Source organism: Petromyzon marinus, chromosome 71 (assembly GCF_048934315.1).
Source record: "Petromyzon marinus isolate PM22_M1 ecotype Great Lakes invasive population chromosome 71, UKy_Petmar_22M1.pri1.0, whole genome shotgun sequence".
Taxonomy (NCBI): Eukaryota; Metazoa; Chordata; class Hyperoartia; order Petromyzontiformes; family Petromyzontidae; genus Petromyzon; species Petromyzon marinus.
Genome location: NC_133737.1, coordinates 819,873 through 963,724, shown reverse-complemented (window position 1 = coordinate 963,724; position 143,852 = coordinate 819,873). Strand labels below are relative to the sequence as shown.

At 47.9% G+C, this 143,852-nt stretch overlaps 4 protein-coding genes and 2 pseudogenes across 6 annotated transcripts in view; 5 read left to right on the top strand and 1 right to left on the bottom strand.

Annotated features, from left to right (window-relative positions):
* The window catches only part of LOC142906800 (uncharacterized), a 20,285-nt gene extending 8,790 nt beyond the window's left edge, over positions 1-11,495 (bottom strand). The window contains exons 1-3 of the mRNA XM_076055348.1: positions 10,337-11,495; positions 7,891-7,997; positions 6,855-6,975 (exon numbers count right to left, since the gene is read on the bottom strand). Coding sequence (XP_075911463.1) covers positions 6,855-6,975; positions 7,891-7,997; positions 10,337-11,362 — 1,254 coding nt within the window. The 5' untranslated portion in view covers positions 11,363-11,495. The remainder of the gene's footprint in view (positions 1-6,854; positions 6,976-7,890; positions 7,998-10,336) is intronic.
* A 17,344-nt stretch (positions 11,496-28,839) lies between these two features.
* On the top strand, positions 28,840-57,678 carry LOC142906897 (uncharacterized; annotated as a pseudogene).
* A 5,851-nt stretch (positions 57,679-63,529) lies between these two features.
* LOC142906884 (uncharacterized) lies at positions 63,530-91,150 on the top strand. The gene is made up of 4 exons (XM_076055603.1): positions 63,530-63,621; positions 67,012-67,064; positions 68,513-69,656; positions 88,073-91,150. The coding sequence occupies exons 3-4, from the start codon at positions 68,541-68,543 to the stop codon at positions 89,459-89,461; spliced, it is 2,505 nt and encodes an 834-aa protein (XP_075911718.1). The 5' UTR covers positions 63,530-63,621; positions 67,012-67,064; positions 68,513-68,540; the 3' UTR covers positions 89,462-91,150.
* LOC142906878 (uncharacterized) lies at positions 74,838-132,366 on the top strand. Of its 3 annotated transcripts, none has more exons than XM_076055596.1 (3): positions 74,838-75,159; positions 98,471-98,533; positions 99,975-101,410. In XM_076055596.1, exon 3 carries the CDS (start codon positions 100,003-100,005, stop codon positions 100,828-100,830), a length of 828 nt encoding a protein of 275 aa, XP_075911711.1. In that variant the 5' UTR covers positions 74,838-75,159; positions 98,471-98,533; positions 99,975-100,002; the 3' UTR covers positions 100,831-101,410. The 3 variants fall into 3 exon arrangements, with proteins under 3 accessions (XP_075911711.1, XP_075911712.1, XP_075911713.1); XM_076055597.1 differs by lacking the exon at positions 74,838-75,159 and adding an exon at positions 96,884-97,008; XM_076055598.1 differs by lacking the exons at positions 74,838-75,159; positions 98,471-98,533; positions 99,975-101,410 and adding exons at positions 96,915-97,008; positions 126,762-126,824; positions 129,607-132,366.
* On the top strand, positions 108,843-119,306 carry LOC142906831 (uncharacterized; annotated as a pseudogene).
* A 5,456-nt stretch (positions 132,367-137,822) lies between the features above and the next one.
* On the top strand, positions 137,823-143,340 carry LOC142906869 (uncharacterized). Its single transcript, XM_076055578.1, has 3 exons — positions 137,823-137,916; positions 139,792-139,854; positions 141,063-143,340. The coding sequence occupies exon 3, from the start codon at positions 141,073-141,075 to the stop codon at positions 142,099-142,101; it is 1,029 nt and encodes a 342-aa protein (XP_075911693.1). The 5' UTR covers positions 137,823-137,916; positions 139,792-139,854; positions 141,063-141,072; the 3' UTR covers positions 142,102-143,340.
* Positions 143,341-143,852: the final 512 nt, after the last annotated feature.

The window sequence follows — 143,852 nt, the reverse complement described above, 5'->3', positions numbered from 1 at the left end:
CGATACCAAGGTTCTTTGCAAACCCACGGGCTTTTATCAGAGATTTGTTCATGAAGCAATTCAGATCTACAAACACAGACACAATTTCAACCGAGAGGATGGTTTCAAATTAAGCAACCATTGGAAAGATGTTCTAAATCGAACTAAACATTAAACTAATTTCAATGGTACAGTATATTTTTCGAGTAGTGGTACCCCAAACTTTCGCAGCTCTTATAAATTCCCATTTTCACACCATCAATAGGTAAAATCCCCCTCCCCCCTTTCCCCCCCCCCTCGCCAAACTGCAAGTCCACCGGCACGTACACCACCTCTTTGCTCGCACACAGGTCCGATGTCTGAGCGTGGTTGTGTTTCGCTAAATTCTCCTGTTTGATGAGTACTAGGTGCCTCGGTGAATGTATATACTCTGACTTTAACATAGCTATTTCTTGATTTAAAGCTTTCGTGACTGCAGTAATTCATATTCTTAGTTTTTTTGGTAAAGTCACGTTGAAGAGAAACAACAAAATAACAAAATATATATAAAACAATAAAAAATTCTCACGACGTTTCGACCATAACGGAATATTTATTAAATAAATAAATATGCCGTTTTCAAAATAAATTTATGCAAACCGACACACCTGATGATGACCGTTTGAGTTATGGTCGAAACGTCGTGAGAATTTTTTTTTATTGTTTTATATATATTTTGTTATTTTGTTGTTTCTCTTCAACGTGACTTTACCGAAAAAACTAAGAATATAGCTATTTCTGTTACCAGTTACTAGCTAATCACTCAGCTATTTAAATGCTAAATTCTATGCTAATTCCTTTGTCAAGGGGCACCTCTGCGGATGTGTATACTTTAACTTAGCTATTTCAATGAGCCATTTCAATGCTAAATTATATGCTAATTCCTTTGTCAAAGCCCGTGGTCTTCTTCTTCTTCTCACACAGCTTAAATGTCGTGATCTAAGCGTGGCTTCTTCCACTCCAGCGCTGTCCTCCAGACAGGCTCGTCCCTTCACCTGATGAAGGCCGCTTGTGTTGTGGCCGAAACGTCGTGATTATTGTTGTTTTATTATTTACCTACGTGACTTTACCGAATAGAACAAAAGAGTATAACCACCACCACAACCACCACCGCCACAACAACCACCGCCACAACAACCACCACCACAACAACCACCACCACAACCACCACCACAACAACAAATACCACAACAACCACCACAACCACAAACACCACCACAACCACCACTACAACAACCACCACAGCCACCACCACCACAACAACCACCACAACCACCACAACAACCACCACAACCACCACCACAACCACCACCACAACAACCACCACAACCACCACCACAACAACCACCACAACAACCACAACCACCAACACAACAACCACCACAACAACCACCACCACAACCACCACCACAACCACCACCACAACCACCACCCCCACAACCACCACAACAACCACTACCACAACAACCACTACCACAACAACCACCACCACAACCACAATCACCAGAACTACCACCACAACAACCACTACCACAACAATTACCACCACAACTATCACCACAACAACCACCACCACCACAGTCACCACCACAACCACAACCCCCACAACCACCACAACAACCACCACAGCCACCACCACAATCACCAGAACTACCACCAAAACAACCACCACAACCACCAACACAACAACAAACACCACAACAACCACAACAACCATCACCACAACCACCACAACCACCACCACTACAGCAAACACCACCACAACCACCACCACAACCACCACCACAACAACCACCACCACAACAACAAACACCACAACAACCACAACAACCACCACAACCACAAACACCACCAAAACCACCACTACAACAACCACCACAGCCACCACCACCACCACAACAACCACCACAACCACCACCACAACAACCACCACAACCACCACCACAACCACCACCACAACCACCACAACCACCACAAAAACAACTACCACAATAACCACAACAACCACCACAACAAGTAAAACAAAGTGCCAAAGTGGCGAGCCGAGTGAAGACAAATTAAACTTAAGCGAGAGAATTGAAGCAAACGCGATCAGGCGAGGGCAGGAGGCAAGGCCCCGCGTGGCTAGGCCCCGTGCTGTAAAGTTCCAACCTGGACATCGCTTCCATGCTCGCTGCTACTCAATTGACATCCCTACGAGAGAGAGGCTCTACCTCGGTAAACAACAACAACCACCACAACAACAACCACCACAACAACCACCACAACCACAACCGCGATGAGAATTTCTCACCTCAGATTTCAGTGCACGGCGGAGCAGCACCTTCTTGTTATCTCGTGACGTCACGCGGCAGCAGAAGGTGACATGACGTCGCTTGAACAAAAAACAGCAGCGACCCAGGCAGAGATGACGTTACGCTCAAAGGAGCCTTGGACAGGGTAGGGTGAATACCTTGGTGACATGACGTCACTAGCGAAGTACACCTCCCCCTGGCGTTTCACGCCGATGAGGCAATGCTGAGTAGTGACGTCACAGCGGGGTTGGAGTTTAAGTTTAGATTCATTTTCCATTGCTCCCTCACTTGATCAGAGGCCCCTTGGGTGTGTGAGCTCAGCAACAATGTGGACATTATTGTGTACACACTGTGTGTGTTTGTACACTGTGTGTGTACACTGTGTGTGTGTGTACACTGTGTGTGTACACTGTGTGTGTACACTGTGTGTGTGCACACTGTGTGTTTGAAAACTGTGTGTGTACACTGTGTGTGTACACTGTGTGTGTGTGTACAGTGTGTGTACACACTGTGTGTGTACGTACACTGTGTGTGTACACTGTGTACACTGTGTGTGTGTACACTGTGTACACTGTGTGTGTGTACACTGTGTGTGTACACTGTGTGTGTACACACACACTGTGTGTGTACACACACTGTGTTTGTACACTGTGTGTGTGTACACTGTGTGTGTGTGTGTGTACACTGTGTGTGTACATTGTGTCTGTGTGTACACTGTGTGTGTGTACACTGTGTGTGTACACTGTGTGTGTGTACACTGCGTGTGTATACACTGTGTGTGTGTACACTGCGTGTGTGTACACTGCGTGTGTGTGCACACTGTGTGTGTGTGCACACTGTGTGTGTGTGTATACTATGTGTGTGTGTATACTATGTGTGTGTATACTATGTGTGTGTATACGTGAACACTGTGTGTGTACACTGTGTGTACACTGTGTGTACACTGTGTGTGCGTGTGTACACGCAAACACAGTGTGTGTCTGTACACTGTGTGTGTACACATTGTGTGTGTGTACACTGTGTGTGTGTACACTGTGTGTACACTGTGTGTCCACTGTGTGTACACTGTGTACACTGTGTGTGTACACTGTGTGTGTACACTGTGTGTGTACACTATGTGTACATTGTATGTGTGTACACTGTATGTGTGTGTACACTGTGTGTGTACACACTGTGTGTGTGTACACTGTATGTGTGTGTACACACTGTGTGTGTGTACTCTGTGTGTGTACACACTGTGTGTGTACACGGTGTGTGTGTGTACACTGTGTGTACACTGTGTGTGTGTGTAGACAGTGTGTGTGTACACTGTGTGTACACTGTGTGTGCACACTGTGTGTTTGAAAACTGTGTGTGTACACTGTGTGTACACTGTGTGTGTGTACAGTGTGTGTACACACTGTGTGTGTGCACTGTGTGTGTGTACACTGTGTGTGTACACTGTGTGTGTGTACACTGTGTACACTGTGTGTGTGTACACTGTGTGTGTGTACACTGTGTGTTTGAAAACTGTGTGTGTACACTGTGTGTGTACACTTTGTGTGTGTGAGGGGGGGCCAAGCCTCCACGCAGATTGAGGCGAGCCGAGTGGTGGCGCATTCTATTTTGACTTAAAACTTTCGTGACTGCAGGATTTAATATTCTTGCTTCTTTCGGTAAAGTCTGGTAAATTAAAAAACATGTTACTCAAAAGAAAATAATGAAATGAAATGGCAATTTAAATAATAAAATTAACCAATTTTTTTCTTTATTTTTGGTTTCTATTTACATGACTTTAATCAGAAAGGGTTTTAATCAGAAAATATTTCATTTGCCATGAAAGTTCGCACAAAGAATTTACATTCAACATATAGGAATCTTAAATCTTAAACAAGTGGCATACAAGTCTAACTATACTAAAGGTAAAAAGTCAAACTAACACTAAGGGGCTAAAAGTATGTAAAATATTGAATAAATATTTAATATAAAGTAGCTGTAAGATACAATCTAAAAATAAAAAAATACAAATATGGTAACATAGTGTAAGTATGGCAAGGTGTCATTTTTTAGATAAAATGTTAAAGTCAGTGTAAGCCCTTGGCATTGTTGAAGAGGCCAGCAGCGGATGGGAAGAAACTGTTTTTGTGGCGTGAGGTTTTGGTCCTGATGGACCGCAGCCTTCTGCCGGGGGGGAGTAGCTGGAACAGAGAAGTGTCCAGGGTGGGAGGATTTGGCCACAAATCTTCCTCGCTCGCCTCATGCTCCTCGAGGTGTGCAGGTCCTCGAGGGTTGGTAGATTGTGTGGTGCCACCGCAGCGGAGCAGCTCGGTCGCCGTTACCCCCTCCATGTGCCCCCCCCCCCCCCCCCCACGAACGCACGCCCCACTAAACACTTACATGCACCCCCGTAGGGTCTCGAGGAGGGACCACCTGGTACGATGGGTTTTCACCCGAGAACTCCACTAGCAGGGACGTTCCACGGTCTCCCCGGACCAGGAAATTGGCTGAGCCCCCAGACCGGATTACCTGATGACCCCCCCAAAAAGGGGGGCGTAGAGCTTTACAGGCCGGCCGCGATGAAGCATTCACAACACGGGGGGATGGGAACTTCAGCCAGCACCCAGCAGCAGGGTAACCAGTGGGGTGGGAGGGAAAAGCCCCTAGGCAGACAAGAGTTGACTTAAGTGGGAGGGAGCGAGGGGATTATCGATGAGTCAACGGCGAAGAACGCAGGCACAGAGACAATGGGAAGGAGGGGGGGGATGACGCGACCCCCCCCCCCCCCCACAACGGCCAGAGCGCTCAAAATGGCCTCAAGAGGATTCGATTGAATGCTCAGGATGACGTCATATGACCCGGGGGTTAACGGGCGTTGGGGACATAAGGGGGGCAGGAGGGAGAATTGGGTCAGAGTCCTTCTGGAGCGACGGGAGTGTGGATGATACGCTGCAGTCTGCTCTTGTCCTTGGCAGCAGCGTACCAGACGGTTATGGAGGAGGTGAGGATGGATTCAATTTCTGTATAGAAGTGCACCATTATTGTCTTAGGCAGGTTGAATTTCTTCAGCTGCCGTAGGAAGTACATCCCCTGTTGAGCTCTCTTGGTGAGGGAGCTTATGTTCAGTTCCCACTTGAGGTCCCGGGAGAGAATAGTGCCCAGGAAGCGGAAGGACTCCACACCTTTGACTGGGGAGTCGCACAGGGTGATGGGGGTGAGTGGGGCTGTATTCTTCCTGAAGTCCAAGACCATCTCATCTGTATTCTTGGTTCTTTCGGTAAAGTCACCACGTAGATAGGGAAACAATAAAATAATAAAAATATAAAACAATAAAATTTTCACGTTTCGACTGCAACACAAGTACTCATCATCAAGTGTGAAAACCACAGTAAGAAAATTTGAAAAAAGTCGCGTTTTTATTGTTTCCCTTCTACGTGGTGACTTTACCGAAAGATCCAAGAATATGAATTCTTGGGGCGACTGCCCCCCGTTTCCCCGTTCTCCTGTGACCCCCCACTCGTCTCTTCTCCCCCCTCGCAGCATGAATTAAATGGCTGTACTAACCACCTTGTGAATACGCCGCTGTGCCCCTCTCGTCCACGCTAACCCCAAGCTGCGCAGTGACGAGAGCACCCATGCGGGCAGAATACACGCTCGTGCGAAAACACGACTCCACAACACACTGGCTCACCACACCATGCACCCCCCCCCCCCTCCGTACTCGCAGAGACAGCACGACACGGTTTAATGTGTACTGGCGATGTATTGTTTAATTCGAGTTAATCTACCCGTGTCAGTGTGGACCAGCAGTGCTGATCTAACCTATCTCCCGGCGGCCTAGGACTCAATTTGCCTGGTCTCTCCCTACTCGCTCCCCCCTACGGGATTTTCTCCTTGGACTTACCTCCCCTCTCCGTTCTTACGCTCCGATCTCGAGGTGTAGGAAGTCGCGGGGAGGCAAGGCTGCACGTGGCTTTGGCTGGGAACTGGACCTGGCTGCTCTGAGACCTGTCTCATGGACGTTCGAGTAGCAGGGGACGATGACTCCTTGATCCCTCACTCCAGCAAACCCTGAACACAAAAGAGAGCTTGCTTCTCATTTTCGTCCATTTTTATCCCCCTACTTCAAAGCTAACGCGCCGCGAACCCGCTGGCCTCTCGTCCAATCCGGAGCCTCGGATTTCCCGCCCTTGGCCAATCGGATTTATCCCCCTCTCCGACGCCCGCTATACCGCACGGTGTGCAAGGGCGAGGGCCCCTCCCCTCCATTGTTTAACCGAGTGCCTGGCATCCTCTTGTACCGCCCCGCCCCCCTCCTGCCTGCCGATCCGCGTGTGCCCTGGGTGTTCCCTCAACGTGGTTCTCAGTAGTTCGCCGTGGCCGTGCAATTTTAAGTCGATCCACGGCTCCGCAGTGCAATTCGGCCTGGGGGGGGGGGGGGGGGTTCTGCCAATTCCCTGGCCCTGAGAAACCGTGGAGCACCCCCACGAGGGGGGCCCTCGGATGAAAATTCAGGGGCAGGTGACCCCCCCACGAGACCCTACGTGAGTGCGTGTGTGCGTTCACTTGGAGGGTGGTGGGGGAAGCGCTGCGACGGCAGCCTGGTGGCTTCTCTGCCGCAGCACCCCCGTTGCAGGCACGGCTCCCACGGAGCGGCTTCGCTGTCGTGGCACCACAGTTCCAACGACTGCGAGAAGCCCATTCAAGCTCAAGCCGCGTAAGTGTCATATTGCGCAGTGCGAGGTTGGGTACCTAAGACACCGCGTCAGCGAGGCAGGGGTGCGCACCGACCAGGAGAAGGTACGCGCCGTAGTGGAATGGCCAAGACTGAGGAACCTGACGGAGATCAGGTCGTTTTTGGGGCTAGCCACCTATTGTCGTCGATTTGTGAAGGGATTCGGCGAGATTGCACGCCCCCTCACCAAACTCAGTTCCCCTAAGAACCCCTATCAGTGGACGGAGGACCACCTCGCCCATACCCCCCACCCTGGCTTTCCCTGACTTTCCACCGATTTTATTTTGGACACCGACGCCTGCAGCAGTGGGCTGGGCGCGGTGTTGTCACAGGTGCAGGGTGGGACGGAGCGGGTCATCGCATACGCCAGCCGGACCCTGAGCGGGGCCGAGCTGAATTATTGCGTGACCCGTCAGGAACTGTATGCCGTGATTTTCACGTGTAAGCAGTTCCGGCCGTATCTGTACGGCAGGAAATGTCGCGTGCAAACTGACCATTATGCTCTGCAGTTTCTCCTAACGTTCAAGGAACCGTGGGGGCAGATGGCCCGGTGGCTGACGCAGCTGCAGGAGTATAACCTGCAGATTGAGTACAGGGCAGGGCGGACGCACGCAAACGCGGACGCCTTGTCAAGGTGACCCACGGTGTGCGCCGTGACGAGGGCGGAGGAGGCCTGCCCGTGCTTCACGGGGGGACGCTGCCGACAGGCAACGGCCCCCCTGGAGCGCCCTGAGACTAACCCCCCTCCGCTGAGAGAAAGTGCCGTGTGTGCCACGGAGGTCCCTGCAGAAGGAGCCAGGGACCCAGTGGACCGCCCGGCGGGCACGGGGCCCACATCCCGGGGCCCGACGGGCCGCTCCGCCTCACCCGGTGAGATCCAAGAGGACGTCGGCTGTGCGTTCCCGGGCCTGGATCACGAGCAGCTGAGACAGGCCCAGCGGCGGGACCCGGACCTGGCGGCGGCGGAGGCGGCCCTGCGGGAGGAAAAGGTCGCCCTGCAGGGACCCTGGAGTGGTTTGTATGCCCGGTTGCGTGTAGAGAACGGAGTGGTGCGGGAACTAACCGAAGCCGGGCAGCCAGGGTGCATCTGTGTTCCCGCCCAGGTGCGGCCCCAGCTGCTACGGTTGGTGCATGATCACCCGCTAGGGGGCCATGATGGGGAACGGCGCACTCGCGAGACCCTGCGTCGCCAGTATCTCTAGCCCAAACTGGCACAAGATGTGGCCACCTGGGTACAGGGCTGCCGCGCTTGTCAGCAGTGTGGGCAGAAACCGGTGCAGTATCAGGTGTCCCTGAGTCCGATCCGTGTCAGACGGGTGAACCAGCTAGTTGGGATCGACCTACAGGGGCCATTCCCACGATTACACCGAGGCAACCGGTATATCCTCGTGGCGGTGGAGTATTTCACGCGCTACCCAGTGGCGGTGGTCATCCCAGATAAAACGGCCCTTGTGGTCACCAGAGCATTTGTGGAACAATACGTACTTTAACATGGGATCCCTGAACGAGTCATTACTGACCAGGGTAGTGAGTTCGAGGCAGAGCTATTTCAGGCGCTGTGCCAGGAGTTCGGAATCCAGAAGGACCAAACTACGGCATACCACCCCCAGGCGAATGGGATGGTGGAGCGTACAAACCAGACCTTAGCCGGGAAGCTCAAATTTTCATAACCCACATATACAACAGGGGCCAGGGGTTTACTTTGGTCGACCCCTACGCACCTCGCTCTCTCTCTCGGATGCCTCCTGTTGACCCATAAACGTGGTGGCAGGTCAGCTCACACCGCTTTGTTGTGGCGCTTGCGCACAACTTCGTGACTAACGCTGCACGTTCCGTCGTTTTCATGCAGGGGGCACTGCAAACCTACGCGCCCCCTGCATGAACGATGGAGGCGCAGGAACAGACGTTCGATCGCGTTGTAATCGATCTGCGGACGGCGGTCTTCACGCACGGCCAGCTCTGTGTCGCCTCATCTCAATCCCGCGATCCCAACCAGGTGAAAGTCCCCATCGAACTGAACCTCTGGCAAGGCCATCTACTTAAAGACGAGAGAAAATTCACACGAAATATCGTTTTCAATGAATAAGCTTTTAATGAAGAAATACAATTATCTAATTCAAAACATAATACAATTCAAAGTTGTTTCATTTTCAAACTTCAAATCGGAGCATCAGGTGCTTGCGTGAATGCGTCGTTCGTGTGCAATTTTTTTCGTTAATTTCCTGGCCCAAGGCCGTAAATGGTTGTGAGGGGCGCCGCAGGCAGTCAGGCTTGCTTCAAGCATTGGTTGTGAACATCCAGACGTTAATCAGCAAGGACCATTTCTCGTCCTAATTCGACAAAATCTACGCCAACACGTAAAACTAAATTATAATTCGTGTTGTAGAGAATGTATCTCCTCTACATGTAACTTTTGTGTGGTATGCCTTCTAACTTATGAATGATCCGAGTGTGCTCCCTACTTGAAAAGACAATGAGTTGCTCCAGAGGGAGATGCTTCCTGAAAATACAAAAATACCCTTTAACCTGTATCACAAGAACAATGAGTCTCACCTGAGTTATCTGTACAGGTTACTTCCAAAACACACTTTGTCCTAACATCACTTATTCAATGTTTGACCCTTATAGACAAAATGTTACATGTACGCACACAATCAGACAAGTATTCATTCTAAATTATTGACAGGAATATTCACAAAATTGAATTACTGCAGTGAAATATACTGCATCAGGTTCACATCGCATTAACAAGAAGCTATTTTTAAAAAAATACGTTTAACAGTGTATGTACATCATACTATTGCACCATTTAAAATGAGGCCATTGGATGCTGGCGTCTGGGTCAAAATTGAGCAAATTCTAAACATTACCTACTAACTACACAACCAAGATGCCACATCAACCATCACCCCTTACTGACAGGCTCTTGTCCACATGCAGGCCGGAGCAGGGCCACCACCTTGTGCCACACAGGGGCAGCTGCTACTTGGGGATGCTCTTCGAGTGTTTGAGACGAGATACGATACAAAACTCTGAATTGCCAGAGGCGATTAAGCAAGCACCATATAAATGCAATTATTAGAACATAGTGAATGTTTGGGAGCTTATTGGCTGTCGCTCCTGGTTAGAGATCTACCCAACCCACAGATCCACAAAGACTGGCCGCTCTTCCCCTGCAATTTGCACCTAGGAATTTAGTGTTCAACTTCACATTCTTGTCATTAAAGGCCTGTGACAAAGGTGCATCTATTGGAGCGACATCGTCTCTGGCTTACACATTTACCGGGTCTCCATTTGACTTTGTATTGTCTCAGAGGAAGTCCACCCACACCTCCACTTCCACAAACTGCTGGGAGTTGCCTCGCTCTGCCTCACAGTCAGAATTCTCCTCCTGCTTCACGTTGCCTCCATCGATGTGAAGGTCCGATTTTGGAGTTGAATCGTCACATTTTACCTTCACTTCTTCGCTCTTCACCATCACTTCTTCACATTTCACCACTTCATATTTCACCTCGATACCTTTAAAAGTGTCCAAGCTGGGATTTTCCTCCGGTTCTTGTTTCATGAGGGATGGGCTCATTGCGGCACTTTGACTTTCACAAGCTGATTTCCGACTCCACTCCTTGTGGATCTTCTGATGCTTGTGTGTTGTCTGGTGTACATGAAGATTTGATGAAAGTGCAAACACTATCCCGCACGGAGTGCACCTGAAGGGTTTCTCTACCGTGTGTGTTCTCTGGTGTCTTACAATCGAAGATGAATATGCAAACGCCTTCCCACACACACTGCACTTGAAGGGTTTCTCTCCCGTGTGTGTTCTCTGGTGTACATGAAGACTTTGTGAACGTGTAAATGCCTTCCCACACACACTGCACTTGAAGGGTTTCTCTCCTGTGTGTGTTCTCTGGTGTACATGACGATGTGATGAACGTGCAAACGCCTTCCCACACACACTGCACTTGAAGGGTTTATCTCCCGTGTGTGATCTCTGGTGTGTTACGAGAGCAGATGACTGTGCAAACGCCTTCCCACACACACTGCACTTGAAGGGTTTCTCTCCTGTGTGAGTTCTCTGGTGTCTTTGAAGATTTGCTGAAAGTGTAAACGTCTTCCCACACGCACTGCACTTGAAGGGTTTATATCCCGTGTGTGTTCTCTGGTGTACATGAAGATTTGGTGACTGTGAAAACGCCTTCTCACACACACTGCACTTGAAGGGTTTCTCTCCTGTGTGAGTTCTCTGGTGCCGTCTCAAACGGTCAGGACGATCCGTGCTGAATGCACACCGGTCGCATTGTCGCCTTGTTGCACCGAGCTGCGCCCAGTGCCTTTTCTCCATCAGACAAATTCCGTAGAGTAAGCGACAGAGGAAGCGTCAGCTGCAGACAGAAAAAAATTATATCCACACCATCTACACGTCAGTATCGATGTACAGAGGAATGCATACACACAGTCACACGTGACTTACATGTCTATACTTATTCATATGTTCATTTTATGGTGAAAAAGTGTCCCAAATTCATCAAACGGGCTGTTATGGCACACAATGAGAGGGCAAATGGTCATAAACGTGCCTGGAAGCCCTCGTATCTTCAAAATGAATGTTAACCCAAAACTCCGAGCACACAATTTCGGATGTCTGGCTTCAAAAGGAACATTTATGAAAGCTAAATTCAGCTGACATAGCAAAGGGTGTGGAAAATAATACTGTTTGTGTTATGCAGAAATGCATAAATTAATGTTAAATCGCAACTTAGAGGTGTAAAGCCAGGCACAGATGTCCTTGAATGCTGGGATGAGCAGTTCCGACTTCAGCTGCACGTGTGCTATGATAACTTCCCGACTCCATTCTTACAAACAGTCCCAGAGGAAAACAAAAATAAACTATTGTTTTGATATAACCTCCATGCTAAATAGAGTTAATAGACTTTACTGCAAATACAAACTTGACCCTGTCACACACTGGCATGGTAAACAGTTGGTGGTGTGTCCAGACGCATGCCTGGCCACCTTCATCCTCTCAGTATTAATGCTTCCTTACTCCACCAAGTAATTAATTGAAGATCAATCAACATTGCCGAGGCTGCATGTCTCTCTCTACATGTGGTGAGATGTTAACTACCTCTCCTGGCATACAGGAAGTCGTGGGTTGGATCCCGACCCTGGCGCCTGCTGTATATTTGGAGTTTACGTGTCTCTCTCTCCCTGTGGCCGCGTGGATTTCCCTCCAGATCCCCCGGTTGTCCCCACTCCACATGCAGAGAGTGAACACCGCCACACGTCTAGAGTTAACACCGCCACGCGTCTAGAGTGAACACCGCCATGCGTCTAGAGTGAACACCGCCACACGTCTAGAGTGAACAGCGCCAAGCGTCTAGAGTGAACACCGCCACGCGTCTAGAGTGAACACCGCCACGCGCCCAGAGTGAACACCGCCACGCACCCAGAGTGAACACCGCCACGCGTCCAGAGTGAACACCGCCACGCGTCCAGAGTGAACACTGCCACGCGTCCAGAGTGAAAACCGCCACGCGTCCAGAGTGAACACTGCCACGCGCCCAGAGTGAACACCGCCACGCGTCTAGAGTGAACACTGCCACGCGTCTAGAGTGAACACCGCCACGCGTCCAGAGTGAAAACCGCCACGCGTCCAGAGTGAACACTGCCACGCGCCCAGAGTGAACACCGCCACGCGTCTAGAGTGAACACTGCCACGCGCCCAGAGTGAACACCGCCACGCGTCTAGAGTGAACACCGCCACCCGTCTAGAGTGAACACCGCCACGCGTCCAGAGTGAACACCGCCACGCGTCCAGAGTGAACACTGCCACGCGCCCAGAGTGAACACCGCCACGCGTCTAGAGTGAACACCGCCACGCTGTTGACGAGCCTCACCTTGTGTTGTGGGCAGGTCGCTTCCGAAAACAAAAGCGGTACAGCAGCTCAAGCGGGCTTGGCCTGGTAAAAAAGAACGAAATAAAAACTGCGTGAATATTTAAAAGTAAAACAAAGTGACAAAGTGGCGAACCGTGTGAAGACAAATTAAACTTAAGCGAGAGAATTGAAGCAAACGCGATCAGGCGAGGGCAGGAGGCAAGGCCCCGCGTGACTAGAACCCGCGCTGTAAAGTTCCAACCTGGACATCGCTTCCATGCTTGCTGCTACTCAATTGACATCCCTACGAGAGAGAGCGAGGCTCTACCTCGGTAAACAACAACCACCACCACCACAACAACCACCACCACCACAACAACAACCACAACCGCGATGAGAATTTCTCACCTCGAATTTCAGTGCACGGCGGAGCAGCAGCTTCCTGTTACTTCGTGACGTCACGCGGCTGCAGGAGTTTACATGACGTCACTTGCGGGGTACAAAACACTCCCCTCCCACAATGAGCGGCTCTGTAAATTAAATAAATTATGTTAATGAGCCTGGCCCATACGTGGAGGGATGGGCGAGGGTGCCGAACACGTCGCAATAAACTCGCGACGGCTTTCATGAATATATTATGTTCATGAGCCGCCAGTCACCAGGAGTAGCTTTGCCCAAATTAGGATTCTAGTTGAACAGATAACGGAAGTGACCCAGGCAGAGGTAACGTCACACTCAAGAGCGCGTTGGACGGGGTGGGGTGACAGACGTCACTAGCGAGGAACACCCTCCCCCTGGCGTTTCACGCCGATGAGGTAATGCTTAGTGGTGACGTCACAGAGCGGGGATGGAGTTTAAGTTGATTTAGATTAATTTTCCATTGCTCCCTCCCTTGATCAGAGACCCCTTGGGTGTGTGAGCTCAGCAACAACTGTGTGTGTGTGTACACTGTGTGCGTGTGCACTGCGCGCGCGCGCGCACTGTTTGTGTGCGCATACTGTGTGTGTGTACACTGTGTGTGTGGGGGCCAAGCCTCCATTCTATTTTGACTTAAAACTTTCGTGATTGCAGGAATTCATATTCTTGGTTCTTTCGGTAAGGTCAGGTAAATTAAAAAACATGTTACATTAAAAAAAAATGAAATGACAATTTAAATAATAAAAATAACCACATTTTTATTTTATTTTATTTACATGACTTTAATCATAAAGGGTTTTAATCAGAAAGGGTTTTATTCAACATGAAATTTCGCACAGACAAGGAATTTACATTCAACATATAGGAATCTTAAATCTTAAATAAGTGGTATATATCTAACTATACTAAAGGTACAAAGTCTAACTAACACTAAGGGGCTAAAGTATGTAAAATTTTGAATAAATTTTGAATATAAAGTAGTGATAAGATACAATCTAAAAATACAAAAAATTCAAATAGGGTAACAGTGTAAATGTGGCAAGGTGTCATTTTGTAGATAAAATGTTAAAGTCAGTGTAAGCCCTTGGCCTTGTTGAAGAGGCCAGCAGCGGATGGGAAGAAACTGTTTTTGTGGCGTGTGGTTTTGGTCCTGATGGGCCGCAGCCTTCTGTCGGAGTTGAGTAGCTGGAACAGAGAAGTGTCCAGGGTGGGAGGAATCGGCCACAAATCTTCCTCGCTCGCCTCATGCTCCTCGAGGTGTGCAGGTCCTCGAGGGTTGGTAGATTGTGTGGTGCCACCGCAGCGGAGCAGCTCGATCGGCGCTACCCCCTCCACGTGCCCCCCCCACACCCACCCCATGAATGCACGCCCCACTAAACACTCGCATGCACCCCCGTAGGGTCTCGAGGAGGGATCACCTGGTACGATGGGTTTTCACCCGAGAACTCCACTAGCAGGGACGTTCCACGGTTTCCCCGGACCAGGAAATTGGCTGAGCCCCCCAGACCGGATTACCTGATGACCCCCCCAAAAAGGGGGGCGTAGAGCTTTACAGGCCGGCCGCATTGAAGCATTCACAACACGGGGGGGGGGGGGGGGGGTGGGACCTTCAGCCAGTACCCAGCGTAAGGGTAAACAGTGGGGTGGGAGGGAAAAGCCTCGAGGCAGATAAGAAGTTGACTTAAGTGGGAGGGGCCAAGGGGATTATCGGTGAGTCACCGGCGAGGAACGCAGGCACAGAGACAATGGGAAGGAGGGGGGGGATGACGCGACCCCCCCCCCCCCCACCAACGGCCAGAGCGCTCAAAACGGCCGGAAAAGAGGATTTGATTGGATGGTCAGGATGACGTCATGTGACCCGGGGGTTAACGGGCTTTGGGGACATAATGGGGGAGGAGGGAGAATTGGGTCAGAGTCCTTCTGGAGCGACGGGAGTGTGGATGATACACTGCAGTCTGCTCTTGTCCTTGGCAATGGCAGCAGCGTACCAGACGGTTATGGAGGAGGTGAGGATGGATTCAATGATTTCTGTATAGAAGTGCACCATCATTTTCTTTGGCAGGTTGAATTTCTTCAGCTGCCGTAGGAAGTACATCCTCTGTTGAGCTCTCTTGGTGAAAGGGCTGATGTTCACTTCCCACTTGAGGTCCCGGGAGAGAATAGTACCCAGGAAACGGAAGGACTCTACAGTTTTGACTGGGAAGTCGAACATGGTGATGGGGTTAAGTGGGGCTGTATTTTTCCGGAAGTTCACAACCATCTCAACTGTCTTTAGAACATTTAGCTCTAAGTTGTTCTGGCTACACCAGGTCACCAGGTTGTCAGCTTCCCACCTATAGTCAGACTCATCCCCACGAGAGATCAGCCCAATGAGGGTGGTGTCGTCCGCAAACTTCAAGAGTTTGACGGACAGATGATTGGAGGTGCAGCTTTTGGTGTGCAGGGAGAAGAGCAGTGGGGAAAGGATGCAACCCTGAGGCGTTCCGGTACTGATGTACCTGGAGTCAGAGACTATTGTTCCCAGCTTAACGCACTGCTTCCTGTAAGACAGGAAGTCTGTGATCCACCTGCAGGTGGAGTCGGGCACGTTCAGCTGGAAGAGCTCGTCCTGAAGCAGGGCAGGGACGATGGTGTTGAAGGCAGAGCTGAAGTCCACAAACAGGATCCTGGCGTAGGATGCTCGGGAGTCCAGATGCTGTATGGTGAAGTGGAGGGCCATGTTAACTGCGTCGTCCACAGACCTGTGTAGGCAAACTGGAGGGGGTCCAGGAGAGGGTCTGTGATGGCTTTGAGGTGTGCCAGGACCAGGCGCTCAAAATACTTCATTACCACAGAGGTAAGGGCGACTGGTCTATAATCATTTAGTCCTGCTGGCCTTAGCTTTTTGGGCACAGGGATGATGGTGGAGGACTTGAGACAGGCTGGTACATGGCATGTCTCCAGGGAGGTGTTAAAGATGTTGGTGAACACCGGAGACAGCTGGTCAGCGCAGTGCCTGAGGGTGGCTGGAGAGACAGCGTCCGGCCCAGCTGCTGTGCGTAGGTTCTGCCTCTTGAAAAGTCTATTAACTTCTCACTCCGGAAAGAAGAGAGTCGTCTCTGTAGTAGGGGTGGGGGATGGGGCCTCTTGGGTGGGAAGGGGTAGTTCAGGACAGTCCAATTGTCTTTCAAATCTGCAGCAGAACTCGTTCAGGTCGTGGGTCAGGCGGGAGTCGTTAGTGGTGTTGGGGGCTCTGGGCTTGTAGTTGGTGATCTGCCTGAGCCCTCTCCAGACAGAACCAGAGTCGTTAGCAGAGAACTGGTGTTTTAGTCTCTCTGAGTACAGTCGTTTAGCCTCTCTCACCGCCTTGCTAAACCTGTTCTTCGACTCCTTGAATCTGTCTCTATCACCACTCCTAAACGCTTCCACCTTCTCCAACCTCAACCTTCTGAGCTTTGCTGAGAACCAGGGCTTGTTGTTGTTGAAGTTCACCCTGGTACGTGTTGGAATACAGCAGTCCTCACAGAAGCTGATGTACGACGTCACAGCCTCTGTGAGTTCATCCAGACTATTGGTAGCAGTCGTGAACATATCCCAGTCAGTACAGTCCAAGCACGCCCGCAAATCCTCCACAGCCTCACTGGTCCACTGTTTAGATGTCCTCACAGCAGGTTTAAAGACTTTGGTTTCTGCCTATATGCAGGAATCAGTTGGACCATGGCATGGTCAGAGTGTCCCAGTGCTGCTCGGGGGACGGCGTGGTAGGCTCTACTGACTGTAGCGTGGCAGTGATCCAGAGTGTTCCCTTCTCTGGTAGGGCATTTAATGAATTGTATGTATTTGTGGAGTTCGTGGCTGAGATTACCTTTGTTAAAGTCGCCAAGTACGATAACCAGCGAATCAGGATTTGCTCGCTCCACACTCAGAATCTGGTCGGCGAGCATGCGTTGGGCCTCTTTAACCTGAGGACCCGGCGGCAAGTAAACTCCGACCAAAATGAGCGACGCGAACTCGCGAGGCAAGTAGAAAGGTTTACAGTTTATAAAAAAATGATTCAAGGAGCGGAGAACAATGTTGCAGAATCACTTTGACATCTACACACCAGCCACTGTTAATGTAAAAACAAATACCACCGCCTTTCGTCTTGCTGGAGAGTGCTATGTCACGATCCGATCTTACAAGATGGAATCCTGCCAGTTGTAGCGCAGTGTCCAGAATGAAATCACACAGCCATGTCTCCGTGAAGCACAAAACAGAAGATGAAAGAAAGTCTCTGTTTTTCACCATCAGTAGCTGAAGTTCGTCCATTTTGTTGTACAGTGAACGTACGTTGGAGAGGAAAAAGTTCGGAAGCACTGTTCGGATCCCGCGTCTGCGTAGCCGTACTAGAGCCCCCGACCGTTTACCCCTTCGGTGGCGTTTTGCTGCTTGAGCAAAGCCTAGCACGGCTATGACTAGCATGCCCACAAATTCTGCCGCTGGAAACGGAAAAGTGGGAAATAAATCCACAGGAGTCGTTTCCCTGATGTTTAAAAGTTCGTCTCTTCATCATTAGACCTCCTTTGCCAGTACCAAAATGTAACAATAGGGTTTTTCCCCTTTTTTCTGGCAACAAAACTGAAACCTTTTTACGAGGATTCATGTCTGCATTAACCACAATACCTGCAGTCAAAATGCAAACAAAAAACATACTATGATAATATATGCATTGTCCTTGAAACTAATTGGTCCACCCCGAGCCCTCATTACTTTGATAGTGCATTGTGTTTGAGCTGTACGCCTTCTGGCGTCACCTGGTCGAGCACCAATTGGGTCGAGGCTCAAAAGAAAGCCGTCCCTTTCGCGCTTTCCACAGCGCCTCCTTCGTCGCTCCTATTACAGCCCACACCTGGTCCCTGTCCTCCCTCCCCACCCCCCGCAGCTCTCCCCACATGACGTCCCATGCCGTCACCCTCGACAGCGCGAAACGGGCCAGCAACGGCTTACTCCTCCTCCAGACCTCCTGGGCAAAAGGGCACGCCACCATCACGTGCGATGCAGTTTCGTCCGCGTTGCAGCCCCTCGGACACTTGGGGGTATGCGCCATTTGGCGGCTGTACAAGAAACCCCGCGTCTCCAACTTGTCCTGGACAGCCAGCCATGACAGGTCCCTCTGCTCCTTCGTGAGCGCTGCCGACAACACATTCCTCCAAATCTTCCCGTGCATCTCCCTCCTCGCACCGGCCACCGCGTCACAGGCCTCCTCCTTCTCCGCCGCAGCTCGCACCTCCCTGGGAGCCCACCGGCCCCCCCACCGGTTCAGGCCGTGCTGTCTAACGTAGCTCCCCACCACGTCGCTGACCCAGCCCCCCGGCCAGTCCAAAGGAGAGCTCCTTCCTATCTCAGTCATCCCGAGCCCCTGCAACCGCCACGTCAGCCGACACCTCATATAGCACGCTGCCTTGCCCCGCGGCTCCGCAGAGAAAAACAGCCGCAGCGCGTTGCAGACAAAAGTCGATTGAAGGGTAGACCCCACATTTGGGGCACCCCTCCCCCCATTCCCGACCTGCAGACACACCGCAGCCCTCCTCACCCTCTCCATCCCTCCCCCCCAGATAAACCTGAAAATCGCCGAGGTCAAGGCCTTAGCCTCCCTCCCACCTGGCGGGAAAACCTGCGCCAAGTAGTTTAGGGATGGTAATATTTCTGTCTTTACCACCATAATCCTACCGGCCATCGTGAGCCGCCTCCCAGCACACTTACCCAGACAGCCCTTTGCCTTCCTCACCCCTTCTCCCAGTTATTTTCCCCCATCCTATCCCCACAGAAGAACACCCCCAGTACCTTTATCCCCTCTGTTTGTAGACTCAATTCCGGCGGCCGACCCTCGAAAAGCCTCGAGTCTCCATAAACCATCAGCTCACTTTTCCCCACACTAACCTTCAATCCGGAGGTCGCGCAGAACCTCCCCATCCCCTCCATTGCGCTCCATACCGATGCTACGTCCCTACATAGCATGGCCACATCGTCCATGTACAGGGTCACCTTTCCTTGCTCCTTGCTCCCCGGTATTACCACCCCCCTAATCCTCTGGTCATTCCGTATCATCTGCGCCAGAGGCTCCATGCATATGACAAATAGTACTGGGGACATCGGGCATCCCTGCCGCACCCCGGAACCCACTGGAATGATCCCGGAGCGTTCCCCATTTATCAGGAGCCTGGCTCTGAGCCCCCCATAAAGTCGCTAGACCCACTCCACCAGGGGCCCACACACCCCCATCCTCTCCATCACCGCCAGCATGAATTCATGAGAGAGGCGGTCGAAGGCCTTGTCCAGGTCCAGACTTAGGATCCCCAACGGGCACCCCCTCTCTCTCTCGCCTTCAATCGCCTCCCTCAAAACCCTTGCCAAGATCTTGTAGTCCACATTCAGGAGGGTTATTGGCCTCCAACTTCCCAGGTCCCTACGGTCTCCCTTCCCTTTATAAATCAATGTGACCAGGCCCTCCCGCATGTCATCCGGCACCCGCCCCTCGTCCAGAGTTTCCCTACAAATTTGCATAATATCCTCTTTCAGGAGTTCCCAGAATTTTATATAGAAGTCCGCTGGGATCCCGTCCGGGCCTGGGGTCCTTTTCTTGTTCAGCCCCTTCACCGCCCCTTCCACTTCTTCCCATCGTATTCTCTCCTCTAGCGCCTCCGGGTTCTCAACCCTCTTCCCCAATGCCCCCAGCAGCTCCTCCCGCCGCCCCCCATCTATCCCTTTCCTCTTATACAAATCCCCATAAAAGTCTTCCGCTACACTAATCATCCCTTCCGTCGTCACCTGTCTACCCCTAGTAGGACTAACCAGCTCCCTCATTTCATTGTCTCCCTCTCTACCTGCCTTAAAGAAGAATCTTGTACACTGTTCCCTATCCTCTGTTGCCCTGACCCTCGCCCTATACACTAATTGCCTAGTCCTCTTTTCCAGGACTGAGGCTACCCTCCCTTTCAACTCCTCTATCCTTTCTCCCACCGGGAACCCTAGCTCTAGCAGTCTATACAGCCTTTCTAACCTAGCGTTCCACTGTCTCAATTCCCTACCCACCCACTTCCTCCTACTATAACGCTGAAAGAACGTTCTTATCCTACCCTTTATCTGCCCCCACCACTCCACCCTCGTGGGGAAGCACACCTGCAGCGTCCTCCAGCTGGTATATGCTCGCGTGAAATCCTCCGCCACCTCCTGATCCACCAGCAAGCCCACATTCATCTTCCACACACCCTTCCCCCTCTTCACCCCACCTGGGATCACAAGCCCCGCCACCACTATTCTGTGATCCGAGAGGGGAAAAGGTTCCACCCCCGCACTTCCCACATTCACCTTGTCGGAGACGAAAATAAAGTCGATACGTGACTGTGTGTCCCCACTCTTATCCGCCCACGTGAAATCTGGCCACGTGCCATGCACCTTCCTGAACGTATCCACCATCCCAAAGTGCTCCATCAACTCCCTCAGTTTCCTGGAAGAGGAATCTAACTTCCTCCTCCCCTTTACCGACACCAGATCCGCCAGACACAACGGGCAGTTAAAATCGCCCTCCACAATGACCTGCCTCCTGGTGGCCAGTAGGCCCGCCAGGCTCTCCCACACCTCCGTCCTGTTCATACATCGTACCGGGGCATACACATTTATCAGCCGTAGCTCCACACCCTGGTAAGATGCATCTACACAGAGGAGCCGATCCGGTATTATTTCCTGGGTCTCTTCCACTCTCATTCCTCATCTTCCTAGGAGGGTAACCACGCCTGTACATCTGTTCCCGTTGCTGCCAGACCAAATGTAGTGCCCCTTCCATTCGTCCAGCAGAGCCTCCGACCCTAGGGTATAGGGTAGGTGACATTCTTGGAGGAAAATTAAGTCACGTCTGGTGATCTGCAGCCACTGCATGATTGCCCCTCTCCTTCCCTTCCCCTTCATTCCTCTCACATTAACAGATGCTACAGATATGTCCATGCCGAGGCGTGCATTATTCCGTGTCGGACTCCGGTGCGCGCTCCCCCCGTCTGCCTTTGTCAGCCTTCTCCTTCACCTTTTTTCTCCCCTTCAACCTCCGGGGCTTCCCCCGGTTCAAACGTCCCCCCCCTTCCGCCCACCTCCACCCAGATTCCCCCGAATCCGGCGAGGATCCTGAAAGGCTCGCATCTTGCTGGGGACTAGCTTCTTTCAGAACTCTATCCAGCTTCCGTTTTCTCCCCCCCGATTCCTCCCATGCGTCATCCGCTTATTCCTCCACCCGCTGCCCCTCCTCGCCCTCCTCCTCGCCCATGACCTCCGCCCAGTCCCCCACTGGGGTTTCCGAGTCCTCTTCTCCATCTCCCCTCCCCTCCTCCCCCCCCTCCCCCTCCAGTGGTGGTGGTGCTCCCTCCCCCACAGATCCCCCCCCCCTCACCCTCCCCAGGGGGTCGTGGTTCCTCCACCTCCCCTTTCCCTTCAACTCCATGCATCCGGCCCGCTTCCCGTCCGGCCACCTCCTCCGCCGCCTCCTCTACCTGTCCACTTCGACATGCCCGCACCCTGTTAGCATAGGACTCTGGGCAGGTCCTATACAGATGCCCTCTGCTGCCGCACAGGTTGCAAAGGGCCGGCTCCCCACATTCCTCCACCGTGTGGTCCAGCGCCCTGCGCCTGTAACAAACGCGTGCCACGCACGCTGCCGCCAGGTGCCCCCCTCCCTCACACCTCCTACACAGTTTGGGCTGTCTCGCATAGACAACATAGCCCCTGTTCCCCCCAATCTTCAATGTGCTCGGGACGTGCCTCAGTGCCCCCCCCACCTCCGTCTTCAGACGCACCCTCCATTGTCTGGCCCCCATCCATATCCCTGCCGCATCCAGCACCCTCTTGCAACCCGAAAGCACCACACAATGCTGCCTCAGCCACACCTCCACGTCCTGATCATACAATGCTTCATTATAAAGGAACACGGTCACAACCTTTGTCTCCAGGTCCGACAGTAACCGCGACCTCATGGAGGTTAGCGGCTTCTCCCCTGCCTTCTCCTCGAAACGGGCAAGGAAATTTTGCAGCAGAATGTTGGAGTTGAAGCTCACATCAAACGCCCTCCCCCCCGGCAGAGCAATCAAGCAATAGAGGTCCTCCACCTCCACCCGCAGCATCCCAAGCACCACCGACCTCACGAAGGTCGTCCTGTCCAGGGTCACTCCCTCTTCCACATATTCCTTGAATTCGACTCGCATGCAGTTGTGCCTCCTGGCCTGCATCGGGGTCAGGCCCGCCCCAGCTCCGCTGCGCCACCTCCCCGCTCCTCCGCCGGGCCTCCCCGCACCCACCGGGCCAGCGCCCATGGTCTTCTCCCTCCACTGCCCCTCCCCCGGCCCCTGGGCTGCAGGCGCCTCTCCTGCCCCTTCCTCCCCATTCTGGTCCGGGGCACTCCCACCCCATCCTCCCGGCGCTCCCCCTCGTTCTCCTCCCCGCTCCTCCCTCCCCGCACTCTCCAGCCCATTCACCCCCTCCACTCTCTTCCCTCGTTGCGCCTCACCCAACATCACCCCCGCACCAGACGGGCTCACGCCGCTCCTCCGGTCGCTCGCAGCACCCCGGGCATCTTCCTTGGTCTGCGACGTGCGCCGCGACTCCGTTTCCATCCCCGCCATCTCCACGTGGCCGCTGCAGCGGGGTCACTCCTCCCACGGCGCCTGTGGCTCCCCCACCCTCCGGCAGCAAGGCCACCCCAGACCACCCGGCCTGGGGCCCTCACACACCCCGGGGTGGCTGGAGAACCCACGAGACACCGACGAGCGCTGCAGTAGTGCGTCAGGAAGAACAGGAACAGGAACGCGTTTCGCTGGTAATTACATCCAGCATCATCGGGCAATTCGCCAGAATGGTAAAGCCCTCACTTGCTCCTGGTCTTAAATAGAGCAGCAGGGTGACATCATCATTTAACTCATTCAGGTGCAGTGATTTGAGGCAGAGGGGGGTATTGTAATTATATAATCGATTGGTAATCAGTCAATGGTTATGATTAGTAACGAGTTGTAGATTAGTGATTAGTTGTAATGTGTGTTATTGTGATTTTATGCTACGTTAGTTAGCCTCTAATTAGTATGTGTTTTCCTTATAAGGAATTGTAATATGTATTATTTAATAATACGCTTCCAAGCCACACTAAGCCTATAGCTATCAGAGTGATTAAAGATATTTCTGTTTCTCTCAATTTCAATGGATTCTCTAATTAGTATTTGCCAGTAAAAATTAGTTTTACACAACACTTCAACGTTATCAAAATAAATTGAGTGTCCTTGTTGACAAGCATGTTCTGCCACTGCCGACAGTTGTGTTTGAGATAATTTAATATTTATTTGGTGTTCTTTTAGTCTTATGCTGATGTTATGTCCCGTCTGTCCAATATAGCATCTGCCACATAAACAATTAATCTGATATACACCTTCTGTTGATAATTTAGGTAATTCGTCTTTAGTGCAAGATACTAGTTTTTGAATTTGGTGTACTGTACCAAATCTTACTGTATTGTTTTGCTTTTGCAAAACACTGGCTAATTTGTCAGTTACTCCTGAGATATATGGAATTTTAATTGTTTTAACAATCTGATCGCTTTCAGCAGTGTTGCTTTTCGAACGTGATTTGGCATTCAGTGCTCTGTTAATTTGAGTATTATTGTAGCCATTCTGTCGTAATGCTTCTTTAACGTGTTTGATCTCTCTCACTAGACTTTCACCATCTGACACTGTTTTAGCCCAATATATGAGCGTCTTGATAATAGAGGATTTCTGAGCTGGATGGTGATGCGAATCTGCATTCAGGTAGGCATCAGTGTGCGTTTGCTTTCTGTAAATGCTGTGTGTTATTTTACCGTTTAGGCCATGTCCAAGCAAAAGATCTAGGAACGGGAGTGTGTTATTCACCTCCATTTCCATGGTGAACTGGATGGCCGGGTTTTGTGCATTGAGATGATTTAGAAAATCATTAAGAGTATCTTTAACATGTGGCCAGACAACCAAAGTGTCATGCACATATCTAAACCAAAAAGATGGTTTTAATGTGCTCAACTTTAGCACCACGGATAGCTACGGGCCCCGTTCAGACGGACGAGTTCATCCATGGTCGGAACAGAGGAGGGGGAGAGAGACAGCTGCGAGGCGCTATTATACTCCATGTTGTAAACCATACCATTAACCGTGGTGTGAGAGGTATTAAGAGTCAATGCTGGCGAAAGAGCTGCGGTCTGAAGGTCATCGTAAAATACAATTAATTAAGAACAGAAATGGTTTAAAACATCTTTCCAATGGTTACTAAGCCAGAATCCATCTTCTCGGTTGAAATTGTCTCTGTGCTTGTATATGTGAATGGCCTCATGAACGAATCTCTCATGGTAGCCGGTTGGTTTGCAAAGAACCTCCAAAAAAATGGGTGGATTCTTACCCTCAACTTTAGCACCACGGATAGCTACGGGCCCCGTTCAGACGGACGAGTTCATCCATGGTCGGAACAGAGGAGGGGGAGAGAGACAGCTGCGAGGCACTATTATACTCCATGTTGTAAACCATACCATTAACCGTGGTGTGAGAGATATTAAGAGTCAATGCTGGCGAAAGAGCTGCGGTCTGAAGGTCATCGTAAAATACAATTAATTAAGAACAGAAATGGTTTAAAACATCTTTCCAATGGTTACTAAGCCAGAATCCATCTTCTCGGTTGAAATTGTCTCTGTGCTTGTATATGTGAATGGCCTCATGAACGAATCTCTCATGGTAGCCGGTTGGTTTGCAAAGAACCTCCGTCTTGGAGAAGTCAATGTCATGTGAGCCCACTGAATTATAACAGTGATCTGCCACGGCAGAGGAGTTCGTCCTACCGTGTTTCAAGTCTGCTTTATGTTCGCGGATGCGGTCCGAGATATGTCGTTTGGTTTCTCCAATGTAGCTACTACCACAGAGGCACTTTAGTTTGTAAACGCCCGGGTACTGTATGTCTGGAACAGCATCTTTTACAGATGGAACTAAATCACGGATTTTATGTACTGTGTTGAATCGGACCTGGATCTTGTGTTTATTCAGGATTTTGGAGATCTTTTTAGTGACCCCTGCAATGTAGGGTAAGGTGATGGTTTTGAGTGGCTCCACAAGAGGATCCTTCTTCATGACTGGAGTGATGGCTTTGCGGATTGTGTAGTCGGAGTAACCATTAGCCCTGAGAGCCTGGTGTACGTGCTTGAGTTCAATGGTAATGTGTTCCTGGTCGGAAATGCATTGGGCTCTATGGTATAGAGTCTTCATGAGGGAGTTCTTCTGGGATGGATGGTGGTGGGAATCCGGTTTCAAGTAAGCATCTGTATGGGTAGCTTTCCTGTAGACAGAGTGGCTCATTGAACCATCATGTCTCCTTTTAATTAAGACATCCAAAAAGGGTAGTTTGCCATCTTTTTCGACCTCCATGGTAAATCTGATGGCTGGGTGTATGGAATTGATGTGGTCGCGGAATTGGTCTAGAGCAGGCTGGCCATGTGGCCAGATGACAAAGGTGTCATCAACGTACCTCTTCCATAAGGTCGGGCGTAGAGTGGCAGTCTGGATGGCGTCAGTTTCAAATTTTTCCATGAATACGTTGGCTACAACCGGAGATAGGGGGGAGCCCATTGGGGTGCCCTCAGTTTGTTTGTAGAAAGTTCCATTCCAGGTGAAGTATGTGTTGGTTAAGCAATGTCTCACCAGGGGGGGTACATCAGTATGCAGTCCTTGATGAACCAGGTCTTCAATGATAGCGATGGTGTCAGGTACCGGGACTTTGGTGAACAAGAACACCACATCAAAACTGACAAGCAGGTCGTCTGGGCACAGGGAAATGCCTTTGATTGTCGATACCAGGTGAGTAGAATTTAGTACCGCAGAGGTGGTTTTTCCAGTGAAAGGTCGCAGTATATCAGCAAGAAAACGTGCCAGTTTGTAGGTGGGGGAGTTGATAGTAGAGACGATGGGAGGAAGGGGTGTATCTTCTTTGTGTATCTTTGGAAGGCCATATAATCTTGGTGGTCTGGCAGCAGAGGGTTTCAACGAGAACTGTTTGATCTCATCAATTAATGCTGTTGAATCAGAGATGATTTTGTTCGTTTTGGTGACCAGGCTGTTGGTGGGATCTCTTTTTATTTTTGTATAGCTGCCATCGTTGAGTAGTTCTTGAATTTTGTTGTTATATTCTGTTTTGTCCATGATGACAGTGGCATTGCCCTTGTCGGCTGAGAGGACGACAATATCATCCCTCTTTTTTAATTGAGATAATTCAAAACGTTCGTCTTTGCTGATGTTGCTGGGTGGCAACTTAGCGTTTTTGAGGGTTGCAGCGATTTCAGATCTTGCTACGTCTGCAGAGATGTGACTCAAGCCCTTGAGTGCAACGTCGACATGGGCAATGATATCATTAACCGGTAAGTGTCTCGGTGTGACAGCAAAGTTTAGACCTTTAGCTAAAACGGATTTCAGACCATCAGAAATGGAACTGTTACTGCGATTAATTACGACTTTGTTGACGTCTATCTTTTCGGTGTGTGGATCCGATTTTTTGCTGGAGAGGTGATTGAATTTGGAAATCAAATTGTCCCTACATTTGGTCGACAGTGGCAGCCGAAGAGGTAGTCATATTGTCTACATGTTCCCAATCCGATGTAGACATTGTTGCTGTCAATTTTAAGTGTGATTTGTAGAGTGTCTTGTCTAACTGATCGAGTTCGGTGCGTGTAAGTTTGATTTTTTCCGAGATAAGAGCGAAGCTAGTTCTAGCTAGAATTCGTTTTGCATTGAGAGAAGTTGCAACAGCAGAGGTTAGTGTAAATGCGGTTGGTATTACCTTAGAGTTGCGGCATCTCTTCAGAAAGGTGAGAGACTCGATTAGTTGAGCCTTCTTATCCCGGAGTCTGTTGAATGATCTTAAGGATGTGTGGAATCCCTCCCCGTAGAGGCGGTTAAATTTCGATTTAAAACTTTCATCTGTATGGGTAGCTTTCCTGTAGACAGAGTGGCTCATTGAACCATCGTGTCTCCTTTTAATTAAGACATCCAAAAAGGGTAGTTTGCCATCTTTTTCGACCTCCATGGTAAATCTGATGGCTGGGTGTATGGAATGGCCTTGTTCATGAGGCCATTCACATATACAAGCACAGAGACAATTTCAACCGAGAAGATGGATTCTGGCTTAGTAACCATTGGAAAGATGTTTTAAACCATTTCTGTTCTTAATTAATTGTATTTTACGATGACCTTCAGACCGCAGCTCTTTCGCCAGCATTGACTCTTAATACCTCTCACACCACGGTTAATGGTATGGTTTACAACATGGAGTATAATAGCGCCTCGCAGCTGTCTCTCTCCCCCTCCTCTGTTCCGACCATGGATGAACTCGTCCGTCTGAACGGGGCCCGTAGCTATCCGTGGTGCTAAAGTTGAGGGTAAGAATCCACCCATTTTTTCGCCATATAGCATTGTGATATATAACGACTTAATGTTGGTAGCTTAGCTGATTGGAGAATATAGAGTTTATTGATAACATTAAGGTAATTTATATTTTAGTTTTTTATTGGTTCACTATATAGTACTGTGAATAGCTCAGATGTGTAGGCCTTGACTTCAACATAGTCATTTCTGTGACCAGTCACTAGCTAATCACTCAGTTATTTCAATGCTAAATTCGCCTAGTTATTTCAATGCTAAATTCTCCTTTTTGATGTGTACTAAGTGCCTCGGTGAATGTGTATGCTCTGACTTTAACGTAGCTATTTCTGTGACCAGTTACAAGCTAATCACTCAGCTATTTCAATGCTAAATTCTATGCTAATTCCTTTGTCAAGGGGTGCCTCTGCGGATGTGTATGCTTTAACTTAGCTATTTCAATGCTAAATTATATGCTAATTCCTTTATCAAGGGGTGCCTCTGCGGATGTGTATGCTTTAACTTTTAACATAGCTATTTCTGTGACCAGTCACAAGCTAATCACTCAGCCATTTCAATGCTAAATTATATGCTAATTCCTTTGTCAAGGCGCTTTGTTTCCTCTCACACAGCTTAAAGGTCGTGATCTGAACGTGGCTCTTTCACTTCAGTGCTGTCCTACCAGACAGTCTCGTCCCTTCACCTGATGAAGGCCGCTTGTGTTGTGGCCAAAACGTCGTGAGAATATTATTGTGTTATTTTATTTTATCAATTTATTATTTTATTCTCATTCTACGTTGTGACTTTACCGAAAGAACCAAAGAAGATTATTTTGTATTATTTGATTTTATTTTTTCTACCTACGTGACTTTACCGAAAGAACCAAAGAGTATGAAAGACGTCTTGTCTGCTGATCTTGTTCATATCTCTGTACATCGGTATCCCACATTGCCTACAAATACACACCACACACAATGAACTAAATAGAAACTTGAATGACTTCCGGGGATGGGCAAAGATTGAGGAATCTCTTTCAATGGAGCGAGTTCAGTTTAACATCTCTGTCCGTCTGTGTCTCTGTGCTCCTCTATGTCTCTCTCTGCCTGTGTCTCTCTGTCTCTGTCTATCTTTCTCTGTCTCTGTGTTCCTCTTGTTTGTGTCTGTCCACCTGTCTTGTCTGTCTGTGTCTGTCTATCAGCGTCTGTCCAACCGTAGTCAACGACTGTCAGTAGCAGCAGGCGCCCGTTCAGCTCCCACGGCTACACGCCACTCAAACTTGCTCCCAACACACAAAGACAAAGATCCCCCGTATAGCTTGGACAGAATGTTGGGGCAAGTGCTGTTAGTGAGCACCTAACACAAAGACAAAGATCCCCGTATAGCTTGGACAGAATGTTGGGGCAAGTGCTGTTAGTGAGCACCTAACACAAAGACAAAGATCCCCCATATAGCTTGGACAGAATGTCGGGGCAAGTGCTGTTAGTGAGCACATAAGACAAAGATCCCCCGTATAGCCTGGACAGACTGTAGGGGCAACTGCTGTTAGTGAGCACCTAACACAAAGACAAAGATCCCCCGTATAGCTTGGACAGAATGTAGGGGCAAGTGCTGTTAGCGAGCACCTATTAAGGGTGGGACGGCACATGAGGGGGTGGGTGACCAGCACCACGCCGGGCCGCCTTTGTCTCCCTAGTGGCGATGTTTACTACACACCGCACCGGGTACTCGTTTGAGGCTGAGTCGACGTAGGGGAGGCTCAGGACCGGTTCAGAAAATCGTCACTGGCGGTGTTGGCCACGAGCGGGAATGGAACTCGGCTGGTCGGGAGCGCAGCGCTCACACGTCACTGCCGCTCCCCTTCTGTCACCGCTCAGCATGACCTCATCGGCGTCAAACGCGAGGGGGCGGTTGGCCTAGCTAGTGACGTCATGTCAGCCACACCCGACAACCGCTCTCTTGAGCGTTACGTCACCTCCGTTCGGCCGCTGCCGATTTCTGTTCCGGTGCCAATCCTTATTTGGGCAAAGCTACGCCCGGTGACTGCACGCTCATTAACATAATGTGTCCGTTAAAGCCGTCCGCTCAGTGTGGGAGGAGAGTGTCTTGTATTCCGGAAGTGACGTCACGTCACCTGCTGCCGCGTGACGTCACGAGGAAACCTGAAGCTGCCGCTTCGTGCGTGAACTGAAATCCGAGGTGAGAAATTCTCATCGCGGTTGTGGTGGTTGTTGTTGTGGTGGTTGTTGTGGTTGTTGTTGTGGTGGTTTTTGTTGTGGTGGTTGTTGTTGTGGTGGTTGTTGTTGTGGTGGTTGTGGTTGTTGTGGTGGTGATTGTGGTGGTGGTTGTGGTGGTGGTTGTGGTGGTTGTGGTTGTTGTGGTTGTTGTGGTGGTTGTTGTGGTTTTGGTGGTTGTGGTGGTGGTGGTTGTTGTGGTGGTGGTTGTTGTTTACCGAGGTAGAGCCTCGCTCTCTCTCGTAGGGATGTCAATTGAGTAGCAGCGAGCATGGAAGCGATGTCCAGGTTGGAACTTTACAGCGCGGGGCCTAGCCACGCAGGGCCTTGCCTCCTGCCCTCGCCTGATCGCGTTTGCTTCAATTCTCTTGCTTAGTTGAGCAATCTTTGTAAGAATGTAATCGACCAGGCTATGCGTTAATTGTGTGTTGACCGACTCTCTGTGTTGCATTGCATTACATTTCCAAATTTTACTCAGTTTGTTTGATTAAGTGTGCTTTCTCTCTGTGTCCTGTTATTATTTACTGCAGTCACCAAAGCTCCAATCTCTCATTGGCACAAGGCCGTAATTGTAATATATTATAATAATTATAATATATATTGGGCGACACACACTGTTGTATATATGTTTTATGAAAATTGATGAAAATAATGAAAATTAAATGAAAGTTGAAATTTGCATAATTTATCCGAAATTTTGTTAATTAGTGTAATTATGCGCATAAATTATACTGATTCGAGAGATAATCGTATTAATTTATGCGAGTGGGCGTGGTTAGGATAATGCAGGTCGTTATGGATTATCAGGTCGAGCCTCGGTGACTAGGATTGTGCTATGAATTGGAATGACGCAATTTATCGTATGCAGTGACGCAGGCGTTGTGAGCATGAATGAGAGAGAGTCGATTCGACTCTGCTCTTTAATTCCGTATTATCGATAAGGATACGATTACTCTCGATTGAACATTACGAATTATGTGTGTTATGGATTATGTGTGGTGATAGTGTGCTTATGATAGGTCCCCAGGATTCAGATCTCATACACAGAACAATATTATGCAGAATTTCAGGAAGAATCACACACAAACCTTCTGCTTTAATCAATTTTATTTCTAGCTAAATTTAATTTTTGGATAATATGAAAACTCAATCTCGGGATTTTGGAATTTCAACACAGCGTTAACATGATACCATCACGATTGCGTTGTTTCACCTCGATAGCGGCACCTGTGGTTAATTCCCGACGCGTAGCGCAATCGATCGGTTGTTGAGAGAGAGATTAAAAACATGCGAACTATTCTATCAAACCTTAACTTTATAATATGCAAACTCGTATACTTGAATTGTTACACAACATGGCACTCGGTCTTTGATTCGTATCCAATCCTTAACACATTCTAATATGCGAAATTATTATGCTTGAAATCGTCAGCACAGTACCACGGCGATGTTCGTTCATTAATTCATCAACGATTATGCAATTAAAGCGTTCGACTGAAATAATTCTGATTGCCTCATCAATGTAACTCAATGGGTGGCGATGTTTTTCGTTATCAGCTAATAGTTGACGCAGTTATCATGAGTCTTGTATGTTTAATGGGAGGGTTGTTGATTTCTTGCGTTGAGCAAACGCCTAGGTTGATTTCCTTGTCAAAAAAAAATGTTTGTTCGTTGTGTAGCGGTGGGGGAGTGAGGAGGGAGTGTGGGGGAGGGGCATACGAACGACTGACAGTTTCTGTCCACCGCTGGCTGGATGAGTCAGCACGACGCTCGCCGTCGTCGCGCCGATGGGTGTTGAGTGCGGGGCCGCTGCCCTCTCAGCCCTGGTGACGCGAAGTTGCGCGCTGTAGCACGCTGGTGGCACGCTGTTGGCACGCGCTGGTGCTGGTGGCACGCTGGTGGCGCGCTGTTGGCACGCGCTGGTGCTAATGCTGGTGCTGGTGGCACGCTGGTGGCGCGCTGTTGGCACGCGCTGGTGCTGGTGCTGATGGCACGCTGGTGGCGCGCGCTCCCTCTCCTTGAAGATGCGCGAACGCGCCCGTGTTGGTTCGCTGATAGCAGTTTCTCTCCACTGCTGGCTGAGCTGCTGCACGCTCTTGCTTGGCGTTGCTGGCCGCGCTCTTTCTCCTTGAAGATGCGCGAACGCGCCCGTGCTGATTCGCTGACAGCAGTTTCCTCCACTGCTGGATGAGCTGCGCCGGTGCGCGCTCTTTCCCCTGCTGTAGTATCTGACGCTGCGCTCGCGGGCGACAGGTCAAGTTTTTCTTCTGCTGAGTGAGCCGAGTCGCACGCGCTCTCTTTGTTGAGGTTGTTGGCGGCTGACAGCAGGTTTCCTCCACTGCTGTATGACTCAAGTCGCACGCGCTTGGTCACTGGTTTGCTGAAGTTGTTGGCGGCTGCTCGTGCTTTTCCGCTGCTGGTTGAGCCACGTTGCACGTGCTTTCCTCGTGGAGATGCTCGAGCGCTCTCAGCGCTGATTCGCTGATACTTTGTTGGCGGCTGGCCAAGCTTTTTCTTCAGTTGAGTGAGTTGAGTCGCACGTGCTCTCTCTGTTGAAGTGCGCGAACGCGCCCGTGCTGGTTCGCTGACAGCAGGTTTCCTCCACTGCTGTATGGCTCACTTTTGTTGATACATCGCCACTCAGCGATCATCACTACTCAGCGAGGCTCGGAGCCAGCCGCTCCATGCGACTGCTCGTCCTGTGGACGTCTTGACTCGCTGATCTGTCTTGACTCTTGACTTAACTTCACTGACTTTTGAAAATGCGGCTGACCGTTATATTCAAAGACAATTATCTCTGCGCAGTGGAAAAGGGGGGGGCGGGGTCTGTGTGTGTGAGTTCGTGTGGTTGTACAGATGGCTCCTGCGATAACGATCTGTTTGCCCTGGCGTGAAATTCCTCTCTCGCGCTCTTCGGGAGAGACAAAGGTGGTCGGGAGTACCTATCTCTTTATACTTTCGACTTTATATTTCTCAAATATCATTTGGTCCCATGTTCGCCAAGACTCGTGTTTGTAACTACGTCCTCCCGACACCCCTCTCGGGTTACCGAGGTTCGCATTGATATGATGGAGTTATTAGAAAGAAAAATAATTTTCATCCTGAGTTTAAGAGGTCCGTTTCCAGATTGTTGGAATCCATATCCCTTGGTTCTGTAAGGTTCTATAATGGAATATCGTTTAAGGTTAACACGTTATTATTAATATTATATTGCAATTTTCTTTAAAACTTTGTTTGCCTGGTTGCCATGTGTGGGGTGGGGTGTGTCTCCTCATCAAACCCAGCTGGCTTTTCCAGATGGCCCCTTGTGATAAAGGTGGTCGGGGTTGCTTGGGATATTGTTTAAACTCTTTTGTAAGTTTGCCCGTTCACCTCATTCCTTCTCGATAACCTTTGATGTGACTCGGTATTTTGTCTCCAAGCTTTGTTTTAACAGTAAAAGTATTAAAGGTGAAAATCATTTGATCGCGAATTAATTATTGGATAATAATTCACTGATGTATCTGGTGGCCTGGTCTTGATTGGAGTGAGCGCAAGGACCGCTTACTTTAGCTTATTCTTGTTATTGCATTTTAAATTTGAACCGTTATTTTAATGACAAAGGAAAAAAATATATATGGTTTAACCCGTGGGCGTCCTCGTTTCTGGCTTGCGGAGGGCTTCCCTCTGCGTGACCTCCCTTAGGGCACATCAAACTCTTGTTCATCTGGAGATCTTCACAGATAGCTGCTAACATGCTCACCTCGAGAGTTTTATTATTTCTTTATTTTTTAATGGTCTGTTTATGATCGACATCTGGTTTTTAGTGTGCCTGGCTTACGGGTTTTATTGATTATTTTGTTTGTTTGTAAAAAAATATATATAACACAAATATTATTGTTAATATCAATTTTAGAAAAGGCTCATATACAACAACACCCCCCTCCCAATAATAAAATATGCTCAAAATGTCCCCCCCAATATATTGCTATGAAAATATGTTTTTTAAATAATAATTGCTATGTTAATAAAAACCACAATTTGCTAAACCTTGGCCACAAAATCTGGACTTGTCTTCATATAACAATGCATAGATTTCTGTTTATATGATTGCGTTGTACTTTATGAATCCCTAATCTCTGCCATTACATACTATGAAACAAGAAAAGGTAAAAAAGAAAAAACAGAGCAATGTAATACAATACAATATTAGACATTGTATCAAATAAAACAAATTCCAACCCATGTGTTAGTGAATTTTTAAAATATTTTATGCAGGAAATGGCAGGAAATTAGTTTTCAAATTACATTTTTTTCTGGGGGGGGGGGACCCCAGACCCCCTGGAAAATTTGGTCCCCCCCCAATGTTGACTCCATGGCTACGGCCTTGCAATGACTTGCTAATTTCTCTACCCCCCCTCTCTCGCTATTTAAGGCCTCGACACAGAGGCGTTGCCTATGTGTGTATCTCTCTCTGTGTGTCTTTGTGTTATCTCTCTGTGTCTCTGTGTCTGTGTTTTGTCTCTCAAATTGAGCAATCTTTGGAAGAACGTAATCAACCAGGTGGGGTGTTGTTGACTGTTATGTTAGCCGACTTTGTGTTGTATTGCAGTACTTTCTAAGTTTTCTAGGTTTGTTTTCTCTTTCATTTGTACCTGATGATGATTGCTTGTGTTGCAATCGAAACGTCGTATGCTATTTGCACACAGCGTTGGTGTACGGTGCTTTTTCTGGAATATTTTGCTGTTTTTTCCTGGATTTTCTAATTTGCACAGTCACATAGTCACTTCAAGATGTTTTCTTGTTCGTGTTTTTGTTTTTTGTTTGTTGCGGTTGCACCCGATTCAAGAGCCGAAGGGCTCACAGAGCTATACCAAATAAATGAAACTGAAAATATTATTTTATTTATTTAGTTTTTTTCCACGTGACTTTACCGAAAGAACCAAAGACTATCTTGCTTAAGTTTTAATTTCTCTTCACCTGGCTTGCTACTTTGTTACTTTGTTTTATTTTAAATATTCACAGTTTTTATTTAATTTTTTTACCAGGCCACGCCCGCGTTCAACTGCTGTACTCCTCTTGTTTTCAAAAGCGACCTGCCCACAACAACAATAACAACAAGGTGGGGCTTGTCAACAGCATGGCGGTGTTCACTCTAAACGCGTGGAGGTGTTCACTCTGGATGCGTGGAGGTGTTCACTCTGGACGCGTGGCGGTGTTCACTCTGGATGCGTGGCGGTGTTAACTCTGGACACGTGGCGGTGTTCACTCTGGACACGTGGCGGGGTTCACTCTGGACGCGTTACGGTGTTCACTCAAGACGCTTGGCGGTGTTCACTCTAGACACGTGGCGGTGTTCACTCTGGAGGCGTGACGGTGTTCACTCTACTTGGTGGAGTGAGGAAGCATTAATTCTGAGCAGGTGAAAGTGGCCAGGCGTGGGTCTGGACACACCACCACCTGTGAACCATGCCAGTGTGTGACAGTGGTGGAGCCAGTGGGGGTGTGGTGGCACGTACTTCCCCAATGGTCCGATTGAAATCCCTAATTTCGATCGGATCATTGGGGTTTATTAGTAACTAGCTTCACTACCTGGCTTCGCCTGGGACTTGGATTCTTGTCTTGGATGAATTTCAAATTTCATAATCCCTTATCTGTGTTGCGGGTTGACGCCACACACTCCATGGTCAATTCCCCCACTCCCCTAAAATACAAAAATATATTTTAATACTTTGTGCATTGTGTCCAATCTGGAAGCTACCCACATTACAAATGTCAAGTTTGTAGCATGTTTGGAAGTATGCTGAACATTTCAAACAGACACAAATTCACAATTGTGTGCAGTTGCGTATTCAGTACACGACTTCCCTGATGGCAAACACCTTCAGCGAGCGTGATGCCTATCACACGCATCGAATAAAAAGCATAGGACAAGTCCTTAGTAACAACTCCTTACTTACTAACAACTCCTTACTAACAACTCCTTACTTACTAACAACTCCTTACTAACAACTCCTTACTCACTAACAACTCCTTACTAACAACTCCTTACTTACTAACAACTATCATTTTTAATTTGCTGAAGGGGTTGCCCCTCCTACCTGAAAATCCTGGCTCCACCTCTGAGTGTGTGACAGGGTCAAGTTTGTATTTGCAGTAAACTCTATTAACTATATTGAGCACGGCGGTTATATCAAAACAGTTTATTTTAGTTTTCTATGGAACTCTTTGTAAGAATGGAGTCAGGAAGTTATCACAGCACACGTGCAGCTGAAGTCGGAACTGTCCATCCCAGCATTCAAGGACATCTGTGCCTGGCTTCACACCTATAAGTTGCAATTGAACATTAATTTATGCATTTCTGCACAACACAAATAGTATTATTTTCAACACCCTTTGCTATGTCAGCTGAATTTCGCTTTCATTAATATTTCTTTTAAAGCCAGACAGCCGAAATTGTGTGCTCGGAGTTTTGGGTTAACATTCATTTTGAAGATACGAGGGCTTCCAGGCACGTTTATGACATTTGCCCTCTCATTGTGTGCCATAACAGCCCTTGTGATGAATTTGGGACACTTTTTCACTATATCATGAATATATGAATAAGTATAGACATGTAAGTCACGTGTGACTGTGTGTATGCATTCCTCTGTGCATCAATACTGACGTGTAGATGGTGTGGACATACGTTTTTTTCTGTCTGCAGCTGTCGCTTCCTCTGTTGCTTCCTCTGCAGAATTTGTCTAATGGAGCAAAGGCACTCGGCGCAGCTCGGTACAAAAAGGCAACAATGCAACCTGTGTGCATACAGCACGGATCGTACTGGAAATTTGACCTTGCACCAGAGAACTCACACAGGAGAGAAACCCTTCAAGTGCAGTGCGTGTGGGAAGGCGTTTTCAGTTTCATCTACTCTTGTAACACACCAGAGAACACACACGGGAGAGAAACCCTTCAAGTGCAATGTGTGTGGGAAGGCATTTTCAGATTCATCAAATCTTCATGTACACCAGAGAACACACACGGGAGAGAAACCCTTCAAGTGCAGTGTGTGTGGGAAGGCGTTTACACTTTCATCTACTCTTGTAACACACCAGAGAACACACACGGGAGAGAAACCTTTCAAGTGTACTGTGTGTGGGAAGGCGTTTGCACAGTCACCTACTCTTGTAAGACACCAGAGAAGACACACGGGAGAGAAACCCTTCAAGTGCAGTGTGTGTGGGAAGGCGTTTTCAGATTCATCTGCTCTTGTAGCACACCAGAGAACACACACAGGAGAGAAACCCTTCAAGTGCAGTGTGTGTGGGAAGGCGTTTACACGTTCATCAAATCTTCATGTACACCAAAGAACACACACGGGAGAGAAACCCTTCAATTGCAGTCTGTGTGGGAAGGTGTTTTCACAGTCACCACATCTTCAAAAACACAAGAAAACTCACAAGCATCAGAAGATCCACAAGGAGTGGAGTCTGAAATCAGCTTGTGAAAGTCAAAGTGCTGCAATGAGCCCATCCCTCATGAATCAAGAACTGGAAGAAAATCCCAGCTTGGACACTTTTAAAGGTATAGAGGTGAAATATGAAGAGGTGAAGGTGAAATGTGAAGAAGTGATGGTGAAGAGCGCAGAAGTGAAGGTCAAATGTGAAGATGAAGATTCAACTCCAAAATCGGACCTTCACATCGATGGAGGCAAGGTGAAGCAGGAGGAGAATTCTGACTGCGAGGCAGAGCGAGGCAACTCCCAGCAGTTTGTGGAAGTGGAGGTGTGGGTGGACTTCCTAGACAATACAAAGTCAAATGGAGACCCGGTAGATGTGTAAGGCAGAGACGATGTCGCTCCAATAGATGCACCTTTGTCACAGGCCTTCAATGACAAGAATGTGAAGTTGAACACTCAATTCCTAGGTGCAACCTGCAGGGTAAGAGCGGCCAGTCTTTGTGGACCTGTGGGTTGCGTAGATCTCAAACCAGTAGCGAGAGCCAATAAGCTCCCAAGCATTCACTGTTCTAATAATTGCATTTATATGGTGCTTGCTTAATCGCCTCTGGCAATTCGGAGTTTATTTATCGTATCTCGTCTCAAACACTCGAAGAGCATCCCCAAGTAGCAGCAGCCCCTGTGTGGCACAAGGTGGTGGCCCTGCACCGGCCTGCATGTGGACAAGAGCCTGTCAGTAGGGGGCGATGGTTGATGTGGCGTCTCAGTTGTGGAGTTTGTAGGTAATGTTTAGAATTTGGTAAATTTTGACCCAGACGCCAGCATGCAATGGCCTACTCGTTTTTAATGACAATAGTATGTTGTACATACACTGTTAAGCAGACGGTGTGTATTTTTTTAAAAATATATTCTTGTTAATACGATGTAACCTGATACAGTATATTTCAGTGCAGTAATAAAATTTTGTTAAAATGACTCAATAATTTATAATTAATGCTTGTCTGATTGTGTTCGTACATGTATCATTTTGTCTATAAGGGTCAAACATTGAATAAGTGATGTTAGGACAAAGTGTGTGTTTTGGAAGTAACCTGTACAGATAACTCAGGTGAGACTCATTGTTCTTGTGATACAGGTCAAAGGGTATTTTTGTGTTTTCAGGAAGCATCTTCCTCTGGAGCAACTCTTTTTCTTTGAAATAGGGAGCACACTCGGATCATTAATCAGTTACAAGGCATACCACTCAAAAGTTACACGTAGGGGAGATGCATTCTCTACAACACGAATTATAATTTTGTATTACGTGTTGACGTAGATTTTGTCTTACTGGGTCTAGAAATGCTCCTTGCTGATTAACGTCTGAATGTTCGAAACTATCGGTTGAAGCAGCCCGGCTGCTTTTGATACGCTGTGCACCAATAAGAGTCCACAGGTGGCTTGCACTGAATCAATGATGCACTCTCAGAAGGCTGTGCTAGATATAGTTTGTGGTAAACATTCCTTTGTTTCGTGGAGAGATCGATAAATGAAAGATGTCGTGTCTGCTGATCTGCTTCATAGCAAGGAGGTAATTTTAAGAGCACATTTGAAATGCATTTTTGGTACAGATTTGTATTCGGTTACAAGGCAGAGCACATCTAGTAGATACATTCCCCACAACAACACTCATTAGAATTTTTCATGACGTCTTATATGTTCGTGAACGAGGACTAGAAATGCTCCTTGCTGATTAATGTCTGGATGTTCACAACCAAGGGTTGAAGCAAGCCTGACCGCCTGCGGCGCCCCTCACAACCATTTACGGCCTTGGGCCAGGAAAGTCACGAAAAAAATTGCACACGAACGACACCTCCATGCAAGCTCTCGATGCTCCGTTTTGAAGTTTTAAAATGAAACAGCTTAGAATTGTATTGTTTTGAATTAGATCATTGTATTTCTTCATTAAAAGCTTATCTCATTTTACATGTGGAAGACTTATTTGAAAACGACATTTGGTGTGAATTTTCTCACGTCGTTAAGTAGATGGTCTTGCCGGGGATTCGGTTCGATGCGGGCTTTCACCTGGTTGGGATCGTGGGATCGAGATGAGGTGACACAGAGATGGCCGTGCGAGAAGACCGCCGTCTGCAGATCGATTCCAACGCGATCGAACGTCTGTCCCTGCGCCTCCACTGTTCATGCAGGGGGTGCGTAGATTTGCAGAGCCCCTGCATGAAAACGATGGAAAGTACAGCGTTCGTCACAGATGAAGTTGTGCGCTTATATAAAAGAGAGTAGCCAGTGGGTTTTCAAAGTACCTTCGTCTTACAGAAATCAATTTCGCGTGAGCCCACCGCAGTAAAACGATGCTCAGCTGAGCGGGGTGAGCCACGGCGGGGGGGGGGGGGGGTCACCTTATCTTTGTCACGTGCCGTAGCTCACGTGACTTCTGCCGCGACAATGTCTGGATGTTTTCACTTGAGGACGACCGCTCGTGTTGCGATCGAAACGTCGCGATTTATTTTTTATTATTTTATTTTTTCTACCTGCGTGACTTTACCCAAAGAACCAAAGTATGAAAGACGTCTTGTTTGCTGATCTTGTTCATAGCTGTGTACATTGCTTACACGTACACACCACACACAATGAAATAATTAGAAACTAGAACGACTTCTGGGGATGGGCAAAGATTGAGGAATCTTTCAATGGAGCGAGTTAAGTTTGTTCAACATATAGGAATAGGTTTTACCCTTTTAACTGGCACAAAAACTGACACCTTTATTCAAGGCATCATGTTTGCAATGACCACAACACAAGCAGTCAAAATGCAAACAAAAAAGACAACTCTGATAATAATATGCACTGTCTTTGAATTTGATTGGTCCACACCCGAGACAGCTTTTCTTAGAGCCTAGTCTCCATTGGTGTTGGACCAGAAGACGCCAAAAGGCGTACAACTAAAAAAACAGCGCACTATCAGAGTATTGAGGGCTCGGGGTGAGCATTTACATTATGAGACCTCCTTTGCCAGAAACAAGATATAGGAATAGGTTTTACCCTTTTAACTGGCACATCTCTCTGTCCGTCTGTGTCTCTGTTCCCCTCTGTGTCTCTCTCTGCCTGTGTCTCTCTGTCTATCTTTCTCTGTGTTCTTCTTGTCTGTGTCTGTCCGCCTGTCTTGTCTGTCTGTCTATCAGCGTCTGTCCAACCGTAGTCACCGACTGTCAGTAGCAGCAGGCGCCCGTTCAGCTCCCACGGCTACACGCCACTCAAACTTGCTCCCAACACATAAATACAAAGATCCCCCGTGTAGCCTGCACAGACTGTTGGGGCAAATGCTGTAAGCGAGCACCTATTAAGGGTGAGACGGCACACGAGGGGGTGGGTGACCAGCACCACGCCGGGCCGCCTTTGTCTCCCTAGTAGCGATGTTTACTACACACCGCACCGGGTACTCATTTGAGGTTGAGTCGACGTAGGGGAGGCTCAGGACCGGTTCAGAAAATCGTCACTGGCGGTTTTGGCCACGAGCGGGAATGGAACTCGGCTGGTCGGGAGCGAGGCGCTCACCACGTCACTGCCGCTCCCCTTCTGTCACCGCTCAGCATGACCTCATCCGCGTCAAACGCGAGGGGGCGGTTGGCCTCGCTAGTGACGTCATGTCAGCCACACCCGACAACCGCTCTCTTGAGCGTTACGTCACCTCCGTTCGGCCGCTGCCGATTTCTGTTCCGGTGCCAATCCTTATTTGGGCAAAGCTACGCCCGTTGACTGCACGCTCATTAACATAATGTGTTCGTTAAAGCCGTCCGTTTAGTGTGGGAGGAGAGTGTCTTGTACCCCGGAAGTGACGTCACGGTACCTGCTGCCGCGTGACGTCACGAGGAAACATGAAGCTGCCGCTTCACGCGTGAACTGAAATTCGAGTTGAGAAATTCTCATCGCGGTTGTGGTGGTTGTTGTGGTGGTTGTGGTTGTTGTGGTGGTTGTTGTGGTGGTTGTTGTGGTGGTTGTAGTGGTTGTGGTGGTTGTTGTGGTGGTTGTGGTTGTTGTGGTTGTGGTTGTTGTGGTTGTTGTGGTGGTTGTTGTTGTGGTCGTGGTGGTTGTTGTTGTGATGGTTGTGGTGGTGGTTGTGGTGGTGGTTGTTGTGGTGGTTGTTGTGGTTGTGGTGGTTGTTGTTGTGATGGTTGTGGTGGTGGTGGTTGTGGTGGTTGTTGTTTACCGAGGTAGAGCCTCGCTCTATCTCTCGTAGGGATGTCAATTGAGTAGCAGCGAGCATGGAAGCGATGTCCAGGTTGGAACTTTACAGCGTGGGGCCTAACCACACGGGGCCTTGCCTCCTGTCCTCGCCTGATCACGTTTGCTTCAATTCTCTTGCTTAGTTGAGCAATCTTTGTAAGAATGTAATCGACCAGGCTATGCGTTAATTGTGTGTTGACCGACTCTCTGTGTTGCATTGCATTATATTTCCAAATTTTACTCAGTTTGTTTGATTAAGTGTGCTTTCTCTCTCTCTGTGTGTCCTGTTATTATTTACTGCAGTCACCAAAGCTCTAAATCTCTCATTGACACAAGGCCGTAATTATAATATATTATAATAATTATAATATATATTGGGCGACACACACCCCCCTCCCAATAATCAAATATGCTCAAAATTTCCCCCCCAATATATTGCTATAAAAATATTTTTTAAATATAATAATTGCTATGTTAATAAAAACAATTTGCTAAACCTTGGCCACAAAATCTGGACTTGTCTTCATATAACAATGCATAGATTTCTGTTTATATGATTGCGTTGTACTTTATGAATCCTTAATCTCTGCCATTACATACTATGAAACAAGAAAAGGTAAAAAAAGTAATAATAGAGCAATGTAATACAATACAATATTTGACATTGTATCAAATAAAACAAATTCCATCCCATGTGTTAGTGAATTTTTTTAATATTTTACGCAGGAAATGGCAGGAAATTAGTTTTCAAATTTACATTTTTTTCTGGGGGGGGGACCCCAGACCCCCTGGAAGATTTGGTCCCCCCCAATGTTGACTCCATGGCTACGCCCTTGCATTGACATGCTAATTTCTGTACCACCCCTCTCTCGCTATTTAAGGCCTCGAAACAGAGGCGTTGCCTATGTGTGTATCTCTCTCTGTGTGTCTTTGTGTTATCTCTCTCTGTGTATGTGTCTCCGTGTCTGTGTTTTGTCTCTCAAATTGAGCAATCTTTGGAAGAACGTTATCAACCAGGTGGGGTGTTGACTTATGTTAGCCGACTCTTTGTGTTGTGTTCCCGTACGTTTCTAAGTTTTCTAGGTTTGTTTTCTCTTTCATTTGTACCTGATGATGATTGCTTGTGTTGCAATCGAAACGTCGTATGCTATTTGCACACAGCGTTGGTGTACGGTGCTTTTTCTGGAATATTTTGCTGTTTTTTCCTGGATTTTCTATTTGCACAGTCACATAGTCACTTCAAGATGTTTTCTTGTTCGTGTTTTTGTTTGTTGCGGTTGCACCCGATTCAAGAGCCGAAGGGCTCACAGAGCTATACCAAATGAATGAAACTGAAAATAGTAATTTAATTTTTTTTCCACATGACTTTACCGAAAGAACCAAAGAGTATCTTGCTTAATTTTTAATTTCTCTTCACCTGGCATGCTACTTTCTTACTTTGTTTTATTTATAATATTCACAGTTTTTATTTATTTATTTTTACCAGGCCACGCCCGCATTGAGCTGCTGTAACACTCTTGTTTTCAGAAGCGACCTGCCCACAACAACAATAACAACAAGGTGGGGCTTGTCAACAGCGTGGTGGTGTTCACTCTAGACGCGTGGTGGTGTTCACTTTAGACACGTGGTGGTGTTCACACTAGACGCGTGGCAGTGTTCACACTAGACGCATGGCGGTGTTCACTCTAGACGCGTGGTGGTGTTCACTCTAGATGTGTGGTGTTCACTCTAGACGCGTGGTGGTGTTCACTTTAGACACGTGGTGGTGTTCACTTTAGACACGTGGTGGTGTTCACTCTAGACACGTGGCGGTGTTCACTCTAGATGTGTGGCGGTGTTCACTCTAGACGCGTGGTGGTGTTCACTCTAGATGTGTGGTGTTCACTCTAGACGCGTGGTGGTGTTCACTTTAGACGCGTGGTGGTGTTCACTTTAGACACGTGGTGGTGTTCACTCTAGACGCGTGGTGGTGTTCACTCTAGATGTGTGGTGTTCACTCTAGATGCGTGGTGGTGTTCACTCCAGACGTGCGGCGGTGTTCACTCCAGACGTGTGGCGGTGTTCACTCTAGACGCGTGGCGGTGTTCACTCTAGACGCGTGGCGGTGTTCACTCTAGATGCGTGGCGGTGTTCACTCTAGACGCGTGGCGGTGCTCACTCAAGACGCGTGGCGGTGTTCACTCTAGACGCGTGGGGGTGTTGACTCTAGACGCGTGGCGGTGTTCACTCTAGACGCGTGGCTGTGAAAATTTCATGACGCCAGAGCTCAGCGTTGGAGAGGTTTTGCTGCTTCACACAAACAAACAGATGTAATGTTCTGCTTCATATTTAAGATAGCAGTTCTACCCGTTCTTCGCACGGATATGTATTGAACCTCCGAGAAGCCAATGGCTTCATCGGCCAGGAGCAAAGCGCCACCTAAAATCTCTCGGCACACTGTTAACAGCTCTAGAAGCACGGCGCGCAAAGAGCTATATGGTGGAGGTAAGCATTCAGTTTTTTTTTCAGTTTCTTTATTTTGGTATAGCCCTGTGAGCCATTCGGCTCTTGAATCGGGTGCATCCACAACAAACAAAAAAACAAAAACACGAACAAGAAAAACATCTTAAAGTGACTATGTGACTGCAAACAGAAAATACATGAAAATAAACAGCAAAATATTCCTGAAAAAAGCACCATACACCAACGCTGTGTGCAAAAAATCCCGGTGGGATGCAAGTCAAATAACAACAACAACCAAAATAAAACTTAGATTAAGGCCATCAGTCTAACTCTACTACAACAAACAAACAAACATGTCCAAACCAAAAAACGTTCCAAATCACCAAAAAATAAAGCCATAATTGCAACGTAACAGTGATTACAGGGACTGTGACCGAATTTTTACAATGAACTACATAAATAACATGTAACACCAAACCCTAGAGCCATAGCTGGCTGCATGAGTTACTCCACATAAACAGAAGCATCAGTCGGAGTATCAAATTTTTCAATACACCTTTAAGATCAGCACGCTAAATCAAAATACAGATAATACTTTGCAGCATCATCTGGAGCAAAACATTTTATTTTACGCCAATGAATAGCAGTGGCAGCTCGGGGTGTACAACTCCTCTAGAGCAGTTTTGAGAGAAGATCTCATTGGTAGCGATTCAAGTTGCAGTGTATTGGCAATAGCATTCCAGACCCTGGGGGCATCAATAGCAAAGGCCCTTCCTCCAGTTTTTGTACGGCAATAGGGAATGTGAAGCTGGTAAATGAGCGAAGACCTGAGGTCAAATTTGTTCTTTGAAACAGAGAGGAGATCCAGCAGAGCGCTTAACTCAGGCATTGCAGAGCGCTTAACTCAGGTGTGTTGTGGGTTGACGTCACACACTCCACGGTCATTTCCCCCCCCCAAAAAAAATATACAAAAGTCTATTTTTATACTTTCTACATTGTGTACAGTATGGAACCTACCCACATGCCAAATTTCAATGGTGTTGCATGTTGGGAAGTATGCTAAACATTTCGAACAGACACACATATGCACACATTTCCCTTTTATAAATATAGATAAATCAGCATTTTGCGACCCCCACTGCCACCATGTGGCATATTATTACGTGCCAGGGACTCTATAAGAGGACAACAGTCCAAGTCCATAATTGGCAATAATTAACGGCAAAGCAGTTACAAGCGACTCACAGAATTGTGCGCAGTTGCGTATACAGTACACGACTTGCCTGATTTAAAGCTTTCGTGACTGCAAGGATTCATATTATTGCTTCTTTCGGTAAAGTCACGTAGAAGGGAAACAATAAAATAATACCGAAAGAACCAAGAATATGACTTCCCTGATGGCAAACACCTTCAGGGAGCGGTGATGCCTATCACACGCGTTGAATAAAAAGCGTAGGACAGGTCCTTACTTAGTAACAACTCCTTACTAACAACTCCTTACTTACTAACAACTCCTATCATTTTTGATTGCTGAAGGGGTTGCCCCTCCTACCTGAAAATCCTGGCTCCACCTCTGAGTGTGTGACAGGGTCAAGTTTTTATTTGCAGTAGAGTCTATTAACTCTATTGAGCATGGAGGTTATATCAAAACAGTTTATTTTTGTTTTCCTCTGGAACTTTTTGTAAGAATGGAGTCAGGAAGTTATCACCGCACACGTGCAGCTGAAGTTGGAACTGTTCATAACAGCATTCAAGGACATCTGTGCCTGGCTTCACACCTCAAAGTTGCGATTGAACGTTAATTTATGCATTTCTGCATAACACAAACAGTATTATTTTCAACACCCTTTGCTATGTCAGCTGAATTTAGCTTTCATAAATATTCCTTTTGAAGCCACACAGCCGAAATTGTGTGCTCTGAGTTTTGGGTTAACATTCATTTTGAAGATACTAGGGCTTCCAGGCATGTTTATGAACATTTGCCCTCTAATTGTGTGCCATAACAGCCCATGTGATGAATTTGGGACACTTTTTCACTATAACATGAATATATGAATAAGTATAGACATGTAAGTCATGTTTGACTGTATATATGCATTCCTCTGTGCCTCGATACTGACGTGTAGATGGTGTGGATATTGTTTTTTCTCTCTGCAGCTGTCGCTTCCTCTGCAGAATTTGTCTGATGGAGCAAAGGCACTCGGTGCAGCTCTGTGCAAAAAGGCATCAATGCGACCGGTGTGCATACAGGACGGATCGTACTGACCATTTGACCTTGCACCAGAGAACTCACACGGGAGAGAAACCCTTCAAGTGCAGTGTGTGCGGGAAGGCATTTTCACAGTCATCTGCTCTTGTAACACACCAGAGAACACACACGGGAGAGAAACCCTTCAAGTGCAGTGTGTGTGGGAAGTCGTTTTCAGATTCATCTACTCTTGTAACACACCAGAGAACACACACGGGAGAGAAACCTTTCAAGTGCAGTGTGTGTGGGAAGGCGTTTGCACAGTCATCAAATCTTCAAAAACACCAGAGAACACACGGGAGAGAAACCCTTCAAGTGCAGTGTGTGTGGGAAGTCGTTTTCAGATTCATCTACTCTTGTAACACACCAGAGAACACACACGGCAGAGAAACCCTTCAAGTGCAGTGTGTGTGGGAAGGCGTTTGCACAGTCATCAAATCTTCAAAAACACCAGAGAACGCACAAGCATCAGAAGATCCACAAGGGATGGAGTCTGAAATCAGCTTGTGAAAGTCAAAGTTCCGCAATGAGTCCATCCCTCATGAAACAACCAGAAGAAAATCCCGGCTTGGACACTTTTAAAGGTATCGAGTTGAAATATGAAGAAGTGATGATGAAGAGCGAAGAAGTGAGGGTAAAATGTGAAGATGAAGTTTCAACTCCAAAATGGGACCTTCACATCGATGGAGGCAACGTGAAGCAGGAGGAGAATTCTGACTGAGGCAGAGCGAGGCAACGCCCAGCAGTTTGTGGAAGTGGAGGTGTGGGTGGACTTCCTCCGAGACAATATTAAGTCAAATGGAGACCCGGTAGATGTGTAAGCTTGAGAAGATGTTGCTCCAATAAATGGACCTTCGTCACAGGCCTTTAATGACAAGAATGTGAAGTTGAACACTCAATTCCTAGGTTCAACCTGCAGGGTAAGAGCGGCCAGTCTTTGTGGACCTGTGGGTTGGGTAGATTTCTAACCAGGAGCGAGAACCAATAAGCTCCCAAGCGTTGAGTATGTTATCATAATTGCATTTAGATGGTGCTTGCTTAATCGCCTCTGGCAATTCGGAGTTTTGTATCATATCTCGTCTCAAACACTGGAAGAGCACCCCCAAGTAGCAGCTGCCCCTGTGTGGCACAAGGTGGTGGCCCTGCACCGGCCTGTATGTGGACAAGAGCCTGTCAGTAGGGGGCGATTATTGACGTGGCATCTTGGTTGTGGAGTTTGTAGGTAATGTTTAGAATTTGATCAATTTTGACCCAGACGCCAGCATGCAATGGCCTACTCGTTTTTAATGACACAATAGTATGTTGTACATACACTGTTAAGCAGATGGTGCGTATGTTGTACATACACTGTTAAGCAGATGGTGCGTATTTTTTTTAAATATCTTCTTGTTAATACGATGTAACCTGATACAGTATATTTCAGTGAAGTAATAAAATTTTGTTAAAATTACACAATAATTTAGAATTAATACTTGTCTGATTGTGTGCGTACATGTAACATTTTGTCTAAGGGTCAAACATTGATTAACTGATGTTAGGACAAAGTGTGTGTTTTGGAAGTAACCTGTACAGATAACTCAGGTGAGGCTCATTGTTCTTGTGATACAGGTCAAAGGGTATTTTTGTGTTTTCAGGAAGCATCTTCCTCTGGAGCAACTCATTGTCTTTGAAATAGGGAGCACACTCGGATCATTAATCAGTTACACGTAGAGGAGATACATTCTCTTCAACACGAATTATAATTTTGTATTACGTGTTGACGTAGATTTTGTCTAACTAGGTCTAGAAATGCTCCTTGCTGATTAACGTCTGGATGTTCGAAACTATCGGTTGAAGCAGCCCGGCTGCTTTTGAGATGTTGTGCACCAATAAGAGTCCACAGGTGGCTTGCACTGAATCAATGATGCACTCCCAGAAGGCTATGCTAGTTTTAGTTTGTGTAAAACATTCCTTTGTTTCATAGAGAGATCGATAAATGAAAGATGTCGTGTCTGCTGATCTGCTTCATAGCAAGGAAGTAATTTTAAGTGCACATTTGAAATTCATTTTTGGTACAGATTTGTATTCGGTTACAAGGCAGAGCACATCTAGTAGATACATTCTCCACAACAACACTCATGAGAATTTTGCATGACGTCTTATATGTTGGTGAACTAGGACAAGAAATGGTCCTTGCTGATTAACGTCTGGATGTTCACAACCAAGGGTTGAAGCAAGCCTGACCGCCTGCGGTGCCCCTCAACCATTTACAGCCTGGGGCCAGGAAAGTCACGAAAAAAATTGCACACGAATGAGGCCTCCACGCAAGCTCCCAATGCTAGATTGAACGCTTTCGTGACTGCAAGGATCCATATTCTTTGGTTCTATTGGGTAAAGTCACATAGGTAAAAAATAAAATAACAAAAATCACGACGTTTCGGCCACAACACAAGCGGCCTTCATCAGGCGAAGGGACCAGGCTGTCTCGAGGACAGCGCTGGAGCGAAACACAACCACTCTCAGACCGCGGACCTTTAAGCTGTGTGCGAGCAAACAAGGTGTCCTGACAAATAAATTAGGATAAAAATTAGCATTTGATTGGCCGATTTTAGAAAAGACGTGGTGTACGTGCCGGTGGACTTGCCGTTTGGCGCGGGGGTGGGGGGGGGGGAGTTTACCTATTGATGGGGTGAAAAGGGAATTTATAAAAGCTGCGAAAGTTTGGGGTACCACTACTTGAAAAATATACTGTACCATTAAAATTAGTTTAATGTTTAGTTCGATTTAGAACATCTTTCCAATGGTTGCTTAATTTGAAACCATCTTCTCGGTTGAAATTGTGTCCGTTTGTAGATATGAATTGCCTCGTGAACAAATCTCTGATAAAAACCCGTGGGTTTGCAAAGAACCTTGGTATTGGAGAAAATTATATCGTGATCACCCACAGCGTTGTAACAGTGATCAGCCACGGCAGAAGAATTCGTTTTGCCGTGTTTCAAATCTGATTTGTGCTCGCGAATTCGGTCAGAGACATGTCGCTTTGTCTCCCCAATATAGCAATCACCGCAGGTACAACTCAATTTATAAACCCCGGGGTACTGTAAGTCAGGAATGACATCCTTCACGGATGGGATCAGATCACGAATTTTGTGTACTGTATTGAACCGGACCTGGATCTTGTGTTTGTTTAGAATTTTGGAAATCTTTTTAGTAATGCCTGCTATATATGGTAGTGTGATGGTTTTGACCGGAGTATCAAGTGGTTGTTTCTGTATGGAGGGAGAAACAGCTTGGCGGATGGTACGGTCAGAGTAACCATTCCTTTTGAGGGCCAGGTGTACATGTTTTAATTCACTGGTCAGGTGGTGTTGGTCCGAAATGAAATGAGCCCTATGGTATAAAGTTTTGAAGAGAATTATTTTGGGCTGGGTGGTGGTGGGAATCAGGTTTCAAGTAGGAATCTGTGTGGGTGGGTTTCCTGTAGACAGAATGCCCCAATGAGCTATCAGGTCTCCTCTCAAATAGAACATCTAAGAATGGTAGCTTGCCATCTTTCTCCACTTCCATGATGAATTTGATGGCGGGATGTCTGGAATTGATGTGGTGTAGGAAAAGGTTCAGAGCTGGGAGGCCATGTGGCCAAATGACGAAAGTGTCATCCACAGATCTCTTCCACAAGGAAGGTCTGAGGGTGGAAGTCTAGATGGCGTCTGATTCAAATTTCTCCATGAAAATATTGGCTATCACTGGTGACAAGGGGGATCCGATGGGGGTACCCTCATTTTGTTTGTAGAAGGAGCCATTCCAAGTAAAGTAGGTATTGTTGAGGCAGTGCCTAACCAGTGCAGGTGTGTCGGGATCTAGTCCATGTTGGACCAAATTTTCAATTATTTCAATGGTATCAGGTACTGGGACCTTGGTGAACAAAGAGACCACATCGAAGCTGACAAGGATATCGTCAGGGGACAGTACAACGTATTTGACCATAGAGACCAATTGGGCTGAGTTAAGTACTGCTGAGGCGGTCTTGCCAGTGAAGGCAGCAAGGTATCTGACAGAAAACGGGCTAGTCTATAGGTAGAGGAGTTGATCGTGGATACGATGGGTCGTAGTGGGGTGCCTTTTTTACGAATCTTGGGAAGACCATAGAATCTAGGGGGTCTTGCAGCAGAAGGTTTTAGGGAGGGACGTTTGGGTCGATTAGGGAGGTCGAACTTGTGATGATCTTGTTGGTTTTTATCGCTAGGCTATTGGTAGGGTCATTTTTTTTTTAGTAACTTCCTTAGTTGAGCAGATTCTGGATTTTGTTGTTGTATGAATCTTTATCCATAATAACAGTAGCATTGCCTTTATCGGCTGAGAGGATGACTATATCACTTCTGTTTTTTAAATTCACGAGTTCAGAGCGTTCATTTTAGCTGATGTTACTAATAGGTTTCTTAACATTCTTAAGAATAGTGGCTATTTCAGCTCTCGCAACGTCTGCTTGGATGTGTCCTACGCCTTTGAGGGCTACATCGACCTGAGAGATGATATCATCTACTGGTATGTGTTTTGGGGTGACAGCAAAATTTAGTCCCCTAGCCAGTACTGTTTTCAGATTGTCTGAAATCGGGGTGCTACTCTGATTAATGACGAATGGGTTCTTCTTTGATAGGTGGTTGAATTTATAAATCAGGTTAGCTTTACATTTGACTGACAGTGACTCCGCAGAAGAAGCAGTCATGTTGTCTACGTGATTCCAATCAGACGGTGACATTTTTTTGTGTTAACATTAAATGAGCTTGTAGGAGAGTCCTGTCTAAAGTATCGAGTTCAAATCGGAGTAGCCTTATCCTCTCTGAGATTAAAGATAGGCTGGCCTTAAGCAGAATCTGTTTAGAATTCGGAGAAGATACAGCAGCAGAAGTGAGTGTGAAAGCGGGTAAAGTCACGTAGGTAAAAAGCTCCCGATGCTCCGTTTTGAAGTTTTAAAATGAAACAGTTTTAATTTGATTATGTTTTGAATTCGATAATTGTATTTATTCATTAAAAGCTTATCTCATCTTACATCTGGAAGACTTATTTGAAAACGACATTTGGTATGAATTTTCTCTCGTCGTTAAGTAGATGGCCTTGCCGGGGGTTCGGTTCGATGCGGACTTTCACCTGGTTGGGATCGCGGGATCCAGATGAGGCGACACAGAGCTGGCCGTGCGAGAAGACCGCCGTCCACAGATTCCAATGCGATCGAACGTCTGTCCCTGCGCCTCCATCGTTCATGCAGGGGGCGCGTAGGTTTGCAGTGCCCCCTGCATGAAAACGACGGAACGTGCAGCGTTAGTCACGAAGTTGTGCGTAAGCGCCACAACAAGGCGCTGTAAGCTGACCTGCCACCACGTTCACGGGTCAACAGGGGGCAGCCGAGAGAGAGAGTGAGGTGTGTACGGGTCGACCAAAGTAAACCCCCCCCCCCCCGCCCGTGACCGGAGACTAACACCCCTGACCCTCCACCCGTCCCTAAGGCCCATTAAGATAAGAACTTCCAGAAGATTTTGGGAGGGGGGGGGGGTCAAGAGGGGAGTGGAGACCCCGACCTGGGGTTAAAAGCCCGGCCCTCTGGACGGGCCGGGCAGTGTTCACCAACTCAAGCCTGAAGACATCCGAAGACCTGAAGACTGGACCAGCACCTGGGGACCCTCAACCGAGGCTCTTGTTAGAGCCGGGTTGTAGCGGACCGCGGTGGCTCGGACACCCTGAGACCCTCCCCGAGCTCTAGCCAGAGCCGGGTTGTAGCGGACCAGAGGTGATCTCCCGTACCCTGGCTGGGACGGGTCGTCCAGTCTTTCCTTAACGCCGGGCTAAGGGACCCGTGGGTAGCAGAGCCCGGAGTGTGCAGGCTGCGATAGAAGGGAGGCTGTCACTCGCGTAGGCTATCAAGTGGAAGGGGCCGTACACCTTCGTGGTACAGTAGTGTGTAGAGCCGAGTTCAAAAGAGTTATAATAAACGTGTTGCCTCAACCAGACGTCTACGTGTGGTTAGTTAAGGACACAACACTTATATAAAAGAGTTTAGCCAGTGGGTTTTGAAAGTACCTTCGTCTTCCAGAAATCTATTTCGCGTGAGCCCACCGCATTAAAACAATGCTCAGCTGAGCAGGGCGAGCCACGGGTGTGGGGGGGGGTCACCTTATCTTTGCCACGTGCCGTAGCTCACGTGACTTCTGCCGCGACAATGTCTGGGTGTTTTCGCCTGAGGACGACCGCTCGTGTTGCGATACAAACGTCGTGATTTATTGTATTTTTTCTACCTGCGTGACTTCACTCAAAGAACCAAAGAGTATGAAAGACGTCTTGTCTGCTGATCTTGTTCATATCTGTCTACATCGATATCCCACATTGCTTACACGTACACACCACACACAATGAAATAAATAGAAACTAGAACGACCTCCGGGGATGGGCAAAGATTGAGGAATCTCTTTCAATGGAGCGAGTTAAGTTTGTTCGATTCAACATCTCTCTGTCCATCTGTGTCTCTGTTCCCCTCTGTGTCTCTCTCTCGCTGACTGTGTCTCTGTCATCTCTGTATCTTTCTTTCTGTCTTCCTCTTGGCTGTGTCTGTCCACCTTTCTCTTGTCAGTCTCTGTGTGTGTCTCTATCAGCATCTTTCCAACCGTATTCAACTACTGTCAGTAGCAACATGCGCCAATTCAACTTTCATGGCCCACGACTGCACGCGACTCAAACTTGCTCCGAGTCTGTGTGTACGTTGAACTTATTTCGCACCATACGTAGCCAACCATGCTATCTGTGGGTTTCAGTGTGAGTCTCTGTGTGTATCTGGAACTTCTTTTGCACTGTACGTAGCTGAACCTGCACAGGAGGAGCGGCTGGTATCTGTGGAGCTGTGGGCTGGGTACATCTGTCAGCAGGAGCGAGAGACAATGAAGCTCCCAAGCATTCACTACGTTACCAACATCATATTTGCACTCATAAGTCGCTTGTCTAATTGCCTCAGCAACTCAGTGTTTCGTATCGAATCTCATCTCAAACAAGCGAAGGACCCCCCCCCGCACCCCCAAGTGGCAGCTGCCCCTGTGTGGTACAAGGTGGCCCTGCACCGGCCTGCACGTGGACATGAGTCTGTCGGTAGGGGGCGATCATTGAAGCGCCATCTCCGTTGTGTAGTTTCTGGATAATGTTTGGAATTACCCCAATTTTGACCCTGACACAAATATGCAATGACCTGCGCGTTGTGAATGACACAACGCTATGTTTTATAGCTGCCGTTAAGCAGACTGTGCATATTTTGGTGAATGTTACTGGGGTAGCCAGGTCTGTCTGTCGGTGTTGAACCTTGAATCTCTGCAATAAATAGAGAATGTGCTACCGTATTCTTGGTTCTTTCGGTAAAGTTACGTAAATTGAAAACAATTTTTTTTGGAAAATAATAAATTGATGAATAAATGCCATTGGTCGACTGACTTAGATGACTGGGCCCCCCACAGTGTGTGTACACACACACTGTGTGTGTACACACACAGTGTGTGTGTACACGTACACACTGTGTGTGTACACTGTGTGTGTTTGCACTGTGTGTGTACAAAGTGTGTGTGTACACTCTGTGTGCAAACACTGCAAACACTGTGTGTGTGTACGTACACACACACAGTGGCGAACCGTGTGAAGTTTAATTTGTCTTCACACGGTTCGCCACTTTGTCACTTTGTTTTACTTTTAAATATTTACGCAGTTTTTATTTCGTTCTTTTTTACCAGGCCAAGCCCGCTTGAGCTGCTGTACCCCTTTTGTTTTCGGAAGCGACCTGCCCACAACACAAGGTGAGGCTCGTCAACAGCGTGGCGGTGTTCACTCTGTACGCGTGGCGGTGTTCACTCTGGACGCGTGGCGGTGTTCACTCTGGGCGCGTGGCGGTGTTCACTCTGGGCGCGTGGCGGTGTTCACTCTGGGCGCGTGGCGGTGTTCACTCTAGACGCTTGGCGCTGTTCACTCTAGACGCGTGGCGGTGTTCACTCTAGACGCGTGGCGGTGTTCACTCTGGGCGCGTGGCGGTGTTCACTCTGGGCGCGTGGCGGTGTTCACTCTAGACGCTTGGCGCTGTTCACTCTAGACGTGTGGCGGTGTTCACTCTAGATGCATGGCGGTGTTCACTCTAGACGCATGGCGGTGTTCACTCTAGACGTGTGGCGGTGTTCACTCTCTGCATGTGGAGTGGGGACAACCGGGGGATCTGGAGGGAAATCCACGCGGCCACAGGGAGAGAGAGACACGTAAACTCCAAATATACAGCAGGCGCCAGGGTCGGGATCCAACCCACGACTTCCTGTATGCCAGGAGAGGTAGTTAACATCTCACCACATGTAGAGAGAGACATGCAGCCTCGGCAATGTTGATTGATCTTCAATTAATTACTTGGTGGAGTAAGGAAGCATTAATACTGAGAGGATGAAGGTGGCCAGGCATGCGTCTGGACACACCACCAACTGTTTACCATGCCAGTGTGTGACAGGGTCAAGTTTGTATTTGCAGTAAAGTCTATTAACTCTATTTAGCATGGAGGTTATATCAAAACAATAGTTTATTTTTGTTTTCCTCTGGGACTGTTTGTAAGAATGGAGTCGGGAAGTTATCACAGCACACGTGCAGCTGAAGTCAGAACTGCTCATCCCAGCATTCAAGGACATCTGTGCCTGGCTTTACACCTCTAAGTTGCGATTTAACATTAATTTATGCATTTATGCATAACACAAATAGTATTATTTTCCACACCCTTTGCTATGTCAGCTGAATTTAGCTTTCATAAATGTTCCTTTTGAAGCCAGACATCCGAAATTGTGTGCTCGGAGTTTTGGGTTAACATTCATTTTGAAGATACGAGGGCTTCCAGGCACGTTTATGACCATTTGCCCTCTCATTGTGTGCCATAACAGCCCGTTTGATGAATTTGGGACACTTTTTCACTATATCATGAATATATGAATAAGTATAGACATGTAAGTCACGTGTGACTGTGTGTATGCATTCCTCTGTACATCGATACTGACGTGTAGATGGTGTGGATATAATTTTTTTCTGTCTGCAGCTGACGCTTCCTCTGTCGCTTCCTCTACAGAATTTGTCTGATGGAGAAAAGGCACTGGGCGCAGCTCGGTGCAACAAGGCGACAATGCGACCGGTGTGCATTCAGCACGGATCGTCCTGACCGTTTGAGACGGCACCAGAGAACTCACACAGGAGATAAACCCTTCAAGTGCAGTGTGTGTAAGAAGGCGTTTTCACAGTCACCAAATCTTCATGTACACCAGAGAACACACACGGGATATAAACCCTTCAAGTGCAGTGCGTGTGGGAAGACGTTTACACTTTCAGCAAATCTTCAAAGACACCAGAGAACTCACACAGGAGAGAAACCCTTCAAGTGCAGTGTGTGTGGGAAGACGTTTACACTTTCAGCAAATTTTCAAAGACACCAGAGAACTCACACAGGAGAGAAACCCTTCAAGTGCAGTGTGTGTGGGAAGGCGTTTGCACAGTCATCTGCTCTCGTAACACACCAGAGATCACACACGGGAGATAAACCCTTCAAGTGCAGTGTGTGTGGGAAGGCGTTTGCACGTTCATCACATCGTCATGTACACCAGAGAACACACACAGGAGAGAAACCCTTCAAGTGCAGTGTGTGTGGGAAGGCATTTACACGTTCATCTGTTCTTGTAACACACCAGAGCACTCACACAGGAGAGAAACCCTTCAAGTGCAGTGTGTGTGGGAAGGCGTTTGCATATTCATCTTCGATTGTAAGACACCAGAGAACACACACGGTAGAGAAACCCTTCAGGTGCACTCCGTGCGGGATAGTGTTTGCACTTTCTTCAAATCTTCATGTACACCAGACAACACACAAGCATCAGAAGATCCACAAGGAGTGGAGTCGGAAATCAGCTTGTGAAAGTCAAAGTGCCGCAATGAGCCCATCCCTCATGAAACAAGAACCGGAGGAAAATCCCAGCTTGGACACTTTTAAAGGTATCGAGGTGAAATATGAAGTGGTGAAATGTGAAGAAGTGATGGTGAAGAGCGAAGAAGTGAAGGTAAAATGTGACGATTCAACTCCAAAATCGGACCTTCACATCGATGGAGGCAACGTGAAGCAGGAGGAGAATTCTGACTGTGAGGCAGAGCGAGGCAACTCCCAGCAGTTTGTGGAAGTGGAGGTGTGGGTGGACTTCCTCTGAGACAATACAAAGTCAAATGGAGACCCGGTAAATGTGTAAGCCAGAGACGATGTCGCTCCAATAGATGCACCTTTGTCACAGGCCTTTAATGACAAGAATGTGAAGTTGAACACTAAATTCCTAGGTGCAAATTGCAGGGGAAGAGCGGCCAGTCTTTGTGGATCTGTGGGTTGGGTAGATCTCTAACCAGGAGCGACAGCCAATAAGCTCCCAAGCATTCACAATGTTCTAATAATTGCATTTATATGGTGCTTGCTTAATCGCCTCTGGCAATTCAGAGTTTTGTATTGTATCTCGTCTCAAACACTCGAAGAGCATCCCCAAGTAGCAGCTGCCCCTGTGTGGCACAAGGTGGTGGCCCTGCTCTGGCCTGCATGTGGACAAGAGCCTGTCAGTAAGGGGTGATGGTTGATGTGGCATCTTGGTTGTGTAGTTAGTAGGTAATGTTTAGAATTTGCTCAATTTTGACCCAGACGCCAGCATCCAATGACCTCATTTTAAATGGCGCAATAGTATGATGTACATACACTGTTAAACGTATTTTTTAAAATAGCTTCTTGTTAATGCGATGTGAACCTGATGCAGTATATTTCACTGCAGTAATTCAATTTTGTGAATATTCCTGTCAATAATTTAGAATGAATACTTGTCTTATTGTGTGCGTACATGTAACATTTTGTCTATAAGGGTCAAACATTGAATAAGTGATGTTAGGACAAAGTGTGTTTTGGAAGTAACCTGTACAGATAACTCAGGTGAGACTCATTGTTCTTGTGATACAGGTTAAAGGGTATTTTTGTATTTTCAGGAAGCATCTCCCTCTGGAGCAACTCATTGTCTTTTCAAGTAGGGAGCACACTCGGATCATTCATAAGTTAGAAGGCATACCACACAAAAGTTACATGTAGAGGAGATACATTCTCTACAACACGAATTATAATTTAGTTTTACGTGTTGGCGTAGATTTTGTCGAATTAGGACGAGAAATGGTTCTTGTTGATTAACGTCTGGATGTTCACAACCAAGGGTTGAAGCACGCCTGACTGCCTGCGGCGCCCCTCACAACCATTTACGGCCTTGGGCCAGGTAATTAACGAAAAAAATTGCACACGAACGACGCATTCACGCAAGCACCTGATGCTCCGATTTGAAGTTTGAAAATGAAACAACTTTGAATTGTATTATGTTTTGAATTAGATAATTGTATTTATTCATTAAAAGCTTATTCATTGAAAACGATATTTTGTGTGAATTTTCTCTCGTCTTTAAGTAGATGGCCTTGCCAGAGGTTCAGTTCGATGGGGACTTTCACCTGGTTGGGATCGCGGGATTGAGATGAGGCGACACAGAGCTGGCCGTGCGTGAAGACCGCCGTCCGCAGATCGATTCCAACGCGATCGAACGTCTGTTCCTGCGCCTCCATCGTTCATGCAGGGGGCGCGTAGGTTTGCAGTGCCCCCTGCATGAAAACGACAGAACGTGCAGCGTTAGTCACGAAGTTGTGCGCAAGCGCCACAACAAGGCGGTGTGAGCTGACCTGCCACCACGTTTATGGGTCAACAGGAGGCATCCAAGAGAGAGAGCGAGGTGCGTAGGGGTCGACCAAAGTAAACCCCTGGCCCCTGTTGTATATGTGGGTTATGAAAATTTGAGCTTCCCGGTTAAGGTCTGGTTTGTACGCTCCACCATCCCATTCGCCTGGGGGTGGTATGCCGTAGTTTGGTCCTTCTGGATTCCGAACTCCTGGCACAGCGCCTGATATAGCTCTGCATCGAACTCACTACCCTGGTCAGTAATGACTCGTTCAGGGATCCCATGTTAAAGTACGTATTGTTCCACAAATGCTCTGGTGACCACAAGCGCCGTTTTATCTGGGATGACCACCGCCACTGGGTAGCGCGTGAAATACTCCACCGCCACGAGGATATACCGGTTGCCTCGGTGTAATCGTGGGAATGGCCCCTGTAGGTCGATCCCAACTAGCTGGTTCACCCGTCTGACACGGATCGGACTCAGTGACACCTGATACTGCACCGGTTTGTGCCCACACTGCTGACAAGCGCGGCAGCCCTGTACCCAGGTGGCCACATCTTGTGCCAGTTTGGGCCAGAGATACTGGCGACGCAGGGTCTCCCGAGTGCGCCGTTCCCCATCATGGCCCCCTAGCGGGTGATCATGCACCAACCGTAGCAGCTGGGGCCGCACCTGGGCGGGAACACAGATGCACCCTGGCTGCCCGGCTTCGGTTAGTTCCCGCACCACTCCGTTCTCTACACGCAACCGGGCATACAAACCACTCCAGGGTCCCTGCAGGGCGACCTTTTCCTCCCGCAGGGCCGCCTCCACCGCCGCCAGGTCCGGGTCCCGCCGCTGGGCCTGTCTCAGCTGCTCGTGATCCAGGCCCGGGAACGCACAGCCGACGTCCTCTTGGATCTTACCGGGTGAGGCTGAGCGGCCCGTCGGGCCCCGGGATGTGGGCCCCGTGCCCGCCGGGCGGTCCACTGGGTCCCTGGCTCCTTCTGCAGGGACCTCCGTGGCACACACGGCACTTTCTCTCAACGGAGGGGGGTTAGTCTCAGGGCGCTCCAGGGGGGCCGTTGCCTGTCGGCAGCGTCCCCCCGTGAAGCACGGGCAGGCCTCCTCCGCCCTCGTCTCGGCGCACACCGCGGGTCGCCTTGACAAGGCGTCCGTTTTTGCGTGCGTCCGCCCTGCCCTGTACTCGATCTGCAGGTTATACTCCTGCAGCTGCGTCAGCCACAGGGCCATCTGCCCCCACGGTTCCTTGAACGTTAGGAGAAACTGCAGAGCATAATGGTCAGTTCGCACGCGACATTTCCTGCCGTACAGATACGGCCGGAACTGCTTACACGTGAAAATCACGGCATACAGTTCCTGACGGGTCACGCAATAATTCAGCTCGGCCCCGCTCAGGGTCCGGCTGGCGTATGCGATGACCCACTCCGTCCCACCCTGCACCTGTGACAACACCGCGCCCAGCCCACTGCTGCAGGCGTCGGTGTCCAAAATAAAATCGGTGGAAAAGTCAGGGAAAGCCAGGGTGGGGGTATGGGCGAGGTGGTCCTCCGTCCACTGATAGGGGTTCTTAGGGGAACTGAGTTTGGTGAGGGGGCGTGCAATCTCGCCGAATCCCTTCACAAATCGACGACAATAAGTGGCTAGCCCCAAAAACGACCTGATCTCCGTCAGGTTCCTCAGTCTTGGCCATTCCACTACGGCGCGTACCTTCTCCTGGTCGGTGCGCACCCCTGCCTCGCTGACGCGGTGTCCGAGGTACCCAACCTCGCACTGCGCAATATGACACTTACACGGCTTGAGCTTGAGATGGGCTTTTCGCAGTCGTTGGAACTGTGGTGCCACGACAGCGAAGCCGCTCCGTGGGAGCCGTGCCTGCAACGGGGGTGCTGCAGCAGAGAAGCCACCAGGCTGCCGTCGCAGGGCTTCCCCCACCACCCTCCACGTGAACGCACACACGCACTCACGTAGGGTCTCGTGGGAGGGTCACCTGCCCCTGAGTTTTCACCCGCAGCTCGTGGTTAGCGTGGACGAGAGGGGCACCGCGGCGTATTCGCAAGGTGGTTAGTACAGCCATTTAAATCATGCCACGAGGGGCAGCAGCGAGTAGGGGAGAAGAGACGAGTGGGGGGTCACGGGAGAATGGGGAGACGGGGGGCAGCCACCCCAACAATTCATATTCTTGGTTCTTTCGGTAAAGTCACCACGTAGAAGGGAAACAAAATGAAAACCGCGACTTTTTTCAAATTTTCTTGCTGTGGTTTTCACACCTGATGATGATTGCTTGTGTTGCAGTCGAAACGTCGTGACAATTTTATTGTTTTATATTTTTATTATTTTCTTTTTTCCCTATCTTCGTGGTAACTTTACCGAAAGAACCAAAAATACAGTTGAGATGGTTGTGGACTTCAGGAAGAATACAGCCCCACTCACCCCCATTACCCTGTGCGACTCCCCAGTCAAACCTGTGGAGTCCTTCCGCTTCCTGGGCACTATTCTCTCCCTGGACCTCAAGTGGGAACTGAACATCAGCCCCCTCACCAAGAGAGCTCAACAGAGAATGTACTTCCTACGGCAGCTGAAGAAATTCAACCTGCCTAAGACAATAATGGTGCACTTCTATACAGCGATCATTGAATCCATCCTCACCTCCATAACCGCTGCTGCCACTGCCAAGGACAAGAGCAGACTGCAGCGTATCATCCACACTCCCATCGCTCCAGAAGGACTTTGACCCAATTCTCCCTCCTGCCCCCCTTATGTCCCCAACGCCCGTTAACCCCCAGGTCACATGACGTCATCGTGAGCATCCAATCGAATCCTCTTTCCGGCCGTTTTGAGCGCTCTGGCCGTTGGGGGGGGTGGGTCGCGTCATCCCCCCCCCCTTCCCATTGTGCCTGCGTTCCTCGCCGGTGACTCATCGATAATCCCCTCGCTCCCTCCCACTTAAGTCAACTCTTTTCGGCCTAGGGGCTTTACCCTCACACCCCACTGGTTACCCTGCTGCTGGGTGCTGGCTGAAGTTTCCATCCCCCCGTGTTGTGAATGCTTCATCGCGGCCGGCCTGTAAAGCTCTACGCCCCCCTTTTTGGGGGGGGGTCATCAGGCAATCCGGTCTGGGGGCTCAGCCAATGTCCTGGTCCGGGGAGACCGTGGAACGTCCCTGCTAGTGGAGTTCTCGGGTGAAAACCCATCATACCAGGTGGTCCCTCCTCGAGACCCTACGGGGGTGCATGCGAGTGTTTAGTGGGGCATGCGTTCGTGGGGGGGGGGGCACATGGAGGGGGTAACGGCGACCGAGCTGCTCCGCTGCGGTGGCACCACACAATCTACCAACCCTCGAGGACCTGCCCACCTCGAGGAGCATGAGGCGAGCGAGGAAGATTTGTGGCCGATTCCTCCCACCCTGGACACTTCTCTGTTCCAGCGACTCCCCACCGGCAGAAGGCTGCGGTCCATCGGGACCAAAACCTCACGCCACAAAAACAGTTTCTTCCCATCCGCTGCTGGCCTCTTCAACAAGGCCAAGGGCTTACACTGACTTTAACATTTTATCTAAAAAATGACACCTTGCCATACTTACACTATATTAGCATATTTGTATTTTTTTATTTTTAGATTGTATCTTACAGCTATTTTATATTAAATATTTATTCAATATTTTACATACTTTTAGCCCCTTAGTGTTAGTTTGACTTTTTACCTTTAGTATAGTTAGACTTGTATACCACTTATTTAAGATTTAAGATTCCTATATGTTGAATGTAAATTCTTCGTGCGAACTTTCATGGTGAATGAAATTCTTTCTGATTAAAACCCTTTCTGATTAAAGTCATGTAAATAGAAACCAAAAATAAAGAAAACATGTGGTTAATTTTATTATTTAAATTGCCATTTCATTTCATTATTTTCTTTTGAGTAACATGTTTTTTAATTTACCAGACTTTACCGAAAGAAGCAAGAATATTAAATCCTGCAGTCACGAAAGTTTTAAGTCAAAATAGAAAGCGCCACCACTCGGCTCGCCTCAATCTGCGTGGAGGCTTGGCCCCCCCTCACACACACAAAGTGTACACACACAGTGTACACACACAGTTTTCAAACACACAGTGTGCACACACACAGTGTACACACACACAGTGTACACAGTGTACACACACACAGTGTACACACAGTGTACACACACAGTCTACACACACACACACAGTGTACACACACAGTGTACACACACACACACACCGTGTACACACACAGTGTGTACACACACAGTGTACGTACACACACAGTGTGTGTGTACACACACAGTGTACACACACACAGTGTGTACACACACTGTACACACACACACAGTGTACACACACAGTGTACACACACAGTTTTCAAACACACAGTGTGCACACACACAGTGTACACACACACAGTGTACACAGTGTACACACACACAGTGTACACACAGTGTACACACACACTGTCTACACACACACACACACAGTGTACACACACAGTGTACACACACACACCGTGTACACACACAGTGTGTACACACACAGAGTACACACACATATACAGTGTACACACACACAGTGTGTACACACACAGTGTACACACACATACAGTGTACACACATACAATGTACACATAGTGTACACACAGTGTACACACAGTGTACACACAGTGGACACACAGTGTACACACACAGTGTACACACACACAGTGTACACACACACAATGTGTACACACACAGTGTACAGACACACACTGTGTGTGCGTGTACACACACAGTGTACACGCACACACAGTGTACACACAGTGTACACACACAGTGTTCACGTATACACACAGTGTGCACACACACACAGTGTGCACACACACACACAGTGTGTACAAACACACACAGTGTGTACGTACACACAGTGTGTACACACACAGAGTGTACACACAGAGTGTACACACACAGTGTGTACACACACTGTACACACACACAGTGTACACACACAGTGTACACACAGTTTTCAAACACACAGTGTGCACACACACAGTGTACACACACACAGTGTACACACACACAGTGTGTACACACACTGTACACACACAGTGTACACACACAGTGTACACACACAGTTTTCAAACACAGTGTGCACACAGTGTACACACACACACAGTGTACACAGTGTACACACATACAGTGTACACACAGTGTACACACACAGTGTACACACACACAGTGTACAAACACACACACAGTGTGTACACAATAATGTCCACATTGTTGCTGAGCTCACACACCCAAGGGGCATCTGATCAAGTGAGGGAGCAATGGGAAATGAATCTAAACTTAAACTCCAACCCCGCTGTGACGTCACCACTCAGCATTACCTCATCGGCGTGAAACGCCAGGGTGAGGTGTACCTCTATAGTGACGTCATGTCACCAAGGTATTCACCCTACCCTGTCCAAAGCTCCTTTGAGCGTGACGTCATCTATGCCTGGGTCGCTGCTGTTTTTTGTTCAAGTGACGTCATGTCACCTCCTGCTGCCGTGTGACGTCACGATATAATAGGAAGCTGCTGCTCCGCCGTGCACTGAAATCTGAGGTGAGAAATTCTCATCGCGGTTGTGGTGGTGGTTGTTGTGGTGGTTGTGGTGGTGGTGGTTGTTGTGGTGGTGGTTGTTGTTTACCGAGGTAGAGCCTCGCTCTCTCTCGTAGGGATGTCAATTGAGTAGCAGCGAGCATGGAAGCGATGTCCAGGTTGGAACTTTAAAGCGCGGGGCCTAGCCACGCGGGGCCTTGCCTCCTGCCCTCGCCTGATCGCGTTTGCTTCAATTCTCTCGCTTAAGTTTAATTTGTCTTCACTCGGCTCGCCACTTTGTCACTTTGTTTTATTGTTGTGGTGGTTGTTGTGGTGGTTGTGGTTGTGGTGGTGGTTGTGGTGGTGGTTGTTGTGTTTGTTGTTGTGGTGGTTGTGGTGGTTGTTGTGGTGGTGGTGGTTGTTGTGGTGGTTGTTGTGGTGGTGGTTGTGGTGGTGGTTGTGGTGGTGGTTGTGGTGGTTTTTGTGGTGGTGGTTGTGGTTGTTGTGGTGGTCGTTGTGGTGGTGGTGCTTGTGGTGGTTGTTGTTGTGGTGGTGGTTGTGGTGGTTGTTGTGGTTGTTGTGTTGGTTGTGGTTGTGGTGGTGGTTGTGGTTGTTGTGGTTGTTGCAGTGGTGGTGGTTGTGGTGGTTGTTCTATTGGTGGTGGTTGTGGTGGTGGTTGTTGTGGTGGTGGTGGTTGTGGTGGTGGTTGTTGTGGTTGTGGTGGTGGTTGTTGTGGTGGTGGTTGTGGTGGTTGTTGTGGTGGTTTTTGTGGTGGTGGTTGTTTTACTTGTGGTGGTTGTTGTGGTGGTTGTGGTATTGGTGGTGGTTGTTGTTGTGGTGGTGGTTGTGGTTGTTGTGGTGGTTGTTGCAGTGGTGGGGGTTGTTGTGGTGGTTGTGGTGGTGGTTGTGGTGGTGGTTGTTGTGGTGGTTGTTGTGGTGGCGGTTGTGGTGGATGTGGTGGTGGTTGTGGTTGTTGTTGTGGTGGTTGTTGTGGTTGTTGTGGTGGTGGTTGTGGTGTTGGTTGTGGTGGTGGTTGTTGTGGTGGTTGTGGTGGTGGTGGTGGTTGTTGTGGTGGCGGTTGTGGTGGATGTGGTGGTGGTTGTGGTGGTGGTTGTGGTTGTTGTTGTGGTTGTTGTTGTGGTGGTTGTTGTGGTTGTTGTGGTGGTGGTTGTGGTGTTGGTTGTGGTGGTGGTTGTTGTGGTGGTTGTGGTGGTGGTTGTGGTGTTGGTGGTTGTTGTGGTGGTTGTTGTGGTGGCGGTTGTGGTGGATGTGGTGGTGGTTGTGGTTGTTGTTGTGGTTGTTGTTGTGGTGGTTGTTGTGGTTGTTGTGGTGGTGGTTGTGGTGTTGGTTGTTGTTGTGGTGGTTGTTGTGGTTGTTGTTGTGGTGGTTGTCGTTTACCGAGGTAGAGCGTCGCTCTCTCTCGTAGGGATGTCCATTGAGTAGCAGCGAGCATGGAAGCGATGTCCAGGTTGAAACTTTACAGCACGGGGCCTAGCCACGCGGGGCCTTGCCTCCTGCCCTCGCCTGATCGCGTTTGCTTCAATTCTCTCGCTTAAGTTTAATTTGTCTTCCCTCGGCTCGCCACTTTGTCACTTTGTTTTACTTGTTATGGTGGTTGTTGTGGTGGTGGTGGTTGTTTTGGTGGTTGTTGTGGTGGTGTTTGTGGTGGTTGTTGTGGTTGTTGTGGTGGTGGTTGTGGTGGTTGGTGGTAGTTGTTGTGGTTGTTGTTGTGGTTGTGGTGGTGGTTGTGGTGGTGGTTGTGGTGGTTGTTGCAGTGGTGGTGGTTGTGGTGGTTGTTGTTGTGGTGGTGGTTGTGGTGGTTGTTGTGGTTGTTGTGTTGGTTGTGGTGGTGGTTGTGGTGGTTGGTTGTTGTGGTGGTTGTGGTTGTTGTGGTTGTTGCAGTGGTGGTGGTTGTGGTGGTTGTTCTATTGGTGGTGGTTGTTGTGGTGGTGGTGGTTGTGGTGGTGGTTGTTGTGGTTGTGGTTGTTGTGGTTGTGGTTGTGGTTGTTGTGGTGGTGGTTGTGGTGGTTGTTGTGGTGGTTTTTGTGGTGGTTGTGGTGGTGTTGTGGTTGTGGTGGTGGTTGTGGTTGTTGTGGTGGTGGTGGTTGTGGTGGTTGTTGCTGTGGGGGTGGTTGTGGTGGTTGTGGTGGTGGTTGTGGTGGTTGTTGTGGTTTTGGTGGTGGTTGTGGTGGTGGTTGTTGTGGTTTTGGTGGTGGTGGTTGTTGTTGTGGTGGTGGTTGTGGTGGTGGTTGTTGTGGTTATTGTGGTGGTTGTTGTGGTGGTGGTTGTTGTGGTGGTTGTTGTGGTGGTGGTTGTGGTGGTGGTTGTTGTTGTGGTTGTTGTTGTGGTTGTTGTTGTGGTGGTGGTTGTTGTTGTGGTGGTTGTTGTGGTGGTTGTTGTGGTGGTGGTGTTTGTATTGGTTGTTGTGGTTGTGGTTGTTGTGGTGGTGGTTGTTGTGGTGGTGTTTGTTGTGGTGGTGGTTGTGGTGGTTGTTCTATTGGTGGTGGTGGTGTTTGTGGTTGTGGTGGTTGTTGTGGTTGTTGTGGTGGTTGTTGGTGTGTTGGTTGTTGTGGTGGTGGTTGTTGTGGTTTTGGTGGTGGTGGTTGTGGTGGTTGTTGTGGTGGTGGTTGTGGTGGTGGTTGTTGTTGTGGTGGTTGTGGTTGTTGTGGTGGTGTTTGTGGTTGTGGTGGTGTTTGTGGTTGTAGTGATTGTTGTGGTTATTGTGGTGGTGGTTGTTGTGGTGGTGGTTGTTGTGGTTTTGGTGGTGGTGGTTGTTGTGGTGGTTGTGGTGGTTGTTGTGGTGGTGGTTGTTGTCGTTGTTGTGGTTGTTGTGGTGGTTGTGGTTGTTATGGTGGTTGTTACCGTGGTGGTTGTGGTGGTGGTTGTTGTTGTGGTGGTGTTTGTGGTTGTGGTGGTTGCTGTGGTTGTTGTGGTGGTCGTTGTTGTGGTGGTCGTTGTGGTTTTGGTGGTGGTGGTTGTTGTGGTTTTGGTGGTGGTGGTTGTTGTGGTGGTGGTGGTTGTTGTGGTGGTGGTTGTTGTGGTGGTGGTTGTTGTGGTGGTTGTTGTGGTGGTTGTTGTGGTGGTTGTGGTGTGGTTTTGGTGGTGGTTTTGGTGGTGGTTGTTGTGGTGGTGGTGGTTGTGGTGGTGGTGGTGGTTGTTGTTTACCGAGGTAGAGCCACACTCTCTCTCTCATAGGGATGTCAATTGAGTAGCAGCGAGCGTGCAAGCGATGTCCAGGTTGGAACTTTACAGCGCGTGGCCTAGGCACGCACGGCCTTGCCTCCTGCCCTCGCCTGATCGCGTTTGCTTTAATTCTCTTGCTTAAGTTTAATTTGTCTTTACACGGCTCGCCTCTTTGTCACTTTGTTTTACTTTTAAACATTCACGCAGTTTTTATTTCATTCTTTTTACCAGGCCAAGCTGCTGTACCGCTTTTGTTTTCAGAAGCGACCTGCCCACAACACAAGGTGAGGCTCGTCAACAGCGTGGCGGTGTTCACTCTGGACGCGTGGTGGTGTTCACTCTAGACACGCGGCGGTGTTCACTCTAGACGCGTGGCAGTGTTCACTCTAGACGCTTGGTGGTGTTCACTCTAGACGCGCGGCGGTGTTCACTCAAGACGCGTGGCAGTGTTCACTCTAGACGCGTGGCGGTGTTCACTCTAGACGCGTGGCAGTGTTCACTCTAGACGCTTGGTGGTGTTCACTCTAGACGTGCGGCGGTGTTCACTCTAGATGCGTGGCGGTGTTCACTCTGGATGCGCGACGGTGTTCACTGTGGATGTGTGGCGGTGTTCACTCTGGACGCGTGGCGGTGTTAACTTTGGGCGCGTGGCCTTGTTCACTCTGGGCGCGTGGCAATGTTCATTCTGGCGCGTGGCGGTGTTCACTCTGGACGCGTGGCGGTGTTCACTCTAGACGCGTGGCGGTGTTCACTCTGGGCGTGTGGCGGTGTTCACTCTAGACGCTTGGCGGTGTTCACTCTAGACGCGTGGCGGTGTTCACTCTGGGCGCGTGGTGGTGTTCACTCTCTACATGTGGAGGGGAAACCCGGGGATCGGGACGGAAATCCACGCGACCACGGGGAGAGAGAGAGAGAGACACGCAGCCTCGGCTGTGTTGATTGATCCTCAATGAATTACTTGATGGAATGAGGAACTATTAATTCTGAGCAGGTGGACGTGGCCAGGCGTGAGTCTGGACACACCACCACCTGTGAACCATGCCAGTGCATGACAGTGGTGGAGCCAGTGGGGGTGGGGTGGCACGTGCCCCCCCAACAGTCCGATTGAAGGGGTTGCCCCCCTAACTGAAAATCCTGGCTCCACCTCTGAGTGTGTGACAGGGTCAAGTTTGTGTTTGCAGTAAAGTCTATTAACTCTATTGAGCACGGGTCTTATATCAAAACAGTTTATTTTAGTTTTTTCTCTGCAACTCTTCGTAAGAATGGAGTCAGGAAGTTATCACAGCACACGTGCAGCTGAAGTCGGAACTGTTCATCCCAGCATTCAAGGACATCTGTGCCTGGGTTCACACCTCTAAGTTGCGATTTAACATTCATTTATGCATTTCGGCATAACACGAATAGTATTATTTTCAACACTCTTTGATATGTCAGCTGAATTTAGCTTTCATAAATATTCCTTTTGAAGCCAGACATCCGAAATTGTGTGCTCGGAGTTTTGGGTTAACATTCATTTTGAAGATACCAGGGCTTCCAGGCACGTTTATAACCATTTGCCCTCTCATTGTGTGCCATAACAGCCCGTGTGATGAATTTGGGACACTTTTTCACTATAACATGAATATATGAAGAAGTATAGACGTGTTAGTCACGTGTTACTGTGTGTATGCATTCCTCTGTGCATCGATACTGACGTGTAGATGGTGTTTATATTCTTTTTTTCTGTCTGCAGCTGTCGCTTCCTCTGCAGTATTTGTCTGATGGAGCAAAGGCACTCGGCGCGGCTCGGTGCAAAAAGACAACAATGTGACCGGCGTGCATACAGCACGGATCGTACTGGAAATTTGACACGGCACCAGAGAACACACACGGGAGAGAAACCCTTCAAGTGCAGTGTGTGTGGGAAGGCGTTTGCACATTCATCTGCTCTTGTAACACACCAGAGAACACATACGGGAAAGAAATCCTTCAAGTGCAGTGTATGTGGGAAGGCGTTTGCACAGTCGCCACATCTGCAAGTACACCAGAGAACACACACGGGAGAGAAACCCTTCAAGTGCAGTGTGTGTGGGAAGGCATTTGCACATTCATCTGCTCTTGTAACACACCAGAGAACACACACGGGAGAGAAACCCTTCAAGTGCAGTGCGTGTGGGAAGGCGTTTGCACAGTCACCACATCTTCAAGTACACCAAAGAACACACACGGGAGAGAAACCCTTCAAGTGCAGTGTGTGTGGGAAGGCGTTTGCACATTCATCTGCTCTTGTAACACACCAGAGAACACATACGGGAAAGAAACCCTTCAAGTGCAGTGTGTGTCCGAAGGCGTTTGCACAGTCACCACATCTTCAAGCACACCGGAGAACTCACACGGGAGAGAAACCCTTCAAGTGCAGTGTGTGTGGAAAGGCGTTTACAGATTCATCTGCTCTTGTAACACACCAGAGAACACACACGGGAGAGAAACCCTTCAAGTGCAGTGTGTGTGGGAAGGCGTTTTCACAGTCACCAAATCTTGTAAAACACCAGAGAACACACACGGGAGAGAAGCCCTTCAAGTGCAGTGTGTGTGGGAAGGCGTTTACATGTTCATCTGTTCTTATAACACACCAGAGTACACACACAGGAGATAAACCCTTCAAGTGCAGTGTGTGTGGGAAGGCGTTTGCACGTTCATCTGTTCTTATAACACACCAGAGTACACACACAGGAGATAAACCCTTCAAGTGCAGTGTGTGTGGGAAGGCGTTTGCACATTCATCTACTCTTAAAAAACACCAGAGAACACACACAGGAGAGAAACCCTTCAAGTGCAGTGTGTGTGGGACGGCGTTTACACTTTCATCAAATCTTCATGTACACCAGAGAACACACATGGGAGAGAAACCCTTCATGTGCAGTGTGTGTGGGAAGGCGTTTGCACAGTCACCACATCTTCAAAGACACCAGAGAACTCACAAGCATCAGAAGACCCACAAGGAGTGGAGTCTGAAATCAGCTTGTGGAAGTCAAAGTGGCGCAATGAGCCCATCCCTCATGAAACAAGAACCGGAAGAAAATCCAAGCTTGGACACTTTTAAAGGTATCGAGGTGAAATATGAACAAGTGATGGTGAAGAGCGAAGAAGTGAAGGTAAAATGTGAAGATGATTCAACTCCAAAGTCGGACCGACATTAATGGAGGAAACGTGAAGCAGGAGGAGAATTCTGACTGCGAGGCAGAGCGAGGCAATTCTCAGCAGTTTGTGGAAGTGGAGGTGTGGGTGGACTTCCTCCGAGACAATACAAAGTCAATTGGAGACCCGTTAGATGTGTAAGCTTGAGACGATGTCACTCCAATAGATGCACCTTTGTCACAGGCCTTTAATGACAACAATGAAGTTGAACACTCAATTCCTAGGTTCAACCTGCAGGGTAAGAGCGGCCAGTCTTTGTGGACCTGTGGGTTGGGTAGATCTCTAACCATGAGCGAGAGTCAATAAGCTCCCAAGCATTCACAAGGTTCTAATTATTCCAATTATATGGTGGTTGCTTAATCGCCTCTGGCAATTCGGAGTTTTGTATCGTATCTTGTCTCAAACACTCGAAGAGCATCCCCAAATAGCAGATGCCCCTGTGTGGCACAAGGTGGTGGCCCTGCACTGGCCTGCATGTGGACAAGAGCCTGTCAGTAGGGGGTGATGGTTGATGTGGCATCTTGGTTGTGTAGTTTATAGGTAATGTTTAGAATTTGATACATTTTGACCCAGACGCCAGCATGCAATGGCCAACTCGTTTTGGCGCAATAGCATGTTGTACATACACTGTTAAGCAGACGGTGCATATTTTTAAAAATAGCTTCTTGCTAATGCGATGTAACCTTACTCATTGGTTTTTTCGGTAAAGTCACGTATGTAGAAATACAATAAAATTATATTAAAACAAAACAATCACGACGTTTAGATCACAACACAAGCGATCTTCATCAGTTGTCAAGGACAAATCATGGCAAGAACAAATCATGGAGGTAAAAAAGATGAGAGACGAGAATTTAACAAACCTAAAAAACATGTGAAGCATAACTAGTCAGGCCAACAACACAGACACTTCCTGGCGGACCATGAATTTCAGGAGTGTTAAATTTCGTGTTCAACTTCTGGATTGCATAAACCAGCATAGACAGAGTGAAAATACGAGGTACATGGTCAGTAGGAAAGACGGAGAGGCAAGGAGAGAGAGAGGTGAACAGAAGCTTAAATAGGAAATAAGGTTGGAGGGGGGGGAGCAAAAGGAGAGTGGCAGCTCAAAACAGCACATCTTGCATATACACAAGCGGGGGGGGGGGGGGGGGGTGGGAACAGGCTTGGGGTGCACCTGCAATTCAATTTTGTTCATATGCCTGTCAATAATTTAGAATTAATACTTGTATGATTGTGTGCATACATGTAACATTTTGTGTAAAAGGGTCAAACATTGAATAAGTGATGTTAGGACAAAGTGTGTGTTTTGGAAGTAACCTGTACAGATAACTCAGGTGAGACTCATTGTTCTTGTGATACAGGTCAAAGGGTATTTTTATGTTTCAGGAAGCTTCTCCCTCTGGAGCAACTCATTGTCTTTGAAATAGGGAGCACACTCGGATCATTCATCAGTTACAAGGCATACCACTCAAAAGTTACACGTAGAGGAGATACATTCTCTACAACACGAATTATAATTTTGTATTACGTGTTGATGTAGATTTTCTCGAATTAGGACAAGAAATGGTCCTTGCTGATTAACGTCTGGATGTTCACAACCATGGCTTGAAGCAAGCCAGATCGCCTGCGGTGCCCCTCACAACCATTTACGGCCTGGGGCCAGGAAAGTCACGAAAAAAATTGCACACGAACGACGCCTCTACGCAAGCTCCCGATGCTCCGTTTTGAAGTTTTAAAATGAAACTACTTTGAATTGTATTATTTTGAATTAGATAATTGTATTTCTTCATTAAAAGCTTATTAATTGAAAACGATATTTTGTGTGAATTTTCTCGCGTCATTAAGTAGATGGCTTTGCCGGTGGTTTGGTTCGATGCGGACTTTCACCTGGTTGGTATCGCGGGATCGAGATGAGGCGACACAGAGCTGGCCGTGCGAGAAGACCGCCGTCCGCAAATTGATTCCAATGCGATCGAACGTCTGTCCCTGCGCCTCCATCGTTCATGCAGGGGATGCATAGGTTTGCAGCGCCCCCTGCATGAATACGACGGAACGTGCAGCGTTAGTCACGAAGTTGTGCGTAAGCGCTACAACAAGGCGCTGTAAGCTGACCTGCCACCACGTTCACGGGTCAACAGGGGGCAGCCGAGAGAGAGAGTGAGGTGTGTACGGGTCGACCAAAGTAAACCCCCGCCCCCACCCCCGTGACCCGAGAATAACATCCCTGACCCCCCACCCGTCTCTAAGGCCCCTTAAGATAAGACCTTCCAGAAGGTTCTGGGAGGGGGGGTTGGTGGTTCAGGAGGGGAGGGGTGACCCCGACCTGGGGTTAAAAGCCCGGCCCCCTGGACCGGCCGGGCAGTGTTCACCAACTCAAGCCTGAAGACATCCGAAGACCTGAAGACTGGACCAGCACCCAGGGACCCTCAACCGAGGCTCTTGTTAGAGCCGGGTTGTAGCGGACCAGAGGTGAGCTCCCGTACCCTGGCTGGGACGGGTCATCTTGTCTTCCCTTAACGCCGGGCTAGGGGACCCGTGTGTAGCAGAGCCCGGAGTGTGCAGGCTGCGATAGAAGGGAGGCTGTCACTCGCGTAGGCTATCAAGTGGAAGGGGCCGTACTCCTTCGTGGTACAGTAGTGTGTAGAGCAGAGTTCAAAAGAGTTATAATAAACGCGTTGCCTCAACCAGACGTCTACGTGTCGTTAGTTAAGGACACAACACTTATATAAAAGAGTTTAGCCAGTGGGTTTTGAAAGTACCTTCGTCTTCCAGAAATTAATTTCGCGTGAGCCCACCACATTAAAACAATGCTCAGCTGAGCAGGGCGAGCCACGGGGGTGGGGGGTCACCTTATCTTTGCCACGTGCCGTAGCTCACGTGACTTCTGCCGCGACAATGTCTGGATGTTTTCGCCTGAGGACGACCGCTCGTGTTGCGATAGAAGCGTCGTGATTTATTTTATTTTTTCTACCTGCGTGACTTCACTCAAAGAACCAAAGAGTATGAAAGACGTCTTGTCTGCTGATCTTGTTCATATCTATCTACATTGATATCCCACATTGCTTACACGTAGACACCACATACAATGAAATAAATAGAAACTGGAACGACTTCCGGGGATGGGCAAAGATTGAAGAATCTCTTTCAGTGGAGCAAGTTAAGTTTGTTCGATTCAACATCTCTCTGTCCATCTGTGTCTCTGTCCCCCTCTGTGTCTCTCTCTCTCACTGACTGTGTCTCTGTCATCTCTGTATCTTTTTTTCTGTCTTCCTCTTGTCTGTGTCTGTCCACCTCTCTCTTGTCAGTCTCTGTGTATGTCTCTATCAGCGTCTTTCCAACCGTATTCAACTACTGTCAGTAGCAACATGCGCCAATTCAACTTTCATGGCCCACGACTGCACGCGACTCAAACTTGCTCCGAGTCTCTGTGTGTACGTTGAACTTATTTCGCACCATACGTAGCCAACCATGCTATCTGTGGGTCTCTGTGAGTCTCTGTGTGTATCTGGAACTTCTTTCGCACTGTACGTAGCTGAACCTGCACAGGAGGAGCGGCTGGTGTCTGTGGAGCTGTGGGCTGGGTACATCTGTCAGCAGGAGCGAGAGACAATGAAGCTCCCAAGCATTCACTACGTTACCAATATCATATTTGCACTCATAAGTCGCTTGTCTAATTGCCTCAGCAACTCAGTGTTTCGTATCGAATCTCATCTCAAACAATCGAAGGACCCCCCCCCCCCTAAGTGGCAGCTGCCCCTGTGTGGCACAAGGTGGTCCTGCACCGGCCTGCACGTGGACATGAGTCTGTCGGTAGGGGGCGATCATTGGAGCGCCATCTCCGTTGTGTAGTTTCTGGATAATGTTTGGAATTACCCCAATTTTGACCCTGACACAAATATGCAATGACCTGCGCGTTGTGAATGACACAACGCTATGTTTTATAGCTGCCGTTAAGCAGACTGTGCATATTTTGGTGAATGTTACTGGGGTAGCCAGGTCTGTCTGTCGGTGTTGAACCTTGAATCTCTGCAATAAATAGAGAATGTGCTACCGTATTCTTGGTTCTTTCGGTAAAGTTACGTAAATTGAAAACAATTTTTTTGGGAAAATAATAAATTGATGAATAAATGCCATTGGTCGACTGACTTAGATGACTGGGCCCCCCACAGTGTGTACACACACACACACTGTGTGTGTGTGTGTGTACACACACAGTGTGTGTACACGTACACACTGTGTGTGTACACTGTGTGTGTTTGCACTGTGTGTGTACAAAGTGTGTGTGTACACTCTGTGTGCAAACACTGCAAACACTGTGTGTGTACGTACACACAAAGTGTACACACACACAGTGTACACACACAGTGAGTAGTACACGCACTGTGTGTGTACACACACACAGTGTACACACACACAGTGTACACACGTACAGTGTACACACGTACAGTGTACACACACACACACAGTGTGTGTGTGTACACACACACACACAGTGTGTGTGTGTACACACACACAGTGTACACACACACAGTGTACACACACACAGTGTACACACACAGTGTACACACACACAGTATATATACACACGCAGTGTACACACAGACAGTGTACATACACTGTACACACACACAGTGTACACACACACAATGTGCACACACACAATGTGCACACACACACAGTGTACACACACAGAGTGTACAAACACATACAGTTGTTGCTGAGCTCACACACCCAAGGGGTCTCTGATCAAGGGAGGGAGCAATGGAAAATAAATCTAAATCAACTTAAATTCCAACCCCGCCCTGTGACGTCACCACTCAGCATTACCTCATCGGCTTGAAACGCCAGGGGGAGGTGTACCTTGCTAGTGACGTCATGTCACCAAGGTATTCATCCCACTCGGTCCACTGCGCCCTTGAGCGTGACGTCACCTCTGCCTGGGTCACTTCCCTTACCTGTTCAACTAGAATCCTTGTTTGGGCAAAGCTACTCCCGGTGACTGGCGGCTCATTAACATAATATATTCATGAAAGCCGTCGCGAGTTTATTGCGACGAGTTCGGCACCCACGCCCACAGAGCCGCTCATTGTGGGAGGGGAGTGTTTGGTACCCCGCAAGTGGCGTCATGTCAACTCCTGCTGCTGCGTGACGTCACGAAGTAACAGGAAGCTGCTGCTCCGCCGTGCACTGAAATCCGAGGTGAGAAATTCTCATCGCGGTTGTGGTGATTGTTGTGGTGGTGGTGGTTGTTGTTTACCGAGGTAGAGCCTCGCTCTCTCGTAGGGATGTCAGTTGAGTAGCAGCGAACATGGAAGCGATGTCCAGGTTGGAAATTTACAGCGCGGGGCCTAGCCACGCGGGGCCTTGCCTCCTGCCCTCGCCTGATCGCGTTTGCTTCAATTCTCTCGCTTAAGTTTAATTTGTCTTCACTCGGCTCGCCACTTTGTCACTTTGTTTTACTTGTTGTGGTGGTGGTGGTTGTTGTGGTCGTGGTTATTGTGGTAGTTGTTGTGGTTTTTGTGGTGGTTGTGGTGGTGGTTGTGGTTGTGGTGGTTGTTGTGGTGGTTGTTGTGTTGGTGGTTGTGGTGGTTGTTGTGGTGGTGGTGGTGGCTGTGGTGGTTGTTGTAGTGGTGGTTTTGGTGGTGTTTGTGGTTGTTGTGGTTGTTGTGGTGTTTGTTGTTGTGGTGGTGGTTGTGGTGGTGTTTGCTGTAGTGGTGGTGGTTGTGGTGGTTGTGGTGATGGTTGTTGTGGTTGTTGTGGTGTTTGTTGTTGTGTTGGTGGTTGTGGTGGTGGTTGTTTTGGTGGTAGTTCTGGTGATTGTGGTGGTGGCTGTGGTGGTTGTTGTGGTGGTTGTGATTGTGGGGGTTGTGGTTGTGGTGGTGACTGTGGTGGTGGTTGTTGTGGTGATAGTTGTGGTGGTGATTGTTGTGGTAGTGGTTGTTGTGGTGGTAGGTCTGGTGATTGTGGTTGTGGTGGTGGTTGTTGTGGTAGTGGTTGTTGTGGTAGTGGTTGTTGTGGGGGTGGTGGTTGTGGTGGTTGTGGTGGTGGTTGTTGTGTTGGTGGTTGTGGTGGTTGTTGTGGTGGTTGTTGTGGTGGTGGTTGTGGTGGTTGTTGTGGTGGTGGTGGTTGTGGTGGTGGTTGTTGTGGTGGTTGTGGTGGTTGTTGTGGTGGTGGTGGCTGTGGTGGTGGTTGTGGTGGTGTTTGTGGTTGTGGTGGTTGTTGTGGTTGTTGTGGTATTTGTTGTTGTGGTGGTGGTTGTGGTGGTGGTTGTTTTGGTGGTGGTTGTTGTGGCGGTGGTGGTTGTGGTGGTGGTTATACTCTTTGGTTCTATTCGGTAAAGTCACGTAGGTAAATAATAAAACAACAATAATCACGACGTTTCGGCCACAACACAAGCGGCCTTCATCAGGTGAAGGGACGAGCCTGTCTGGAGGACAGCGCTGGAGTGGAAGAAGCCACGCTTAGATCGCGACATTTAAGCTGTGTGAGAAGAAGAAGAAGACCACGGGCTTTGACAAAGGAATTAGCATATAATTTAGCATTGAAATGGCTCATTGAAATAGCTAAGTTAAAGTATACACATCCGCAGAGGTGCCCCTTGACAAAGGAATTAGCATAGAATTTAGCATTTAAATAGCTGAGTGATTAGCTAGTAACTGGTAACAGAAATAGCTATGTTAAAGTCAGAGTATATACATTCACCGAGGCACCTAGTACTCATCAAACAGGAGAATTTAGCGAAACACAACCACGCTCAGACATCGGACCTGTGTGCGAGCAAAGAGGTGGTGTACGTGCCGGTGGACTTGCAGTTTGGCGAGGGGGGGGGGGAAGGGGGGAGGGGGATTTTACCTATTGATGGTGTGAAAATGGGAATTTATAAGAGCTGCGAAAGTTTGGGGTACCACTACTCGAAAAATATACTGTACCATTGAAATTAGTTTAATGTTTAGTTCGATTTAGAACATCTTTCCAATGGTTGCTTAATTTGAAACCATCCTCTCGGTTGAAATTGTGTCTGTGTTTGTAGATCTGAATTGCTTCATGAACAAATCTCTGATAAAAGCCCGTGGGTTTGCAAAGAACCTTGGTATCGGAAAAAATTATAGCGTGATCCCCCACAGCGTTGTAACAGTGATCAGCTACGGCAGAAGATTTCGTTTTGCCGTGTTTCAAATCTGATTTGTGCTCGCGAATTTGGTCAGAGACATGTCGCTTTGTCTCACCGATGTAGCAATAACCGCAGGTACAACTCAATTTGTAAACCCCGGGGTACTGTAAATCAGGAATGACATCCTTCACGGATGGGATCAGATCACGAATTTTGTGTACTGTATTGAACCGGACCTGGATCTTGTGTTTGTTTAGAATTTTGGAAATCTTTTTAGTAACGCCTGCTATATATGGAAGTGTGATGGTTTTGACCGGAGTATCAAGTGGTTGTTTCTGTATGGAGGGAGAGACAGCTTGGCGGATGGTACGGTCAGAGTAACCATTCCTTTTGAGGGCCAGGTGTACATGTTTTAATTCACTGGTCAGGTGGTGTTGGTCTGAAATGCAATGAGCCCTATGGTATAAAGTTTTGATGAGAGAATTCTTTTGGGCTGGGTGGTGGTGGGAATCAGGTTTCAAGTAGGAATCTGTGTGGGTGGGTTTCCTGTAGACAGAATGTCCCAATGAGCCATCAGGTCTCCTCTCAAACAGAACGTCTAAGAATGGTAGCTTGCCATCTTTCTCCACTTCCATGGTGAATTTGATGGCGGGATGTCTGGAATTGATGTGGTGTAGGAAAAGGTTCAGAGCTGGGAGGCCATGTGGCCAAATGACGAAAGTGTCATCCACATATCTCTTCCACAGGGAAGGTCTGAGGGTGGAAGTCTGGATGGCATCTGATTCAAATTTCTCCAAGAAAATATTGGCTATCACTGGTGACAAGGGGGAACCCATGGGGGTACCCTCATTTTGTTTGTAGAAGGAGCCATTCCAAGTAAAGTAGGTATTGTTGAGGCAGTGCCTAACCAGTGCAGGTGTGTCGGGGTCTAGTCCATGTTGGACCAAATTTTCAATTATTTCAATGGTATCAGGTACTGGGACCTTGGTGAACAAAGAGACCACATCGAAGCTGACAAGGATATCGTCAGGGGACAGTACAACGTCTTTGACCATAGAGACCAATTGGGCTGAGTTAAGTACTGCTGAGGTGGTCTTGCCAGTGAAATGCAGCAAGGTATCTGACAGAAAACGGGCTAGTCTATAGGTAGGGGAGTTGATCTTGGATACGATGGGTCGTAGTGGGGTGCCTTCTTTATGAATCTTGGGAAGACCATAGAATCTAGGGGGTCTTGCAGCAGAAGGTTTTAGGGAGGGACGTTTAGTTGGGTCGATTAGGGAGGTCGAACTAGTGATGATCTTGTTGGTTTTTATCGCTAGGCTATTAGTGGGGTCATTTTTTATTTTTGAGTAACTTCCATCGTTGAGCAGATTCTGGATTTTGTTGCTGTATGAATCTTTATCCATAATAACAGTAGCGTTTCCTTAAATGTCGTGATCTAAGCGTGGCTTCTTCCACTCCAGCACTGTCCTCCAGACAGGCTCGTCCCTTCACCTGATGAAGGCCGCTTGTGTTGTGGCCGAAACGTCGTGATTATTGTTGTTTTATTATTTACCTACGTGACTTTACCGAATAGAACCAAAGAGTATGGATCCTTGCAGTCACGAAAGCTTTAAATCTAGAATTGTGGTGGTGGTTGTTGTGGTGGTGGGTGTTGTGGTGGTGGTTGTGGTGGTTGTTGTTGTGTTGATGGTTGTGGTGGTTGTTGTTGTGGTGATGGTTGTGGTGGTGTTTGCTGTAGTGGTGGTGGTTGTGGTGGTTGTGGTGATGGTTGTTGTGGTTGTTGTGGTGTTTGTTGTTGTGTTGGTGGTTGTGGTGGTTGTGGTGGTGGTTGTTGTGGTGGTTGTTGTGGTTATTGTGGTGGTTATGGTGGTGGTTGTGGTGGTTGTTGTGGTGGTTGTTGTAGTTTTGGTGGTGGTTGTGGTGGTGGTTGTTGTGGTGGTAGTTCTGGTGATTGTGGTTGTGGTGGTGGCTGTGGTGGTTGTTGTGGTGGTTGTGATTGTGGGGGTTGTGGTTGTGGTGGTGGCTGTGGTGGTGGTTGTTGTGGTGATAGTTGTGGTGGTGATTGTTGTGGTAGTGGTTGTTGTGGTGGTAGTTCTGGTGATTGTGGTTGTGGTGGTGGTTGTTGTGGTAGTGGTTGTTGTGGTAGTGGTTGTTGTCGTAGTGGTTGTGGGGGTGGTGGTTGTTGTGGTGGTTGTGGTTGTGGGGGTTGTGGTTGTGGTGGTGGCTGTGGTGATGGTTGTTGTGGTGATAGTTGTGGTGGTGATTGTTGTGGTAGTGGTTGTTGTGCTAGTGGTTGTTGTTGTGGTGGTGGTGTTTGTTGTAGTTGTGGTGGTTGTGGTTGTTATGGTGGTAATGGTTGTTGTGGTGTTTGTTGTTGTTGTGGTGGTTGTGGTGGTGGTTGTTGTGGTGGTTGTCATGGTGGTTGTTGTGGTGGTTGTACACCCAGGACCCCATTCCAACCTAAAGTGGCCTGGTCTCAGTTATCTGATGAAAGTTGCAAGCGAGAATTTCATCATCGCTTGCGGCTGGGATTGGCATCGTCCCCGACTCCTCCTGATGTCGAGGGTAAATGGGCGAGGTTTAGGACTGTGACTCATGCAGCTGCAATGGCTGCTTTGGGTACGCGGTCCAGACCTCCCCAGACACCCTGGATGACAGAGGAGTTGTTCACGATGGTTGAGAAAAAGCGACAGGCCCACTGTCATCGGCTACAGAATCCCACGTCAGAGAATGAGGAGGCTTACCGCAGCCTTCGCTCGGAGGTTCGGAGAGCCGTGAGGCGCTGCAAGGATGGGTGGTGGTCGCGGGTTGCTGAGGAGATGGAGTCTGCCTCAGTGGCCCGTGATCACAAATCTCTATTTAACTCCATCAAAAAAGTAACCTGCAGCGCCACACCTATTACCATCATTAGGGGAAAAAACGGTGATCCAATTTCCGACCCCCAGGAACAGGTTCGCAGATTTGCTGAGCATTTCTGTGAGGTCCTGGGGGAGGGAAAATCCCTCAGCCAGGAAAACATCGTGGCACAAAGTGAGGATGACCCTGCTGAGGCTGCGGTGCCTCAAATATTGTATGAAGTCACCCCCTGTGAGTGGCTGGCTGAGGTGCCATCTGCTGAGGAAGTATTGAAGGCGATCCGGAGTCTGAGACCAGGAAAGGCAGCGGGCAGAGATGATCTCCCAAGCGAAATGCTGAGGGAGGGTGGCGTTTGTGCACAGACTGCCCTATATGACATCATAACAACAGTCTGGACCACTGGACGGGTTCCGCAGGATTGGAAGGATGCCCTGGTGGTCCCCCTTTTTAAGAAGGGGGACCGCACAGACTGTAACAACTACAGGGGCATCTCACTCCTCAGTGTGCCGGGAAAGGTCCTGGCAAGGATTATTCAGCATCGCCTTGCCAGGCACGCTGAGGAGAGGCTTGCGGAGCCCCAATGCGGTTTCAGGAAAGGGCGGTCCTGCACAGATGCCATATTTTCTGTCCGTCTGCTACAGCAGAGGTGTAGGGAATTCCAACAAGACCTACATCTCTGCTTTATTGACCTGGTCAAGGCCTATGATACCATCAGTAGGCCTGGGCTCTGGGTCGTTCTTCGTGCTTTTGGAGTACCTGACCCTCTGCTCACGATCATTAAGGACCTTCATGATGGTGAGCGGGCCCGGGTAAAACTACGTGGCCGGGAGTCAGAGCCATTCCCTGTACACCTTGGGGTGCGACAGGGATGTCCTCTGGCTCCCACATTATTTAACATCTATTTTGACCACGTAGTTCGTGAAGCCTTCAATAGCTGTACCGGGGGAATCTCCATATGGTACAGATATAATGGGAGGCTAATCGATGCCCGGGTGCGGTCAAGGGATGGCTCCCTATTGCTCAACCACGTTATGTATGCTGATGACTTGGTAATAGCTGCTCAGTCAGAGGAGGAGTTGGAGATGCTGCTGCTGAGACTGGAGCGTGCCACTAAGAGGTGGGGCCTTACCATCAGCCCCACCAAAACTAAGCACCTGCCTGGGTATTTTGTACCATCGGACACTCCACCCCCACAACTCCCAATCGGTGATGGGGCAGTTGTGGAGAGAGTGGAGAGTTTCCCATACCTGGGCAGTGTGCTTATGACTGGCTCCAGTTTAACAGCAGAGGTCTCACTCCGAATCAGTCGAGCGGCAATATCTTTTCATCGGTTGCGTAACGCTGTGTGGAAGCTACCTGGTCTGTCGCTCCGCACTAAGCTTCAGGTCTTCTCGGCCACGGTCATTCCCTCCCTTCTCTACGCTTGCGAAACGTGGACCCCCCTAATGGAACATCTTCGCCGGTTAGAAACATTTAGGCTGGCCTGCCTACGATCCATCCTGGGTTTAACCAGACTGGATTGTGTGAGGAGCTCACAAATCCTTGAAAGATCTGGGCAGGGTCCCATCGGTGAGCTCCTCCGGCAGGCAAGGCTGCGATGGCTGGGTCATGTAGCCCGCATGCCCAGCCACCGCATGCCGAAACAGCTTTTGTTTGGCCGGATTGAGGGGGCTAAGCGGGCGCGGCACGGGCTAGAGAAGAGATGGAGTGATGTGGTACAGGAGGACGTGGAGCTGAGTGGACTTGCCGATGACTGGTACCAGCGGTGTCAAGATCGGCCTCTGTGGAGGAGGCTCGTGAAGGATGCTACTGGGCAGTTGGAGGCAGTCGCCCTCCAACAACAACGGAGGGCGGAGGAGCGACGCTCACAACAGCGAGCGGAGCGCCGGGTGGCTAAAGCACAGCAGGTTGGCACAGTAGGGGGCACAGGTGGTGCATCAGCCAGTCATCTCAGTCAGTCGACCCGTGGCACCTGGGTCTGCCCCGTGACCTCCTGCCAGCGGGCGTTCGACACTTCACGTGGCCTCAGGGTGCACATAGCCTGGCACAAGCGTCGTGGTGACGTCACCGCCACTTAGTGGCGAATGGCGGTTGTTGTTGTTGTTGTGGTGGTTGTGGTGGTGGTTGTTGTAGTTATTGTGGTGGTTGTGGTTGCTGTGGTGGTTGTTGTGGTGGTTGTTGTGGTGGTGGTTGTTGTGGTGGTTGTGGTGGTTGTGGTGGTGGTTGATGTGGTGGTGGTTGTTGTGGTGGTGGTTGTGGTGGTGGTTGTTGTTTACCGAGGTAGAGCCTCGCTGCCTCTCTCGTAGGGATGTCAATTGAGTAGCAGCGAGCATGGAAGCGATGTCCAGGTTGGAACTTTACAGCGCGGGGCCTAGCCACCCGGGGCCTTGCCTCCTGCCCTCGCCTGATCGCGTTTGCTTCAATTCTCTCGCTTAAGTTTAATTTGTCTTCACTCGGCTCGCCACTTTGTCACTTTGTTTTACTTGTTGTGGTGGTGGTTATTGTGGTGGTTGTGGTGGTGGTTGTGGTGGTTGTTGTGGTGGTTGTTGTGTTGGTGGTTGTGGTGGTTAATGTGGTGGTGGTTGTGGTGGTGGTTGTTGTGGTGGTTGTTGTGGTGGTGGTGGCTGTGGTGGTTGTTGTAGTGGTGGTTTTGGTGGTGTTTGTGGTTGTGGTGGTTGTTGTGGTTGTTGTGGTGTTTGTTGTGGTGGTGGTTGTTGTGGTGGTGGTTGTTGTGGTGGTGGTTGTTGTGTTGGTGGTTGTGGTAGTGTTTGCTGTAGTGGTGGTGGTTGTGGTGGTTGTGGTGATGGTTGTTGTGGTTGTTGTGGTGTTTGTTGTTGTGTTGGTGGTTGTGGTGGTGGTTGTTGTGGTTATTGTGGTGGTTATGGTGGTGGTTGTGGTGGTTGTTGTGGTGGTTGTTGTGGTTTTGGTGGTGGTGGTTTTGGTGGTGGTTGTGGTGGTGGTTGTTGTGGTGATAGTTGTGGTGGTGATTGTTGTGGTAGTGGTTGTTGTGGTGGTAGTTCTGGTGATTGTGGTTGTGGTGGTGGTTGTTGTGGTAGTGGTTGTTGTGGTGTTTGTGGTGGTGGTTGTGGTGGTGGTTGTTGTGGTGGTTGTTGTGTTGGTGGTTGTGGTTGTGGTGGTGGTTGTTGTGCTGGTGGCTGTGGTGGTTGTTGTAGTGGTGGTTGTGGTGGTGGTGGTTGTGGTGGTGGTTGTGGTGGTGGTTGTTGTGGTAGTGTGTGTTGTGGTGGTGGTTGTGGTGGTTGTGGTGGTTGTTGTTGTGTTGATGGTTGTGGTGGTTGTTGTTGTGGTGATGGTTGTGGTGGTGTTTGCTGTAGTGGTGGTGGTTGTGGTGGTTGTGGTGATGGTTGTTGTGGTTGTTGTGGTGTTTGTTGTTGTGGTTGTGGTGGTGGTTGTTGTGGTGGTGGTTGTTGTGGTTATTGTGGTGGTTATGGTGGTGGTTGTGGTGGTTGTGGTGGTTGTTGTGGTTTTGGTGGTGGTTGTGGTGGTGGTTCTGGTGATTGTGGTTGTGGTGGTGGCTGTGGTGGTTGTTGTGGTGATTGTGATTGTGGGGGTTGTGGTTGTGGTGGTGGCTGTGGTGGTGGTTGTTGTGGTGATAGTTGTGGTGGTTATTGTTGTGGTAGTGGTTGTTGTGGTGGTAGTTCTGGTGATTGTGGTTGTGGTTGTTGTGGTAGTGGTTGTTGTGGTAGTGGTTGTTGTGGTGATAGTTGTCGTGGTGATTGTTGTGGTAGTGGTTGTTGTGCTAGTGGTTGTTGTTGTGCTAGTGGTTGTTGTTGTGGTGGTGGTGTTTGTTGTAGTGGTGGTGGTTGTGGTTGTTATGGTGGTAATGGTTGTTGTGGTGTTTGTTGTTGTTGTGGTGGTTGTTGTGGTGGTTGTGGTGGTGGTTGTTGTAGTTATTGTGGTGGTTGTGGTTGCTGTGGTGGTTGTTGTGGTGGTGGTTGTTGTTGTGGTTGTTGTTGTGGTGGTTGTGGTGGTGGTTGTTGTGGTGGTGGTTGTGGTGGTGGTTGATGTGGTGGTGGTTGTGGTGGTGGTTGTTGTGGTGGTGGTTGTTGTGTTGGTGGTGGTTGTAGTGGTGGTGGTGGTGGTTGTGGTGGTGGTTGTTGTTTACAGAGGTAGAGCCTCGCTGTCTCTCTCGTAGGGATGTCAATTGAGTAGCAGCGAGCATGGAAGCGATGTCCAGGTTGGAACTTTACAGCGCGGGGCCTAGCCACCCGGGGCCTTGCCTCCTGCCCTCGCCTGATCGCGTTTGCTTCAATTCTATCGCTTAAGTTTAATTTGTCTTCACTCGGCTCGCCACTTTGTCACTTTGTTTTACTTTTAAATATTCATGCAGTTTTTATTTCATTATTTTTTTACCAGGCCAGGCCCGCTTGAGCTGCTGTGCTGCTTTTGTTTTTAGAAGCGACCTGCCGACATCACAAGGTGAGGCTCGTCAACAGCGTGGCGGTGTTCACTCTAGACGCGTGGCGGTGTTCACTCTAGACGTGTGGCGGTGTTCACTCTAGACGTGTGGCGGTGTTCACTCTAGACGCGTGGCGGTGTTCACTCTAGACGCGTGGCGGTGTTCACCCTAGACGCGTGGTGGTGTTCACACTCTACATGTGGAGGGGAACCCCGGGTATCGGGAAGGAAATCCACGCAACCACGGGAAGAGAGATAGAGACACACAACTTCGGCTGTGTTGATTGATCCTCAATGAATTTGCTTGGTGGAGTGAGGAAGCATTAATTCTGAGAAGGTGAACGTGGCCAGGCGTGGGTCTGGACACACCATCACCTGTGTAGCATGCCAGTCCATGACAGTGGTGGAGCCAGTGGGGGTGGGGTGGCACGTGCCCCCCCAACAGTCCGATCGAAATCCCTAATTTCGATTGGATCATTGGGGTTTATTAGTAACTAGCTTCACTACCCGGCTTCGCCCGGAACTTGGATTCTTGTCTTGGATATATTTCATATTACCTTATATTTCACTGAAAAACCCTTAAATGTTGATGCTTGCAAGAAGGTAAAAAGCCAAAACAAATCAAGTTACCTAAATCGGTTGTTTTCACTCAAGGAAATTTAACCTTAATCCACTTCTACGCAAGGTCGATTTTCGCCACTCTGGAATGAATGACGTGGCGAGCTGAAAATAGTCGCGTTCACTTAGAAATTCCAAACAGCATAAGCTGTGAAAATTTAATGACGCCAAAGCTCAGCGTTGGAGAGGTTTTGCTGCTTCACACAAACAAACAGATGTAATTTTCTGCTTCATATTTAAGATAGCCGTTCTACCCGTTCTTCGCACGGATATGTATTGAAACTCCGAGAAACCAATGGCTTCATCGGCCAGGAGCGACGCGCCACCTAAAATCTCCCGGCACGCTGTGAACAGCTCTAAGCATTGCAGAGCGCTTAACTCAGGTGTGTTGCGGGTTGACGTAACAAACTTCATGGTCATACAAAATACAAAAATATATTTTTATAATAAAGTATTAAAGCTTTCGTGACTGCATAAAATTACTCAATTTTTTTTCGGTAAAGTCACGTATGTAGAAATACAATAAAATTATATTTAAACAAAAAAACAAAAAACAATCACGACGCTTCGATCACAATGCAAGCGATCTTCATCAGGTGTCAAGAACAAATCACGGAGGTAAATACAACAAAAAGATGAGAGACGAGAATTCAACAAACCTGAAAAAACATGTCAAGCACATCCAGTCAGGCCAACAACACAGACACTTCCTAGCGGACCACGAATTTCAGAAGAGTGTTAAATTTCGTGTTCAACCTTTGGATTGCAAATACCAGCATAGATAGAATAAAAATACGAGGTACAAGGTCAGTAGAAATACATATACATGTCCACCAAGAGGTAAGGGGGGAGGAAAGACGGACAGGGAGGCAGAGAGAGAGGGGGGGGGGGGCGGAGGGATGAACAGAAGCTTAAATAGGAAATACGGTTGGAGGGGGGGAGGGGCCAGAGCGAGAGCGGCAGCTCAAACACGCACATCTTACACATACAAAACGGCAGCTCAAAAAAGGACCACCTCTTGTAAATACAAAATGTCAGCTCAAAAAAGGGCACATCTTACACGTAATTACAACGGTAACTTCCCCGTAGAAGTGTGATAATAAAGTATTAAAGCTTTCGTGACCGCATAAAATTACTCATTGTTTTTTTTTGTAAAGTCACGTATGTAGAACCTCGTATTTTTCATTCTATCTATGCTGGTATGTGCAATCCAAAGGTTGAATACGAAATTTAACACTCTCCTGAAATTCGTGGTCCGCCAGGAAGTGTCTAACTGTGTTGTTGGCCTGACTGGATGTGCTTCACATAATGTTTTTCAGGTTTGTTGAATTCTCGTCTCTCATCTTTTTGTTGTATTTACCTCCGTGATTTGTTCTTGACACCTGATGAAGATCGCTTGCGTTGTGATCGAAACGCCGTGATTGTTTTTTTGTTTTAATATAATTTTATTGTATTTCTACATACGTGACTTTACCGAAAAAACCAATGAGTCATTTTATGCAGTCACGAAAGCTTTAATACTTTATTATCACACTTCTACGGGGAAGTTACCGTTGTACTTATGTGTAAGATGTGCCCTTTTTTGAGCTGCCGTTTTGGATTTACAAGAGGTGGTCCTTTTTTGAGCTGCCATTTTGTATTTACAAGAGGTGGTCCTTTTTTGAGCTGCCGTTTTGTATGTGTAAGATGTGCGTTTTTTATCTGCCGCTCTCGCTCTGGCCCCTCTCCCCCTCCAACCGTATTTCCTATTTAAGCTTCTGTTCATCCCTCCGCACCTCCCCCTCTCTCTCTCTCTCTGCCTCCCTGTCCGTCTTTCCTCCCTCCTTATATTTTTATACTTTGTTCATTGTGTACAGTACGGAACCTACCCACATGCCAAATTTCAAGTGTGTAGCATGTTGGGAAGTATGCTAAACACTTTCGAACAGACACACATATCCACACATTTCCCTTTTATATATATATAGATAAATCAGCATTTTGCGACCCCCACTGCCACCGTTTGGCATATTATTACGTGCCAGGGACTCTATGAGAGGACAACAGTCCGAGTCCAAAATTGGCAATAAGTCACGGCAAAGCTGTTACAAGCGACTCACAGAATTGTGCGCAGTTGTGTATACAGTACACGACTTCCCTGATGGCAAACACTTTCAGCGAGCGCGGTGCCTATCATACGCGTCAAATAAAAAGCAAGGGACAAGTCCTTACTAACAACTCCTTACAACTCCTTACTAACAACTCCTTACTAACAACTCCTCGCTTACTAACAACTCCTTACATACTAACAACTTACTTACTAACAACTCCTTACTTACTAACAACTCCTATCATTTTTCATTGCTGAAGGGGTTGCCCCATCTTCCTGAAAATCCTGGCTCCACCTCTGAGTGTGTGACAGGGTCAAGTTTGTATTTTGCAGTAAAGTCTATTAACTCTATTGAGCACGGAGGTTATATCAAAACAGTTTATTTTTTATTTCCTCTGGAACTTTTTGTAAAAATGGAGTCAGGAAGTTATCACAGCACATGTGCAGTTGAAGTCAGAACTGTTCATCCCAGCATTCAAGGACATCTGTGCCTGGCTTCACACCTCTAAGTTGCGATTGAACATTAATTTATGCATTTCTGCATAACACAAACAGTATTATTTTCAACACCCTTTGGTATGTCAGCTGAATTTAGCTTTCATAAATATTCCTTTTGAAGCCAGATAGCCGAAATTGTGTGCTCGGAGTTTTGGGTTAACATTCATTTTGAAGATACGAGGGCTTCCAGGCATGTTTATGACATTCGCCCTCTCGTTGTGTGCCATAACAGCCCGTGTGATGAATTTGGGACACTTTTTCACTATATCATAAATATATGAATAAGTATAGACATGTAAGTCACCTTTGACTGTGTATATGCATTCCTCTGTGCATCAATACTGACGTGTAGATGGTGTGGATATTCTTTTTTTTCTCTCTGCAGCTGTCGCTTCCTCTGCAGAATTTGTCTGATGGAGCAAAGGCACTCAGCGCAGCTCGGTGCAAAAAGGCATCAATGCAACCGGCGTGCAAACAGCACGGATAGTACTGAACATTTGACACGGCACCAGATAACTCACACAGGAGAGAAACCCTTCAAGTGCAGTGTGTGCGGGAAGGCATTTTCACCGTCATCTGCTCTTGTAGCACACCAGAGAACACACACGGGAAATAAACCCTTCAAGTGCAGTGTGTGTGGGAAGGCGTTCACACAGTCATCTACTCTTGTAACACACCAGAGAACTCACACAGGAGAGAAACCCTTCAAGTGTAGTGTGTGTGGGAAGGCGTTTTCAGATTTATCTCCTCTTGTAACACACCAGAGAACACACACGGGAGAGAAACCCTTCAAGTGCAGTGTGTGTGGGAAGGCGTTTGCACGTTCATCTACTCTTGTAGAACACCAGAGAACACACATGGGAGAGAAACCCTTCAAGTGCAGTGTGTGTGGGAAGGCGTTCACACAGTCATGTACTCTTGTAACACACCAGAGAACTCACACAGGAGAGAAACCCTTCAAGTGCAGTGTGTGTGGGAAGGCGTTTTCAGATTTATCTCCTCTTGTAACACACCAGAGAACACACACGGGAGAGAAACCCTTCAAGTGCAGTGTGTGTGGGAAGGCGTTTGCACGTTCATCTACTCTTGTAGAACACCAGAGAACACACACGGGAGAGAAACCCTTCAAGTGCAGTGTGTGTGGGAAGGCGTTTGCACATTCATCACATCTTCAAGTACACCAGAGAACTCACACGGGAGAGAAACCCTTCAAGTGCAGTGTGTGTGGGAAGGCGTTTTCAGATTCATCTGCTCTTGTAAAACACCAGAGAACACACACAGGAGAGAAACCCTTCAAGTGCAGTGTGTGTGGGAAGGCGTTTGCACGATCATCTACTCTTATAAAACACCAGAGTACACACACAGGAGAGAAACCCTTCAAGTGCAGTGTGTGTGGGAAGGCGTTTGCACATTCATCTACTCTTAAAAAACACCAGAGAACACACACAGGAGAGAAACCCTTCAAGTGCAGTGTGTGTGGGAAGGCGTTTGCACAGTCACCACATCTTCAAAAACACAAGAGAACTCGCAAGCATCAGAAGACCCACAAGGAGTGGAGTCTGAAATCAGCTTGTGGAAGTCAAAGTGGCGCAATGAGCCCATCCCTCATGAAACAAGAACCGGAAGAAAATCCAAGCTTGGACACTTTTAAAGGTATCGAGGTGAAATATAAAGAGGTGAAGGTGAAATATGAACAAGTGATGGTGAAGAGCGAAGAAGTGAAGGTAAAATGTGAAGATGATTCAACTCCAAAGTCGGACCGACACATTAATGGAGGAAACGTGAAGCAGGAGGAGAATTCTGACTGTGAGGCAGAGCGAGGCAATTCTCAGCAGTTTGTGGAAGTGGAGGTGTGGGTGGACTTCCTCCGAGACAATACGAAGTCAATTGGAGACCCGTTAGATGTGTAAGCTTGAGACGATGTCGCTCCAATAGATGCACCTTTGTCACAGGCCTTTAATGACAACAATAAAGTTGAACACTTAATTCCTAGGTTCAACCTGCAGGGTAAGAGCAGCCAGTCTTTGTGGACCTGTGGGTTGGGTAGATCTCTAACCATGAGCGAGAGTCAATAAGCTCCCAAGCATTCACAAGGTTCTAATTATTCCAATTATATGGTGGTTGCTTAATCGCCTCTGGCAATTCGGAGTTTTGTATCGTATCTTGTCTCAAACACTCGAAGAGCACCCCCAAATAGCAGCTGCCCCTGTGTGGCACAAGGTGGTGGCCCTGCACCGGCCTGCATGTGTACAAGAGCCTGTCAGTAGGGGGTGATGGTTGATGTGGGATCTTGGTTGTGTAGTTTGTAGGTAATGTTTAGAATTTGATACATTTTGACGCAGACGCCAGCATGCAATGGCCAACTCGTTTTGGCGCAATAGCACGTTGTACATACACTGTTAAGCAGACGGTGCATATTTTTTAAAAATAGCTTCTTGTTAATGCGATGTAACCTTACTCATTGGTTTTTTCGGTAAAGTCACGTATGTAGAAATACAATAAAATTATATTAAATACAAAACATATCACGACGTTTAGATCACAACACAAGCGATCTTCACCAGGTGTCAAGGACAAATCATGGCAAGAACAAATCATGGATGTAAAAAAGATGAGAGACGAGAATTTAACAGACCTAAAAAACATGTGAAGCACAACCAGTCAGGCCAACAACACAGACACTTCCTGGCGGACCACGAATTTCAGAAGAGTGTTAAATTTCGTGTTCAACTTCTGGATTGCACAAACCAGCATAGACAGAGTGAAAATACGAGGTACATGGTCAGTAGGAAAGACGGAGAGGCAAAGAGAGAGAGAGGTGAACAGAAGCTTAAATAGGAAATAAGGTTGGGGGGGGGGGGAGCAAAAGGAGAGTGGCAGCTCATCTTGCGGCAGCTCAAAACAGCACATCTTGCATATACACAGAAGCGGGGGGGGGGGGGTGGGAACAGGCTTGGGGTGCACCTGTAATTCAATTTTGTTCAGATGCCTGTCAATAATTTAGAATAAATACTTGTCTGATTGTGTACGTACATGTAACATTTTGTGTAAAAGGGTCAAACATTGAATAAGTGATGTTAGGACAAAGTGTATGTTTTGGAAGTAACCTGTATAGATAAGTCAGGTGAGACTCATTGTTCTTGTGATACAGGTCAAAGGGTATTTTATGTTTCAGGAAGCTTCTCCCTCTGGAGCAACTCATTGTCTTTGAAATAGGGAGCACACTCGGATCATTCATCAGTTACAAGGCATACCACTCAAAAGTTACACGTAGAGGAGATACATTCTCTACAACACGAATTATAATTTTGTATTACATGTTGATGTAGATTTTCTCGAATTAGGACAAGAAATGGCCCTTGCTGATTAACGTCTGGATGTTCACAACCATGGCTTGAAGCAAGCCAGATCGCCTGCGGTGCCCCTCACAACCATTTACGGCCTGGGGCCAGGAAAGTCACGAAAAAAATTGCACACGAACGACGCCTCCACGCAAGCTCCCGATGCTCCGTTTTGAAGTTTTAAAATGAAACAACTTTGAATTGTATTATTTTGAATTAGATAATTGTATTTCTTCATTAAAAGCTTATTAATTGAAAGCGATATTTCGTGTGAATTTTCTCGCGTCATTAAGTAGATGGATTTGCCGGTGGTTTGGTTCGATGCGAACTTTCACCTGGTTGGGATCGCGGGATCCAGATGAGGCGACACAGAGCTGGCCGTGCGAGAAGACCGCCGTCCGCAAATTGATTCCAATGCGATCGAACGTCTGTCCCTGCGCCTCCGTCGTTCATGCAGGGGACGCGTAGGTTTGCAGCGCCCCCTGCATGAATATGACGGAACGTGCAGCGTTAGTCACGAAGTTGTGCGTAAGCGCCACAACAAGGCGCTGTAAGCTGACCTGCCACCACGTTCACGGGTCAACAGGGGGCAGCCGAGAGAGAGAGTGAGGTGTGTACGGGTCGACCAAAGTAAACCCCCGCCCCCCCCCCCCCCCCCGTGACCCGAGAATAACATCCCTGACCCCCCACCCGTCTCTAAGGCCCCTTAAGATAAGACCTTCCAGAAGGTTCTGGGAGGGGGGGTTGGTGGTTCAGGAGAGGAGGGGTGACCCCGACCTGGGGTTAAAAGCCCGGCCCCCTGGACCGGCCGGGCAGTGTTCACCAACTCAAGCCTGAAGACATCCGAAGACCTGAAGACTGGACCAGCACCCAGGGACCCTCAACCGAGGCTCTTGTTAGAGCCGGATTGTAGCGGACCAGAGGTGAGCTCCCGTACCCTGTCTGGGACGGGTCGTCCAGTCTTCCTTTAATGCCGGGCTAAGGGACCTGTGGGTAGCAGAGCCTGGAGTGTGCAGGCTGCCATAGAAGGGAGGCTGTCACTCCCGGAGGCTATCGGGTGGAAGGGGCCGTACCCCTTCGTGTTACAGTAGTGTGAAGAGCCGAGTTCGAAAGAGTTATAATAAACGCGTTGCCTCAACCAGACGTCTCCGTGTGGTTAGTTAAGGACACAACGCTTATATAAAAGAGAATAGCCAGTGCGTTTTCAAAGTACCTTCATCTTCCAGAAATCTATTTCGCGTGAGCCCACCGCATTAAAACAATGTTCAGCTGAGCGGGGCGAGCCACACGGAGTGGGGGGGGGGTCACCTTATCTTTGTCACGTGCCGTAGCTCACGTGACTTCTGCCGCGACAATGTCTGGATGTTTTCACCTGAGGATGACCGCTCGTGTTACGATCGAAACGTCGTGTTTTATTTATTTATTTTTCCTACCTACGTGACTTTACCGAAAGAACCAAAGAGTATGAAAGACGTCTTGTCTGTTTAACTTGTTCACATCCGTATACATCGATATCCCACATTGCTTACACGTACACACCACACGCAATGAAATAAATAGAAACTAGAACGACTTACTTCCAGGGATGGGTAAAGATGGAGGAATCTCAATGGAGCGAGTTAAGTTTGTTCGATTCAACATCTCTCTATCCGTCAGTGTCTCTGTTCCCCTCTGTGTGTCTCTCTTGCTGACTGTGTCTCTGTCGTCTCTGTATCTTTCTGTCTTCCTCTTGTCTGTTTCTGTCCACCTCTCTATTGTCAGTCTCTCTATGTGTCTCTATCAGCGTCTTTCCAACCGTATTCAACTACTGTCAGTAGCAACATGCGCCCATTCAACTTTCATGGCCCACGACTGCACGCGACTCAAACTTGCTCCGAGTCTCTGTGTGTACGTTGAACTTATTTCGCACCGTATGTAGCCAACCATGCTAATCTGTGGGTCTCTGTGTGAGTCTCTGTGTGTATCTGGAACTTCTTTCGCACCGTATGTAGCCGAACCTGCACAGGAGGAGCGGCTGGTATCTGTGGAGCTGTGGGCTGGGTACATCTGTTAGCAGGAGCGAGAGACAATGAAGCTCCCAAGCATTCACTACGTTACCAACATCATATTTGCACTCATATATCGCTTGCCTAATTGCCTCGGCAACTCGGTGTTTCGTATCGAATCTCATCTCAAACAATCGAAGGACCCCCCCCCCCCCCAAGTGGCAGCTGCCCCTGTGTGGCACAAGGTGGCCCTGCACCGGCCTGCACGTGGACATGAGTCTGTTGGTAGGGGACGATCATTGGAGCGCCATGTCCGTTGTGTAGTTTCTGGATAATGTTTGGAATTACCCCAATTTTGACCGTGGCACCAACATGCAATGACCTGTGCGTTGTGAATGACACAACGCTATGGTTTACATCTGCCGTTTAGCAGACTGCGCATATTTTGGTGAATGTTACTGGGGTAGCCAGGGTGTGTCTGTCGGATTTGAACCTTGAACCTCTGCAATATATATAGAATGTGCTAACATATTCTTGGTTCTTTCAGTTGGCACCGATGATTTCAGCCTCGGCCGGTTGGTGCGCCCTGTTAGGTCTGGTTTTGTCTTGTTTTGCTTGATTACCCGTGCTGGTGAGAGGGGCCTGCTGTTCAGCACACCCGTGCTGGTGAGAGGGGCCTGCTGTTCAGCATACCCGCGCTAGTGAGAGGCCTGCTGTTCAGCACACCTGTGCTGGTGAGAAGGGCCTGCTGTTCAGCACACCCGTGCTGGTGAGAGAGGCTTGCTGTTCAGCACACCTGTGCTGGTGAGAGGGGACTGCTGTTCAGCACACCTGTGCTGGTGAGAGGGGACTGCTGTTCAGCACACCTGTGCTGGTGAGAGGGGCCTGCTGTTCAGCACACTCGTGCTGGTGAGAGAGGCCTGCTGTTCAGCACACCCGTGATGGTGAGAAGATGGCGGCGATGATGGTAGCCTCAGCCGGTCGGTGCGCCCTGTTTTGTCTTCTCTGTTAATTCAGTGTTTTGCCAAGATTTTCAGAGTTCCCAACAAGAGACAAACTTTTAAACATCAGGGAAACAACTCCTGTGGATTTATTTCCCAACTTTCTGCTTCCAGCGGCAGAATATGTGGGAATTCTAGTCATAGCCGCGCTAGGCTTTGCTCAAGCAGCGAAACGCCGCCCAAGGGGTAAATGGTCGGGGGCTCTTGTACGGCTATGCAGACGCGGGATCCGAACAGTGCTTCAGAAACTTTTTTTTCTCCAACGTACGTTCACTGTGCAACAATATGGACGAACTTCAGCTACTGATGGTGAAAAACAGAGACTTTCTTTCATCTTCTGTCTTGTGCTTCACAGAGACATGGCTGTGTGATTTGATTCCGGACACTGCGTTACAACTGGCAGGATTCCATCTTGTAAGATTGGATCGTGACATAGCACTCACCGGCAAGACGAAAGGCGGTGGTATTTGTTTTTACATTAACAGTGGCTGGTGTGTAGATGTCACAGTAATTCTGCAATATTGTTCTCCGCTCCTTGAATAATTTTTCATAAACTGTAAATCTTTCTACTCGCCTTGTGAGTTCGCGTCGCTCATTTTGGTCGGAGTTTACTTGCCGCCGGGTCCTCAGGTTAAAGAGGCCAAACGCATGCTCACCGACCAGATTCTGAGTGTGGAGCGAGCAAATCCAGATTCGCTGGTTATCGTACTTGGCGACTTTAACAAAGGCAATCTCAGCCACGAACTCCACAAATACATACAATTCATTAAATACCCTACCAGAGAAGGGAACACTCTGGATCACTGCTACACTACAGTCAGTAGAGCCTACCACGCCGTCCCCCGAGCAGCACTCTGACCATGCGATGGTCCACCTAATTCCTGCATACAGGCAGAAACTAAAGCTCTGTAAACCTGCTGTGAGGACATCTAAACAGTGGACCAGTGAGGCTGTGGAGGATTTGCGGGTGTGCTTGGACTGTACTGACTGGGATATGTTCACGACTGCTACCAATAGTCTGGATGAACTCACAGAGGCTGTGACGGAGGCTGTGAGGACTGCTGTATTCCAACACGTACTAGGGTGAACTTCAACAACAACAAGCCCTGGTTCTCAGCAAAGCTCAGAAGGTTGAGTTTGGAGAAGGAGGAAGCGTGTAGGAGTGGGGATAGAGACAGATTCAAGGAGTTGAAGAACAGTTTTAGCAAGGCGGTGAGAGAGGCTAAACGACTGTACTCAGAGAGACTAAAACACCAGTTCTCTGCTAACGACTCTGCTTCTATCTGGAGAGGGTTCAGGCAGATCACCAACTACAAGCCCAGAGCCCCCCACACCACTGACGACTCCCGCCTGGCCGACGACCTGAACGAGTTCTGCAGATTTGAAAGACAATTGGATTGTCCTGAACTACCCCTTCCCACCCAAGAGGCCCCATCCCCCACCCCTCCTACAGAGACGACCCTCTCCTTTCAGGAGGGAGAAGTTAATAGACTTTTTAAAAGGCAGAACCCACGCAAAGCAGCTGGGCCGGACTCTGTCTCTCCAGCCACCCTCAGGCACTGCGTTGACCAGCTGTCTCCGGTGTTCACCAACATCGTAAACACCTCCCTGGAGACATGCCATGTACCAGCCTGTCTCAAGTCCTCCACCATCATCCCTGTGCCCAAAAAGCTAAGGCCAACAGGACTAAATGATTATAGACTGGTCGCCCTTACCTCTGTGGTAATGAAGTAATTTGAGCGCTTGGTCCTGGCACACCTCAAAGCCATTACAGACCCTCTCCTGGACCCCCTTCAGTTTGCCTACAGAGCCAACAGGTCTGTGGACGACGCAGTTAACATGGCCCTCCACTTCACCCTACAGCATCTGGACTCCCGAGCATCCTACGCCAGGATCCTGTTTGTGGACTTCAGCTCTGCCTTCAACACCATCATCCCTGCCCTGCTTCAGGACGAGCTCTTCCAGCTGAACATGCCCGACTCCACCTGCAGGTGGATCACAGACTTCCTGTCTGACAGGAAGCAGTGTGTTAAGCTGGGAACACAAGTCTGTGACTCCAGGTCCATCAGCACATATATCCAACACCCTGCACCGGCCTGCACGTGGACATGAGTCTGTCGGTAGGGGGCGATCATTGAAGCGTCATCTCCGTTGTGTAGTTTCTGGATAATGTTTGGAATTACCCCAAGTTTGACCGTGACACAAATATGCAATGACCTGCGCGTTGTGAATGACACAACGCTATGTTTTATAGCCGCCGTTAAGCAGACTGTGCATATTTTGGTGAATGTTACTGGGGTAGCCAGGTGTGTCTGTCGGTGTTGAACCTTGAATCTCTGCAATAAATAGAGAATGTGCTACCGTATTCTTGGTTCTTTCGGTAAAGTTACGTAAATAGAAAAAGAAAATTGGAAAATAATAAATTGATGAAAAAATGCCATTGGTCGACTGACTTAGATGACTGGGCCCCCCACAGTTGCACTGTGTGTGTGTACACTGTGTGTGTGTACACTCTGTGTGTGTACGTACACACAGTGAGTAGTACACACACACACAGTGTGCACACACACAGTGTACACACATACAGTGTACACACACACACAGTGTACACGTACACACAGTGTACACACACACACACACAGTTGTTGCTGAGCTCACACACCAAAGGGGTCTCTGATCAAGGGAGGGAGCAAGGGAAAATGAATCTAAATCAACTTAAACTCCAACCCCGCTCTGTGACGTCGCCACTCAGCATTACCTCATCGGCGTGAAACTCCAGGGGGAGGTGTACCTCGCTAGTGACGTCATGTCACCAAGGTATTCATCCCACCCGGTCCACTGCGCCCTTGAGCGTGACGTCACCTCTGCCTGGGTCACTTCCCTTACCTGTTCAAATAGAATCCTTGTTTAGGCAGAGCTACTGCCGGTGACTGGCGGCTCATTAACATAATATATTCATGAAAGCCGTCGCGAGTTTATTGCGACGAGTTCGGCACCCACGCCCACAGAGCCGCTCATTGTGGGAGGGGAGTGTTTTGTACCCCGCAAGTGACGTCATGTCAACTCCTGCTGCTGCGTGACGTCACGAAGTAACAGGAAGCTGCTGCTCCGCTGTGCACTGAAATCCGAGGTGAGAAATTCGCATCGCGGTTGTGGTTGTGGTGGTGGTGGTGGTTGTTGTTTACCGAGGTAGAGCCCCGCTCTCTCTCTCGTAGGGATGCCAATTGAGTAGCAGCGAGCATGGAAGCGATGTCCAGGTTGGAACTTTACAGCACGGGGCCTAGCCACGCGGGGCCTTGCCTCCTGCCCTCGCCTGATCGCGTTTGCTTCAATTCTCTCGCTTAAGTTTAATTTGTCTTCACTCGGCTCGCCACTTTGTCACTTTGTTTTACTTGTTGTGGTGGTTGTTGTGGTGGTTGTTGTGGTGGTTGTTGTGGTTGTTGTGGTGGTTGTTGTGGTTGTTGTGGTGGTGGTTGTTGTTGTGATGGTGGTTGTGGTGGTGGTTGTCGTGGTGGTTGTTGTGGTGGTTGTTGTGGTGGTGGTTGTGGTGGTGGTTGTTGTGGTGGTGGTTGTTGTGGTTGTTGTGGTGGTTGTGGTGGTTGTGGTGGTGGTTGTTGTGGTGGTGGTTGTTGTGGTGGTTGTGGTTGTTGTAGTGGTGGTTGTTGTGGTGGTGGTTGTTGTGGTGGTTGTTGTTTTGGTGGTGGTGGTTCTGGTGGTGGTTGTGGTTGGTGTGGTGGTTGTTGTGGAGGTTGTGGTTGTTGTGGTGGTTGTTGTGGTGGTTGTTGTGGTGGTGGTTGTGGTGGTGGTTGTTGTAGTGGTTGTGGTGGTTGTTGTGGTAGTGGTTGTTGCAGTTTTGGTGGTGGTTGTTGTGGTGGTGGTTGTGTTAGTGGTTGTGGTGGTGGTTGTGGTGGTGTTGGTTGTTGTGGTGGTTGTTGTGGTGGTTGTGGTAGTGGTTTTTGTGGTTGTGGTGGTTGCTGTGGTCGTGGTTCTGGTAGTGGTTGTTGTGGTGGTGGTTGTTGCGGTGGTTGTTGTGGTGGTGGTTGTAGTGGTGGTGGTTGTGGTGGTTGTGGTGGTGGTTGTTGTGGTGGTTGTTGCGGTGGTTGTGGTGGTGGTTGTTGTGGTGGTTGTAGTGGTGGTGGTTGTGGTGGTGGTTGTTGTGGTGGTGGTTGTGGTGGTGGTTGTTGTGGTGGTGGTTGTGGTAGTGGTGGTGGTTGTGGTGGTGGTTGTTGTGGTGGTGTTTGTTGTGGTGGTTATGGTGGTTGTGGTGGTGGTTGTGGTTGTTGTGGTTGTTGTTGTGGTGGTGTTTGTTGCGGTGGTTGTTGTGTTGGTGGTTGTAGTGGTGGTGGTGGTTGTTGTTTACCGAGGTAGAGCCTCGCTCTCTCTCGTAGGGATGTCAATTGAGTAGCGATGTCCATGTGAAAGTTTACAGCGCGGGGCCTAGCCACGCGGGTCCTTGCCTCCTGCCCTCGCCTGATTGCGTTTACTTAAATTCTCTCGCTTAAGTTTAATTTGTCTTCACACGGCTCGCCACTTTGTCACTTTGTTTTTCTTTTAAATATTCACGCAGTTTTTATTTCATTCTTTTTTGCCAGGCCCAGCCCGCTTGAGCTGCTGTACCACTTTTGTTTTCAGAAGCGACCTACCCACATCACAAGGTGAGGCTCCTCAACAGCGTGGTGATGTTCACTCTAGACGCGCGGCAGTGTTCACTCTAGATGCGCGGCGGTGTTCACTCTAGACGCGTGGCGGTGTTCACTCTAGACGCGTGGCGGTGTTCCCTCTAGACGCGTGGCGGTGTTCCCTCTAGACGCGTGGCGGTGTTCACTCTACTTGGTGGAGTGAGGAAGCATGAATTCTGAGCATGTGAAGGTGGCCAGGCGTGGGTCTGGACACACCACCACCTGTGCACCATGCCAGTGTGTGACAGTGGTGGTGCCAGTGGGGGTGTGGTGGCACGTGCCCCCCCAACGGTCCGATCGAAATCCCTAATTTCGATGGGATCATTGGGGTTTATTAGTAACTAACTTCATTACCTGGCTTCGCCCGGGACTTGGATTCTTGTCTTGGATTAATTTCAAATTTCATATTCCCTTATCTGTGTTGCGGGTTGACGCCACACACTCCATGGTTATTTCCCCCACCCCCCCAAAATAAAAAAAAAGTAGTTTTTGAATACTTTGTGCATTGTGTCCAGTCTGGAAGCTATCCACATTACAAATTTCAAGTTTGTAGCATGTTGGGAAGTTTGCTGAACATTTCAAACAGACACAAATTCACAATTGTGTGCAGTTGCGTATTCAGTACACGACTTCCCTGATGGCAAACACCTTCAGCGAACGCGATGCCGATCACAGGCGTCGAATAAAAAGCATAGGACAAGTCCTTACTAACATCTCCTTACTTACTGACAACTCCTTACTTACTAACAACTCCTTACTTACTAACAACTCTTATCATTTTTCATTGCTGGAGGGCTTGCCTGCCCTACCTGAAAATCCTGGCTCCACCTCTGAGTGTGTGACAGGGTCAAGTTTGTATTTGCAGTAAAGTCTATTAACTCTATTGAGCACGGAGGTTATATCAAAATAGTAGTTTATTTTTGTTTTCCTCTGGAACTTTTTGTAAGAATGGAGTCAGGAAGTTATCACAGCACACGTGCAGCAGAAGTCGGAAGTGTTCATCCCAGCATTCAAGGACATCTTTGCCTGGGTTCACACCTCTAAGTTGCGATTTAACATTCATTTATGCATTTCTGCATAACACAAATAGTATTATTTTCAACACCCTTTGCTATGTCAGCTGAATTTAGCTTTCATAATTATTCCTTTTGATGCCAGACAGCTGAAATTGTGTGCTCGGAGTTCTGGGTTAACATTCATTTTGAAGATACTAGGGCTTCTAGGTACGTTTATAACCATTTTCCCTCTCATTGTGTGCCATAACAGCCCGTGTGATGAATTTGGGACACTTTTTCACTATATAATGAATATATGAATAAGTATAGACATGTAAGTCACGTGTGACTGTATATATGCATTCCTCTGTGCATCGATACTGACGTGTAGATGGTGGGGATATTCTTGTTTCTGTCTGCAGCTGTCGCTTCCTCTGCAGAATTTGTCTGATGGAGCAAAGGCACTCGGCGCGGCTCGGTGCAAAAAGGCAACAATGCGATCGGTGTGCATACAGCACAGATCGTCCTGACCATTTGACACGGCACCAGAGAACTCACACAGGAGAGAAACCCTTCAAGTGCAGTTTGTGTGGGAAGGCGTTTGCACATTCATCTACTCTTGTAAAACACCAGAGAACACACACGGGAGATAAACCGTTCAAGTGCAATGTGTGTGGGAAGGCGTTTGCACAGTTAACGCATCTTCATGTACACCAGAGAACACACACAGGAGAGAAACCCTTCAAGTGCAGTGTGTGTGGGAAGGCGTTTGCACATTCATCTACTCTTGTAATACACCAGAGAACTCACATAGGAGAGAAACCCTTCAAGTGCAGTGTGTGTGGGAAGGCGTTTGCACTTTCATCAAATCTTCAAAGACACCAGAGAACACACAAGCATCGGAAGATCCACAAGGAGTGGAGTCTGAAATCAGCTTGTGAAAGTCAAAGTTCCGCAATGAGCCCATCCCTCATGAAACAAGAACTGGAAGAAAATCCCAGCTTGGACACTTTTAAAGGTATCGAGGTGAAATATGAAGAGGTGATGGTGAAATGTGAAGAAGTGATGGTGAAGAGTGAAAAAGTGAGGGTAAAATGTGAAGATGAAGATTCAACTCCAAAACCGGACCTTCGCATCGATGGAGGCAACGTGAAGCAGGAGGAGAGTTCTGACTGTGAGGCAGAGCGAGGCAACTCTCAGCAGTTTGTGGAAGTGGAGGTTTGGGTGGACTTCCTCCGAGACAATACAAAGTCAAATGGAGACCCGTTAGATGTGTAAGCTTGAGACGATGTCGCTCCAATAGATGCACCTTTGTCACAGGCCTTTAATGACAAGAATGTGAAGTTGAACGCTCAATTCCTAGGTGCAACCTGCAGGGTAAGAGCGGCCAGTCTTTGTGCACCTGTGGGTTGGGTAGATCTCTAACTAGGAGTGAGAGCCAATAATCTCCCAAGCATTCACTAGGTTCTAATAATTCCATTTATATTGTGCTTGCTTAATCGACGCTGGCAATTCGGAGTTTTGTGCTGTATCTCGTTTCAAACACTCGAAGAGCACCCCCAAGTAGCAGCTGCTCCTGTGTGGCACAAGGTGGTGGCCCTACACCTGCCTGCATGTGGACAAGAGCCTGTCAGTAGGGGGCGATGGTTGATGTGGCATCTTATTTGTGGAGTTTGTAGGTAATGTTTAGAATTTGATACATTTTGACCCAGACGCCAGCATGCAATGGCCTACTCGTTTTGAATGGCGCAAGAGTATGTTGTACATACACTGTTAAGCAGACGGTGCGTATTTTTAAAAATACGATGTAACCTGATGCAGCATATTTCAGTGCAGTAATAAAATTTTGTTAAAATTACTCAATAATTTAGAATGAATACTTGTCTGATTTTGTCTATAAGGGTCAAACATTGAATAAGTGATGTTAGGACAAAGTGTGTGTTTTGGAAGTAACCTGTACAGGTGTAGTGATTGTAGAATCACTACTGTGTACACACGCACAAGCGTGACGTCACTATGTGGGGGAGCGTCATGACCACGCGGGTCTACACACACGCATGACGTCATCCCGGCTGGAGGCGGGAATGACGTCAGGGCCGGTTCTGGGCTCCGGGAGGCCACGAGGGTGGTGTGAGGCCGTGGCACTCTCTGTGACCCCGGCTGGACACGTGACTGGACCCCAGTGGGGGCTGGGGGCCTAGGGGGCACCTCAGAGGGCACGTGGACAGCAGGGGGGCTTCGAGAGGGTTTTCGAAGGGAGGCGTGGCCGGGGTGGGGCCCGGGCACGCCGAGGCCCATATAAGCAGCCTCCTCACAAGGTTCGAGGCTGCCCGTATCAAGAACGAAGATGCATCGTGAAGACGCGAAGAAGAGTCAAGCCTCCAGTCAGCGGACCTGGCAGTAGCCCACCTCTCTGGGTCACGCTAGAGTATTTGATAAGTATGTGTTAGCTAGAGTAGGTTGGTGGTCACCACCTTATGTGCAGTGTTATATTACTTACCGTTCTAATAAATCAGCGTTGCCTCCCAAGGAGTCGTGTGTGCACCTAATTCGAACCCACTACATTTGGTGTCAGAAGTGGGATAAAATAAATAACGTTAGGTGTTATCCTAGTCAGTATAATATGTGCACGATTACTACAACTTACCTGCTCACTTTCACACGACGAGGAGGCGAGACGATCATCTTCGGGGCAGCCCCGGGGTTCTGCAGCCTCGGTGAAGGAGGGAGATGGCACTGCAGGCGGGGCAGCAGCACGCACATCACGCCGCTGCTTCGCCGCCATCGAGAGAGAGAGCGACGGAGCTGGAGGAGAGAGGACGCCGCTGCTGCGGGTGCCTGGGCGGGAAATTCGCGCGCGCATGGTGCACGCGCGGCCGCCATCTTGGCGGGCGGTCGGGACGCGGTTCCCGCCAAAACGCCGTTCCCGCCATTCTCAACGCCTGTGGAGGGAGATCTTGGGCCGTCTTGGTGGCATCCTGTGCTCACCATCCAAGAGTCTTCAAGTTCCACAGTGCAGCCTCCGTTCCTCACGGCCTCTCAGGCGAGTCGTGACACAATGCACCCGGCCCTAAAACACACACTTCACCCATCTTGCGTGCGTCGGGTTGCGATTAGGTGTTTTTTTTACTCGCTGGGTTGCGAAGCGTGTTAGTTGGGTTGGGTGCGTGGTAGATTGACGCGGCGCCCGTGCGTGTGTCTGCTTTGTAACAGTGTTAAGTACGGCGTCGGGATTGTTATCTTAAGGAGCCAGTTAATTATTAATTCGGCTATGTGGGGGGTCTCGGGCTCCGTTAAGATCCAGTGAATTGCCGGGTTAATGATTTGTTGACACTTTGTTTGATTGCCGTTGCGGAGTCGTGATTGTTTTTGCGTATACAGTATGGCGCTTCGCTCGTGAATGTTGTCAATGTGTGACTGCGAAACTTTGCTTGTGAGTGTTAACAATGTATGCTTTGTATGGAGCTTTGTTCGTGATTGTTAATATATAGCTTGTGCCACATTTGTTAACGAAGTGTTGATTGTATGGGATTTTTCTCGAGATCGCGATGTGTGGACTGTGTGTACTGCATAGACTGTCTCTCTGCACTGATACGGGTTGTGACGTACATTGTTGTGATCCTTGTTGCGGATCGTTAAATTGTGATGGTGACATGGTGCCAGTGATTTGGATTGTGCTGCTGGCTGTGGCTAATCTGGGCCAAAGATCCTGACCAGAATGCCCCCCTGTCATTGTTGCGTGTTGACAAGAGTGTGGTCCCGTCATGCTGTGGCTGATGGCTTGACCTGGCGGCCCGGAGATCGAGACACTCTGAGGCACGTCTGAGACAGTGAGCCAGAGGCTCAGGGAGCTTGTGGTGAGTTGCTCGCTCAGCTCGGTTGGTACAGCTAAATGCTGCAATGCGAGGCTTGGAGAGAGGGGTTGGTGTGTCCTCTCAACCCGGTTGGGACAGCTGATTGCTGCAATGCGAGTCCTGGAGAGAGGTGTTCTTGTGTCTTCTCAGCTCGGTCGGAACAGCTACATGCTGCGATGCGAGTCTTTGAGAGAGACTGGGTTATAATTCCCCCGATACGGCCGACACGTGCGCGTCGGAAAGGCGGGGGGTGCTACCGAGTGGCATGAGATGTCTGGGTTGGCCTTCAAGGGAGGGCTTCTGAGTTGTGCGAGCGCGGAAAACGCGCGTGGGGCCGCCATTTTGTGTGAGCGCGGGAAACCGCAGGGGATGCGGCCGCCATTTTGTACGTGCATGGGTATTTGTGTGAACCATTTCTGGGCAAGAGCAGGCATTTTTTTTTGTCAGGTCGATTTAACATTTTTTTTACAAAAAATGTAGATACTGAGGCAACGCTGAAGTGCGACTTCTTTGCCCAGTACATGGGTCAACCTGGAAGCATGACTTCCTTGACCCGGGATGTTGTACAACATCCAACGGTTGTACCTTTGGTTGCAGCATACTGGCTCGACCTTGGAAGAGTGACTTCCTTGAGCCAGTACATGGGTCGACCCTGAAGTGCGACTTCTTGACCTGGGACGTAGGGAGACGTCCGGAATGTTAAGTGGTGTTTGTAGGTGGGTGTTAGACTTTCGGTCTTCGCCCTATTGCCACCTGTGTGGTGGAACGGTAACAGGGCGGTGTGAGACCCTGCCATCTATGGGGTGGTTGTGTGGTTTTGGTTTGATTTACCGGTGTTGGTTGTGCATCCAACGCGTCGGAATCTATGTATTTTTGTTTTTATTTCTTCCGCCGGGCGGAATACGATCATCTCCACTTCCCTGGGCCGGGTGGCTGTCGTGTCCGACGAGCTGAGGCGTGGGCTTGTGGTGCTGTGCCTCAGGAGGTGGTTTCTCCTTGTCACAGGATTCCTGCACCTGCCGCCCTTGGAGTCGCCGGTTGTGCTGACCGGATGTGGACTTGAAGGGAAGAGTGGAGCGCCCGTACGTCACTCCTGCTCATCCTGTTGCCCAACTCCTGGGGAGGGGCCGTGCCCTTTTTGGGCCTTTTTCAAGTTCCCCCAGGACCTCCAGGGAGAGCGTGCTCGCCTCCCCTGGAGGCTCGGCCACGCGAATTCGTTTGAAGACTGGCCGCTGTCCATGACTCTCACACCTTGTTGATTGCCTACACCGTTGTCAAGCAGCCACATTCATATGTCGGTGCATGCGTACAAATTCACACGGATGGGATGTGCTAAGGGATAAGTGGGTTGACCAGTTCTTTTGGTGTACATGTTGTTGTTGGTTCCCCTCATTCCATACATTCTTCCCTTCCCCTCCTCTCGGTGTGTGTACATATGTTTCTCGGGGTGATTATTGTCGGTCGCCGGTTGTTTGTTGTTGTTGGAGGCACACTGTTTTTTTTCTGTATTGTCACAGCCGAGACGGCTGTTTTTTTTTACATGGGGGAGGGTGATGTAGTGATTGTAGAATCACTACTGTGTACACACGCACAAGCGTGACGTCACTATGCGGGGGAGCGTCATGACCACGCGGGTCTACACACACGCATGACGTCATCCCGGCTGGAGGCGGGAATGACGTCAGGGCCGGTTCTGGGCTCCGGGAGGCCACGAGGGTGGTGTGAGGCCGTGGCACTCTCTGTGACCCCGGCTGGACACGTGACTGGACCCCAGTGGGGGCTGGGGGCCTAGGGGGCACCTCAGAGGGCACGTGGACAGCAGGGGGGCTTCGAGAGGGTTTTCGAAGGGAGGCGTGGCCGGGGTGGGGCCCGGGCACGCCGAGGCCCATATAAGCAGCCTCCTCACAAGGTTTGAGGCTGCCCGTATCAAGAACGAAGATGCATCGTGAAGACGCGAAGAAGAGTCAAGCCTCCAGTCAGCGGACCTGGCAGTAGCCCACCTCTCTGGGTCACGCTAGAGTATTTGATAAGTATGTGTTAGCTAGAGTAGGTTGGTGGTCACCACCTTATGTGCAGTGTTATATTACTTACCGTTCTAATAAATCAGCGTTGCCTCCCAAGGAGTCGTGTGTGCACCTAATTCGAACCCACTACACAGGTAACTCAGGTGAGACTCATTGTTCTTGTGATACAGGGCAAAGGGTTTTTTTTGTGTTTTCAGGAAGCATCTCCCTCTGGAGCAACTCATTGTCTTTGAAATAGGGAGCACACTCGGATCATTCATCAGCTACAAGGCATACGACTCAAAAGTTACACGTAGAGGAGAAACATTCTCTACAGCACTAATTATAATTTTGTTTTACGTGTTGACGTAGATTTTGTCGAATAAGGTCGAGAAATGGTCCTTGCTTATTAACGTCTGGATGTCCATAACTATCGGTTGAAGCAGCCCGGCTGCTCTTGAGACGCTGTACACCAATAAGGGTCCACAGGTGGCTTGCACTGAATCAATAATGCACTCCCATAAGGCTGTGCTAGTTATTGTTTGTGTAAAACATTCCTTTGTTTTGTGGAGAGATCGATAAATGAAAGATGTCGTGTCTGCTGATCTGCGTCATACCAAGGAAGTAATTTGAGAGACTACATTTGAAATGCATTTTTGGTACAGATTTGTATTCGGTTACAAGGCAGAGCACATCTAGTAGATGCATTGTCCACAACAACACTCATTAGAATTTTGCATGACGTCTTATATGTTGGTGAACTAGGACTAGAAATGGCCCTTGCTGATTAGCGTCTGGATGCTCACAACCAAGGGTTGAAGCAAGCCTGACCGCCTGCGGTGCCCCTCAACCATTTACGGCCTAGGGCCAGGAAAGTCACGAAAAAAATTGCACACGAACGACGCCTCCACGCAAGCTCCCGATGCTCAGTTTTGAAGTTTTAAAATGAAACGGTTTTAATTTGATTGTTTTGAATTAGATAATTGTATTTCTTCATTAAAAGCTTATTCATTGAAAACGATATTTGGTGTGAATTTTCTCTCGTCGTTAAGTAGATGGCCTTGCCGGGGGATTCGGTTCGATGCGGACTTTCACCTGGTTGGGATCGCGGGATCGAGATGAGGCGACACAGAGCTGGCCGTGCGAGAAGACCACCATCTGCAGATCGATTCCAACGCGATCGAACGTCTGTCCCTGCACCTCCGTCGTTCATGCAGGGGGCGCGTAGGTTTGCAGCGCCCCCTGCATGAAAACGACGGAACGTGCAGCGTTAGTCACGAAGTTGTGCGTAAGCGCCATAACAAAGCGCTGTAAGCTGACCTGCCACCACATTCATGGGTCAACAGGGGGCAGCCGAGAGAGCGAGAGAGCGAGGTGCATTGGGGTCGACCAAAGTAAACCCCTGCACCCCCCCCCCCCCCCCCCCGTGACTGGAGACTAGCACCCCTGACCCCCACCCGTCCCTAAGGCCCATTAAGATAAGACCTTCCAGAAGGTTCTGGGAGGGGGGGGGGTCAAGAGGGGAGTGGAGACCCCGACCTGGGGTTAAAAGCCCAGCCCTCTGGACGGGCCGTGCAGTGTTCACCAACTCAAGCCTGAAGACATCCGAAGACCTGAAGACTGGACCAGCACCCGGGGACCCTCAACCGAGGCTCTTGTTAGAGCCGGGTTGTAGCGGACCGAGGTGGCTCGGACACCCTGGGACCCTCCCCGAGCTCTAGCCAGAGCCGGGTTGTAGCGGACCAGAGGTGATCTCCCGTACCCTGGCTGGGACCCTTAACGCCGGGCTAAGGGACCCGTGGGTAGCAGAGCCCGGAGTGTGCAGGCTGCGATAGAAGGGAGGCTGTCACTCGCGTAGGCTATCAAGTGGAAGGGGCCGTACCCCTTCATGGTACAGTAGTGTGTAGAGCCGAGTTCGAAAGAGTTGTTATAATAAACGCGTTGCCTCAACCAGACGTCTCCATGTGGTTAGTTAAGGACACAACACTTATATAAAAGAGAATAGCCAGTGCGTTTTCAAAGTACCTTCTTTTTAGAGAAATAAATTTCGCATGAGCCCACCGCATTAAAACGATGCTCAGCTGAGCGGGGTGAGCCACGGGGGGGGGGGGGTCACCTTATCTTTGCCACGTGCCGTAGCTCACGTGACTTCTGCTGCGACAATGTCTGGATGTTTTCGCCTGAGGACGACCGCTCGTGTTGCGATAAAACGTCGTGATTTATTGTACTTTTTCTACCTGCGTGACTTCACTCAAAGAACCAAAGAGTATGAAAGACGTCTTGTCTGCTGATCTTGTTCATATCTATCTACATTGATATCCCACATTGCTTACACGTACACACCACATACAATGAAATAAATAGAAACTGGAACGACTTCCGGGGATGGGCAAAGATTGAGGAATCTCTTTCAATGGAGCGAGTTAAGTTTGTTCGATTCAACATCTCTCTGTCCATCTGTGTCTCTGTTCCCCTCTGTGTCTCTCTCTCGCTGACTGTGTCTCTGTCATCTCTGTATCTTTCTTTCTGTCTTCCTCTTGTCTGTGTCTGTCCACCTTTCTCTTGTCAGTCTCTGTGTGTGTCTCTATCAGCATCTTTCCAACCGTATTCAACTACTGTCAGTAGCAACATGCGCCAATTCAACTTTCATGGCCCACGACTGCACGCGACTCAAACTTGCTCCGAGTCTCTGTGTGTACGTTGAACTTATTTCGCACCATACGTAGCCAACCATGCTAATCTGTTGGTCTCTGTGTGAGTCTCTGTGTGTTTCTGGAACTTCTTTTGCACTGTACGTAGCTGAACCTGCACAGGAGGAGCGGCTGGTATCTGTGGAGGTGTGGGCTGGGTACATCTGTCAGCAGGAGCGAGAGACAATGAAGCTCCCAAGCATTCACTACGTTACCAACATCATATTTGCACTCATAAATCGCTTGCCTAATTGCCTCAGCAACTCGGTGTTTCGTATCGAATCTCATCTCAAACAAGCGAAGGACCCCCCCCCCCCCCCAAGTGGCAGCTGCCCCTGTGTGGCACAAGGTGGCCCTGCACCGGCCTGCACGTGGACATGAGTCTGTCGGTAGGGGGCGATCATTGAAGCGTCATCTCCGTTGTGTAGTTTCTGGATAATGTTTGGAATTACCCCAATTTTGACCGTGACACAAATATGCAATGACCTGCGCGTTGTGAATGACACAACGCTATGTTTTATAGCGTGACGTCACCGCTGCCTGGGTCACTGCCCTTACCTATTCAACTAGAATCCTTGTTTGGGCAAAGCTACTCCCGGTGACTGGCGGCTCATTAACATAATATATTCATGAAAGCCGTCGCGAGTTTATTGCGACGAGTTTGGCACCCACGCCCACAGAGCCGCTCATTGTGGGAGGGGAGTGTTTTGTACCCCGCAAGTGACGTCATGTCAACTCCTGCTGCTGCGTGACGTCACGAAGTAACAGGAAGCTGTTGCTCCGCCGTGCACTGAAATCCGAGGTGAGACATTCTCATCGCGGTTGTGGTTGTGGTGGTTGTTGTGGTGGTGGTTGTTGTTTACCGAGGTAGAGCCTCGCTCTCTCTCTCGTAGGGATGTCAATTGAGTAGCAGCGAGCATGGAAGCGATGTCCAGGTTGGAAATTTACAGGACGGGGCCTAGCCACGCGGGGCCTTGCCTCCTGCCCTCGCCTGATCGCGTTTGCTTCAATTCTCTCGCTTAAGTTTAATTTGTCTTCACTCGGCTCGCCACTTTGTCACTTTGTTTTACTTGTTGTTGTGGTGGTTGTTGTGGTGGTTGTTGTGGTGGTTGTTGTGTTGGTGGTTGTTGTGTTGGTGGTTGTGGTGGTGGTGGTGGTGGTTGTGGTGGTTGTTGTGGTGGTTGTTGTGTTGGTGGTTGTGGTGGTTGTTGTGTTGGTGGTTGTGGTGATGGTTGTGGTGGTTGTTGTGGTGGTGGTTGTTGTGGTGGTTGTGGTGGTTGTTGTGGTGGTGGTGGCTGTGGTGGTTGTTGTAGTGGTGGTTTTGGTGGTGGTTGTGGTGGTGGTTGTTGTGGTGGTGGTTGTGGTGGTGGTTGTTGTGGTGGTGGTTGTTGTGGTGGTGGGTGTTGTGGTGGTGGTTGTTGTGGTGATGGTTGTGGTGGTGGTTGTTGTGGTGGTTGTGGTGGTGTTTGCTTTAGTGGTGGTGGTTGTGGTGATGGTTGTTGTGGTGTTTGTTGTTGTGGTGGTGGTTGTGGTGGTGGTTGTTGTGGTGGTGGTTGTTGTGGTTATTGTGGTGGTTATGGTGGTGGTTGTGGTGGTTTTTGTGGTGGTTGTTGTGGTTTTGGTGGTGGTGGTTTTGGTGGTGGTTGTGGTGGTGGTTGTTTTGGTGGTAGGTCTGGTGATTGTGGTTGTGGTGGTGGATGTGGTGGTTGTTGTGGTGGTTGTTGTGGTGGTTGTGATTGTGGGGGTTGTGGTTGTGGTGGTGACTGTGGTGGTGGTTGTTGTGGTGATAGTTGTGGTGGTGATTGTTGTGGTAGTGGTTGTTGTGGTGGTAGTTCTGGTGATTGTGGTTGTGGTGGTGGTGTGGTGGTTGTTGTGGTAGTGGTTGTTGTGGTAGTGGTTGTTGTGGTAGTGGTTGTTGTGGTGGTTGTGGGGGTGGTTGTTGTGGTGGTGGTGGTTGTGGTGGTGGTTGTTGTGGTGGTTGTTGTGGTGGTGGTTGTGGTGGTTGTGGTGGTTGTTGTGGTGGTGGTGGCTGTGGTGGTTGTTGTAGTGGTGGTTGTGGTGGTGTTTGTGGTTGTGGTGGTTGTTGTGGTTGTTGTGGTGGTTGTTGTGGTGGTGGTTGTTGTGGTGGTGGTTGTGGTGGTGGTTGTTGTGGTGGTGGGTTTTGTGGTGGTTGTGGTGGTGGTTGTGGTGGTTGTGGTGGTGGTTGTGGTGGTTGTTGTGGTGGTTGTTGTGTTGGTGGTTGTGGTGGTTGTTGTGTTGGTGGTTGTGGTGATGGTTGTGGTGGTTGTTGTGGTGGTGGTTGTTGTGGTGGTTGTGGTGGTTGTTGTGGTGGTGGTGGCTGTGGTGGTTGTTGTAGTGGTGGTTGTGGTGGTGGTGGTTTGGTGGTTGTTGTGGTGGTGGTTCTTGTGGTTGTGGTGGTGGTTGTTGTGGTGGTGGTTGTTGTGGTGGTGGGTGTTGTGGTGGTGGTTGTTGTGGTGATGGTTGTGGTGGTTGTTGTTGTGATGGTTGTGGTGGTGTTTGCTTTAGTGGTGGTGGTTGTGGTGATGGTGGTGGTGGTTGTGGTGATGGTTGTTGTGGTTGTTGTGGTGTTTGTTGTTGTGGTGGTGGTTGTGGTGGTTATTGTGGTTATGGTGGTGGTTGTGGTGGTTTTTGTGGTGGTTGTTGTGGTTTGGTGGTGGTGGTGTTTGGTGGTGTTGTGGTGGTGGTTGTTTTGGTGGTAGGTCTGGTGATTGTGGTTGTGGTGGTGGATGTGGTGGTTGTTGTGGTGGTTGTTGTGGTGGTTGTGATTGTGGGGGTTGTGGTTGTGGTGGTGACTGTGGTGGTGGTTGTTGTGGTGATAGTTGTGGTGGTGATTGTTGTGGTAGTGGTTGTTGTGGTGGTAGTTCTGGTGATTGTGGTTGTGGTGGTGGTTGTTGTGGTAGTGGTTGTTGTGGTAGTGGTTGTTGTGGTAGTGGTTGTTGTGGTGGTTGTGGGGGTGGTTGTTGTGGTGGTTGTGGTGGTGGTTGTTGTGGTGGTTGTTGTGGTGGTGGTTGTGGTGGTTGTGGTGGTTGTTGTGGTGGTTGTTGTGGTGGTTGTTGTGGTGGTGGTGGTGGCTGTGGTGGTTGTTGTAGTGGTGGTTGTGGTGGTGTTTGTGGTTGTTGTGGTTGTTGTGGTGGTGGTTGTTGTGGTGGTGGTTGTGGTGGTGGTGGGTGGGTGTTGTGGTGGTTGTGGTGGTTGTTGTTGTGGTGATGGTTGTGGTGGTTGTTGTTGTGGTGATGGTTGTGGTGGTGTTTGCTGTATGTGTGGTGGTTGTGGTGGTTGTGGTGATGGTTGTTGTGGTTGCTGTGGTGTTTGTTGTTGTGTTGGTGGTTGTGGTGGTGGTTGTTGTGGTGGTGGTTGTTGTGGTGGTATTGTGGTGGTGATTGTGGTGTTGTGGTGGTTTGGTGTTGTGGTTGTGGTGGTGGTGTGGTGGTGGTGGTGGTGGTGGTGGTTGTGGTGGTGGTTGTTGTGGTGGTAGTTCTGGTGATGTGGTGTGGTGGTGGTGGTGGTGGTTGTTGTGTGGTTGTGGTGGTGGGCTGTGGTGGTGGTTGTTGTGGTGGACAGTGTGGTGGTGATTGTTGTGGTGGTGGTTGTGGTGGTGAGTTGTTGGTGTGGTTGTGGGTTGTGGTGTATTTGTGGTTGTTGTGGTAGTGGTTGTTGTGGTAGTGGTTGTTGTGGTAGTGGTTGTGGTAGTGGTTGTTGTGCTAGTGGTTGTGGTTGCTGTGGTGGTTGTTGTGGTGGTTGTTGTTGTGGTGGTGGTTGTTGTAGTGGTGGTTGTTGTGGTGGTGGTTGATGTGGTGGTGGTTGTTGTGTTGGTGGTGGTTGTGTTGGTGGTGGTTGTAGTGGTGGTGGTGGTGGTTGTTGTGGTGGTGGTTGTGGTGGTGGTTGTTGTTTACCGAGGTAGAGCCTCGCTGTCTCTCTCGTAGGGATGTCAATTGAGTAGCAGCGAGCATGGAAGCGATGTCCAGGTTGGAACTTTACAGCGCGGGGCCTAGCCACCCGGGGTCTTGCCTCCTGCCCTCGCCTGATCACGTTTGCTTCAATTCTATCGCTTAAGTTTAATTTGTCTTCACTCGGCTCGCCACTTTGTCACTTTGTTTTACTTTTAAATATTCACGAAGTTTTTATTTCATTCTTTTTTTACCAGGCCAAGCCCGCTTGAGCTGCTGTGCTGCTTTTGTTTTTAGAAGCGACCTGCTGACATCACAAGGTGAGGCTCGTCAACAGCATGGCGGTGTTCACTCTAGACGCGTGGCGGTGTTCACTCTAGACGTGTGGCGGTGTTCACTCTAGACGCGTGGCGGTGTTCACCCTAGACGCGTGGTGGTGTTCACACTCTACATGTGGAGGGGAACCCCGGGTATCGGGAAGGAAATCCACGCAACCACGGGAAGAGAGATAGAGACACACAACTTCGGCTGTGTTGATTGATCCTCAATGAATTTGCTTGGTGGAGTGAGGAAGCATTAATTCTGAGAAGGTGAACGTGGCCAGGCGTGGGTCTGGACACACCATCACCTGTGTAGCATGCCAGTCCGTGACAGTGGTGGAGCCAGTCGGGGTGGGGTGACACGTGCCCCCCCAACAGTCCGATCGAAATCCCTAATTTCGATTGGATCATTGGGGTTTATTAGTAACTAGCTTCACTACCCGGCTTTGCCCGGAACTTGGATTCTTGTCTTGGATATATTTCATATTACCTTATATTTCACTGAAAAACCCTTAAATGTTGATGCTTGCAAGAAGGTAAAAAGCCAAAACAAATCAAGTTACCTAAATCGGTTGTTTTCACTCAAGGAAATTTAACCTTAATCCACTTCTACGCAAGGTCGATTTTCGCCACTCTGGAATGAATGACGTGGGGAGCTGAAAATAGTCGCGTTCACTTAGAAATTTCAAACAGCATAAGCTGTGAAAATTTCATGACGCCAAAGCTCAGCGTTGGAGAGGTTTTGCTGCTTCACACAAACAAACAGATGTAATTTTCTGCTTCATATTTAAGATAGCCGTTCTACCCGTTCTTCGCACGGATATGTATTGAAACTCCGAGAAACCAATGGCTTCATCGGCCAGAAGCGACGCACCACTTAAAATCTCCCGGCACGCTGTGAACAGCTCTAAGCATTGCAGAGCGCTTAACTCAGGTGTGTTGCGGGTTGACATAACAAACTTCATGGTCATACAAAATACAAAAATATATTTTTATAATAAAGTATTAAAGCTTTCATGACTGCATAAAATTACTCATTGGTTTTTTCGGTAAAGTCACGTATGTAGAAATACAATAAAATTATATTTAAACAAAAAACAATCACGACGCTTCGATCACAATGCAAGCGATCTTCATCAGGTGTCAAGAACAAATCACGGAGGTAAATACAACAAAAAGATGAGAGACGAGAATTCAACAAACCTGAAAAAACATGTGAAGCACATCCAGTCAGGCCAACAACACAGACACTTCCTGGCATTCCACGAATTTTAGAAGAGTGTTAAATTTCGTGTTCAACCTTTGGATTGCAAATACCAGCATAGATAGAATAAAAAATACGAGGTACAAGGTCAGTAGAAATACATATACATGTCCACCAAGAGGTAAGGGGGGAGGAAAGACGGGCAGGGAGGCAGAGAGAGAGGGGGGGGGCGGAGGGATGAACAGAAGCTTAAATAGGAAATACGGTTGGAGGGGGGGAGGGGCCAGAGCGAGTGCGGCAGCTCAAACACGCACATCTTACACATACAAAACGGCAGCTCAAAAAAGGACCACCTCTTGTAGATACAAAATGGCAGCTCAAAAAATGACCACCTCTTGTAAATACAAAATGTCAGCTCAAAAAAGGGCACATCTTACACGTAATTACAACGGTAACTTCCCCGTAGAAGTGTGATAATAAAGTATTAAAGCTTTCGTGACTGCATAAAATTACTCATTGTTTTTTTTGGTAAAGTCACGTATGTAGAACCTCGTATTTTTCATTCTATCTATGCTGGTATGTGCAATCCAAAGGTTGAATACGAAATTTAACACTCTCCTGAAATTCGTGGTCTGCTGGGAAGTGTCTAACTGTGTTGTTGGCCTGACTGGATGTGCTTCACATAATGTTTTTTCAGGTTTGTTGAATTCTCGTCTCTCATCTTTTTGTTGTATTTACCTCCGTGATTTGTTCTTGACACCTGATGAAGATCGCTTGCGTTGTGATCGAAACGTCGTGATTGTTTTTTTTAAATATAATTTTATTGTATTTCTACATACGTGACTTTACCGAAAAAACCAATGAGTAATTTTATGCAGTCACGAAAGCTTTAATACTTTATTATCACACTTCTACGGGGAAGTTACCGTTGTAATTATGTGTAAGATGTGCCCTTTTTTGAGCTGCCGTTTTGTATTTACAAGAGGTGGTCCTTTTTTGAGCTGCCATTTTGTATTTACAAGAGGTGGTCCTTTTTTGAGCTGCCGTTTTGTATGTGTAAGATGTGCGTGTTTGAGCTGCCGCTCTCGCTCTGGCCCCTCCCCCCCTCCAACCGTATTTCCTATTTAAGCTTCTGTTCATCCCTCCGCACCTCCCCCTCTCTCTCTCTCTGCCTCCCTGTCCGTCTTTCCTCCCTCCTTATATTTTTATACTTTGTTCATTGTGTACAGTACGGAACCTACCCACATGCCAAATTTCAAGTGTGTAGCATGTTGGGAAGTATGCTAAACACTTTCGAACAGACACATATCCACACATTTCCCTTTTATAAATATAGATAAATCAGCATTTTGCGACCCCCACTGCCACCGTGTGGCATATTATTACGTGCCAGGGACTCTATGAGAGGACAACAGTCCGAGTTCAAAATTGGCAATAAGTCACGGCAAAGCTGTTACAAGCGACTCACAGAATTGTGCGCAGTTGCGTATACAGTACACGACTTCCCTGATGGCAAACATCTTCAGCGAGCGCGATGCCTATCATACGCGTCAAATAAAAAGCAAGGGACAAGTCCTTACTAACTAACAACTCCTTACAACTCCTTACTAACAACTCCTTACTAACAACTCCTTGCTTACTAACAACTCCTTACATACTAACAACTTACTTACTAACAACTCCTTACTTACTAACAACTCCTATCATTTTTCATTGCTGAAGGGGTTGCCCCATCTTCCTGAAAATCCTGGCTCCACCTCTGAGTGTGTGACAGGGTCAAGTTTGTATTTTGCAGTAAAGTCTATTAACTCTATTGAGCACGGAGGTTATATCAAAACAGTTTATTTCCTCTGGAACTTTTTGTAAGAATGGAGTCAGGAAGTTATCACAGCACATGTGTAGTTGAAGTCAGAACTGTTCATCCCAGCATTCAAGGACATCTGTGCCTGGCTTCACACCTCTAAGTTGCGATTGAACATTAATTTATGCATTTCTGCATAACACAAACAGTATTATTTTCAACACCCTTTGCTATGTCAGCTGAATTTAGCTTTCATAAATATTCCTTTTGAAGCCAGATAGCCGAAATTGTGTGCTCGGAGTTTTGGGTTAACATTCATTTTGAAGATACGAGGGCTTCTAGGCATGTTTATGACATTCACCCTCTCGTTGTGTGCCATAACAGCCCGTGTGATGAATTTGGGACACTTTTTCACTATATCATGAATATATGAATAAGTATAGATGTGTAAGTCATGTGTTACTGTGTGTATGCATTCCTCTGTGCCTCAATACTGACGTGTAGATGGTGTGGATATTCTTTTTTTTCTCTCTGCAGCTGTCGCTTCCTCTGCAGAATTTGTCTGATGGAGCAGAGTCACTCAGCGCAGCTCGGTGCAAACAGGCATCAATGCAACTGGCGTGCAAACAGCACGGATAGTACTGAACATTTGACACGGCACCAGATAACTCACACAGGAGAGAAACCCTTCAAGTGCAGTGTGTGCGGGAAGGCATTTTCACAGTCATCTGCTCTTGTAGCACACCAGAGAACACACACGGGAGAGAAACCCTTCAAGTGCAGTGTGTGTGGGAAGGCGTTTTCACATTCACCACATCTTCAAATACACCAGAAAACACACACGGGAGAGAAACCCTTCAAGTGCAGTGTGTGTGGGAAGGCGTTTGCACATTCATCTCCTCTTGTAGCACACCAGAGAACACACACGGGTGAGAAACCCTTTAAGTGCAGTGTGTGTGGGAAGGCGTTTGCACATTCATCACATCTTCAAGTACACCAGAGAACTCACACGGGAGAGAAACCCTTCAAGTGCAGTGTGTGTGGGAAGGCGTTTTCAGATTCATCTGCTCTTGTAAAACACCAGAGAACACACACAGGAGAGAAACCCTTCAAGTGCAGTGTGTGTGGGAAGGCGTTTGCAGATTCATCTGATCTTGTACCACACCAGAGAACACACACAGGAGAGAAACCCTTCAAGTGCAGTGTGTGTGGGAAGGCGTTTGCAGATTCATCTGCTCTTGTACCACACGAGAGAAGACACATGGGAGAGAAACCCTTCAAGTGCAGTGTGTGTGGGAAGGCGTTTGCACGTTCATCTACTCTTGTAACACACTAGAGAACTCACACAGGAGAGAAACCCTTCAAGTGCAGTGTGTGTGGGAAGGCGTTTGCACATTCATCTACTCTTGTAACACACCAGAGAACACACACAGGAGATAAACCCTTCAAGTGCAGTGTGTGTGGGAAGGCGTTTTCAAATTCATCTACTCTTGTAAAACACCAGAGAACACACATGGGAAATAAACCCTTCAAGTGCAGTGTGTGTGGGAAGGCGTTCACACAGTCATCTACTCTTGTAACACACCAGAGAACTCACACAGGAGAGAAACCCTTCAAGTGCAGTGTGTGTGGGAAGGCGTTTTCAGATTCATCTGCTCTTGTAAAACACCAGAGAACACACACAGGAGAGAAACCCTTCAAGTGCAGTGTGTGTGGGAAGGCGTTTTCAGATTCATCTGCTCTTGTAAAACACCAGAGAACACACACAGGAGAGAAACCCTTCAAGTGCAGTGTGTGTGGGAAGGCGTTTGCACATTCATCAAATCTTCATGTACACCAGAGAACACACATGGGAGAGAAACCCTTCAAGTGCAGTGTGTGTGGGAAGGCGTTTGCACAGTCACCACATCTTCAAAGACACCAGAGAACTCACAAGCATCAGAAGACCCACAAGGAGTGGAGTCTGAAATCAGCTTGTGGAAGTCAAAGTGGCGCAATGAGCCCATCCCTCATGAAACAAGAACCGGAAGAAAATCCAAGCTTGGACACTTTTAAAGGTATAGAGGTGAAATATGAACAAGTGATGGTGAAGAGCGAAGAAGTGAAGGTAAAATGTGAAGATGATTCAACTCCAAAGTCGGACCGACACATTAATGGAGGAAACGTGAAGCAGGAGGAGAATTCTGACTGAGGCAGAGCGAGGCAATTCTCAGCAGTTTGTGGAAGTGGAGGTGTGGGTGGACTTCCTCCGAGACAATACGAAGTCAATTGGAGACACGTTAGATGTGTAAGCTTGAGACGATGTCGCTCCAATAGATGCACCTTTGTCACAGGCCTTTAATGACAACAATAAAGTTGAACACTCAATTCCTAGGTTCAACCTGCAGGGTAAGAGCGGCCAGTCTTTGTGGACCTGTGGGTTGGGTAGATCTCTAACCATGAGCGAGAGTCAATAAGCTCCCAAGCATTCACAAGGTTCTAATTATTCCAATTATATGGTGGTTGCTTAATCGCCTCTGGCAATTCGGAGTTTTGTATCGTATCTTGTCTCAAACACTCGAAGAGCATCCCCAAATAGCAGATGCCCCTGTGTGGCACAAGGTGGTGGCCCTGCACTGGCCTGCATGTGGACAAGAGCCTGTCAGTAGGGGGTGATGGTTGATGTGGCATCTTGGTTGTGTAGTTTATAGGTAATGTTTAGAATTTGATACATTTTGACCCAGACGCCAGCATGCAATGGCCAACTCGTTTTGGCGCAATAGTATGTTGTACATACACTGTTAAGCAGACGGTGCATATTTTTTTTAAATAGCTTCTTGTTAATGCGATGTAACCTTACTCATTGGTTTTTTCGGTAAAGTCACGTATGTAGAAATACAATAAAATTATATTAAATACAAAACAATCACGACGTTTAGATCACAACACAAGCGATCTTCACCAGGTGTCAAGGACAAATCATGGCAAGAACAAATCATGGAGGTAAAAAAGATGAGAGACGAGAATTTAACAAACCTAAAAAACATGTGAAGCACAACCAGTCAGGCCAACAACACAGACACTTCCTGGCGGACCACGAATTTCAGAAGTGTTAAATTTCGTGTTCAACTTCTGGATTGCACAAACCAGCATAGACAGAGTGAAAATACGAGGTACATGGTCAGTAGGAAAGACGGAGAGGCAAAGAGAGAGAGGTGAACAGAAGCTTAAATAGGAAATAAGGTTGGGGGGGGGGAGCAAAAGGAGAGTGGCAGCTCATCTTGCGGCAGCTCAAAACAGCACATCTTGCATATACACAGAAGCGGGGGGGGGGGGGTGGGAACAGGCTTGGGGTGCACCTGTAATTCAATTTTGTTCAGATGCCTGTCAATAATTTAGAATGAATACTTGTTTGATTGTGTACGTACATGTAACATTTTGTGTATAAGGGTCAAACATTGAATAAGTGATGTTAAGACAAAGTGTGTGTTTTGGAAGTAACCTGTACAGATAACTCAGGTGAGACTCATTGTTCTTGTGATACAGGTCAAAGGGTATTTTATGTTTCAGGAAGCTTCTCCCTCTGGAGCAACTCATTGTCTTTGAAATAGGGAGCACACTCGGATCATTCATCAGTTACAAGGCATACCACTCAAAAGTTACACGTAGAGGAGATACATTCTCTACAACACAAATTATAATTTTGTATTACATGTTGATGTAGATTTTCTCGAATTAGGACAAGAAATGGCCCTTGCTGATTAACGTCTGGATGTTCACAACCAAGGGCTTGAAGCAAGCCAGATCGCCTGCGGTGCCTCTCACAACCATTTACGGCCTGGGGCCAGGAAAGTCACGAAAAAAATTGCACACGAACGACGCCTCCACGCAAGCTCCCGATGCTCCGTTTTGAAGTTTTAAAATGAAACAACTTTGAATTGTATTATTTTGAATTAGATAATTGTATTTCTTCATTAAAAGCTTATTAATTGAAAGCGATATTTCGTGTGAATTTTCTCGCGTCATTAAGTAGATGGATTTGCCGGTGGTTTGGTTCGATGCGAACTTTCACCTGGTTGGGATCGCGGGATCCAGATGAGGCGACACAGAGCTGGCCGTGCGAGAAGACCGCCGTCCGCAAATTGATTCCAATGCGATCGAACGTCTGTCCCTGCGCCTCCGTCGTTCATGCAGGGGACGCGTAGGTTTGCAGCGCCCCCTGCATGAATATGACGGAACGTGCAGCGTTAGTCACGAAGTTGTGCGTAAGCGCCACAACAAGGCGCTGTAAGCTGACCTGCCACCACGTTCACGGGTCAACAGGGGGCAGCCGAGAGAGAGAGTGAGGTGTGTACGGGTCGACCAAAGTAAACCCCCGCCCCCCCCCCGTGACCCGGGAATAACACCCTTGACCCCCCACACGTCTCTAAGGCCCCTTAAGATAAGACCTTCCAGAAGGTTCTGGGAGGGGGGGTTGGTGGTTCAGGAGGGGAGGGGTGACCCCGACCTGGGGTTAAAAGCCCGGCCCCCTGGACCGGCCGGGCAGTGTTCACCAACTCAAGCCTGAAGACATCCGAAGACCTGAAGACTGGACCAGCACCCAGGGACCCTCAACCGAGGCTCTTGTTAGAGCCGAGTTGTAGCGGACCAGAGGTGAGCTCCCGTACCCTGGCTGGGACGGGTCGTCCAGTCTTCCCTTAACGCCGGGCTAACGGACCTGTGGGTAGCAGAGCCCGGAGTGTGCAGGCTGCGATAGAAGGGAGGCTGTCACTCCTGGAGGCTATCGGGTGGAAGGGGCCGTACCCCTTCGTGTTACAGTAGTGTGTAGAGCCGAGTTCAAAAGAGTTGTAATAATAAACGCGTTGCCTCAACCAGACGTCTCCGTGTGGTTAGTTAAGGACACAACGCGTATATAAAAGAGAATAGCTAGTGGGTTATCAAAGTACCTTCGTTTTACAGAAATCAATTTCGCGTGAGCCCACCACATTAAAACAATGCTCAGCTGAGCGGGGCGAGCCACGGGGGGGGGGTCACCTTATCTTTGTCACGTGCCATAGCTCACGTGACTTCTGCCGCGACAATGTCTGGATGTTTTAGCCTGAGGACGACCGCTCGTGTTGCGATCGAAACGTCGTGATTTATTTTTTATTATTTAATTTTTTCGACCTACGTGACTTTACTGAAAGAACCAAAGACTATGAAAGACGTCTTGTCTGCTGATCTTGTTCATATCTGTGTACATCGATATCTCACATTGCTTACACGTACACACCACATGCAATGAAGTAAATAGAAACTAGAACGACTTACTTCCAGGGATGGGCAAAGATGGAGGAATCTCAATGGAGCGAGTTAAGTGTGTTCGATTCAACATCTCTCTATCCGTCTGTGTCTCTGTTCCCCTCTTTGTGTCTCTCTCGCTGACTGTGTCTCTGTCGTCTCTGTATCTTTCTGTCTTCCTCTTGTCTGTTTCTGTCCACCTCTCTATTGTCAGTCTCTCTGTGTGTCTCTATCAGCGTCTTTCCAACCGTATTCAACTACTGTCAGTAGCAACATAAGCCCATTCAACTTTCATGGCCCACGACTGCACGCGACTCAAACTTGCTCCGACTCTCTGTGTGTACGTTGAACTTGTTTCGCACCATACGTAGCCAACCATGCTATCTGTGGGTCTCTGTGAGTCTCTGTGTGTATCTGGAACTTCTTTTGCACCGTACATAGCCGAACCTGCACAGGAGGAGCGGCTGGTATCTGTGGAGCTGTGGGCTGGGTACATCTGTCAGCAGGAGCGAGAGACAATGAAGCTCCCAAGCATTCACTACGTTACCAACATCATATTTGCACTCATAAATCGCTTGCCTAATTGCCTCGGCAACTCGGTGTTTCGTATCGAATCTCATCTCAAACAATCGAAGGACCCCCCCCCCCCCCCCCCCCAGTGGCAGCTGCCCCTGTGTGGCACAAGGTGGCCCTGCACCGGCCTGCACGTGGACATGAGTCTGTCGGTAGGGGGCGATCATTGAAGCGTCATCTCCGTTGTGTAGTTTCTGGATAATGTTTGGAATTACCCCAATTTTGACCGTGACACAAATATGCAATGACCTGCGCGTTGTGAATGACACAACGCTATGTTTTATAGCCGCCGTTAAGCAGACTGTGCATATTTTGGTGAATGTTACTGGGGTAGCCAGGTGTGTCTGTCGGTGTTGAACCTTGAATCTCTGCAATAAATAGAGAATGTGCTACTGTATTCAGTTTAACACGTAGGCTTTCGCGACCAATATTATTCATAATAAAGGTTCTTGGGTTAGATCGCGTTTATTTATAAATGTGTCGCAACCCTCCACCACCCGACACGGCCAATCAGCAAAAAGTGTCACGTTGACAAAGACAAATAATTCACTACTTCAGCCCACCGGTGTGTTGAAGAGCTAATCCACATTTACAGTTTGAGTACGACGTTTCGCTGGTAAATACTTCCAGCATCATCGGGCAATTCGCCAGAATGGTAAAGCCCTCGCTTGCTCCCGGTTTTATATAGGGCAGCAGGGTGACGTCATCACTTAACTCATCAGGTGCAGTGATTAGAGGCGGAGGGGGGGGGGGTGTAATGTAATTATATAATCGATTAGTAATCAGTCATTGGTTATGATTAGTAATGAGTTGTAGATTAGTAATTCTTTAAATCAAAATGTAATGTGTATTATTTAATAATACGCTTCCAGGCCGCACTAAGCCGGTAGCTGTCAGAGCGATTAAAGTTATTCTTGTTCCTCTCAATTTCAATGGATTCTCTAATTAGTCTTTGCCAGTAATAATTAGTTTTACACACCACTGCAACATTGTCAAAATCAATTGAGTGTCCTTGTTGACAAGCATGTTCTGCCACTGCCGACAGTTGTGTTTGAGATAATTTAATATTTCTCTGATGTTCTTTTAGTCTTACGCTGATGTTACGTCCCGTCTGCCCAATGTAGCAGCTGCCACATGAACAATTAACACAACTGTCGGCAGTGGCAGAACATGCTTGTCAACAAGGACACTCAATTGATTTTGACAATGTTGCAGTGGTGTGTAAAACTAATTATTACTGGCAAAGACTAATTAGAGAATCCATTGAAATTGAGAGGAACAAGAATAACTTTAATCGCTCTGACAGCTACCGGCTTAGTGCGGCCTGGAAGCGTATTATTAAATAATACACATTACATTTTGATTTAAAGAATTACTAATCTACAACTCATTACTAATCATAACCAATGACTGATTACTAATCGATTATATAATTACATTACACCCCCCCCCCCTCCGCCTCTAATCACTGCACCTGATGAGTTAAGTGATGACGTCACCCTGCTGCCCTATATAAAACCGGGAGCAAGCGAGGGCTTTACCATTCTGGCGAATTGCCCGATGATGCTGGAAGTATTTACCAGCGAAACGTCGTACTCAAACTGTAAATGTGGATTAGCTCTTCAACACACCGGTGGGCTGAAGTAGTGAATTATTTGTCTTTGTCAACGTGACACTTTTTGCTGATTGGCCGTGTCGGGTGGTGGAGGGTTGCGACACATTTATAAATAAACGCGATCTAACCCAAGAACCTTTATTATGAATAATATTGGTCGCGAAAGCCTACGTGTTAAACTGACTAACCTCTATGGGGAGGATACTTTTCTTAAAACCAGAAAATTGGAGAAGCTTCGCATTAAGCGGATGAAATTGATATCTTCACTGGCGTTCCTCAAAAGGTGCAGAGATTCAAAGGTAATACCAAACGCAGTTAAAATAACACATCACATAAAGTCTTCTAAAGCTAACCAAATACTACACAAAGCTAGCGAATTATTATTAATAGAGAGAATACAGCACAATAGGAGTGAATTATCTTACATTTCGGAATCGCTAAAGCAGTTACACTTAGATATAAGCAATAGTGTATCTATGCATTATTGGAATATAATCGACAACATAACACAACAATCGGCTGATAATGTGTTTAAACTAACAAAAACTAACCAAATTAATAAATTTTCTAGACTACATAATAAACAAATCCCTACTGAAAACCAAAAATGTAAAAACAAAACTGTACTGAACTTGACCAACACTGTATTAACCGGTGACATGGTCTCTATCCTTTCTAAAGGCCTTAACTTTGCCGTTACCCCACGCACAATTCCAGTGGATGAGATAATTGCTGAGGTAGAATCAGCAGTTAGACTCCTTCCACATAATGAGGCAGAGATGACTAGACATGAGGTTGCTAAAATAATTGAGAATAGCAAAGTTCCAAAAGTAAATATTAGCTCTAACGAGGCAAAAGCCTTAAGAGAGCTGCGTGTAAATAAGGATATCCAAATCCTAGCAGCTGATAAAGGCCGCACTACTGTAGTGATGTCACGAGCCGATTATGATAATAAAATTAGAAATTTACTAGAGGAAAGTACCTACATTAAAATTAAACGAGATCCCACTAATACTTTAGAACGTAAGACCACTGCAATAATTGCAAATTCATTAATCCCTAAAAATGAGCAATACCTAATTAAGCCAAGGGCCTCAAAACCACCTAGACTCTATGGGCTACCAAAGATCCATAAAATCGGCATCCCATTACGACCCATAGTCAGTACAATTGGCTCTGCCACATATCAATTAGCAAAATATATAACCAAACAAATACAGCCCTACATCGGTAAGACATCTTCATTCATAAAAAATTCAGAACATCTTGTGAATGTGATTAAAGATATTAAACTTACTGCTGATGATATTCTGGTAAGTTTTGATGTGATTTCTCTATTCACTAAGGTTCCAGTGGACGAATCGCTTAAATTACTTGATACACTAGTAAAGAATACCGGTTTACAAAAAGATATTCCGAAACTTGCTGGCCATTGTTTAAATAACACTTACTTCTTATGGAGAGGGGATTTATTTAAACAAAAGGAAGGAGCAGCAATGGGTTTTCCTTTATCCCCTGCTATAGCAAATTTGTACATGGAAAACTTTGAAATAAGAGCACTTGCCTCGAGCACATTAAAACCATCCTTTTGGTTTAGGTATGTGGATGACACTTTGGTTGTCTGGCCACATGGTAAAGATACACTTAATGATTTTCTAAATCATCTCAATGCACAAAACCCGGCCATCCAGTTCACCATGGAAATGGAGGTGAATAACACACTCCCATTCCTAGATATTTTGCTTGGACATGGCCTAAACGGTAAAATAACACACAGCGTTTACAGAAAGCAAACGCACACTGATGCCTATCTGAATGCAGAATCACATCATCATCCAGCTCAAAAATCCTCTCTTATCAAGACGCTCGTACATCGGGCGAAAACAGTGTCAGATGGTGAGAGTCTAGTGAGAGAGATTAAACACGTTAAAGACGCACTACGACAGAATGGCTACAATAATGCTCAAATTAACAGAGCACTGAATGCCAAATCACGATCGCAAAGCAATACTACTGAAAGCGACCAGATTGTTAAAACAATAAAAATTCCATATATCTCAGGAGTAACTGACAAATTAGCCCGTGTTTTGCAAAAGCAAAACATTACAGTAAGATTTGTTACAGTACACAAAATTCAAAAACTAGTATCTTGCACTAAAGACGCATTACCTAAACTATCAACAGAAGGTGTATATCGGATTAATTGTTCATGTGGCAGCTGCTACATTGGGCAGACGGGACGTAACATCAGCGTAAGACTAAAAGAACATCAGAGAAATATTAAATTATCTCAAACACAACTGTCGGCAGTGGCAGAACATGCTTGTCAACAAGGACACTCAATTGATTTTGACAATGTTGCAGTGGTGTGTAAAACTAATTATTACTGGCAAAGACTAATTAGAGAATCCATTGAAATTGAGAGGAACAAGAATAACTTTAATCGCTCTGACAGCTACCGGCTTAGTGCGGCCTGGAAGCGTATTATTAAATAATACACATTACATTTTGATTTAAAGAATTACTAATCTACAACTCATTACTAATCATAACCAATGACTGATTACTAATCGATTATATAATTACATTACACCCCCCCCCCTCCGCCTCTAATCACTGCACCTGATGAGTTAAGTGATGACGTCACCCTGCTGCCCTATATAAAACCGGGAGCAAGCGAGGGCTTTACCATTCTGGCGAATTGCCCGATGATGCTGGAAGTATTTACCAGCGAAACGTCGTACTCAAACTGTAAATGTGGATTAGCTCTTCAACACACCGGTGGGCTGAAGTAGTGAATTATTTGTCTTTGTCAACGTGACACTTTTTGCTGATTGGCCGTGTCGGGTGGTGGAGGGTTGCGACACATTTATAAATAAACGCGATCTAACCCAAGAACCTTTATTATGCTACTGTATTCTTGGTTCTTTCGGTAAAGTTACGTAAATAGAAAAACAAATTTGGAAAATAATAAATTGATGAATAAATGCCATTGGTCGACTGACTTAGATGACTGGGCCCCCCACAGTGTGTACACACACACAGTGTACACACACACACAGTGTACACACACACAGTTGTTGCTGAGCTCACACACCCAAGGGGTCTCTGATCAAGGGAAGGAGCAAGGGAAAATGAATCTAAATCAACTTAAACGCCAACCCCGCTCTGTGACGTCACCACTCAGCATTACCTCATCGGCGTGAAACGCCAGGGGGAGGTGTACCTCGTTAGTGACGTCATGTCACGAAGGTATTCATCCCACCCGGTCCAAGGCGCCCTTGAGTGTGACGTCACCTCTGCCTGGGTCGCTGCCGTTTTCTGTTCAAGTAGAATCCATACTTGGGCAAGGCCACGCCCAGTGACTGGCGGCTCATTAACATAATTATTTCGTGAAAGCTGTCGCGACGGGTTCAGCACCCACGCCCCATCCCTCTACATATGGGCTGGTTACATTAACATAATTTATTCACCTAAATTATGTCACGTACGGAGCCGCCTATTGTTAGCGTTCCCCACAAGTGACGTCATGTCACCTCCTGCTGCCGCGTGACGTCACGAGATAACAGGAAGCTGCTGCTCCGCCCGTGCACTGAAATTCGAGGTGAGAAATTCTCATCGCGGTTGTGGTGGTGGTGGTTGTTGTGGTTGTTGTTGTGGTTGTTGTTGTTGTTGTGGTGGTTGTTGTGGTGGTTGTTGTGGTGGTTGTTGTGGTGGTGGTTGTTGTTGTTTACCGAGGTAGAGCCTCGCTCTCTCTCGTAGGGATGTCAATTGAGTAGCAGCGAGCATGGAAGCGATGTCCAGGTTGAAACTTTACAGCACGGGGCCTAGCCACGCGTGGCCTTGCCTCTTGCCCTCGCCTGATCGCGTTTGCTTCAATTCTCTCGCTTAAGTTTAATTTGTCTTCACTCGGCTCGCCTCTTTGTCACTTTGTTTTACTTTTAAATATTCACGCAGTTTTTATTTCATTATTTTTTACCAGGCCAAGCCCGCTTGAGCTGCTGTACCGCTTTTGTTTTCGGAAGCGACCTGCCCACAACACAAGGTGAGGCTCGTCAACAGCATGGCGGTGTTCACTCTAGACGCGTGGCGGTGTTCACTCTAGACGCGTGGCGGTGTTCACTCTAGACGCATGGCGGTGTTCACTCTAGATGTGTGGTGGTGTTCACTCTGTACGCGTGGCGGTGTTCACTCTAGACGCGTGGCGGTGTTCACTCTAGACGCGTGGCGGTGTTCACTCTAGACGCATGGCGGTGTTCACTCTAGATGTGTGGTGGTGTTCACTCTGGACACGTGGCGGTGTTCACTCTAGACGCGTGGCGGTGTTCACTCTGGACGCGTGGCGGCGTTCACTCTGGACGCGTGGCGGTGTTCACTCTGGGCGCGTGGCGGCGTTCACTCTGGACGCGTGGCGGTGTTCACTCTAGACGCGTGGCGGTGTTCACTCTGGACGCGTGGCGGTGTTCACTCTATACATGTGGAGGAGAAACCGGGGGATCGGGAGGGAAATCAACGCGACCACAGGGAGAGAGAGAGGGAGACGCAGCCTCGGCTGTGTTGATTGATCCTCAGTGCATTACTTGTTGCAGTGAGGAAGCATTAATGCTGAGCATGTGAAGGTGGCCAGGCTTGGGTCTGGACACACCACCACCTGTAAACCATGCCAGTGCGTGACAGTGGTGGAGCCAGTGGGGGTAGGGTGGCACGTGCCCCCCCAACGATCCGATCGAAATTAGGGGTTTATTAGTAACTAGCTTCCCTACCCGGCTTCGCCCGGGACTTGGATTATTGTCTTGGATTAATTTCATATTCCCTTATTTCACTGAAAAACCATGAAAAAAATTGATGCTTGCAAGATAGAAAAAAGCTGACAAAAATCAATTTAACTAAATCGGATGTTTTTCGCTGAAGGAAATTTGGCCTTAACCCACTTATACGTAATATCGACTTTGGCAACTCGGGAAGGGAGTGACGTGGCAAGCTGAAAATAGTCACGTTCACTAGAAATTCCAGACAGCATAAGCTGTGCAAATTTCATGACGCCAGAGCTCAGCGTTGGAGAGTTTTGCTTCACACAAACAGGCATAATTTCTGCTTTATATTAAAGATAGCCGTTGTACCCGTTCTTCGCACGGATATGTATTGAAACTCCGAGAAACCAATGGCTTCATCGGCCAGGAGCAAAGCGCCGCCTAAAATCTCCCGGCACGCTGTGAACAGCTCTAGAAGTACGGCGTGCGAAGAGCCATATGGTAGAGGTAAGCATTGCAGAGCGCTTAACTCAGGTGTGTTGCGGGTTGACGCCACAAACTTCATGGCCCCCCCCCCCCAAATATAAAAGTCTATTTTTATTCTTTTTACATTGTGTACAGTATGGAACCTACCCACATGCCAAAATTCAACTGTGTTTCATGTTGGGAAGTATGCTAAACATTTCGAACAGACACACACACACATATCCACACATTTCGCTTTTATATATAGACAAGCTTTACTACCCGGCTTCGCCCGGGACTTTGATTCTTGTCTTGGATTAAAACACGGCCTTCGCGGAGTGTTGGGAGGGGGGATGCATGACGTCCGCAGGCACACTGCGCAACGCTGCCGCATAGGGTGACTTCTCAGATATGACGGCTATTTTAATACTTTGTGCATTGTGTCCAGTCTGGAAGCTACCCACATGCCAAATTTCAAGTTTGTTGCATGTCGGGAAGTATGCTGAACATTTCAAACAGACACAAATTGACAAATTTCCCTTTTATAAATATAGATAAATCAGCATTTTGCGACCCCCCCACTGCCACCGTGTGGCATATTATTACGTGCCAGGGACGCTATGAGAGGACAAGAGTCCGATTCCATAATTGGCAATAATTAATGGCAAAGCAGTTACAAGCGACTCACAGAATTGTGCGCAGTTGCGTATACAGTACACGACTTCCCTGATGGCAAACACCTTCAGCGAGCGCGATGCCTATCACACGCGTCGAATAAAAAGCATAGGACAAGTCCTTACTTACTAACAACTCCTTACTTACTAACAACTCCATACTTACTAACAACTCCATAATTACTAACAACTCCTTACTAACAACTCCTTACTTAGAACTACTTACTAACAACTCCTAACTAACAACTCCTTACTTACTAACACTCCTTACTAACAACTCCTTACTAACAACTCCTTACTAACAACTATATTTTTTCATTGCTGAACGGGGTTGCCCCCCCTACCTAAAAATCCTGGCTCCACCTCTGAGTGTGTGACAGGGTCAAGATTGTATTTGCAGTAAAGTCTATTAACTCTATTGAGCACGGAACAGTTTATTTTTGTTTTCCTCTGCAATCTTTGTAAGAATGTAGTCAGGAAGTTATCACAGCACACGTGCAGCTGAAGTCGGAACTGTTCATCACAGCATTCAAGGACATCTGTGCCTGACTTCACACCTCGAAGTTGCGATTGAACATTAATTTATGCATTTCTGCATAACACAAATAGTATTATTTTCAACACCCTTTGCTATGTCAGCTGAATTAAGCTTTCATAAATATTCCTTTTGAAGCCAGACAGCCGAAATTGTGTGCTCGGAGTTTTGGGTTTACATTCATTTTGAAGATATTAGGGCTTCCAGGCATGTTTATGAACATTTGCCTTCTAATTGTGTGCCATAACAGCCCATGTGATGAATTTGGGGCACTTTTTCACTATAACATGAAGAAATGAATAAGTATAGACATGTAAGTCATGTTTGACTGTATATATGCATTCCTCTGTGCCTCGATATTGACGTGTAGATGGTGGGGATATTCTTTTTTTCTCTCTGCAGCTGTCGCTTCCTTTGCAGAATTTGTCTGATGGAGCAAAGGCACTCGGTGCAGCTCTGTGCAAAAAGGCATCAATGCGACCGGTGTGCATACAGCACGGATCGTACTGACCATTTGAACTTGCACCAGAGAACTCACACGGGAGAGAAACCCTTCAAGTGCAGTGTGTGTGGGATGTCGTTTGCACAGTTCTCTACTCTTCAAAAACACCAGAGAACACACACGGGAGAGAAACCCTTCAAGTGCAGTGTGTGCGGGAAGGCATTTTCGCAGTCATCTACTCTTGTAACACACCAGAGAATACACACGGGAGATAAACCCTTCAAGTGCAGTGTGTGTGGGAAGGTGTTTTCAGATTCATCTACTCTTGTAACACACCAGAGAACACACACGGGAGAGAAACCCTTCAAGTGCAGTGTGTGTGGGAAGGCGTTTGCACAGTCATCAAATCTTCAAAAACACCAGAGAACGCACAAGCATCAGATGATCCACAAGGGATGGAGTCTGAAATCAGCTTGTGAAAGTCAAAGTGCCGTAATGAGTCCATCCCTCATGAAACAACCGGAAGAAAATCCCAGCTTGGACACTTTTAAAGGTATCGAGGTGAAATATGAAGAGGTGAAGGTGAAACGTGAAGAAGTGATGGTGAAGAGCGAAGAAGTGAAAGTCAAATGTGAAGATGAAGTTTCAACTCCAAAATCGGACCTTCACATCGATGGAGGCAACGTGAAGCAGGAGGAGAATTCTGACTGTGAGGCAGAGCGAGGCAACTCCCAGCAGTTTGTGGAAGTGGAGGTGTGGGTGGACTTCCTCCGAGACAATACAAAGTCAAATGGAGTCCCGGTAGATGTGTAAGTTTGAGAAGATTTTGCTCCAATAAATGGACCTTTGTCACAGGCCTTTAATGACAAGAATGTGAAGTTGAACACTCAATTCCTAGGTTCAACCTGCAGGGTAAGAGCGGCCAGTCTTTGTGGACCTGTGGGTTGGGTAGATCTCTAACCAGGAGCGAGAACCAATAAACTCCCAAGCGTTGAGTATGTTATCATAATTGCATTTAGATGGTGCTTGCTTAATCGCCTCTGGCAATTCGGAGTTTTGTATCGTATCTCGTCTCAAACACTGGAAGAGCACCCCCAAGTAGCAGCTGCCCCTGTGTGGCACAAGGTGGTGGCCCTGCACCAGCCTGCATGTGGACAAGAGCCTGTCAGTAGGGGGCGATTATTGATGTGGCATCTTGGTTGTGGAGTTTGTAGGTAATGTTTAGAATTTGATCAATTTTGACCCAGATGCCAGCATGCAATGGCCTACTCGTTTTTAATGGCGCAATAGTATGTTGTACATACACTGTTAAGCAGACGGTGCGTATTTTTTTTAAATATCTTCTTGTTAATATGATGTAACCTGATACAATATATTTCAGTGCAGTAATAAAATTTTGTTAAAATGACTCAATCATTTGAATTAATACTTGTCTGATTGTGTGCGTACATGTAATATTTTGTCTAAGGGTCAAACATTGATTAAGTGATGTTAGGACAAAGTGTGTGTTTTGGAAGTAACCTGTACACATAACTCAGGTGAGGCTCATTGTTCTTGTGATACAAGTCAAAGGGTATTTTTGTGTTTTCAGGAAGCGTCTGCCTCTGGAGCAATTCATTGTCTTTGAAATAGGGAGCACACTCGGATCATTAATCAGTTACACGTAGAGGAGATACATTCTCTTCAACACGAATTATAATTTTGTATTACGTGTTGAAGTAGATTTTGTCTAACTAGGTCTAGAAATGCTCCTTGCTGATTAACGTCTGGATGTTCGAAACTATCGGTTGAAGCAGCCCGGCTGCTTTTGAGATGTTTTGCACCAATAAGAGTCCACAGGTGGCTTGCACTGAATCAATGATGCACTCCCAGAAGGCTGTGCTAGTTTTAGTTTGTGTAAAACATTCCTTTGTTTCATGGAGAGATCGATAAATGAAAGATGTCGTGTCTGCTGATCTGCTTCATAGCAAGGAAGTAATTTTAAGTGAACATTTGAAATTCATTTTTGGTACAGATTTGTATTCGGTTACAAGGCAGAGCACATCGAGTAGATACATTCTCCACAACAACACTCATTAGAATTTTGCATGACGTCTTATATGTTGGTGAACTAGGACAAGAAATGGTCCTTGCTGATTAACGTCTGGATGTTCACAACCAAGGGTTGAAGCAAGCCTGACCGCCTGCGGTGCCCCTCAACCATTTACAGCCTGGGGCCAGGAAAGTCACGAAAAAAATTGCACACGAATGAGGCCTCCACGCAAGCTCCCAATACTAGATTGAACGCTTTCGTGACTGCAAGGATCCATACTCTTTGGTTCTATTGGGTAAAGTCACGTAGGTAAAAAATAAAATAACAAAAATCACGACGTTTCGGCCACAACACAAGCGGCCTTCATCAGGCGAAGGGACCAGGCTGTCTCGAGGACAGCGCTGGAGCGAAACACAACCACTCTCAGACCGCGGACCTTTAAGCTGTGTGCGAGCAAACAAGGTGTCCTGACAAATAAATTAGCATAAAAATTAGCATTTGATTGGCCGATTTTAGAAAAGACGTGGTGTACGTGCCGGTGGACTTGCCGTTTGGCGCGGGGGGGGGTGAGTTTACCTATTGATGGGGTGAAAAGGGAATTTATAAGAGCTGCGAAAGTTTGGGGTACCACTGCTTGAAAAATATACTGTACCATTAAAATTAGTTTAATGTTTAGTTCGATTTAGAACATCTTTCCAATGGTTGCTTAATTTGAAACATCTTCTCGGTTGAAATTGTGTCTGTGTTTGTAGATCTGAATTGCCTCGTGAACAAATCTCTGATAAAAAAACCCGTGGGTTTGCAAAGAACCTTGGTATTGGAGAAAATTATATCGTGATCACCCACAGCGTTGTAACAGTGATCAGCCACGGCAGAAGAATTTGTTTTGCCGTGTTTCAAATCTGATTTGTGCTCGCGAATTCGGTCAGAGACATGTCGCTTTGTCTCCCCGATATAGCATTCACCGCAGGTACAACTCAATTTATAAACCCCGGGGTACTGTAAGTCAGGAATGACATCCTTCACGGATGGGATCAGATCACGAATTTTGTGTACTGTATTGAACCGGACCTGGATCTTGTGTTTGTTTAGAATTTTGGAAATCTTTTTAGTAACGCCTGCTACATATGGTAGTGTGATGGTTTTGACCGGAGTATCAAGTGGTTGTTTCTGTATGGAGGGAGAAACAGCTTGGCGGATGGTACGGTCAGAGTAACCATTCCTTTTGAGGGCCAGGTGTACATGTTTTAATTCACTGGTCAGGTGGTGTTGGTCCGAAATGAAATGAGCCCTATGGTATAAAGTTTTGAAGAGAATTATTTTGGGCTGGGTGGTGGTGGGAATCAGGTTTCAAGTAGGAATCTGTGTGGGTGGGTTTCCTGTAGACAGAATGCCCCAATGAGCTATCAGGTCTCCTCTCAAATAGAACATCTAAGAATGGTAGCTTGCCATCTTTCTCCACTTCCATGATGAATTTGATGGCGGGATGTCTGGAATTGATGTGGTGTAGGAAAAGGTTCAGAGCTGGGAGGCCATGTGGCCAAATGACGAAAGTGTCATCCACAGATCTCTTCCACAGGGAAGGTCTGAGGGTGGAAGTCTGGATGGCGTCTGATTAAAATTTCTCCATGAAAATATTGGCTATCACTGGTGACGAGGGGGATCCGATGGGGGTACCCTCATTTTGTTTGTAGAAGGAGCCATTCCAAGTAAAGTAGGTATTGTTGAGGCAGTGCCTAACCAGTGCAGGTGTGTCGGGATCTAGTCCATGTTGGACCAAATTTTCAATTATTTCAATGGTATCAGGTACTGGGACCTTGGTGAACAAAGAGACCACATCGAAGCTGACAAGGATATCGTCAGGGGACAGTACAACGTATTTGACCATAGAGACCAATTGGGCTGAGTTAAGTACTGCTGAGGCGGTCTTGCCAGTGAAAGGCAGCAAGGTATCTGACAGAAAACAGGCTAGTCTATAGATAGGGGAGTTGATCGTGGATACGATGGGTCGTAGTGGGGTGCCTTTTTTACGAATCTTGGGAAGACCATAGAATCTAGGAGGTCTTGCAGCAGAAGGTTTTAGGGAGGGACGTTTAGTTGGGTCGATTAGGGAGGTCGAACTTGTGATGATCTTGTTGGTTTTTATCGCTAGGCTATTGCTAGGGTCATTTTTTATTTTTGAGTAACTTCCATCGTTGAGCAGATTCTGGATTTTGTTGTTGTATGAATCTTTATCCATAATAACAGTAGCGTTGCCTTTATCGGCTGAGAGGATGACTATATCACTTCTGTTTTTTAAATTCGCGAGTTCAGAGCGTTCATTTTAGCTGATGTTACTAATAGGTTTCTTAGCATTCTTAAGAATAGTGGCTATTTCAGCTCTCGCAACGTCTGCTTGGATGTGTCCTACGCCTTTGAGGGCTACATCGACCTGAGAGATGATATCATCTACTGGTATGTGTTTTGGGGTGACAGCAAAATTTAGTCCCCTAGCCAGTACTGTTTTCAGATTGTCTGAAATCGGGGTGCTACTCTGATTAATGACGAATGGGTTCTTCTTTGATAGGTGGTTGAATTTAGAAATCAGGTTAGCTTTACATTTGACTGACAGTGACTCCGCAGAAGCAGTCATGTTGTCTACGTGATTCCAATCAGACGGTGACATTTTTTTGTGTTAACATTAAATGAGCTTGTAGGAGAGTCCAGTCTAAAGTATCGAGTTCAAATCGGAGTAGCCTTATCCTCTCTGAGATTAAAGATAGGCTGGCCTTAAGCAGAATCTGTTTAGAATTCGGAGAAGATACAGCAGCAGAAGTGAGTGTGAAAGCGGTTAAAGTCACGTAGGTAAAAAGCTCCCGATGCTCCGTTTTGAAGTTTTAAAATGAAACAGTTTTAATTTGATTATGTTTTGAATTCGATAATTGTATTTATTCATTAAAAGCTTATATCATCTTACATCTGGAAGATTTATTTGAAAACGACATTTGGTATGAATTTTCTCTCGTCGTTAAGTAGATGGCCTTGCCGGGGGTTCGGTTCGATGCGGACTTTCACCTGGTTGGGATCGCGGGATCGAGATGAGGCGACACAGAGCTGGCCGTGCGAGAAGACCACCGTCTGCAGATCGATTCCAACGCGGTTGAACGTCTGTCCCTGCACCTCCGTCGTTCATGCAGGGGGCGCGTAGGTTTGCAGCGCCCCCTGCATGAAAACGACGGAACGTGCAGCGTTAGTCACGAAGTTGTGCGTAAGCGCCATAACAAGACGCTGTAAGCTGACCTGCCACCACGTTCATGGGTCAACAGGGGGCAGCCGAGAGAGCGAGAGAGCGAGGTGCATTGGGGTCGACCAAAGTAAACCCCTGCACCCCCCCCCCCCGCCCGTGACCGGAGACTAACACCCCTGACCCTCCACCCGTCCCTAAGGCCCATTAAGATAAGAACTTCCAGAAGGTTTTGGGAGGGGGGGGTCAAGAGGGGAGTGGAAACCCCGACCTGGGGTTAAAAGCCCGGCCCTCTGGACAGGCCGGGCAGTGTTCACCAACTCAAGCCTGAAGACATCCGAAGACCTGAAGACTGGACCAGCACCCGGGGACCCTCAACCGAGGCTCTTGTTAGTGCCGGGTTGTAGCGGACCGCGGTGGCTCGGACACCCTGGGACCCTCCCCGAGCTCTAGCCAGAGCCGGGTTGTAGCGGACCAGAGGTGATCTCCCGTACCCTGGCTGGGACGGGTCGTCCAGTCTTTCCTTAACGCCGGGCTAAGGGACCCGTGGGTAGCAGAGCCCGGAGTGTGCAGGCTGCGATAGAAGGGAGGCTGTCACTCGCGTAGGCTATCAAGTGGAAGGGGCCGTACACCTTCGTGGTACAGTAGTGTGTAGAGCCGAGTTCAAAAGAGTTATAATAAACGCGTTGCCTCAACCAGACGTCTACGTGTGGTTAGTTAAGGACACAACACTTATATAAAAGAGTTTAGCCAGTGGGTTTTGAAAGTACCTTCGTCTTCCAGAAATCTATTTCGCGTGAGCCCACCGCATTAAAACAATGCTCAGCTGAGCAGGGCGAGCCACGGGTGTGGGGGGGGGGGTCACCTTATCTTTGCCACGTGCCGTAGCTCACGTGACTTCTGCCGCGACAATGTCTGGGTGTTTTCGCCTGAGGACGACCGCTCGTGTTGCGATAGAAACGTCGTGATTTATTGTATTTTTTCTACCTGCGTGACTTCACTCAAAGAACCAAAGAGTATGAAAGACGTCTTGTCTGCTGATCTTGTTCATATCTGTCTACATCGATATCCCACATTGCTTACACGTACACACCACACACAATGAAATAAATAGAAACTAGAACGACCTCCGGGGATGGGCAAAGATTGAGGAATCTCTTTCAATGGAGCGAGTTAAGTTTGTTCGATTCAACATCTCTCTGTCCATCTGTGTCTCTGTTCCCCTCTGTGTCTCTCTCTCGCTGACTGTGTCTCTGTCATCTCTGTATCTTTCTTTCTGTCTTCCTCTTGTCTGTGTCTGTCCACCTTTCTCTTGTCAGTCTCTGTGTGTGTCTCTATCAGCATCTTTCCAACGGTATTCAACTACTGTCAGTAGCAACATGCGCCAATTCAACTTTCATGGCCCAGGACTGCACGCGACTCAAACTTGCTCCGAGTCTCTGTGTGTACGTTGAACTTATTTCGCACCATACGTAGCCAACCATGCTATCTGTGGGTTTCTGTGTGAGTCTCTGTGTGTATCTGGAACTTCTTTTGCACTGTACGTAGCTGAACCTGCACAGGAGGAACGGCTGGTATCTGTGGAGCTGTGGGCTGGGTACATCTGTCAGCAGGAGCGAGAGACAATGAAGCTCCCAAGCATTCACTACGTTACCAACATCATATTTGCACTCATAAGTCGCTTGCCTAATTGCCTCGGCAACTCAGTGTTTCGTATCGAATCTCATCTCAAACAAGCGAAGGACCCCCCCCCCCCCAAGTGGCAGCTGCCCCTGTGTGGCACAAGGTGGCCCTGCACCGGCCTGCACGTGGACATGAGTCTGTCGGTAGGGGGCGATCATTGACGCGCCATCTCCGTTGTGTAGTTTCTGGATAATGTTTGGAATTACCCCAATTTTGACCGTGACACAAATATGCAATGACCTGCGCGTTGTGAATGACACAACGCTATGTTTTATAGCCGCCGTTAAGCAGGCTGTGCATATTTTGGTGAATGTTACTGGGGTAGCCAGGTGTGTCTGTCGGTGTTGAACCTTGAATCTCTGCAATAAATAGAGAATGTGCTACCGTATTCTTGGTTCTTTCGGTAAAGTTACGTAAATAGAAAAACAAATTTGGAAAATAATAAATTGATGAATAAATGCCATTGGTCGACTGACTTAGATGACTGGGCCCCCCACAGTGTGTACACACACACTGTGTGTGTACACACACACACTGTGTGTGTACACTGTGTGTGTTTGCACTGTGTGTGTACAAAGTGTGTGTGTACACTCTGTGTGCAAACACTGCAAACACTGTGTGTGTGTACGTACACACACACAGTGTACGTACACACAGAGTGTACACACACACAGTGTACACACACAGTGAGAAGTACACACACTGTGTGTGTACACACACACACAGTGTGCACACATACAGTGTACACACACACAGTGTACACGTACATACAGTGTACACACACACACAGTTGTGGCTGAGCTCACACACCTAAGGGGTCTCTGATCAAGGGAGGGAGCAAGGGAAAATGAATCTAAATCAACTTAAATTCCAACCCCGCCCTGTGACGTCACCACTCAGCATTACCTCATCGGCTTGAAACGCCAGGGGGAGGTGTACCTTGCTAGTGACGTCATGTCACCAAGGTATTCATCCCACTCGGTCCACTGCGCCCTTGAGCGTGACGTCACCTCTGCCTGGGTCACTTCCCTTACCTGTTCAAGTAGAATCCTTATTTGGGCAAAGCTACTCCCGGTGACTGGCGGCTCATTAACATAATATATTCATGAAAGTCATCGCGAGTTTAGAGTTTATTGCGACGTGTTCGGCACCCACGCCCATCCCTCCACATATGAACCAGCCTCATTAACATAATTTATTGAAGTTACAGAGCCGCTCATTGTGGGAGGGGAGTGTTTTTAACCCCGAAAGTGACGTCATGTCAACTCCTGCTGCCGCGTGACATCACGAAGTAACAGGAAGCTGCTGCTCCGCCGTGCACTGAAATCCGAGGTGAGAAATTCTCATCGCGGTTGTGGTGGTGGTTGTTGTGGTGGTGGTGGTTGTTGTGGTGGTTGTTGTTTACCGAGGTAGAGCCTCGCTCTCTTTCTCGTAGGGATGTCAATTGAGTAGCAGCGAGTATGGAAGCGATGTCCAGGTTGGAAATTTACAGCACGGGGCCTAGCCACGCGGGGCCTTGCCTCCTGCCCTCACCTGATCGCGTTTGCTTCAATTCTCTCGCTTAAGTTTAATTTGTCTTCACTCGGCTCGCCACTTTGTCACTTTGTTTTACCTGTTGTGGTGGTTGTTGTGGTGGTGGTTGTTGTGGTGGTTGTTGTGGTGGTTGTTGTGGTGGTTGTTGTTGTGGTGGTGGTTGTTGTGGTGGTGGTTGTTGTGGTGGTTGTGGTGGTTGTTGTGATGGTGGTTGTGGTGGTGGTTGTGGTGGTGGTTGTTGTGGTGGTGGTTGTTGTGGTAGTTGTGGTGGTGGTTGTTGTGGTGGTGGTGGTTGTGGTTTAGTTTTCATAGTTTTCATTTATTTGGTATAGCCCTGTGAGCCATTCGGCTCTTGAATCGGGTGCAACTGCAACAAACAAAAAAGCAAAAACATGAACAAGGAAACATCTTAAAGTGACTTTGTGCATGTGCAAACTGAAAATCCAGGAAAAAATATAAAAATATTCCTGAAATAGCACCGTACACCAACGCTGTGTGCAAAAATCCCAGTGGGATGCAAGTCAAACAACAAGAAAACTTAGATTAAGGCCATCAGTCTAACTCCGTACTACAATAAACAAAAACGAGGCCAAACCAATTTTTTTTTAGTAATCACCAAAATAAAGCCATAAATGCAATATAACAGTGATCATAGGAACTGTGACCAAATGTTTTACAATAAACTACATAAATAACATGTAACGCCAAACCCTAGAGCCACAGCTGGCTGCATGAGTCACTCCACAAACAACAGGAGCATCAGTCGGAGTATCACATTTTTCAATGCACCTTTAAGATCAGCACACTAAATCAAATACAGATAATACTTTGCAGTGGTCGTCCGGAGCAAAACATTTGATTTTATTTTAGGCCACTGAGTAGCAGTGGCAGCTAGAGGTGTACAACTCCTCTAGAGCAGTTTTAAGTGAAGATCTCATAGGTAGTGATTCAAGTTGCAGTTTATTGGCAATAGTGGTGGTGGTTGTGGTGGTGGTTGTTGTGGTGGTGTTTGTTGTGGTGGTTGTTTTGGTGGTGGTTGTTGTGGTGGTAGTTGTGGTGGTGGTTGTTTGCTGATGTAGAGCCTCGCTCTCTCTCGTAGGGATGTCAATTGAGTAGCAGCGAGCATGGAAGCGATGTCCAGGTTGGAACTTTACAGCACGAGGCCTAGCCACGCGGGGCCTTGCCTCCTGCCCTCGCCTGATCGTGTTTTCTTCAATTCTCTAGCTTAAGTTTAATTTGTATTCACACGGCTCGCCACTTTGTCACTTTGTTTTACTTGTTGTGGTGATTATTTTGGTGGTAGTTGTTGTGGTGGTTATTGTGGTGGTTGTTATGGTGGTGGTTGTTGTGGTGGTGGTTGTTGTGGTGGTTGTTTGGGTTGTGGTGGTTGTAGTGTTGGTGGTGGTTGTGGTGGTGGTGGTTGTTTACCAAGGTAGAGCCTCGCTCTCTCGTAGGGATGTCAATTGAGTAGCAGCAAGCATAGAAGCGATGTCCAGGTTGGAACTTTACAGCGCGGGGCCTAGCCACGCGGGGCCTTGCCTCCTGCCCTCGCCTGATCGCGTTTGCTTCAATTCTCTCGCTTAAGTTTAATTTGTCTTCACACGGTTCGCCACTTTGTCACTTTGTTTTACTTTTAAATATTCACGCAGTTTTTATTTAGTTCTTTTTTACCAGGCCAAGCCCGCTTGAGCTGCTGTACCGCTTTTGTTTTCGGAAGCGACCTGCCCACAACACAAGGTGAGGCTCGTCAACAGCGTGGCGGTGTTCACTCTGGACGCGTGGCGGTGTTCACTCTGGACGCGTGGCGGTGTTCACTCTGGACGCGTGGCGGTGTTCACTCTGGGTGCGTGGCGGTGTTCACTCTGGGCGCGTGGCGGTGTTCACTCTAGACGTGTGGCGGTGTTCACTCGTTCACTCTAGACGCTTGGCGCTGTTCACTCTAGACGTGTGGCGGTGTTCACTCTAGACGCATGGCGGTGTTCACTCTAGACGCATGGCGGTGTTCACTCTAGACGTGTGGCGGTGTTCACTCTCTGCATGTGGAGTGGGGACAACCGGGGGATCTGGAGGGAAATCCACGCGGCCACAGGGAGAGAGAGACACGTAAACTCCAAATATACAGCAGGCGCCAGGGTCGGGATCCAACCCACGACTTCCTGTATGCCAGGAGAGGTAGTTAACATCTCACCACATGTAGAGAGAGACATGCAGCCTCGGCAATGTTGATTGATCTTCAATTAATTACTTGGTGGAGTAAGGAAGCATTAATACTGAGAGGATGAAGGTGGCCAGGCATGCGTCTGGACACACCACCAACTATTTACCATGCCAGTGTGTGACAGGGTCAAGTTTGTATTTGCAGTAAAGTCTATTAACTCTATTTAGCATGGAGGTTATATCAAAACAATAGTTTATTTTTGTTTTCCTCTGGGACTGTTTGTAAGAATGGAGTCGGGAAGTTATCACAGCACACGTGCAGCTGAAGTCGGAACTGCTCATCCCAGCATTCAAGGACATCTGTGCCTGGCTTTACACCTCTAAGTTGCGATTTAACATTAATTTATGCATTTATGCATAACACAAATAGTATTATTTTCCACACCCTTTGCTATGTCAGCTGAATTTAGCTTTCATAAATGTTCCTTTTGAAGCCAGACATCCGAAATTGTGTGCTCGGAGTTTTGGGTTAACATTCATTTTGAAGATACGAGGGCTTCCAGGCACGTTTATGACCATTTGCCCTCTCATTGTGTGCCATAACAGCCCTTGTGATGAATTTGGGACACTTTTTCACTATAAAATGAACATATGAATAAGTATAGACATGTAAGTCACGTGTGACTGTGTGTATGCATTCCTCTGTACATCGATACTGACGTGTAGATGGTGTGGATATAATTTTTTTCTGTCTGCAGCTGACGCTTCCTCTGTCGCTTCCTCTACAGAATTTGTCTGATGGAGAAAAGGCACTGGGCGCAGCTCGGTGCAACAAAGCGACAATGCGACCGGTGTGCATTCAGCACGGATCGTCCTGACCGTTTGAGACGGCACCAGAGAACTCACACAGGAGAGAAACCCTTCAAGTGCAGTGTGTGTGAGAAGGCGTTTTCACAGTCACCAAATCTTCATGTACACCAGAGAACACACACGGGATATAAACCCTTCAAGTGCAGTGCATGTGGGAAGACGTTTACACTTTCAGCAAATCTTCAAAGACACCAGAGAACTCACACAGGAGAGAAACCCTTCAAGTGCAGTGTGTGTGGGAAGGCGTTTGCACAGTCATCTGCTCTCGTAACACACCAGAGATCACACACGGGAGATAAACCCTTCAAGTGCAGTGTGTGTGGGAAGGCGTTTGCACGTTCATCACATCGTCATGTACACCAGAGAACACACACAGGAGAGAAACCCTTCAAGTGCAGTGTGTGTGGGAAGGCATTTACACGTTCACAAAGTCTTCATGTACACCAGAGAACACACACGGGAGAGAAACCCTTCAAGTGCAGTGTGTGTGGGAAGGCGTTTGCATATTCATCTTCGATTGTAAGACACCAGAGAACACACACGGTAGAGAAACCCTTCAGGTGCACTCCGTGCGGGATAGTGTTTGCACTTTCATCAAATCTTCATGTACACCAGACAACACACAAGCATCAGAAGATCCACAAGGAGTGGAGTCGGAAATCAGCTTGTGAAAGTCAAAGTGCCGCAATGAGCCCATCCCTCATGAAACAAGAACCGGAGGAAAATCCCAGCTTGGACACTTTTAAAGGTATCGAGGTGAAATATGAAGTGGTGAAATGTGAAGAAGTGATGGTGAAGAGCGAAGAAGTGAAGGTAAAATGTGACGATTCAACTCCAAAATCGGACCTTCACATCGATGGAGGCAACGTGAAGCAGGAGGAGAATTCTGACTGTGAGGCAGAGCGAGGCAACTCCCAGCAGTTTGTGGAAGTGGAGGTGTGGGTGGACTTCCTCTGAGACAATACAAAGTCAAATGGAGACCCGGTAAATGTGTAAGCCAGAGACGATGTCGCTCCAATAGATGCACCTTTGTCACAGGCCTTTAATGACAAGAATGTGAAGTTGAACACTAAATTCCTAGGTGCAAATTGCAGGGGAAGAGCGGCCAGTCTTTGTGGATCTGTGGGTTGGGTAGATCTCTAACCAGGAGCGACAGCCAATAAGCTCCCAAGCATTCACTATGTTCTAATAATTGCATTTATATGGTGCTTGCTTAATCGCCTCTGGCAATTCAGAGTTTTGTATCGTATCTCGTCTCAAACACTCGAAGAGCATCCCCAAGTAGCAGCTGCCCCTGTGTGGCACAAGGTGGTGGCCCTGCTCCGGCCTGCATGTGGACAAGAGCCTGTCAGTAAGGGGTGATGGTTGATGTGGCATCTTGGTTGTGTAGTTAGTAGGTAATGTTTAGAATTTGCTCAATTTTGACCCAGACGCCAGCATCCAATGGCCTCATTTTAAATGGCGCAATAGTATGATGTACATACACTGTTAAACGTATTTTTTAAAATAGCTTCTTGTTAATGCGATGTGAACCTGATGCAGTATATTTCACTGCAGTAATTCAATTTTGTGAATATTCCTGTCAATAATTTAGAATGAATACTTGTCTGATTGTGTGCGTACATGTAACATTTTGTCTATAAGGGTCAAACATTGAATAAGTGATGTTAGGACAAAGTGTGTTTTGGAAGTAACCTGTACAGATAACTCAGGTGAGACTCATTGTTCTTGTGATACAGGTTAAAGGGTATTTTTGTATTTTCAGGAAGCATCTCCCTCTGGAGCAACTCATTGTCTTTTCAAGTAGGGAGCACACTCGGATCATTCATAAGTTAGAAGGCATACCACACAAAAGTTACATGTAGAGGAGATACATTCTCTACAACACGAATTATAATTTAGTTTTACGTGTTGGCGTAGATTTTGTCGAATTAGGACGAGAAATGGTCCTTGCTGATTAACGTCTGGATGTTCACAACCAATGCTTGAAGCAAGCCTGACTGCCTGCGGCGCCCCTCACAACCATTTACGGCCTTGGGCCAGGAAATTAACGAAAAAAATTGCACACGAACGACGCATTCACGCAAGCACCTGATGCTCCGATTTGAAGTTTGAAAATGAAACAACTTTGAATTGTATTATGTTTTGAATTAGATAATTGTATTTCTTCATTAAAAGCTTATTCATTGAAAACGATATTTTGTGTGAATTTTCTCTCGTCTTTAAGTAGATGGCCTTGCCAGAGGTTCAGTTCGATGGGGACTTTCACCTGGTTGGGATCGCGGGATTGAGATGAGGCGACACAGAGCTGGCCGTGCGTGAAGACCGCCGTCCGCAGATCGATTACAACGCGATCGAACGTCTGTTCCTGCGCCTCCATCGTTCATGCAGGGGGCGCGTAGGTTTGCAGTGCCCCCTGCATGAAAACGACAACGTGCAGCGTTAGTCACGAAGTTGTGCGCAAGCGCCACAACAAGGCGCTGTGAGCTGACCTGCCACCACGTTTATGGGTCAACAGGAGGCATCCGAGAGATAGAGCGAGGTGCGTAGGGGTCGACCAAAGTAAACCCCTGGCCCCTGTTGTATATGTGGGTTATGAAAATTTGAGCTTCCCGGCTAAGGTCTGGTTTGTACGCTCCACCATCCCATTCGCCTGGGGGTGGTATGCCGTAGTTTGGTCCTTCTGGATTCCGAACTCCCGGCACAGC

What these genes read in the sequence shown, in the direction of transcription:
- LOC142906884 (XM_076055603.1), top strand. Translation starts at nt 68,541, where the DNA reads ATGGAGCAAAGGCACTCGGCGCGGCTCGGTGCAAAAAGACAACAATGT. An exon ending in ATGTACACCAGAGAACACAC is followed by an intron (nt 69,657 to 88,072) that starts ATGGGAGAGAAA and finishes CAGATAACTCAC; the next exon opens with ACAGGAGAGAAACCCTTCAA.
- LOC142906878 (XM_076055596.1), top strand. Translation starts at nt 100,003, where the DNA reads ATGGAGCAAAGGCACTCGGCGCGGCTCGGTGCAAAAAGGCAACAATGC.
- LOC142906869 (XM_076055578.1), top strand. Translation starts at nt 141,073, where the DNA reads ATGGAGAAAAGGCACTGGGCGCAGCTCGGTGCAACAAAGCGACAATGC.